Source organism: Cryptomeria japonica, chromosome 1, assembly GCF_030272615.1.
Source record: "Cryptomeria japonica chromosome 1, Sugi_1.0, whole genome shotgun sequence".
Classification (NCBI taxonomy): domain Eukaryota; kingdom Viridiplantae; phylum Streptophyta; class Pinopsida; order Cupressales; family Cupressaceae; genus Cryptomeria; species Cryptomeria japonica.
In genome coordinates, this window is record NC_081405.1 from 233,778,323 (window position 1) to 233,922,501 (window position 144,179).

The 144,179-nt window shown below is 35.7% G+C and overlaps 1 protein-coding gene across 2 annotated transcripts; it reads right to left on the minus strand.

Moving 5' to 3' along the window:
- Positions 1-32,131: 32,131 nt before the first annotated feature.
- LOC131042238 (UDP-glucuronic acid decarboxylase 2) lies at positions 32,132-97,475 on the minus strand. Of its 2 annotated transcripts, none has more exons than XM_057975565.2 (7): positions 96,180-97,475; positions 93,189-93,331; positions 92,551-92,630; positions 40,028-40,111; positions 39,810-39,884; positions 32,765-32,857; positions 32,132-32,667 (listed from the first exon to the last, which is right to left on the minus strand). In XM_057975565.2, exons 1-7 carry the CDS (start codon positions 96,785-96,787, stop codon positions 32,470-32,472), a joined length of 1,281 nt encoding a protein of 426 aa, XP_057831548.1. In that variant the 5' UTR covers positions 96,788-97,475; the 3' UTR covers positions 32,132-32,469. The 2 variants fall into 2 exon arrangements, with proteins under 2 accessions (XP_057831548.1, XP_059072911.1); XM_059216928.1 differs by having other exon boundaries at positions 93,189-93,335; positions 96,184-97,474.
- Positions 97,476-144,179: the final 46,704 nt, after the last annotated feature.

Below are 144,179 nucleotides of genomic sequence, written 5' to 3' on the forward strand. Positions count from 1 at the left end.
GATGAAATGAAGAAAGAGTTTCAGATGTCTCTGAATGGAGAGATAAAGTTCTTCATTGGTTTACAGATTCGGCAAATGAAAGAGGGTATCTTTATTACCCAATCCAAGTATGTCAAAGAGGTATTGAAGACCTTTGGCATGGAGGAGAGAAAACCGATTGGTACACTGATGGTGGCCAATTGTAAATTGACTAAGGAAGATGATTCAACGTTGGTGAATGAGAAGGAGTATCGATCAATTATCGGTAAGCTGCACTAGGTAGTGCACAGCAGACCAGATATTGCTCATGCAATGGGCATAGTAGCTCATTTTCAGAAGAGTCCAAGAGAATCCCACTTGGTAGCGGTCAAGAGGATTCTTAGATACCTGAAAGGGACTATTGACTATGGATTGTGGTATCCATACAATGGTGATTTTAATCTCAAAGTGTTTACCGATGCAGATTGGGAAGGTAATGTGGACGATCGGAAGAGCACAACCAGTAGAGAATTCTTCCTTGGTGGAAGACTAGTCTCCTAGACAAGCAAGAAGCAAAGCTATATTTCTCAGTCTACAGCTGAAGCAGAATATGTGGCAGCATTTATGAACTGTACTCAGGCAATCTGGATGAAGCATGTACTGTCAAAGTACCTATATCTAAACCGGTGAGTATTTTTTTGTGATAATACTAGTGCAATCAATATTTCCAAGAATCTGGTATTGCACGCTAGAAATAAGCACATTGATCTCAAGTATCATTTCTTGAGAGAGAAGGTTCAAAACAGAGAGGTCGTATTATAACATGTTTCCAGTAAGGAGCAACTAGCAGACATATTCACTAAGCCCTTACCGAAGACTACAATTACCTATTTGAGAGGTGAATTAGGGGTTTTTCCCCTTCATGAAGTAAACTAAAGATGTGTTCTCCATATCAGTCAGGTATTCCAGTGACAAATCTTTCAGGATCGATGTGTTGAAGGATGCTACTCCATAGGGGGAGCAGCATAGCGGAGTATGGAAGCTTGTGCCTCCACTTTGGCATTGTTGTCAAAGGGGGAGAAGATATATGATAGGGGAGAAGATATCTGATGAAGATATTTTAGATGCACTGGTCTATGATGTTTTTCGTTGCAATGCTACACTGAGTATTGTCATCAATGCCAAAGGGGGAGATTGTTGGCATATGATGAAGCGGTGACAAATTATGTTGTCATTGATGTCAATATTTGCTCAAGCAGGTATACTGGTATGCATCGGTATGAAGATTGGAAGCAGTACAAGTCAACCGATATGAAGAGATGTAGTGAACCGGTGTCAGGGTTTCACTAAGTGTGACTAACGGTTGGTAGTCTCAGCTCTAGGGTTTTCGGTTTGGCAGTCTAGCTTGTGCGATGCAACCAATGATATTTTGTGATGAGTTAGCTAAGAAATAAGGATGAGATTGAGATGCCACATCATTTTTATGCACATGAAGGATTTCCTTGAGGATCTTGCATGTGAAGATCAACTACATTAATGTATACATCATGAATGAGCATTCTTCTTAGCGGTATGAGAAGAAAGCATGATGGGTTATTGATTTCTATGTGCGGTCAAGAATGGACGATGCAGAATGACTTGTAATCTTTTTGAGATTGTTTCATTCTATGTAAAGTGTTTAGACAGTTAGGATTGGACCGCTTGTAATTGTAAACCTAAAATACTTAGGGTTTAGGGTTTATGTTACCGACCTAATTCTTGTCTACAAGGTCAATGAGTTTTGATATTGTTTTTTGTTGGCAAAATTTGTGTGTGTATCTGAGTGATGAGATACTTGCCAGACCAATGAGTGAAAATTGTGGAGTGTGATTGCAGAGTAGAGGACTTGAAAAGGATCTTCCTTAGCATATAGTGTTGTTATCAGATCAGAGTTTTACCTGTTGTCTTCTAACCATTTTGATAGAAGGAAAATCCCTTTGTCGGGTTACTTTAACAGGCTTACTATAAAACCTCTAACCAGGTGACTCAAATTCATTGAGTTCTTTAAATCCTCTAGCGAGGTAACCTTTAATAGGGTACATAGCCATCCCTTAACCGGGTGATCTTTAACAGGATCGGTTCCTAGCAGAACCTTATTGTAAAGTCTTTAACTGGACTAGGCTCCTAACAGAGCGAGCTTCAAAAGAGTTCAAAACAAGCTTGTGGGTATCCATCCCCACCGTGGTTTTTCCCATTTGGGTTTCCATGTGAAAAATATGTGTCATGAGTTGTGCATTTTTCATGTGATGATTAAGTATTCCTTGTTTAGGTGATTATGCATGCAGAGCTAATGGTTATGATATTACTGATACACCACATGCATATGTTTATGGGTGAGGTAGTTATCAAGTATTGAATGATATTTGAAGTATTCAGTTTTACCAATTTAAGTTGTCTGAAGTCTTATTGTGTTTAACCGATATTGCCATGGTTAAGTTCAGTAATGAAGACAACCGATTAGTAGTGTTTTAACTTGATAAGTTGTGGAGAAGTTTTTGTATGTACTGATTCACCCCCCCCCCCTCTCAATACCAGTTAGGGTATTTGTTGTTCATCATTATTCATCACATTTAATTCCAACTAACCAATATTAGTCCACTCCTGCACCAAAAGGTTTCAAAATATGTGGCACATGTATAAAAGGACACCATCCCAAGGTCATCTTCATCATGATCAATCACCAAGAGATCACCCTCAATGCACTAAAATGCTTAGAATCACTCATGTCATTGTCATAGCTCTATTTTACATGCATCTTGATGATTATAACTTGACTAAGTGATTACATGCTTACCATACAATAATGGTGTTGCTACATGCTTTATCATACTTATGTATGTTTCCCTTTCCTCCAATTCCTTACATCCTTTGTATGTACCCAATTGGAGGGGGCGTATATTGTCACCAACATTTTTTATGGTTTTGATGGTAATTATGCAATTGATTATTTTTGGATATCAAATAAAGTCTCTTTATCATATCCAAATGAAGATTTCTTTATCACACTATCATAAAAAGTCAAATCCAATCTATATCTAGATAGAGACCTTTCATGCCCCATTTTTATCCAAACTAATTCATTTTGTTTATATTTAGATGGAGACCTTTCTTTTTTTCATCAATACAGTTAGATCTTGATTCCACATACATAGATTTTTTAATCTTTTCATAAATAATGAAGAATGATATATTAATTTATATGGATCAATAATCTTTTGCGATCAATAGGGTCACATTGATAGATATTTCCCTTAGAAGGGTACAAAGGGATCCAGCTATAGGTCAGTTCCTTCAGAGCCATAGGATTCATGTAGCAGTTGACAACCACCAAGCAGAATATCAGAGTACTGTGGTGGAGACATCTGTTGTGTTGCATGGTAATATTGTATCTGTCTTATTTGATTCTAGTGCATCTGATTCTCTTATTTCACCTTCTCTTATTAAGCGTTGTGGACTAGCGATAGTAGAGTAGGGTGTTAGGTGGCAAGTAGAGTTATCTTCAAGGGTTAGGTTTGTGGTTGAATCCTTGGTTCGTGGATGTGAATTATAGATTGGTACCCTCCATACCTTAGCGGATCTGAATATCATGCCTTTGTGTTCCTATGATATTGTCTTGGGCATGGATTGGTTGTCAGCCAATCAGGCAATCATAGATTGTCAGAATACAGTTAAGTGTTTGGACCATTATGGTAGTTTGGTGGAAGTGGTTGTCATCCAAAGACCTGTTTCTCTACGCTTGATTTCAGCTATGCAACTAAAATGATGTATGTGTCAGGGATGCCAGTTATTTTCTATGACAATGAATGACTTAGAACTGGATGAGATTCGGGAGGTATCCCTTGATGATCATCCCTTATTAAAGGAGTTTGCATATGTCTTTCCGAGTGAGATTTCGAGAATGCCTCCTAAGAGGGACATTGATTTCAATATTGACTTGGTACCCGGAGATGAACCAATCTCATGTACGCCATATCGGATGACAACACGGGAGCTTGAAGAACTTTGTCTACAATTGGAGGATCTCTTGGCAAAAGGGTTTATATGTCATAGTGTATCTCCTTGGGGCGCACCTGTTATATTTGTGAAGAAGAAGGATGGGTCACTTCTCTTGTGTATTGATTATCGGTAGTTGAACAAAGTTATAGTGAAGAATCGTTACCCATTGCCGAGGATTGATGATTTATTTGACTAGATCAAGGGTGTGAAGGTATTTTCTAACATTAATCTTAAGTCAGGTTACCACCAGTTGAGGATTATAGAAGCGGATATTCATAAGACAACTTTTTCGCACTCACTATGGTCATTATGAGTTCATTGTTGTGTCATTCAAGTTGACTAATGCACCATCTATCTTCATGAGCCTTATGAACGGCGTGTCCAGGACTTACTTGGATATATTTGTCCTCATGTTTCTTGACGACATAGTAATATATTCGAGGACCATGGAGGAGCATGGAGAACATTTGAGGGAGGTTTTGCAATGTCTGGGGGAGAATCAATTGTATGCTAATGTAGAAAAATTTGAATTCTTTCGGATAGAGATCAAGTACCTTGGGCATGTTATTTCTGGAGATGGTATTATCGTGGATCCCTTAAAGATCCAAGCTATTCTCGAGTGTCTTGCACCTACGAACGTTTTTGAGGTTCACAGTTTCATGGGTTTGGCAGGTTACTATCGGAGATTTGTTAAGGGGTTTTCTAGGATTGCTCAGCCCATCACTTCCCTACAGAGGAAAGGGAGGAAGTTTGTATGGTCAGAAAAGTGTCAGGAAGCCTTTCAAGTTCTTAAGGAGAAGTTGACCAGTGCACCTATCTTGGCAGTTCTCGACCCATCCAATGATTTCATGGTTTGTAAAGATGCGTCTTTAGAAGGGTTAGGAGTAGTTCTGATGCAAGATGGGAGACTGAGTTCTTAAGAGTCCCATAAACTCAAGAACCATGAGCTTAATTATCCCACACGTAATCTTGAGCTGGCAGTTGTTGTGCATGCTCTAGTTTGTTGGAAACACTTTTTTTTGGGGCATCAGTTTGAGTTGCATACAGATCATCATAGCTTGCAGTACATATTTATGCAGTTGAACCTGAATGTTAGGCAGAGGAGGTGGATGGAATTCTTGTGTGAATATGATTTTGAGGTTAAGTATATTCAAGGAAAGGAGAATGTGGTTGCAGAAGCCCTTAGTCGTCATTGGTGTGAGATTTTTGCAGTATCACTTGAGGTGGATTTGAGAGTTAGATTGTAGCAACACTCCCTGTAGATACCTAGTATCAAGAAGTTTAGTCTAAGGTGGATTCTAGTAGAGCTTTGGAAGGTAGATACGCAGGCCATTCCCTCGAGTTTGATGGTATTTTACAACATACGACATGAATTTATGTTCCTTCTTTCGAGGATCTTCATACTTTGATTCTATCTACGTCTCATCGAGCACCATATTCTTCTCATCCTAGTGTTAAGAAGATGCATGTGGATCTTTGGCAGTTGTATTCTTGGCTAGGTATGAAGAGGGATATAGCTAATTTTGTAGCTCGGTGCTTAGAGTGCCAAAGAGTGAAGGAAGAGCATCAACATCTGGTAGGTCTTTTGCAGCAGCATCTTGTTCCAGTGTGGAAGTGGGACATTGTTTCTATGAATTTTATTGTGGGATTACCTAAGTCCCTGCATTGTTGTGCCACTATTATGGTCACCGTGGATAGCTTAACCAAAGTTGCACATTTCTCACATGTCCTATCTTCTTATAATGCAACAACAGTGGCTAGAATTTTCATAGAAAATATTGTTAGAATTCATGGCATTCCACGAAATATCATTTCTAATAGAGATCTCGTATTCACTTTATCCCTTTGGAAGTATCTTCAGCAGGCATTAGGGACTCAGCTAAACTTCAGTTCAGCCTATCATCCTAAGACCAACAGGCAGACTGAGAGAGTCAATCAAGTGTTGGAGGATATGCTTCGGATATACATCATGGACCAGCAAACCCATTGGGAGGAATACTATACTTGGTGGAATTTTCTTATAATAATGAGTACCACAATTCCATTGGTATGGCTCCTTTTTAGGCATGATATGTCTGTCCTTGTTAGACTCCCTTGAGTCAGGACCAATTAGAAGATAAAGTGTGTCTGGGTTTGAACATGATTCGACATATGGAGCAGTCGGTGGTGAGGATCAAAGAGCATTTAGTGGCAGCACAAGATTGGCAAAAGAAGTACACTGACGCACATAGGGTGGATCGTCAGTTCTCCATCAGTGATCAAGTGTTTTTGCGTGTGCATCTGCAGAAGAGTCCAATCCGTTATGGAAATGGCTCTAAGTTGGCATCGCGTTTCATTGGTCTATTTGAGGTTTTAGAGTATAATAACCCGCCCTACTTAACCCTACAAATTTTGACCACTTTTTTTTTTTTACTTTAATCATTTGTGTTTGATTCAATCGCATACTCTGGGCATCCATCCATTAGGATTAGGCATTCATCCATCCGGGATGAGCATCTAACCATACGAGTTAGGCATATGTCCATACAGAGCAGGAGGTTTCATCTATCCAATACGGGATAGGCATCTACACATACGGGGTAGGCATCTATCCAATTGGGATAGGAGGTGCTCTGGCTAGAGACTTAGACTCATCGAGACCATTCGGGTCTTGAGCCACTCACTAAGTACTACACTCTTCTAATAGGAGTGCACCGAGGTTGCCATCCTTATGAGAAATTAAAATAACATAATACAAGCTTGAATTCCACCTCCAAATTTGGCTTAAAGCCTCGGGAAGTCAAGCGAATCCATACGGGATTCCTTCCGAGTATGCATTGAATTACTTTTTCCTTTTTATTATACTTATCCTTCAAATTAGGATTCTACTCAATCCTTCTTCTTACCAACCTAGACCCCATCCACGAACACCTGAGTACTAGGGACAACTCCGTCCTTAGACTGCCTACATACCCGTTTCGGCACGGGATCAAGGCGTAAAGTATGTAGTTCTATTTTCTACTCTATGGTTTGATGTAAACTGATTAGTGGGTACGCAACCCTTTCTAGGGTCAATGTCCCAGACAGTTTCTCTGCGGTTTCTGCCCACGGTGGTAGCACTTAAGCAAAGGCTCAAGATGGCCTATTGCTTGTGGCCTAAAACAACTAGGTCCTAATACCTATCATAAGCGTCACCCTTGACCCAATTGTCAATCGTCAACATCTCTTCAAGATTAAATCAATTTCATAAAATCATTTCACTCAATCAACCCTAAAGGAGGTTTACTATGGTTTAACTCAGCGGATGTAAAGTCATTTAAGGATTATCTTATTAGATTATCGATCCAAGGGGGATTACCCACCCCTTGGATTTTACTTCCAAGTGTCCCTTATTACTCCCCGATGATTTATAAGGACGATGCCACAGACCTCGTTGATGCAGCTTTATTAGGCGTTAAGTGCAGTAGTTCAACACGACGGCATTACCCGTAAGCGTGACCCAGAGGCACTATATATACCGAACGCTGCTAGGTTTTGGTTTTCCGACTTCCTTTATTTAGTTTTCTAACTAAGAAGCTATGAAAAACATCATGCTTAAAAACAATTATGAATTGAACGTACATAATTAGACATTGCAAAGTTTAATTAATTGAAATAATTACCTCGATGAACCACGTGGAATAAAACCATAACTAAATTATTTAATATTCAAAACTTGGAATATAACTCGCATAATAGTGACAATTATGAGACTTGCATATTAATAATTAACATGTAACTTGCATGAAGATGATGAAGACGTCAATAAATGCAATTAATGTATAAGTAGTTCGCATGAAGCAAGGGTAGTGTAAGTTACATGCAAGATCAAGCAATGTGTTTATTTCTATCATGAGAATAATCACTTGTAGTCACATAAATTTGTCTACTTAATTAAATGAATATTAATTTATTTGATTATTTAACCATCAATCAATAATTAATTAAATTAATATTTAATTATTTCATCTTAACCCTCTTCTCCTATTAATTAAATAAATTATTCAATTTATTTGATTTAATTCACTTAACCAAATTCAGACCATTAATCAAATAAATAAATCATATTTATTTAATTAAATCTTCTCTCACATTTAAATAAATTAATATTTATTTAAATTCCCCCAAAATCCCACCTCTCACATTTAAATAAATTAACATTTATTTAAATCACCTTTATCCTCCACCCACTTGTATTTTCCTACAAATGCAAGTTGCACAACTATTTTAAATAAATCATTTATTTAAATCACCTTTATCCTCCACCCACTTGCATTTTCCTACAAATGCAAGCTGCACAACTATTTTAAATAAATTATTTATTTAAAATCCTATTTATCCTCACCCAATTGAAACCTTTAATGGTTTCCCTTAAAGTCTTCAAACTTAATGGTTTCCCTTAAAGTCTTCAAGCATTTAATGCTTTATCTTCCTTTTTCTCATTTAAATAAATTAATATTTATTTGAAATGCAAATTACACCATTTAATTGAAATAAATGATTTTATTTTAATTGAAAATCCCAAAATTCCTCCCACTTGCATTCTCCTACAAAATCCACTTGCATGCCTAAATCCTTTCTAGATTCTTCTAACTCCTTCTAAATTAGCCTAATCCATCCCCTAAATATTGTCACATTCCTAAGCAACTTGGAGTCACTTCTCAAAGCCCTCAAAATCTTTGAAAGACATTTAAGGCTTTAAGTCTTCAAATGGTTAACCTCTAAAGTCTTCCAAACCATTAAAGGCTCTTACATAACCATTTATGGTTAACTCACCTTTTACCTTTGGTTAGAGACTTTCCTCTAACTTAACCATCCTTTTGACTCATGGGTCTCTTCAAAGCATTTATTTCTTTGACTATGGTAACCATTTAACTGTTGCACATTCATTTATCCCTTGGATAAAAGGAATATCCATTAACCTAACCCTAACCCAACCCCCTAGGGTAACCATCATGTCCCCTCAAGCATTTAATGCTCCTTATCTCTCCTCTCAAGCCTCCTCAAGGTGACACTTGTCAACATGGGATTGGGTTGAAAGTCTCACATGGATTGAATATCTTTCAATCCTAACCCTTGTTAAGATTGCTCAATCTTAACCCTTCATTTCCCCATTTGTTCTATAAATAGAACCCTTCTCCTCAAGCAAAGAAGGAAGAATTAGAGTATTGTTGTTATACTGGTATTAGCATAGAGCTTTTTTATAGCATCACTATCTACACTTGCATAGCATTTGTTTATCATTTTCAACCATCTTGAATCTCTATATGGCATCCATGGCTAGTGCTAAAAGCCGAGAGCTACACTCATGTGGAACTTGGAGAGGGGAGAAACAAGGGAGAAGCATCAAAAGGCATCATGGAAGCATCTTAGGGAGGCTCTTCTCCTTTCTTTTGTTTTGTTAAACTTCTTTCATGTTTTTTTAAAATCTCTTTTGATATGTTTGGAATGGTTTTTAGTTCTTTGTTTTGGTTTTATGGTTGAAACTAACTTATTAACATTGAACTTTGTTGTTGCTTTGTCCCCATTTCCATGACATCAACACTTATAGAGTCATTAGTTCAAAAATAGCAATTGGTTTAGACATTAGACAAATTTTAGACTAATCATAATGATATGAATTTAATTGTTTTTTTTTTTTAAGTCTAAAATGCCAACTAAGTGACCCAATAAATCTCAAATGGATTGAGAGATTCCAATTATATATATTAATTTAAAATTACAAATTTATTACACAATCATCCTAATTATTTATAAATTTTCCTAAGTTTAATTTACTAATTTAAAATTTAACCTAAAGCAATTATTAACATTTTTTTAATTTGCAATTTATTATTATTATTATTATATATATAAAAATATATATATATATATCTATAAATCTAAATAAATAAAAATAAATAAATAAAAAGGGCGAAACTTGTTTTAAGAGTAAATGGGGAGTGGGGGCCACGAGTCCCGTCACCCCTGCGGACCTGCAGGGGCAAGCCCGCAGAGATGAGGGGACACCATGGGCCCCTCCACTCCCCCTGCGGCCACTGCCGTAACAGTGACTGCAAGGGTAGTGGAGGGTACCACTGCCCTCGGCGGTTACCTTATTCCCGCCTCCCCGTACACGTTGCCCAATAATAAATTCATTTTGAAATGCGAACAACAACGCCAAAGTTTTATTAAAAGATGCGAATGTAATTATTTTCATATGTATAAAAATATAATATATGGTAATTTATAAATTTTAATTAACTTTTTCCATGAGAATAATAATAGTATAGATAATAATGAGTTAATTTAATCAGCGAAAATTTTTGATATAACTTCAATCTCAAGGTTTATAAACTGTTCGTGGATACACAAAGAAAGATCCCCCCTTTTTTTAAGGCTATTGAGATAAAGATGAAATCTTCACAATATAGTTGGAATTGAGGTAAATAGAGTTTTCTCAGGAAGAAATTATTTATAGTAAGCACCTAAATGTACACAGTTTTGTCATAGAGACAAAGTTATACTTTATTTCCACAGAGAATAATGGATACAGTGATGTTTATACTTTATTTCCAGACGTTTTCTGTCCACAGAGAAGTAAGACTGCTCTTAGAGGAGAATGAATTAATTAAGGAATTAAGATTTACACACAAATGATCAAATCTACATTCAGAGAGAGAAATGGGTTTTTACTCACAGGAAAAATTTTAAATAACTTCATATACAGATGATCAAACTTATATTCACACAGAGGTAAGATTATTCATAGGGAAGTAAGATTTAATTAAAGAAATAAGATTTACATTCAGATTTCCATTCCAAGAGCGAGAGAAATGAATTTAAGAGAAGAATAATAAGGAACAAGATTCATACACAAGTGATTATCATTTAATCACACAGAGAAGAGTTTAATCTCAAAAAAAGAAATTTATATAAGGGAAATATGATTTTTGCACAGATCTAGAAAAAAAAATTGGAAAAGCAAAAGCAAGATCTGATATATATTTTTTTCTAAAGAAAATTAAATAAATAATAAAGCTATCTTTTACATGCATTATATGAAAAGTACTTTTATCAATATTTATCCCTAAATAAGAAGAAAAGATTTACAATCAAATAAAAAAAAATTTATATAAAGGAAGATCTAGAAGATATATTTTTTTTTGATAATACAAATTTCTCATATGTAAATGAGAGATGACAAAAGAAGAGAACCTGGCTTATCGAAGCTCGATGTTGAATCATCTCCAATCTTCTAGCTATCCTTTTTAGATCCTTCCTTGCAACTTGAGAGAAATCTTCAAGAACAATTTAACAATCCTACAAGGAAAATGAGACTACCAAACAAGATCCTACTACTAACAACAAGGAAACTTGGGAAATTTTCTTCAAAACATAATCAACCCCCTCTTTTGAAAATTTGCATACAATATATAGGAAAAATCCCTTAATTCCACTATCTAGAGAAATTGATTAAGAATGAGATTCTTTTCCAATATTGGACTCATGCAAAATTGATTAAAATCCTATTGGTGGAGTTACATGCAAGGTATTGAAGATTCCTCTAGAAGCTTCTAATTCCTCCTACAACATGTGCCATAATTGGGAGTGGGAAAATAAAAATAAAAATAAATAATGCCTTTTGAATTATATTCTCCAAGTGTGTGTGTGGGTCCATTATTTATTCTTTTATAATATTTATTCAATCATTTTCAATAGCTCAACCAAAAAAATATAATAGAATTGTATCAAATCAAAAAGTGATAAAGGAGGGTTGTGACATCCTCCCCCCCTTAAATTGTGCATCATCCCGATGCACTTATTGAATATATCCAAAAGAGTCTATAGTTCATGATTAATTTAAAACAAAAAGGGAAACAACTGTTGCATTTCCCTAGTATCTTCCCACGTGGCATTCTTTTCATCATACTGATTCCATTGTACTTTGCATTGATCAACCTCTCTGTTGCGCAATTGGCACTGGCACCTCTCCAAGATTTTGAATGGCTCTATCATTATTCCTCCCATTTCCTAGACTTGTAAAGCATCCCAATTCAAAATATGTTTCTCATCAGGTACATACTTTTTAAGAAGAGATACATGGAAGACATCATAGATTCGGCTCAACTGGGGAGGTAAGGTCAACCGATATGCAATTGGATTAATCCTTTTCAATACTTCAAAAGGTCCAATATAACGAGGTGCAAGCTTGGTCTTTTTCCCAAACCTTATGGAACTCTTGTGTGGCCTAACCCTTAGGAAGACTTTCTCTCCCACCTCAAACTCCCTTGGTGTCATGTTCCTATCTGCATAACTTTTCTGCCTATCTGAGGCTTCCTTCAATCTTTGCCTAATTTCCTTAGTTTTCCTTTCCATTTCCTTCAACATATCTGGTCCAACAATTACTCTATCCTCAAGACTATCCCAACTCAAAGGTGTTCGACATGGCCTACCATACAATGCTTCGAAAGGTGTCATTCCCAAAGATGTTTGATATGTATTATTGTAAGAAAACTCTACCAAAGGTAGGTAATCTTCCCATTTCTTCTATTGGTCCATGTAGTACATGCGAAGTAGGTCTTCCAAAGTCTGATTTTTCCTTTTTGTTTGACCATCAGTTTCAAGATGGTATGCAGTGCTAAAATTTAGTTGAGTTCCCAGAGCTGATTGAAGAGTTGTCCAAAACCTTGAAGTAAATCTAGCATCTCTATCTGATATGATTTTCTCTGGCATTCCATGCAACCTAAATATTTCCTTAACAAAGTGCCTTGCCAAGGTAGGTGCATCATCTGTCAGATGCCCTGGTATAAAGTGTGCCACCTTAGTGAGTTTGTCAATTACCACCATTATTGTATCATGCCTAGAAGGTGACATGGGCAACCCTTGCACAAAATCCATGCTAATAACTTGCCACTTGTGTTGAGGTACATCATATAACTGTAATAATCTAGCTGGATATCTATGTTCTGCCTTTACTCTTTGACACTCCAAACATTTAGCCACATACTTGACTATGTCATTCTTCATCCCTTGCCAGAAGTATAACTTCTTTAGATTTGCATAAAGTTTGTTAACCCTTGGGTGCCCTGAGTAAGGAGCATTATGAGCCTCCGACAAGACTACTTCCCTTAAGTCTCTTGAATTAGGAATATAGATTCTATTGTTGTATCTGACCAACCCATCTTCATCTAATGTATACCCTTCAACCTTAGGATCTGTTGTATCGTATTCTAAAGTCAATTTGACTTGCTCATACCATGGGTCATGTCCTTGCTCATCCATTACTTGCCTTTTGAAAGAAGTTTTAAATGTTGCTATAGTCATCAAGTGTCTCCTCCTACTTAAAGCATTTGCCACCCTATTTTCCTTCCCCTTAATATATTCAATTTCAAAATCATATTCACTTATAAACTCTAACCACCTTCTTTGTCTAGCATTTAAGTGGGGCTGGGTAAAGATGTACTTTAGTCCTTGGTTATCTGACTTTAACTCAAATGGATTCCCTAGTAATAAGTGTCTCCATTTCTGTAGGGCATGCACAATTGCTGCTAACTCTAAGTCGTGGGGTGCATAATTGAATTCATGAGTCTTCAGCTTCCTGGATTCGTAAGCTACTACCCCTTCATCTTGGACAAGTACTCCTAAACCTTCGATAGAAGCGTCAGTTACGACTGTGAAGTGTCCATTCGGATCTGGTACTTTTAGAATGGGTGTTGAAGTTAGTTTCCCCTTCAAAATTTGGAATGCCCTATCACTTTGTTCTATCCACACAAACCTTTTACCCTTCCTCTATAATGAGGTGATGGGGTTTGCTATCTTAGAGAATCCTTCCACAAACCTCCTATAGTACCCTGCTAGCCCCATAAAGCTTCTTACCTCTGAAATGTTTTGAGGGATCGGCCATTCTACTATTGCCTTTATCTTATCTAGATCAACTGCTATTCCTTCCTTTGATATTATATGCCCAAGGTAGTGAATCTTTTCCTCGAAGAAGGCACATTTTGATAGTTTCCCATATAACTTATGCTCCCTCAACCTTTGCAAAACAATTTGTAGGTGTACTAAATGTTCCTCCTCATTCCTAGAGTAAATCAATATGTCATCTAGAAATACCAAAACAAATTTGTCCAAGTAGTCATGAAGTACACTATTCATTAGGTTCATAAATGCAGCTGGGGCATTGGTTACACCAAAAGGAACTACTGTGAATTCATAATGCCCATATCTAGTCCTGAAAGTTGTCTTCGGAATGTCCTCCTCCTTAATTCTGAGTTGATGGTATCCTGATCGGAGGTCTATCTTTGAGAAGACTGCTGCTCCTTTCATTTGGTCAAAAAGATCCTCTATTTGAGGTAAGGGATACCTATTCTTTATTGTGACCTTGTTCAACATACTATAGTCGATGCATAGTCTTAAGGTTCCATTCTTCTTCTTAACGAATAAGACTGGCGCTCCCCATGGTGATACACTTGGCCTTATTAATCCCTTAGCTAAGAGTTCCTCTAATTACATTTTGAGCTCTTGTAATTCAGTTGTGTTCATTCGGCAAGGTGCCCTTGATACTAGTTCAGCTCTTGGTAGTAAGTCGATAGAAAAGTCAAACTTCCTTTTAGGGGGTAAGCCGGGTAATTCTTCTGAAAATACATCCTTGAATTCTCTTAAGAAAGGGGTATTTTCAAAGGTTGGGGTATTTTCCTCTTTTCCTTCATCAACTTCAACCATATAGATTAGGCCTCCTCTTCTTCTTTCCTTCTTTAATTGCATGGCTAATATGGTTTCTATACTAATGGGGTTAAACTTTCCTTGGATTTTGACCCTTTCCCCCCCATCATCCAAGCATTCAACAACTTTGTTATAGCAATCTACATTAGCTTGATGATCTGTTAACCAACTCATTCCAATAATTACATCATATAATCCTAGGGGTGCCACATAGAGATCCACCCTTGTTTCAAACTCAGGAAATTGTACCCTTGCCCTCGGCAAACACTTAGTTACTTCCCTAGTTGCCTTATCCCCATATTGAACCATCCATGATGACTCCATTTGATTAACTTTTAATGCATATTTTCTTACTAATCCAGGTGAGATGAAACATTCAGATGACCCAATGTCAATTAGAATTGAAATTGGTTGCTCAAATAGTGTACATGTAGTTTCCATGGGAACAATATGGAATCTTGCTCTTCGGTTCCGAACTGCTACATGAATCCTTTGTTGGGGCTCTTGTTGTGGTTGATTGGCCCTAATCTGACCTTGCATCCTGGGACATTCTCTAGCAAAATGGTTTCCCCCACACATAAAACATCCACCTGGAGGACCCCTCCTGCCTTGATTCCTAGGGGGATCATTCCTTGTTTCATTGGTACTGGGTGGGTAAGTTATCTTGTTCTGCTGGTCATTCCTATTATAATTTCCTCTGTTATTATTGCCCCTGTTATTATTATTATTTCCATTCCTCTGATATTAATTAGGGGGTGCCCTTCTTTCGAAAGAATTATTCCTTTGACCTTTGTTGAAGTTAGTGTTCCCCTTGAATTCCTGCTTCCTTTTAAAAGAGTGGTTCACATTATAGTTCTACCCTGCTAGTGTTTGAAACTTCCTCTCTTGCCTTAGGGACTTTTCAAGTACTTCGTTCATTTTTTTGGGTCCATGCATGTCAACCTCTACCCCTATGTTGGTATTTAGTCCCAAAATGAACTTCCTCGCTTGGCCTTCTTCATCTTTCTGGTACATAGGTACGTACTTAAGCAATTTGGTGAACTTATCCCAATATTGTTGGACTGATAAGGGTCCTTGACGTAGATTATTGAATACTGTCACCTTCTCATCAAAGAAAAATTGAGGGAGCCACCTTTTTCAGAAGTGGTGAACAAATCGATCCCATGTGATCATATCCCTGATGTACCCATATTGCTCCTTGGTGTTGGTCCACCAACTAGCTACCTCCCCTGTGAGTTGATAAGAACCCCATAAGGCCTTGGTTGTAACGCTAAAATCTCTTAGTTCAAAATACTTTTCCATTTCATTTAACCAATTCTCGGCTCCAACACCAATTTGCCTCCCATCGAACTTAGGAGGGGTGATTTTCTTTAAATCCTTAGATAGTTCCAATATGTTATTTTATTTTCTATTGCGCATCATATTCCCCTGATTGCTACCAAGGTTCCCATTTTCAGTTCCACTTCGATTTTCAATGTCATTCTTCCTTGCCCTAAGGTCCTGCATTGATTGCTCCAGGAAGTTGATTTTATCCCTTTGTTCGGTTAGCAGGTTGACTATAGCCTCGACCCCATCTTCGTTATCCCCTGGGTTATGTTGATCCCCTTCATGGTCTTCCTCGTGGTTTTCTTCATGATTTTCCTCATGGTTAGCTTCCCTTTGTCTCCTAGTGGTAGTACGTCTTCCATTACCCCTTCCTCTTCCTCTTCCTCTTCCTCTTCCTTCAGCCATTCTAGGGTTTTACCTGAAAGTTAAATTATGTAGTTAGTTCTTGAGTTAAGATTTTAAAATTAAATTTCTACCATTGCAAAACATTCCCTTAGTTGTGTAAATTGAAGTGAGCACAAGGCCTAGATTTGAACCTAGCTCTGATACCACATGTAATAACCCGCCTTACTTAACCCTACAAATTTTGACCACTTTTTTTTTTTTACTTTAATCATTTGTGTTTGATTCAATCGCATACTCTGGGCATCCATCCTTTAGGATTAGGCATTCATCCATCCAGGATGAGCATCTAACCATACAGGTTAGGAATCTGTCCATACAGAGCAGGAGGTTTCTATCCAATATGGGATAGGCATCTATCCATACGGGGTAGGCATCTATCCAATTGGGATAGGAGGTGCTCTGGCCAGAGACTTAGACTCATCGAGACCATTCGGGTCCTGAGCCACTCACTAAGTACTACACTCTTCTAATAGGAGTGCACCAAGGTTGCTGTCCTTAGGAAAATTTAAAATAACATAATACAAGCTTGAATTCCGCCTTGAAATTTGGCTTAAAGCCTCGGGAAGTCAAGCGAATCCATACAGGATTCCTTCCGAGTATGCATTGAATTACTTTTTCCTTTTTATTATACTTATCCTTCAAATTAGGATTCTACTCAATCCCTCTTCTTACCAACCTAGACCCCATCCACGAACGCCTGAGTACTAGGGACAACTCCGTCATTAGACTGCCTACATACCCGTTTCGGCACGGGATCAAGGCATAAAGTATGTAGTTCTATTTTCTACTCTATGGTTTGATGTAAACTGATTAGTGGGTACGCAACCCTTTCTAGGGTCAATGTCCTAGACAGTTTCTCTGCGGTTGCTACCCAGGGTGGTAGCACTTAAGCAAAGGCTTAAGATGGCCTATTGCTTGTGGCCTAAAACAACTAGGTCCTAATACCTATCATAAGCGTCACCCTTGACCCAATTGTCAATCGTCAACATCTCTTCAAGATTAAATCAATTTCATAAAAGCATTTCACTCAATCAACCCTAAAGGGGGTTTACTATGCTTTAACTCAGCGGATGTAAAGTCATTTAAGGATTATCTTATTAGATTATCGATCCAAGGGGGATTACCCGCCCCTTGGGTTTTACTTCCAAGTGTCCCTTATTACTCCCCGACGATTTATAGGGACGGTGCCACAGATGTCGTTGATGCAGCTTTATTAGGTGTTAAGTGCAGTAGTTCAACACAACAGCATTACCCGTAAGCATGACCCAGAGGCACTGTATATACCGAACGCTGCTAGGTTTTGGTTTTCCGACTTCCTTTATTTAGTTTTCCAACTAAGAAGCTATGAAAAACATCATGCTTAAAAACAATTATGAATTGAACGTACATAATTAGACATTGCAAAGTTTAATTAATTGAAATCATTACCTCGATGAACCACATGGAATAAAACCATAACTAAATTATTTAATATTCAAAAATTGGAATATAACTCACATAATAATGACAATTATGAGACTTGCATATTAATAATTAACGTGTAACTTGCATGAAGATGATGAAGAAGTCAATAAATGCAATTAATGTATAAGTAATTCGTATGAAGCAAGGGTAGTGTAAGTTACATGCAAGATTAAGCAATATGTTTATTTCTATCATGAGAATAATCACTTATAGAGTCATTAGTTCAAAAATAGCAATCGGTTTAGACATTAGACAAATTTTGGACTAATCATAATGATATGAATTTAATTTATTTTTTTTTGAGTCTAAAATGCCAACTAAGTGACCCAATAAATCTCAAATGGATTGAGAGATTCTAATTATATATATTAATTTAAAATTACAAATTTATTACACAATCATTCTAATTATTTATAAATTTTCCTAAGTTTAATTTACTAACTTAAAATTTAACCTAAAGCAATTATTAACATTTTTTTAATTTGCAATTTATTATATATATAAAAAAACAAATCTAAATAAATAAATAAAAATAAAAAAAAGGGTGAAACTTGTTTTAAGAGTAAATGGGGAGTGGGGGCCACGGGTTCCGTCACCCCTGCGGACCTGCAGGGACAGGCCCGCAGAGATGAGGGGACACCGTGGGCCCTTGCGGTCACTGTTACGGTGTCCCTTGCGGCCACTGTCGTAACAGTGACCGCAGGGGTAGTGGAGGGTACCACTGCCCTCGACGGTTACCTTATTCCCGCCTCCCCTTGCACGTTGCCCAATAATAAATTTGTTTTGAAATGCGAACAACAATGTTGAAGTTTTATTAAAAGATGCGAATGTAATTATTTTTATATGTATAAAAATATAATATATGATAATTTATAAATTTTAATTAACTTTTTCCATGAGAATAATAATAGTATAGATAATAATGAGTTAATTTAATCAGCAAAAATTTTTGATATAACTTCAATCTCAAGGTTTATAAACTGTTCGTGGATACACAGAGAAAGATCCCCCTTTTTTTTTAAGGCTATTGAGATAAAGATGAAATCTTCACAATATAGTTGGAATTGAGGTAAATAGAGTTTTCTCAAGAAGAAATTATTTATAGTAAACACCTAAATGTACACAGTTTTTGTCACAAAGAGAGATTTATACTTTATTTCCATAGAGAATAATTAATACAGTGAAGTTTATACTTTATTTCCAGACGTTTTATGTTCATAGAGAAGTAAGACTGCTCTTAGAGGAGAATGAATTAATTAAGGAATCAAGATTTACACACAAATGATCAACTCTACATTCAGAGAGAGAAATGGGTTTTTACTTACAGGAAAAATTTTAAATAACTTCATATACAAATGATCAAACTTATATTCACACAGAGGTAAGATTATTCACAGGGAAGTAAGATTTAATTAAAGAAATAAGATTTACATTCAGATTTCCATTCCAAGAGCGAGAGAAATGAATTTAAGAGAAGAATAATAAGGAACAAGATTCATACACAAGTGATTATCATTTAATCACACAAAGTTTAGTTTAATCTCAGAAAAAGAAATTATAAATAAGGGGAAATATTATTTTTGCACAGATCTAGAAAAAAAATTTGGAAAAGAAAAAGCAAGATCTGATATATATTTTTTTCTAAAGAAAATTAAATAAATAATAAAGATATCTTTTACATGCATTATATGAAAAGTACTTTTATCAATATTTATCCCTAAATAAGAAGAAAAGATTTACAATCTAATAAAAAAAAATTATATAAAGGAAGATCTAGAAGCTATTTTTTTTTTTGATAATACAAATTTCTCATATGTAAATTAGAGATGACAAAAGAAGAGAACCTGGCTTATCGAAGCTCGATGTTGAATCCTCTCCAATCTTCTAGCTATCCTTTTTAGATCCTTCCTTGCAACTTGAGAGAAATCTTCAAGAACAACTTAACTATCCTACAACGAAAATGAGACTACCAAAGAATATCCTACTACTAACAACAAGGAAGCTTGGGAAATTTTCTTCAAAACATAATCAATGCCCTCTTTTGAAAACTTGCATACAATATATAGGAAAAATCCCTTAATTCCACTATCTAGAGAAATTAATTAAGAATGAGATTCTTTTCCAATATTGGACTCATGCAAAATTGATTAAAATCCCAGTGGTGGAGTTACATGCAAGGTATTGAAGAATCCTCTAGAAGCTTCTAATTCCTCCTACAACATGTGCCATAATTGGGAGTGGGAAAATAAAAATAAAAATAAATAATGCCTTTTGAATTATATTCTCCAAGTGTGTGTGGGTCCATTATTTATTCTTTTATAATATTTATTCAATCATTTTCAATAGCTCGACCAAAAAAATATAATAGAATTGTATCAAATCAAAAAGTGATAAAGGAGGGTTGTGACATAGAGAGGATCGGTCTAGTTGCCTATCGACTTGCTCTACCGCCTAGTCTCTTACGCATTCATGATGTTTTTCATGTTTCAATTCTTCGTCCATATCATCCTGATATTTCTTACATTCTTGATTAGACTGCTCTACAAGTCGAGGACAGGCAGCTAGCTCTCGAGCCCATGGGCGTTCTGGAGCACAAGCATCGAGTTCTCAGAGGTAGAGATATTGAGCAAGTTAGGGTCCAATGGGACCCTAATGATAAGTCTTCTGCTACTTGGGAGGAGCCTTCTCGTATGTATGAGTTGTATCCTTTTCTCTTTACAGGCTTCGAGGAGTAAGCCTAATACTAGGGGGAGGATGTAGTGCCCACTCTCTTTTTTGGCTTGTCAAACTTTGTGGTTGCGAGTTTTTATGTGGCTTCGACCCTTTTTAGTGTTGGTCAATTTTGATTTGGAAATGATGCTTTTCTATTTCTTTTAGATTTATATGTGATATTTAGACTCTATGGATCGTTGGTATAATGATGACTTTCATGTTGTTGACTATGATGTAATTATATGATGTTATTAATGCTCAAATAGACAGATGATTACTAAGATGGATTATATATGTGATGTTAGGATTTAATTATTATATTAATCGCTGTTTATTTTTTCTGACATACGTTGTGTTTTATCTTTGTTATGCTTGGGTGAAAGGGAAAAGCGTCGCACTACTCTTTACGAGAAAGCTACGTCGATTCCATTCCCTTTTCACAGTATGATAATATATGGTTTATATGTATTGACAGTTTGTTTATGCAGTTGTAGGTACCAAACATCGACTCCACCTGAACCTTTAGGTCTGAGCGTGCTCTATGACCCAATGGTAAAGTGGTATTATTGGAGTTATCAGTCAGACCCTTGTCGTACCATTGTTCCTACGTGAACGAGATCCTTGTCAGGTATCCTTGTGCTTTGGTTGTCCGGTCATGTCAGTTGGTAGCCTTGTTGATCTTCGTGTTATGTTAGTCTGTAGTTCATTGTTCTAGAGTATGTGTCAATATTTATTAAATATTATTTTCTAGGAGAAGAATTATTATTAACACCTATTGGTGTCCTTGAGTATTAAAGGTTAACTAATTGATAAATTGAAAATTGATGGAGCATAATACTAATTTAATTTTGTGGAGTTATAAGATTTAAATTATTTAACTCTTTTGAAAGGATTATTTAATTAGGGAATTAAAAATATTTATTTTGTTATTTAAATGTGCTCAAAATAAAATCTATATAGAAGCCATTAATATTTGATTTTTTTTTTTAAATTAGATATCTTTGGTTGGCAATTTAAAATATTCAAAAATTTAAGGAGGAAAATGTTTTAAATAAATTTAGTTAAATAAAATTTGAGTTATTGGAGATAGTGGGAAAATATCTCACATGCAATATTAATGAGGAGTTACATTTGGAAAAGAATATCTTCTGCTTTTTGGAAATTGAAAGGGGAGAAAAAGTTTTGTTTTTCCCGTGAAGAATTTTTGTGTGTGAGAACTTCTGGAAATGGGGTTTTGAAAAGAAATACAAGATGGGGAAATCTGGTGAAATTTTAGGAATAATGGAATTCTTGTTTGGGGTGTGTTTTGTTATATATATATATATATATATATATATATATATATATATATATATATATATATATATATATATATATATATATATATATATATATTCATGTTTTTTTCCTTGTTGTCGTTCTGTAAATTATTATTTTTATGTGTGTTTTCGGGGCTATGTGGGGAGCCCACCCACACTGTGGCAGGCTCGACCCACAACCATGGGGTGAGCCCACGTTGTGGGGGATCAACCCATAGTCATGGGGAGACCCACACTGTGGGGAGCCATTCCCACAACCATGGGGTGGGGACTTACCCATTGTTGTGGGCAATCTCCCATGGTTTTCTATGTTGTGTTTGTCATGTTCTAATAGCATCCTTTGGTCAGTGAATTACCTTTTTCTATTGATCAGACAATTGCTTGATAAAATAAATAAGTGTGTGTGTGTGTGTGTGTGTGATCTTTTGGTCTTATGCATCTGTACAATTATATATATATATATATATATATATATATATATATATATATATATATATATATATATATATATATATATATATATATATATATATATATATATATATATATATATATACATTTTTATTTGGACTTTGGATTATTTCATTCAATTTGTTGTTGATCAAAATAATAAAAGCAAAATTGTAGAAATGAATTACAATATTTTTGGAATAATAAAATGTCAGTTTTTGAAATGAGTTATAATGGTTTAAATTTTGGGTTAATGAAATTTATTGATTTGAACTATTTGATGTATAAGTGATATTATGGTCTCCTTGGTAATTTATGATTGGATTCTCTTATGTTTGGCATTATGAGACCTTGTATTCGTTTTTGGTTCTTGTCTATCATAATGGGATTCTCAGATATGATATTTTTATGTATTTTGTTTCTAGAAGCAAGGACAATGTTTGAGTTCCTAATTGTGTATGGTTACTCTTCGTCTTTTAATGTAATTTGTGATTGGTGTCCTACGTGACTTCTATGCTAGTCAATCATGCATTTTTTGCATTGTACCTCCTTGTTAGTAATCATGTTCTAGCAAGTAAGTCAACCTTGCTATGGTAGAGGGGTCTTGACTCTTGGTGTTTTTTTTGGGTGTCGTAGACCGTGTGTTGAATTTTTTATTCCTAGGTGCAAGTCAAGGTGGAGTGACTTTCATTAGGGGTCGGGACCCAAAGTGGTCACCAAGGTAACTCAATGAGAGTTTTGTAATCAAGTGGAAATTTTAAATAATGAACTTGGGTGGGTAGTTAGATCACATTAAAAAGATCAATTGTTGCCTCTCTTACTCTTGGGTTCTTATTTAGGTCTGAGGTTGTAATGGTACTTTTCCCCTATGATTAATTAAGTATTTGCAGCGGATTAAATAAATCGAATATTAAGTTAAACCTAATGTAATTAACCTTTTAAATTTAAAAGAAAGGTATGTACATCAATAATCAATAATAAAACATTGAGATAATAATTTGCAGCAATGAAATATTAGGGCAATGACAATATGAAATTGATTAATACATATTTGTAAATCACGGAGAGGCTGATTTCCTGCACACAGAGGATTAGTTATAGGTATAGGGTTTCCAGGCAAGGGAGCACTCCAAGAGGACACGGTTCTTACACAGAACCCCACATGCCTTCACGGCATGAAATAAACACGGTTCTTACACAGAACCCCACATGCCTTCACGACATGAAATAAACACAGCCCTGGCTAGGACACTCCCGAATGTACGTTGTACTCCGAGTTGGACACACACTGTATGCCCCTTCTCCAATGCCCATTGCCCACCCACCAGACCTTAACTATCGCCTCTCTTGTGCTTCCTTTAATTTATCCTTCTCTTCTCTTCTTCTCCCATATGCACCTTCTCTATTAATTCATAGGTTTATATAATTTCACAAGGGTGTTTACCAAAAATCACACCCTTTCATTATAATAATATTTTTTAATTGCTTTGATTTATATATTCTTTTATTAAAAATTCTTTCACAAGAAAAAGTCCCATAACATTTCTCCCCCTATAATTTAGCTATTGTCCTCAATAGTAGGAGATGCATCTGCATCACAACTCAAAATAAAGTGTGATTAATAAATAAAATTACTAATATTGAATATTTGTATACTCCATTATAATTACATGTTCTATTTTACTCCATCTATATCTTTTGATTCAACGAAATTCAGATGTTCAATAATCATATTTCTAATAAAAATTATGACAAATTTTCATACATGTCTTATGAAACATATCATGAGTTTTTTTTTGTTTTTGTTGAAGAGTCAATCATAATTTATACATTTTCATCTCCTATATTTTTAACTTTACCACTTTACTCATTTATTTAACTCCTCTTCTTTTTATAAACTTATTATCACGTGGTCACACAACACTCATCATGGATGTCCTATATATGGTCACTCATAATTTATAGAAGTGTAATCTTTATATTCAACACACGTGCCAAGATGATATTCATGCATTCCGGACTACATAAGCATCCTCTTTTACTATAAAATAACGCACATGTACAAGGTTATTTTGTTGATCAAGTCCAATAACAAGGTACAATGAAATAAAACATGGTAATATTGCTAGGCATCTCAACACTAATAGAACAAAGGTAACTATAAGTGTGCATTGAGAACTTCATAAAAATTTGGTCTAGTGTTTCCTTTATAAAAAATGAATAATTATTTAATAAAAATGATCATTTGATCAAGTAGTAATGGTTCACTCACAATTATAATTATGTAGGAAAACTTTCCATGAAATAGAATTGGTAATTATTAGATTATATATAACATGGATTACATGAGATATAAGACAAAATAGTGGAGGATAAGGGTTTTAAATTTACCCAGCCATATGTTCAAAAATGTAATGTAATATGTACTTGGAGGTTTGTGTACCCACTTGAGATCATACGAACCCTCGATTAAACACACTTCTATTATTAAGTGAAATTATTAACACCAACCTAAAACAACATTTATGTTGAATACAATGCACCTAATATATGTAGCTAACCTATCCATTATTATTGCTTAATATTGTTGACATTTTTCTCTAATATAGCCAATTGTGATTTTTATATTTTTATTTCAAGATATGTCAATTTGATTATGCAACCATTATCAACCAACATATAATTGGCTTTGAGATCTCTATAAATAAATTCCAACTCTAACCATATGTCAAGGCCGACGTGACATTTTTTTAATGATTTTTGCAATCGTAGGCTTTTGAAATGGACACAATCAAGTAGAGTTTTAATATATTTGATCAAGCTAACCCATTAGTACAATATAACTATACACAACCATTTCTAAAAATGAAGGAGCAATGAGTAGTTTTAGTGATTGTCTCTCTCCTGTAAAAAAGAAAAAAATTGTACGTCCCCATGTCTAAGGATAAGAGAACCATTTTATTTTTGAAATCTATAGGACGTTGTATTATTTTAACTAACATATTCTAATAGCTTAATATTTCACCAATTTTTAAAATGATCTTGGGACATGGTGGTTATGACCAACCACATTTTCACATATTGGTATTTCATACTCTTACATTAAACAAATACAAATACCATTTTGGATGATCTTTTGACTCTGCTACAAATGTTACTATTTTCAAGTATACAATGTTTAAATTTTTAATTATAGCTTATGATTATTCCTCTAGTTGTAGAGGTTTCAATTGAGGAACACTTAAAATGGATAATAAAAAGATAATCCTGTTTTTGATAGATTAACCATCTTGAGTTCTGTTTCTACTCTTCTTCCATTTGTTATTAGAATTTGAATTTACGTAGTAGGACTATCTACTTGATTTGATTAAGTTTAATGGTTGTCATAAATATCGTTCTTTTTGGCTTCAAATTATTAATATTAAAATGTGATGAAAATGTCGATATCGCTCGTCAACAATCTCAAATCCATTGCATTGGCCTATAATATCTCAATTGAATATGGAGCATAATGATACAAGTTAAAATCCCACATCGCACCTTCAAATTTGATTGTACAATAATTACATCAAGAAATTTCATGATTGATGATATGAATGTACAATCAATATAACTTTATTAGTTCATTCAATCTAAAATTTAAAGGGTCCTCCTTTAAGAAAACTATTCTCCTAATCACAATAGATACAAAGAAAATCCAACTAATTTTTATGTCATAGGTAAGAATATAGGCTATAACACTTTGCTCTGTAATGATTCAATAGGGGCTAGCTTGCACTAAGAGAAATCAGCAGGGAGCAAAAAGAAATTTTGAATGCTTAAAAAAAAGGTGTCTTCTTGTGGGTTCTCAAAAAATTATAAATATTTGCTAAGTTTTTTTGTTTTTTTTAAATTAGTACTTCACTTTTCATATGTATGCCCCAGCAAAAGGATTTATTTCTCTTCTTGCAACCATATATGTTTACATCGAAAAAATTCCTCCCCCCTTTAATTTGCATCCTTTTTTTCTAATTAGTTAAAGTTTTATTAATTATAAAGTACAAATTATGTTGTTATAAAAAAGTTCATTAAAAGGAGGCAGACTCATAGGACATTCTTAGACTTTAAAACCACAAACTAAAGAGTTGTCATTGTTAAACATGCTGCTACTTATGAATTCATTGTTCTTCAAGACTTGTCAACTCATCATTCTAATGATCATTATGCTAAGGTCTATCTGAATTTTTATTAGTATAGTAATTATTGTTTTGTGCTAACTGTTGTCATTCATACTAATCGTTGTCAAACATAAACTCCCTGAAATTACTATTTGTAATGAATTTACCCCCTTAATAGCATCACTTCATGATTTATACAAATCACTCCTTAGCCACGTAGGTGTGTTGTCTCTTTATTTTTTATTTTAATATTTGTTTTTGTATAGATCTTCAATAGTTCACATCAAATAGTAATCGCAGTGATGATATAAGGAAGCCCAATAATATCCTTTTAATTCTAGCACCCAGTCATAGTGACACCACATAATTTGGTGGTTGTTGATAACAACTATGAAATAATTTGTGTGCAACTAATTATAGTAACCTATCATTAAAACTTCATTTCCAATAACATTTGAAATTTGCAAAATTTGAGATTTTAGAAGCATATAGTTTTCAGGTGGTTTAATAAAAATATCGATTGCATGTTGAAATTTTTTACAGGCATGGAGTAAAAGGTTTGAAATTTTCTTTTTACTAAAATACAGTCTAGACTTATAGTCAGCGTGAAAATAAAAAATAAAAAAAATCTTCTATATGTGCAATCGAATGGCCTATTGAATTGCTGATGAATTGCTCGTAACTGTAAAAGTAAGAAATCGACAAGTATTCATTTTATTTGTGAATTTGATCAGTAGTGAGTAACTTTATGAATTTGATTACGTTTCATAGGAACCCTTCATTTTTATCAAAATAGTTAATAATTTAGTAATTGATTATATTTGCCTCACTGCTGGTAATTTAATCTCAATTTTATAGTTTTTAATTTGAATGTGAATTAATCTTCAGTGATTATTTATCCCATGTAAACTTTAATTACAACATGGGTCAGAAATTAATTTATAATTCTGATAAAGTTAGAGATTATTTTGTGATTTATTTTAGAGGTGGTTTATTCTATAATCCCAAGTTTGAGTGTGCAAGAGGTTTATCACAGACTCGTTTATCTTTTTTTTTTCTCTGGCATTTTATAATGAGTTACACATTGTCTGTCAATTAGAGAATTTGGAAAGCTAATGCTATGATATGAACCCTAAAGAACAAATATCTGCATGTGCATTAATAGATTATGGTCACGTATGCATACTATGGATTTTCGAATTTCCACATGGTTTAAAATGATTGCAGCATATCCACATAATTGATATGTTGAAAAGGATTTTTGAATTTCCAAGTAGATTTGTTGTGTAGTAATGAACAACATCCAAGCTCAAGAAATGAAGAAGTTTTACTTTGTAGCTACAATTGCCATGATGTACATGTTTGTAAAAACACTATGATTGTAGGATGTACTACAGATGAATTTTGAAGAGCTCATAAACAAATTCAAAGAGGTAAATCTTATCATTGGAGGTAAATATTTAATTACAATAGTAGATAAATGTTATTAGTGGAAATAAATATTGAATTGCAATAGGAGGTAAATGAGCCGATTTAAATTGTGAGGGTAAGTAAAAAAATTCAAGATATATTAACCCTCATATTTATTTATACAAATACGGTATCCCTTTATTCTGGCTCTAATACCAAAATGTAATGGTACTTTTCCCCTATGATTAATTAAGTATTTGCAGCGGATTAAATAAATCAAATATTAAGTTAAACCTAATGTAATTAACCTTTTAAATTTAAAAGAAAGGTATGTACATCAATAATCAATAATAAAACATTGAGATAATAATTTGCAGCAATGAAATATTAGGGCAATGACAATATGAAATTGATTAATACATATTTGTAAATCACGGAGAGGCTGCTTTCCTGCACGCAGAGGATTAGTTATAGGTATAGGGTTTCTAGGCAAGGGAGCACTCCAGGAGGACACGGTTATTACACAGAACCCCACATGCCTTCACAGCATGAAATAAACACAGCCCTGGCCAGGACACTCCCGGATGTATGTTGTACTCCGAGTTGGACACACAATGTATGCCCCTTCTCCAATGCCCACTGCCCACCCACCAGACCTTAACTATCCCCTCTCTTATGCTTCCTTTAATTTATCCTTCTCTTCTCTTCTTCTCCCATATGCATCTTCTCTATTAATTCATAGGTTTATATAATTTCACAAGGGTGTTTACCAAAAATCACACCCTTTCATTATAATAATATTTTTTAATTGCTTTGATTTATATATTCTTTTATTAAAGAATATTTCACGGGAAAAAGTCCCATAACAGAGGTAAGTAGAGAAGGTCTGGAATGGTGTCCCCCAATCTTGTCCCTTCAAAAGGTTGGTGTGGTCCACTAGTATTTGTATGGGGGTCAGTAGAGGTCACCAAGGTAACCTAGAATGGGGGTCGGGACCTAGTGAAGACTCACCAGGGTAACCCATGACAACCTAGTGATGACACTCTTCCCTATTTGCATACCTAGTGGTCTCCTTTGGTTACTTTTATTTCCTTGGTATGTTTGTGGCCTTTGGAAACTAGTTGGATTACTTGTGAGTCTCTTGTGATAGTAGCTTTGTGAACCTCGTGTGAGTCATTTGAATCCTCTTATTCTTCCTTCAGTCTCTTGGGTCTGGTTGATACCTCCTAGCAGGGGAGGTGAACCTGATGGTACCACATGGTTGGGTGGAGTGCTATTCGCACCCATTGGGTTCTGGATCATCCTACATCATGTTCGTGGTGGCTCGTGGTAAGATTGAAGACTTTATTTTGTACCAGATTTATGTATTCACTCCATTGTTTGTACTCGTGGAGATTATATCTTTATGGGTATCTTGTGATGTAACCAATGTTCATATGTATATTCTCATGGCAATGTATTATGTATCATGATCCTTGTAAAAGACAGTGCTATCATATTTTATGAGGTTTCATATGTTCTTGTATGCTTGGTTAATGTTATTCTTGAGTAACATCATTGTGGGACCTTGAGGACTATTGTTAGATATTATTTGTACAACTTATCTATATCTTGTAGTATCTTGTTACTCCATGCATTTGTATAATTTATTTTATTTCAAAAAAAAAAAATCACATTTTCATTGTTCTATTTGTTTAAGTCCTTTGGGCCTCATAGCGGGGCGGTACAATATGCATCACTTATCCCTAGATTTGCATCATTTTTAAGCCTACTTTTCATAAACCTAGATTATATTTGCATGTGTGGAACTATCCTAACTCAATTACATAATCGCATGTTTGTTTAAGATTCAAATTCACATTCTCCACAATTGACCATGTCACTAGCCATTGTAAGCTAACATTGCACGCTTTAGTGATTTGTGGACTTGGTTATTGTATTTAAAGACAGCAATTCATTCATTTGGAAGTATATATATATATATATATATATATATATATATATATATATATATATATATATATATATATATATATATATATATATATATATTGATTCGCAAAGGGAATTAAAAAAAATAGCACATAGTCATACCATTTATCATAACATGCCATCCTAGGTCTATCGCATGCTTTCTTGGTATCCTCAAACCTTTCACTTAATGTCATAAAGTCAATCCATTAGGGTTTTGACCAAGAAAAACATGATCCTCATAATTCATTCATGTGTCAAAGGTGTTTGTAAGCATTGCTAGTCCTTCCAAGACTTTAGACATTAAAAAAATAAGGCAAGAGATATTCAACATTCCATGAATTGTAAGATCGCTTATGTGATCTATATTCAAACACTTTCACATATTGGATCAAGATTGCACTCTTTGAGATCATCTTCACACTTGCATTTAATTTATGTAGTTTTGTATAACCAATTCCAACTCATTAATCTAGTTAATTGATTGCTACTTGGTTGCATTTATTTACTCCCCCTAGATTATTTTATGTAGTGTTTTTCCCTTTGCAAATGTAAATAACAAGATTGTTATATAAAGAAATGGGATTGATGAATTAATAAGAAAATTCTTCTAATGAAAAAAAAATGTGAATGCATAAATTAAAATATATTAATTTTGAGAAAATAATTTTTCTCAACCTTCAAATTTTAAAATCCTAATTTTTAAAATATAATGATTGAATTGTTAAAAACTTAATTTGTAATCTTTAATTTTTTTAACTCTAAATTTAAATTAAACAAACTATTAACAAACCCTAATTTTATTAATCTTAATTTTGCAAACCTTAATGTTGAATAAATAGTTCCACTTTTTAAGTACTAATTTTAGAAATAAAAAACTTCAAATTTAAACGCAAATTTTAGTCAATAGTATTTATCTAAACCCTAATTCTGTAAACCTTAGAATTTTCAATATGGAATTCAAAACCATTTAAGTGACTTGAGTAAATTAAGTCTATTATAAAGGACATAAGGTTTGAGTAAATTATATGATCAATTGGATTAGAAATAGAGAGTTATTAGTAAGTTGTACTCTAACAATGCAATTATATATTTTTAAGAATGTCAAGATTTGAAATTTCATTGAAAATAAGTGTGGAAGTTGTAAAATGTTGTTTAGTGATGTGGATAAATAATTTGTATAATATAATAATTTTTTATTAAAAATAGAGTTTAGCAAAAAATATCTATCTTATCAAATTTATAAATTCAAGAAAAACAATTATTAAATAATCTTTTTAAACAAATTATAAACAACAATAAAATTTATTTACATTAAAAAGGATAAAAATATTAATTAAAAATTAAAATAATTAATTGCAACCACCACTCATGACATGGATTAATAAGCTGCACTTGCGAGGTAGAACATAACAAACAACATCAACATAAAATAATGTCAACTCTGATCTACAATGTATCACAGCTACTTGGAATACAAATCCATATCTGAAATTATGAAACCTGAAAACACCAGAGTAATCCTAACTGTGAAGGAAACCAAGGCACACAGCTGCATGGAAGTCAATTAGGGAAGTCTGTTCACCAGATCATCTTAACAGGAAAGCATACAAAAGCAAGCTCAACGAATTCCATTTCAATTGGGAACAAGTTCAACATAAAACAACCTTTATAGACAGCATAATGCATTCGATCCAATTTACTTGCATGCAGTCCAGTACATCAATTTGTCAATCATAAATGGCATTTTGGGATACAAGCTTTCATAAGCTTTGCACAACTTTTCAGTTTTCTTCAGGATAAAATTTTATGATTATAAAATTCTGAGAAATCGTTAGTTATTCAAGTTTTGCTTTACCCTTGAGCTTTGAAACGAACGAGTTCAAATGTTTTTGTAACCCAGGTTATCTTCAGGTTGCATCAGGCTTAGGCATATGAATCAAACCATAACTGTTAGATGTAGCATTCACATATACAATAAAAACTCATTGAAAGATTCAGTCTAAAGATCACAAATTGTGATGAAAGCCTTAATGTGAACATGACAAGCATTCTTGTTTCTAGCAAGATAAGCTGACAATGACTTGCCCTGATTGTGCCGGCTATATTCATCATAAATATAACCTTGTAAAATGATGAATAAAATGCCACATAATCAACAAAAGAGGGGAACTGGGCAAAATTCACATATAATGCCATCTCTGGAAAGAAGCTTATTAGCTGAACAGCCTAAACTTCAATAAAAAAATATATAGTGTGAAATTTACATGAATTGTTTTCTGGACTCTGTATTACATGTGTTCGGGCATTTCTGTCACTAGAAATGCCATCTGAGGCCCTATTTTCAGTGGAAAATTGTATCTTTCTAAGAGAAACATCGAAGCAGTATTCTGGAATAATAGAAAAAATTTCCATCATGCCTCATAATTGGCACTTGACTTTGCTCTACATGCAACTTTTTCAATACTCTTTTAACATTGAATATGTAAAGGCATAAAAAAAAATAGATATCTAAAATTTGAAAGGTACCGTTTTCTAATCTATCTTTTTTGGTCATCAAAAATTCGTTTTCTAAAATCTTCCACCATTAAGGGTAGCCCTTCCCTCAAAGAAACTTTCGGTTCCCACTTCAATAGATCCTTTGCTTTGGTAATGTCTGGCTTTCTTTTGTGTGGATCATCAGCTGTGTTTTCTTTAAACTCTATCTGTGCACTAGGATTTATCGTTTCTTTTACAACCTGCCAAAGGTAAAACATCAGTTAGATAAAAGAAAGAATTAAATCTGAGAATTATAATTGTAAAATGTGAAACCAAACCTAAGTTAAATGCACAAACCTCGGCAAGCTCCAACATAGTGAATTCTCCAGGATTGCCAAGATTGAATGGTCCAACATGATTGCTCTCCATTAGTCGTATCAGACCTTCAACCTGCTCATTCAATAATATGTTATGAAGAAAGTTAAGTGTGGAAATGGTATAACTCTAGACTCTAGTTAAAATATCATTTTTATCAACATGCCGTATGTGTAAATGTTTTCAATTTTCTATTCAATGTGCAAGATATATAATGTTATTGTATCTTTCATGTAATTGCCAATTCACTATATAATAAATCTGACTATTATATGGTATGTTGCAGATGGATAAAGAGCATTAATAAATTTCGATGATCTTCCAACATTCACCGATCTATATATATACATGCAAATAAAGGAGATCAAGCAATACCTTGACCGGTCATGTCTATTAGACATGACCGATCAAGATATTACTTGATCGTGCCTCTTCAAACCATAATCGTGTTAACCGATACCAATCGGTGTGTATGCAATTAACAAATAAAACCGATACCACTCGGTATTCTGTGCATTATGATTTGTAACCGATGTTAATCGGTAGTTAGGCATCGGTTAAGAACCCGATGTTAATCGGGATTTATATGCAAGGGTGTATATATATAAATCGAAGAATACGATCACAGCAAGATCGTATATATGTGAAGATCTACATAAGTTTGAGTTATCATGCATATGATTATTTATATAAGAAAAACCGAAAATAACATATCAAAGAGTAATTATAATAATTATCCGACAAAGGAATGATAACTGAAGTCTTATCATAGTCTATCGATGAGATAGATGATTGAATGAGAGACTTCATTTATCTCTCATTCAATCATTTATCTTGTCGAGGCTATCATTTATCAACACTCCCTCTTAGCTAGGGAAGATAAATGAAAGACAACATATCTAGCATCACATTTCTCATGATGGTTAGTATTCCTTACGTAGTCTTATAATCTTACTCTCTAGGGGATCATATCACCTAGACATGTGACATGAAGTATCATCAATCATATGATACAAGAAATCACATCACCTAAGCATGTGACATGAAGTATCACCTAAACGCGTGATACAAAAGTTCATCACATCAACTTGTGATGACAAGATATCACCTAAGCACGTGATATTAGTATTGACTAAACACGCAATACTTTAAGAATAAGCACATGAGAATAGTTAAATTCTCAACTTATCCAAGTTGTAGTATGTGCACTAACATTTTATCCAAATGTTTTACCACAACACAATCATGGCACATCCATGGCATACCAAAGATCCAACATGATAACTGGTTTGAACATCATAAGATCGTCACCTTATAATGTCTACATACAAGTGTTCATTATCTGAGAGATCCTCACCTCTTAGACATGAACACAGGGGGTTAAACCCCATACAAGTCCTAACATGACAAAGAAGTTTACACATAAAACATCTTAATAAGTATAGGAGTACAAAGCAAATTAAATTTCAATCATACCAAGACTTTTTCTGAAGTGCTCAACTTTCACCCTTGAAAGTGGTTTGGTAAGAATATCTGCTGTCTAATCTCCTGTACAAATGTATTTCAACTGGATCACATTCCTGTCTGCCATGTCTCGTACAAAATGATATGGAATCTCAATATGTTTGGATCTATCATGAAACACTGGATTCACTGAAAGTTTTATACAACTTTGGTTGTCGCAATGAATAACTGTAGGCTTCATTGGTTCACCGAATAACCCCACAAGCAGCTTCCTAAGCCATACTGCCTCTCGAGCAGCCATGGAGGCTGCAATGTACTCGGCCTCAGTGGAACTTTGTGCTACCGATGACTATTTTCTGCTGATTCAGGATATCATGGCTGAACCTAAACTGAAACAACATCCTAAGGTGCTTTTCCTGTCAGTTACACTTCCAGCTCAATTTGAATCTCTGAATCCGTGTAAATCTAGTTCAACTCTCTCATATTTGAGACAAAGTTTTAGGGTACCTTGTAGATATCTCATGATATGTTTTACTGCTACCAGGTGTTTCTCCTTTGGTTCATACATAAACTGAGCCCAATCTCAATCTTTGAATCCGTGTAAATCTAGTTCAACTCTCTCATATTTGAAACCAAGTTTTAGGGTACCTTGTAGATATCTCATGATATGTTTTACTGCTACCAGGTGTTTCTCCTTTGGTTCACACATAAACTGACTCAAGGCATTAACTGCACATCAGATATTTGGTCTCGTATTTACAAGATACATCAGGGACCCAATCATTTGCCTGTATAGAGTAGGATCTGAGGGTTGTAATTCTGCTGCTGCTTCCTTAAGTTTATGAAGGTTTGTTTCCATTGGAGAGGTCATGGGTCTGCAGTTTAGCATTCCAAATCTCTTCAAAACGTCCAAGGTATATTTACCCTGGTTTAGTATAATGCCATCAGAATTTTGCCATACTTCCAAACCTAGGAACTAATGAAGGAGTCCCAAGTCCTTCATGCCAAATTCTTTAGCAAGGTCTTTCTTACACTAATCTATGAGGTGATCTTTTCCTGTGATTAACAAATCATCAACATATAAAATTAATATCAACATATCACCTTTGTCTTGCTTATAGTAGAGATTTGGATCTACATCATTCTTTGAGAAGCCTAGCCCTGAGAGATAAGTGTCAATCCTTTCATACCAGGCCCTGGGAGCCTGTTTGAGCCCATAAAGAGCTTTCTTGAGTTTACATACATGAGATTCTACATCATGAATCTCAAACCCTTCAGGTTGCTCTAGGTATACTTCTTGTGCAATCTCTCCATTAAGAAATGTTGACTTTACATCCATCTGATGTACTTTCCATCCTTTTGCTGCTGCAATGGCTAAGACTGTTCTTACTGAGGTATATATGGCTACAGGTGCAAAGGTTTCTTCATAGTCAAATCCTTCCTTTTGTGAGAACCCTCTGGCTACAAATCTAGCCTTGTGTTTCTCAATGCTGCCATCTGCAGCATGTTTGATTTTGAAGAGCCATTTGGAGGTGACAACAGATTTTCCAGCTAGCCTAGGAACAATCTCCCAAACATCATTTTTCATAATGGACTTGTATTCCTCAGACATGGCATTCTTCCATACTTGATGTTTAAGTGCATCTGATACATTAGTAGGTTCAGATTTTGAAAGATCATTGATGAGGGCAACGTAGTTGGTAAGTTTGTTAGGCCTTTTGCTTTCTCTGAAGGGGCAGCATACTTCTGAGCTTCTTCTATAGTTTTGGTGGCCCATAGTGGTCTTTTCTTGAAATTTTCTCTAGGTGGGTTTTGAGTTTCACCTTCATTTTCCTCAAGACTCTCCCTCTAAAGCTCAGGAGTTGGGTCTTCATCTATGCTAGGGGTAGGGATATAGGCTTCAGGTTCTATTGAGCTTTGGGCTCTTTTGAAAGCTAAGTCTTCTTCAAAGATTACATCCCTACTTAGTTCAATATTCCTCTCACCAGGTATATAGATTGTGTAGCCCTTGGAGGTTTCACTATATCCTACAAGTATTCCCCTTTTTCCAGAAGGCTCTAATTTTAATCTTTTCTCCTTACGTACATGAATATAGACAGGGCACCCAAATATCCTAAGGTAGCTGATATCTGGCTTTGTTTAGTAAAGACTTCCTCAGGGGTTTTATCTTCAAGATGGGAGTGAGGACATCTATTTTGTATATATACAACAGTGCTGATTGCTTCTACCCAAAGATTGGTATTTAGATTCTGATCAAGAATCATGGCTTTGGTAGCTTCTACAATTGTCCTATTTTTTCTCTCAGCTACCCCATTTTGTTGAGAATTATAAGGTATAGTAAGCTCCCTCTTAATCCCAGCATTTTTACAAAAAATCTTTAAACAAATCTGAGGTGTATTCCCCCCCATTGTCAGTTCTTAAGGTTTTAATTTTATTTCCTGAGTAGTTTTTTGTTAGTGATTTAAATTCCTTAAACCTATTAAGGATCTCTTCTGATTCTTTACATTTCAGAAAGTAGATCCAAGTTTTCCTAGAGTAGTCATCAACAAATATTACATAATACAAAAATCCCCCTAAAGAAGGTACGGACATAGGTCCACATACATCAGAATGAACTAACTCTAAAACTTTGCTTGTTTTCCTAGTACTATTTTAAAAAACACCCTTAGTATTTTTACCTAGGGCACATCCCTTGCATGCCCCTGAATGATATTGCTTTAACTTAGGTAGACCTGTGACAAGGTTTCCCATTGATGATAAAGCTCTAAAATTCAGGTGACCTAGTCTTCTATGCCAAACTTCATTAGCATCTGTAGCTTCATGGATTAGGGCTAGGTTGGGCTCTGTGCACAGCTCATACAAGTAGCCTTGTCTTTGACCAATGGTTTTAGCTTTCTTGATAGATGAATTCTTTGGCCAAGCCAACACTCTGTTGTCCATGAAGGTCACTCTATACCCATTATCCTCTAGTGCTGATATAGAGACTAGATCTCTCTTGATGCCTGGGACATATAGTACTCCTTTAAGTTGCAATGATACGCCTGACTTTAGTTTGATGGTGCAGGTTTCAACTCCTCTGACTGGATGTGTGGAGTCATCTCCGATAGTCACTTCCTCATCATTCTCCTCTATCATGGAGTCTAGCACTTCTCTAAACCCTGTAATGTGTCTAGATGAGCCACTGTCGATCACCCAGGAGTTAACCTTGTTTGATGTTGGGTTTGTAAGTGCTGAGTAGAGTACATACTTCTCGAAGTCATCTTCCCCTTTAGATTTTCCTGCTTTGGCAAATGTGGCTTGTTGGTTGGCTCTTTCCGGACCTTTGGCAACATAGTGTCTGTATTTGTCACATCTGTAACATTGGATATGAGAGAGATCCTTCTAGGAGATATTCTTGCCTTGACGACCTTTCTTTTTCCTAAATTGTTTCTTCTTGCTTTTCTTATTGGATTTTGTATTTAGGACTTGGAGATCTTCATCTATATTCTTTTGTTTGATCCCTTTCTTATTTAACCTTGATTCTTCTTGGAGACAGTCTGCCCTTAACCTTTCAAACTTTGGAAATTTAGCCCTTGCACTGATGCCTTGGACAAATGTTTCCCATATACTAGGCAACCCATCTAGAGCAATGAGTGTTAATTATTTGCTTTGGATCTCATATCCAAGGGTTGCTAGCTCATCCCTTAGGGCTGATATCCGCATGAAGTAGGCATTGACTGTCTCCCCTTTGAACATAGCTATATGATTTATTTCTCTCTTTAAAGCCAAGGTTCTACTTGCATTGGATATCTCGAATGCATCTTCAAGTGCTTTGAACATGTTGTAGGCCGTTTCATGTTTCCTTATGATAGGCATAATATTATTCCTCATGCCATCAACTATGATTTTGATGGCCTTTTCATTTCCCTCTATCCATGTCGCTTTGTCAGGTTCAGTCTCAGGTTCTGTGGTTTCAGCTTTTACAAATGATTCAACTTTATTTCTCTTAGAATCATCTTGATTCTGAACTTCCATGTTGAGAAATCGTCGCCTCCTCCGAGTCTATCTTCGAATCTGATAGTGCTTGCCATTTGGAGAAATGTGATGTTGGATATATTCTTGGCTTGAATTTAACACAAAAATTGAAAAGTCACAGGTTCGATTTTAACCTGGCTCTGATACCATGTAAATGTTTTCAATTTTCTATTCAATGAGCAAGATATATAATGTTATTGTATCTTTCATGTAATTGTCAATTCACTATATAATAAATCTGATTATTATATGGTATGTTGCAGATGGAGAAAGAGCAGTAATAAATTTCGATGATCTTCCAACATTCACCGATCGATATATATACATGCAAGAGGCGCGATCAAGCAATACCTTGACTGGTCATGTCTATTAGACATGACCGATCAAGATATTACTTGATCGCGCCTCTTCAAACCATAATCGTGTTAACCGATACCAATCGGTGTGTATGCAATTAACAAATAAAACCGATACCACTCGGTATTCTGTGCATTACAATTTGTAACCGATGTTAATCGGTAGTTAGGCATCGGTTAAGAACCCGATGTTAATCGGGATTTATATGCAAGGGTGTATATATATAAATCGAAGAATACGATCACAGCAAGATCGTATATATGTGAATATCTACATAAGTTTGAGTTATCATGCATATGATTATTGATATAAGAAAAACCGAAAATAACATATCGAAGAGTAATTATAATAATCATCAGACAAAAGAATGATAACTGAAGTCTTATCATAGTCTATCGATGAGATAAATGATTGAATGAGGGATTGATCACAGCAAGATCGTATATATGTGAATATCTACATAAGTTTGAGTTATCATGCATATGATTATTGATATAAGAAAAACCGAAAATAAAATATCGAAGAGTAATTATAATAATCATCAGACAAAGGAATGATAACTGAAGTCTTATCATAGTCTATCGATGAGATAGATGATTGAATGAGAGACTTCATTTATCTCTCATTCAATCATTTATCTTACCGAGGCTATCATGTATAACAGCATATGAAACAGCATATGAATAACATTCATTAAAACATCTGTCTATATAGTCCAAAATCAAACTACAAGATAAATAACAGTTTAAAATTTTAAATGTTCCATGTCATTAAATATAATGGAAACAGATAAATTTAAGTAATAAGTTATCATACTGTGGCCATCTAATTGTAATATAACTAGGCCTGCCTGGATATGGAAGAATAAATCAGTCATTGCCAACAAAAATCTTAACGGAAAAAACTATAACCTTTAGGGACAATGGTGATCTGGCATTTATCCCAAACAAAAGACCTCAGTTTCATCGTGTCTATTACCCAGCTAAATGATAAGTTCAAATCTGAGCAGCAGGAACCCCTTTCCTATCAAATGAAAGTTCCCTGGTTCTTTTCTAAATAAAAGGGTGTATATGTTAGGTCCCTTACATAAATCAAAAACATGTTCTAGTGCCAGGATTTGAGCTGTACAAGAGATAAAACATTTAGAACTCTTACTGATTTAAATAGAAAACACAATTGCACTGGAACATACCAAATCAGAAACATACTGAAAGCTCCGTGTTTGTTTACCATCACCATAAACGCTCAAAGGCTCCTTGCGCAGTGCCTGTGCAGCAAAGGAAAAAAGGCATCGTGCATATTTGATCAACAAATATAGAATTGCCAGTCTATCCTTATCATAAGAATGTTGTAAATGCTCATAAAAAATTAATTTAGGATCCGGTTAAACATTTTTCCTGAGAAACCAACCTGAGCAACAAAGTTGCTAACAACACGACCATCATCAATGCACATTCTGGGTCCATATGTGTTAAATATACGTGCAATACGCACCTACAAAACCCATGTTCAACATTTAATCACAGTTTATCATAAGTTAGAAATAAATTATGTTTATAACTACACTCTTATTCTTTCTCTTATTTGATTTTCTACAGAATCTCAGCCATCTTAATTGCCTCAAAACTATTTCAAAACAGGAAAAAACACAAGCTGGATAGAATGACTAAGAAATTATAATATAAAAAAAGTGCCTCAAAATGAGAACAGTCAATACAAACATATATATATCATCCATTTTCTGGCGTCTGACTCAAAATCTAAACACAACATATTGGTTCAAAAAATCTTAAAACAGATTATGAACTCAGGATTGAAAGCAACAATCTTTCCAACAAAGCGATGATGGAAAAGAAAATGAATTAGTATTGAGGGTACAGTATTTCCTTCCCTAAATTAAGATGGTATTCAATCAGCAAATCAAAGCAAGGCAAATTAGGTGCAAATTAATTCAAAGTAAGATATTCTTCAGCTTCTTTCGCCTAGGGTTTATACTCTTGCAAAAGGGGTGTTTTTCATATCACTCTTGTAGGAGGCCTCCAAAGAGAAATAGATTGTCCCATTGCATTAAAAAGAGTTACATTAACTAGAATAGGCTTTTTTTACGCCCCCATCAAGCACCATGAAGTCAATCTTGTGTATATTTACTTGTCAGATTTGAATTTGTATTTTGTAGGCAGCTCAATTTTTGGAGCAGCTGGACCCAAAACAGACCTCACCATTACATCTGAAAAGCATCAAAACTTATGAGTCAACATTAATTTTCTCCAGCTTGGAGCAATTTGCAAAAAGACAAAAATTAGCCCCAGGGACACAAGTTGAGGCTATATGGTTCGTCTAATCACTTGCACAGAGCTTGTGCTGACATGCAGGGTTAAATTTTTGGTGTCATGCATTATTTTTTCTGTGCTTTTTGCTTTGTTATTTTTTGGTTAAATTTTTTTTTTTAAAAAGCAATTTTTTTATTAGGCTACCCCTAAGGGGTCTACAATATAGTAGGGGTAACATGCCCCAACAAGGGTGGCAAGCCTTGCCCAATACTTGAAACTACCTAGTAGATTATGTCATAGTGGCCATAGCTCAAAACATGGCAATAGCAGTCCAAACATCTCAGTAACCATTGTTCAACTATCACCTAGTCATTAGATCAACACCTCCTTCAACTTTGCTACTCATTCACACTAATATGGACACATTGTGGATTAAGCAATGTAATCACATGACATGCATTGTGATTCCACCTCCTCCTAATGACACTACAAAATTAAAAAATGCTTCACCAAGGGCTTTAAATGATTCTTAAGAATAGGACATCTTGTGGGATGAGTAGTGTAGTCACATAACATGCACTGAAATTCCACCTTCATCTATTGCTTCTACTAAGTTCAAAGACGCTTCAAGGAGGGCTCCCAGTGACTCTTCATGGCAAGACATCTTGTGTGATGAACACGGTAGCTACATTACCTACAATGAGATTCCACACCCATACACTACTTCTAGGCACATGTTGTACATCACTTTCCACATGGTCTTAAGTGGTCATCCTCTTCAATTAGGCCTAGGACTCTTGATTCAATCTTGGCACCAATCATCACCAACATGGAGACCTGTTGTGACATTTTCACACATCGCCCCATTGCAAATGGGGCCCCCCTACTTTTTAGGCCCTCTCGGTCTTTTGGTTTTGGTTTGTTGGATTTTTTCATGGTAGTCTCTTCAGTCTCCCTCGTTTGCAAGTTTTGGGGGTTAATTTGATCAAGTTTGCAGCTCGTTTGAGCAAATTTGGCCAAGTCTAGAGCATGTTTTGTCTGTTTTAGGGTTTCATCCTTCAAACTTGGATTTGAGGCCTTTCCTTTTGGGTTTTGGAAAAACTAAGCGTTGCATTGTAATCAAGACCCTTTAAGGAACCCGCCAATGAAATTTGAGCGAATTTTGAGCAACTTTCTATTTTTAGGAAGTTACTATTTTTTAGGGATTTCACTGCCTCCCGGATTGGTCTAATTTTACCAAAAATCAAACTTACTATTTTTAGCAGTTTCCATTTTTAGTAAGTTTCTACTTTTAGTGTCTTTGCGTCCTATTTTGCCCTAATCCTAGCATTTTGAAACACTTTCTATTTTGGGCAGGTTCTTCACAGGCAGACACTGAAGACTGAGAATTCCTGAACATTTCTAAATCTGGAAAATTCGAAAAAGCAAGCTAAGTGGTCAAAAAATGGCTAATTATGGACACCCATTCCAGAAGTGGAAAGCATCAAAAATATTCTGTCTGGCAAAGCACTTCAATTCCAAATATGGCATCTTGAATCCAAAAATAGTCAAAGAATGGCTAAGTCTGGATGAAACACCAAGTAAAAATCCATCACCAGAGCATTGCATCCAAATACATGGGGATGCCAAATTTATGTGCTGGAAGAATTCCTCCACAAAACACCTTCCTGCAGGTGCATGAAACGGCGCCCAAGGAGAAGCTAGAGCACTCAAGGAAGGGGGTACTAGAAAGCACATCAAAATCACACCTTCCTACAGGTGCATGAAATGACGCCTAAGGAGAAGCTAGAGCGCTCAATGAAGGGGGTATTGGAAGGCACATCAAAATCACACCTTCCTACAAGTGCATGAAATGGTGCCCAAGGAGAAGCTGGAGCACTCAAGGAAGGGGGTACTAGAAGGCACATCAAAATCGCGCCTTCCTGCAGGTGCATGAAATGGCGCCCAAGAAGAAGTTGGAGCGCTCAAGGAAGGGGGTACTGGAAGGCACATCAAAATCGCACCTTCCAGTAGGTGCATGAAATAGTGCCCAAGGAGAAGCTGGAACGCTCAAGGAAGGGGGTACTGGAAGGCACATCAAAATCACACCTTCCTACAAGTGCACAGATGGGCCCCATCATGCCAAATTAGCGCCCAAGATGGTTGTGAAGCGCCAAAATGAAGGGGGGAAGGAAAAGGAATTTCCTTCCAAGTGGAAAATTCCTTCACAACATGAATTCCACGCCAGGATGAATTGAAGATGAAAAAAATTTCCAAGGCAAGGTTTGAATCAAGGATGAACTGAACAAGAAAATTCCCCCTGGGAAAAATTTTGAAAAATTCATTTTCAGGCATCAAAATTCATCCAAATTTCAAAATGATGATAGATTTGGATTCATGAGAGAATTTCCTCTCCTGGACCCCGGAACTAAAAATTGGAAAATCCCTAAAAAATAGGAGATGTTGAAAATTGATGAAAAATCTCCTCTAGAACAAGGAGAATTCAAAACTTCAAGAAAATGCTTCCTAGATAAAGTTTTCTCTCTCCAGGGACTTTCGCTCTCCAAGGGTTTCTCACCAAGTCGCAGCCAGGTCAGCGCATGATAAATTAATGGAGCATCTTTTGCATGCAACCATCACATTTAAGGCATTATGGCAGATTCCTTCTGCATGCAGTCGTTGCATGTGGAGATGATGGTGCATTTATAGCATGATGGGGCAATTTTTTGCATGGAGGAATATTCATTGCATGTTGGGCAAATTTAGTGGGAAATGGTGCATTTATTGCATTATGATTACCAATTGTAATAGGCTGGAATTAATTGTATAGGGGCATAATGGGCATTAATTGTTGATTCCCACCTTGTTGCATCATGTGTGGGGAATCTTTTAGGGGAAAACCCTAATTAGGGTTTTGCATGTAGCCAAGGCATGAAGCCTATATAAAGGGGTGAACCCCCTCATTTGTAAAAGAGGGAAACTTGTATGAAATTGTGGCGATAAGTTTTGAGATAATAACAGTGAAACATTGTTTTTTGATGGTGTCCACTTAAGTTATTTTTCAAAGCTGGCATGGTTTCACCTTCCTCACTCAGAGTAGAAGTAGAGTACTGCTTTGATTTCAATGGAGAATGTAATGGTGTTTGATGAATTTCCATGGTTCATACTTTTTGCATCTTGTTGATTATAAGTTGCAGTGTAAAGTTAGCCTGAACCCCCAAATTTATGTTAAAGTTCGATTGCGAATAGTCCTTTGGATTGCGTCGTGTTGGATATTCAAATGCACTTTCTCAATGTGAAAATCCTTCGACATCCTCAAAAGATTGCACCAGTTCTTGTGGAGTTGTAGTTAATCTTGGCGAATTAGAGCTTGGTTTATTTGGAATTTGTACACTAAAGCATTATCTATTGATATCACCGCCCTTAGGAGTAGATTTAGATCCTTCTAACCTTTCCCCTTTATTTTCAGTTCATTTTAGTTTAGTTCGTTCGAAGCAAAAGCATCGCAGAACTGCCATATTCGATGATGAAGTTCCAGCCACAACAAAGAAGTGAAAGAATGATTCAAACGTAAGTCCCCTTGGATTACCAGCATATCACATCAAGCCAACTAAATCACGTCCATTGCGAAAAGGAACCTTGGAGTCGATTGTTTGAACTTAGGGCAATCTTAGCATACAATCGTATTTTGATCAAGAAAAAGTGAAGTGACCGTTAGGCAACTTTATTTTGTGTTAGTCATAAAAAACACGTCAACAAGACCATTGCACAAATTCTAGAGAAGTAAATGATGTGAATCCTTCCCTCATTCTCCTTCTTGGAAAGGCCTTGTATATGCACTTATGGGGTGGTGTTGGTGTAATTGTATAATTGCATTTTATATTATATTTATTTAGGTGATTTGTTTTATTTACTTAGGTAAATAATTTACCTAAGTAAATGAAACGAATTAGGTGATTTGTTTTATTTACTTAGGTAAATAATTTCCTAATTTACCTAAGTAAATGAAACGAATTACCTAAATAACGCAAATATGTAAACATATTCAACTTTTGATGCCATATAACTACAGTTTTTGGCCTTGCAACATACCAAAGTGTTTTGCCTCTTTAGATGAGCTTTACTTCTAGATCCAATATGGATCATATCCAAAACATTGCAAGGACTCCCACCATAGGAGGCCTCGTCAAGCAAAAAATGAAATACTTCTTTAAAGTCTTTGTTTGTATAATATATGTTAATGTTGCGGATACGGTTCACAATAAATGGGATAAGAAGTCCATGAAATTTGTCTTGGTTAGCTATAGTGAGCAGTCAAATGCATACAACTGATGGACATGTCTACTATAAAGATAACTACCAAAAAGGAATGCTGACTTCAATGAAAGTGATAGTACTTTTAGTTATGATCTTTGGCCAAAACCGCAATGAAATAAGATTATCCATGCAGTTTGACTACTAATGACATGGTGTTTCATAGTTCAAAAAATGTGCAGAAAGTTCAAGATACTTTTGAAGCTGATGTAAGATCTGAAATAACTACTGGAAAGGTTTATTTGCCTTTTTGACAGGTTGGTATTGATATTTATATAGATTTGATCAGACTTGATTCAACTGAGCAGGTTGTGCCAGTAAGAAGACCAAGTAGTATCATACTACCTTAAGGCAAGTTGGGCATATCAAATGTTGCTTCAAGACAAAAGAGAAACATCAGTAAGGTATATGAATTTCTTGCATTTGATGCTAGAGATGATTCTTCTTTTGTTGCTAATAGTGTTAGTGAATCTTCTTTTTAAATGGAAGTGTTGGCATTATTGCCATTGATGTCAACAAGCCCTGCAGGGGTGACTTGAGGATGCAGAGAAACAACAAGTGTTGCAGGTTGCAGAGTTATCATGCAGACATATTGGGATAGCAATACTAATTAAGTGTTGCACAGGTGAAGTGATCTTATCGGGATAACTATACTGATAATGAGTCATGTGGAGGAATTTGCTATCGACATAAGTCTGGCCGATATCGGGTCGTGCAAAGTATGTGGTTTGTTGGATCAGGATAGCAATACCGAATGTCAAAGCAATGTCACACATTGGGACAGCTAACAAAGGCGGCATAACAAGTTTGGGTAATATCGATAGTGTTAACTACTCCGACAATCACTATGTCAGAACAGCTATGCCAACCAAGTGACCGAGGATGAGCATCGGGGTAGCTTTTGAAAGTCGATTAACAAATTTCCACTATGCTGATAGTATAAGCTATTCCGACAGAGGAGAACGAAGAGAAGACCCCTTGGTTTGATCATCAGAATAACATATGCCAATGTGTTGTAGGACTGTGGAGATGCGTTCTTGGAATAGCTATGTTGATGCAGGTTCAAGTGGAGTCATCGGAACAAGTTTATATGTATGATATAACATCCAAAAGCTAATCCGATAGTATTAGCTGTTTCGATGGGTATCTGTTTCGAGATAACCAATGCCAATGAAGCTTGTCACTATGGAGTTTGTTCTTCAGAATACCTATGCCGATAAAGGTGAGTTGATTGTGTGTCATTGGAATGACCAGTTCGATCGTTCTAGCATGATTTTCTTATGCCGATAGTTATGCTTATTCCAATATATGGTCGATTAGCTTGGAGGTTCCTTGTTCGGGATAGCCTATGGCAACAAGTGAAATCAGAGGTGAGTTTTTTCATCAGAATAACTCTGTCGATGAGAGGGATCAAAGGCATCAAGTGGTCATCGCGATAGCTAGTGAAGGCGGAGTAGAGGCAAATTGTCATCCCGATAGTTAAAACTATTCCAATAGCAAGTGAGCAATGGGACTTCGGGATTGCTAAGGCGATGAACATGAGGAAAGAGGATTTCAAATGACAGAGTAGATCGCATAGGTGTTTATAGTCAACCCGATGTGTTTGCAAGAGCATGCCACCGTGCAACCCGATGGTCCACATAAGCCTTGACCAAATCTGACCAAACGACTTAGCATGTACGAAGCGAATCAAATGACACTTGTCGAAAAGATGAATGGTTTGTTTGCCGACAGAATTGAAGACTGTAATCGACTCTGCGGCCATGTCTGCAAACCGATTGACTCAGAGGTCCACATGGATGCTGATTAGGATTGACAGAGTGACTTGGACGATGTTAATGAGGACATGTGGCTTCTTGAGGTTGAAGGACAAATCAGATATGCTGAGGCCGGTGACAATGGAGATTGTTGTCGATTTCTTCAAGGTAGGTCGACAGAGGATTGAGGTGCATTAATGGCGGACCTGTTACAGGAGATTTTTTGCAGGGCTTGAGGTGATCAAAAATGGCAGAATCAAATCTGTGAGGCAGATTTAGATTGCTAAAAATATCAATCCAGTACAAAGATTGTCCACGAAACCAAAGAAGAGTCATTTAATGCAAATGGTCAATTCAAGAGAGAAAATCCAATCTGCTACTGACCAAATTCTTAGATAGTTAATGAATCATTTTTTTAAAATGCTAACGTGGAGGGAAAAACATTCTTTGGTGAAGAACTGATAGAGCAGAGCAATAAATGCGATTGAATAGAGGTAGTTGTTACTGAAGAGACAGAGATAGACGTGAAGTACTGTAGAGAGGGTATTGCAAGCTAGTAGTTGCTGCTGATCTGAGAGAGTAGTTGCCGCCAAGAAAAGAATATAGATTGAGAACGGTGAAGTGAGGAAAATAGAGTGAACTGAGAGAGAGTGAGCTGTGAGCAGTTGCAGAATCAGAGACAGAGAGAAGAAAAGATCAGCAAACAGAGTGCAGAAGGTAAAGACAAGTAGAGGCTGCAAGAAGTTGAGCAGGAACAAATAGAGCAGCAGAAGGAGAGCAGAGTTAAACAAGGTGCAGTGAGCAGAGAGAAGAAAGAACAAGTGTAATCAGTAAGGTGCTACAAAACTTCATTTGTAGCAAGGTGTCTAATTTGTAATTGAATCCATATTCACTTTAATCTCTGAGTGGGTGCTCAAAGCAGGGGTAGGTATTCCTTTGAGTTGTAGCTCATAAAACTAGGGGTTGGTGCTCCTTGAATTGGTGCTCAAAATATCAGGGGTTGGTGCCCTAAAACATATTGTAATCAGTGATTTCTTGTGAGGCTGGATTGGAGCAGTAGACTCCAACAGCTATTCTCACCGAGGTTTTTCCCACATTGGGTTCTCCTCGTATATCTGGTGTTATGTGATGTTCTCTTGTGTGTGTGCGTGTCTATGTTTGCATTACATTTCTTAAATCTGCAAACTTAACTTAAAGTTTTCAAATACACTGATTCACCCCCCCTCTCAGTGTCCATTTGTGTTCAATAGGAAGCATAAGGAAAGTCAATGTGAGGCAGCCATGAAAACCAAGTACAATGCTTTGATGTGGAACAAAAACTTGGGTGTTTGCCAATTTGCCACCATGTAAAAAATCAATTGGTTGTAAATGGGTTATGTTGTGACCTTTTTCCACACATCACCCCATTGCAAATGGGGACCCTCTCTTTTCTTGCTTTCTAGGGTTTTGTTAGTGTCCTATGACCTTCAACTTCATTTTTACCAAGCCTTGCCCAGTTTTGAGCAGTTCAGGTCCTGACGATTGAAAGTTAGTTTTTGCAAATCATGTGATTCCAGAATACAAACACCACCAAAGTGCTTTGAAAGGCTGGGGGACGAAGATCGCAATTGATTTGGGTGAATTTGGACAACTTTCTATTTTTAGAAAGTTTGCTTTTTTGCTTTTTCCTATTTTTTAGGAAGTTTTGTTTTGGGCATTTTCAGCCCAATCCCCGGTACGGCTATTTTTAGAAAGTTTTTCCTATTTTTTAGGGATGCCTGCTTTTTGCTTTTTCAGGATGGGAATCTAGGGTTTGCACTAACACCATTGACCAGCTTCAACCGGGACCCAAAGTTTCCAAGTTTCAACCTAAAAAGCCAGTTCCCTACATTTTAGGGGTTGTGTTGCTTCAGAGGGTTTGCCTAAATATAGATTTCAAATTTCAAGTTAATCTAGTTAATTTTGGTTAAAATGTGAAATTTTGAAATTTTCCAAAAAATTTTGTCCAAGTATGGCAAATGGACAAGGTTGAGTGTCATGACAGGTGTGGAAGTCTCAGCAAAAGTCCGCCATGTGGAAGCCTCAGTAAAAGTCCGCCCATGTTGGGGACCCTCCAAAAGTCCGCCACGTCTTGGATAAGCCATGAAGAGGGGTTCTCAAAGTCCGCTATACCTTGGAGAAGCCTTGGGAGTGGTCTTAAAACTCCACCCTATCCTAGTAAGTTGATGGCCAACACTCAAAAGTCCGCCCAAGCATGTCAAGTGGTGGTCACGCTTTGTCAAAAGTCCGCCCATGTTGGAGACCCTCTAAAACCCCGCCCTAGGCCTTCAAATGTTGAAGAGGTGTCTTAGAAGTCCGCCATAAAGAGGTTGACCAAGAGTCTGCCATAGGTTAAGAAGACTAAGAAGAGGGAGCTCAAAACTCCGCCCTCCTTGGTGCCACCTCTAAACTCCGCCCTATGACTTGTGGAGTGAGGAAAGAAGATATGGGAGTCTTGCCTAAACTCCGCCCTATCCATGAGACCCTCCAAAGTCCGCCATGAGGAGATGCCATAGAAGTCCACTCTAGGAGAAGGTAGTTCAAACTGCGCCTTGGTGGAGGTAACACCAAAGTCCACCCTATCCAAGGAGATGATAGAGAGCTTCTAGAAGTCCGCCATGCTGGTTGAAGACTAGCAAAAGTCTGCCATGTTGAGGAAGATAGAACTCTGTCCTAGGCCTTCAAAGGTTGTAGAAGAATGGTCTTAAAAGTCCGCCATGCCTTGGAGAGGTAAGGAAAGTCCGCCCAAGTTAGAGGAAGATGAAGGTAAGCCTCCAAAAGTCCGCCTACACATGAAAGTCAAACAAAATCAATAAGAATGCAAGTGATGTCATGAAAATCCTCCAAGATTTCGAACTTAGAGACCAAAATAGAAAGTTCTTTGGAAGAGGATATTTGAAGATTGATAAGGATTTCGAACTTAAATCCAAAATAGAAAGTTCTTTGAAAGAGAATATTTGAAGATTGATAAGGATTTCGAACTTAAATCCAAAATGGAAAGTTTTTAAAAGAGAATATTGGAAGATTAATAAATATTTCGAACTTATAGCCAAATTGGAAACTTTTGGAAGATATTTTCTTCAAACTTGGAAACATGACAACACTTTCCTAAAGAGTGAAGTTAGAATTGGAAGTATGAGTTGGAAGATTTTAAGTGTTTCTAATTGAGGATTTAACTTTATTTACAAATACTTTGTTGTAAACCTCATTTCTACACCAAGAAGTTTGAAGTTACTAAGGAGAGCTTTGTAAAGTATTTTCAGTTTGAAGATCATCTGGAGAAAGTTTTGGATAGTGCTGGAAGTTGGATAAACTTTTTTTTGACAAAAGTTTCACAGATTTTTGAGAAAGACAACCAGCATAAGGAAGAATTATTGAATCTCTCCTAAGTTTTGAGTATTTTTTGAGAAATTTCCAGCCTTAATTCCATTTATTCGAAGGTGAAATTAAATTCATGATGCAGATTTATGAATTTTCTGAGGATTTTCCAGAAGTTGAGAAATAATTTTTAGTGAATTTATTCGAATTTCTAGGGAAAGAAAACCATTTTTTTGGCTAAGTATAAGAAAGTTTTTGAAGTTATAACACTTGGTGTCGATTCACGATCACAACCACCCTTGAAGATTGAAGGGTTTTAAGGATGAAATTTCAGTTTTTCTTGGCTAAGTATGAGAATAAGATGAAATTTTCCAACACTTGGCCATTTTGCAGCCCCGTTTTTTTTTCAAGTTGCGAATTAATTTCTAACTTAAAATTTCATTGTTTGCCAGCAGATCCTAGGCAGTATGAAATTTCAAGTGGATAAAGATGCTCCTCCAGAGTCAAGGATGACTTCAAAATGGAAGAATGTTAGCGACACCAACCTCGAACACATCAATCTGAGAGAATTTAAGAAGCGAATGTTTGGTCTGGACAACCTTGTGCCTACCACCATTGCGCGAAAGATGATGAAGAGTAGCATCGTGCATGTTGTTGGCTTCCTCCCCACCATGCAATGCAATGAATTAGTAGGAATGTGCTAAACATTACAACCCCACCAGTAAGAACATTGTTGCACCTGATGGAAGGGTACTGGCAAACATCAATGATGAGGCTATCAGAGAGGCCTTTTGGATCCCAGAGTATCACAACACGGTGTATGTAACGAAAGACGAAGCTAACGGCATGTATCAGGACCACTTGGAGGAATATGATGCCATAGTCAACCATTCCTGGCTGGACAAGCCAAGGAAGGGCGCCTCCAAACTCCAAAGGAAGAGCCTGGTGAGGGCGTACTTCAAGGAGGACATTGGAGACATGATCATTCTACTCAACAGAATAATGGGAAATCCTCAAGGAGCTCCATTCGAACCCTAGATGTATTATTTCATTAATGAAATAATGAATGGAGTAAAATGATAGATTGGGCCAAGAGGATTAGCGACAACCTAGACAACCAGTTGAGGAACCTAGAGGCAAATAGGACTTTCTTCATGAGTTCTTACCTGGCCAAGACCTACAAATACAGAGGTCTCACTTGCAGAGGAGAAGTAGGGAACAAGGAGAACTAGTTTCCAGTGTATGATTGCTATCCCCAGCTCCACATGGAAGAGAAATTCCATTTCAAAAGAGTGAATGATACCTTCCTCATGCACATCACTCGGACATTGCAAGGTGGATGGCACCAGAGACTCTCTCAAGAGTCTATGAACTTCATCAGTCAGTTTGGGTATTGTTACATCAAAAATCCAAAGTTCACTTACCTCCGAATTCAGGGATTCTCTGGGCCTCCATACAAGCTTCCATCTTACCCTACCACCCGAGTGGTGTTGCTCGAGGTTGTAAGGCAATTGGAGGAATATATGGTGATTCAAAGGGATAAACAAAAGAAGGCAGGGACTTACGCACTCACAATTGGTAATGGGCTGGAGACATGTCCATCGTCACAAGCTGCTGCAACGGCTGAAAAGGAGCTGGCCTAGTATCCCTTTTATCAGTACAAGGCAAGAAGGAATTTTGATCCATTCCACCGAATAAGGAAGGTCGACGGAAGGACATTTGAGCATGGATCTAGAAGATTATTGGGCTAACGCAGCCGATAGTTTCAAAGTCAGGAAGAGATTTTGGTCGAGAATTCCTTTAAGCATGGTAAGAGCAACAGAGATATTCAGAGTAGCTGACCAAGTAGGTGATAGCCTTGAGCTTCAGTAGTCGGGCTTCGACAAAATGAAGAATGAACCATTGGTTTTGATAGATTGGACGGAGGGAGAAAAGTCAGATCTAGCCGACCTCATGAGGACAGTGGTTGAGTATTCCAGGTGGTGGACATCCGAAAGGACAAAGCAATTAAAGTCCAAAGGTGTGACCTTGACCTACGAACTGATGGGATTGTATGACTCTTTGCCCTCCAATCCTTGTACTTCTGCAGGTAATGCCCGGAATCCAGAAAGTGTTGGGTCTCGGAAGAGGAAGGAGTTAGTTGGGAGCTCCATAAAAATCACAGGAAAGAAGATCGTAGGAGAAAGAAGGGAGTCCAGCGAAGGCCAGTCCATCCTAAGTGTCGCTTCTATTGTGCCCGACCAGAATGCAGTTGAAGAACAGGGGATGAACATATGCATGGTTGATGATGAAGAGAGAATGCCTTCTCCTTCAGCTGAAGAAGTAATGAAGGAAGTCGTCCAAAGTCCGGACAGAGAGCAAACAGAAGCACCTACAATCTTCTTGGATGGCATACCTGTGAACCTAAGAGGGACAGATGGTGGATTTGACCAAAACACCATGGAGCAGTCAACTATTTCGGATTGGCTAAGGGAAAGAATAAAAGCCAAGGTCCCCAAGGAGGCCTGTTCTAAGGAAATTACAGCAGCATTTCTGGAGAAGGTAAATGAGCCAACTGTAGCTAAACCGCCTAGGCCCGCCAGAAAGTTTTCCTTAATCCAAAGAGACAGTGCAGGATACAGGACGGTCCAGATAGCAGTGCCTAAAGAAGGAAAAACTAGGGACAACGTCGTTGCAGATCACTACAAGATCACTACCATAGAGTTGGGCAAGCCCACCCAAGACCAAGAGGTCCAGTATTTCGACGACTCTTGCAACGCTTTGAAGACAAGTTTGGCCCATGAGAAAGAAAAGAGGAAGGTCGAAGAAGAGAACCAGCAGTGGAGAAAGTATGTTCTCCATCTCACCAGGCCACTCAACCATGAGATCCCGGTTACCCCTCCACGGCCTCTTCAACAGGAATCGATGAAGGATTATGAGGATATGAAGGGAACATTCACACAGGCTAAGGAGTGGATTTAAGATGCCTCAGCACGTGCAGATATACTGGTAGAGAATTTAGTGTCAACACATGAGTCGGCTTCTTCACTTGTCAACCGTATCCAGGATCTAGCCACCAATTGGGAGGATGTGGAGGAAATTCGGGATGAAATACTCCCACATCTGAAGGTTATCCGACGCTTGTCGAAGAGAAGCCTAGTAGATGCAGGTATCATACAGACCGGAGACAGGTACGACTTCAGCACACGGTATTATGCCTTGGTCACCCGGATTGAAGTTCTGAAGAAATCCGAGACTAAGTGCTTCGAGACCGAGGAGAGTGTCGAGGAGATTTTGAGCAAGGTGTTTCGTGTAACATCCGAGATTTGGAAGAAAGAGAGTATAAGGGAGAAACACTTGCAGGAAGAGAACCTGAGAGCCAAGATTCAGTCAAGCTTCTTCAAGGATTCACGGATGATTGACATGGGGGATCTTTCAAAGATTGCAAACTTTCTCTTCATTGATGAAAACTTTCTTGCCCAGGTGGTTGAGTGGGAAAGCATCCTCGCCACATGTACCGATGATGTGGACATCATCGACTTCCAAATTAGCAGTTTGCCAAGTGTCACGATGGAGGAAGTCAGGCTTATTGTGTCCAGGTACATCGAATCTACGAAGGAGGAAAGTAGGCGCTCACCCCAATGAGATTAGTAGTTGTGCCATGTGTCACTTTCTTATTCATTCAAACTGATAATGTTTTGGGAAACCCTAATTAGGGTTTATAACTTTCAATCTTGGCCCTTGATCACTATTTGATCTCGATCGTTCATTTATTCTTGAAAACTATATAAGGCTACCTCCTCTCATTTGGAGAGTGTAAGGTTTTTGATGTATTGTTGCTTAAGGTCATTTCCAGATAATATATTGCATGTGTGCTTGCTTTGTAATCCCTATTGTTTGAATGATTTGCATGGTTTCAATTTCCTCAACACCTAGTTAAAATTAATTTAGATTTGCTTTCATTGTTGTTAATTTGAATGAAGGATTTGATGTGTCAATTGATGGTGTATCTCCGCTCATACTTTTGGTGAATGGAGGATTTCCATTTTACCGTGCAAAGTTAGTCTGAGCCCATTCTTTGTGCATCCCAACATCTCAATCATAAGCACAACCCATTGAAGATTGCACCGGCTTTGTGTAGTTGTCCCTAGTGTGGCAAAGCGAAGTTTGGTTTCTCGAGAGCACCCAATTGATACCATCTCTGAAATTCGTAGGATTAGATTAGCCTTCTTGAACCCTATCTCTTTTCTCCTTTCTTTTGAAAGTCTAAATCAAAAAAAAAAAGGAAGAGTCTAAAATTGCTAAATCCATCTAAGTCCAGCAGTTCAAGACAGTTGTTAAACGTAAGTCCCCTTGAGATTTTCAGCATACACTACCCAAGAAGCTATTCCACTAAAGTCGCTTGTTCGCACATATAGACCTTGGAATCAGTAGTGATTTTTCAGGAGAGGATAGAATACCTTCGGGTATCCTATTCTAATGTTTGGTAGATGATAAAACAGACACCAACAGGTTATAAATCAAACTCATGGCAAATGGCTCAATAGACAAACATGAAATGAAGCTTGTGGCTAAAAGGTTTTCTCAAAGACAAGAGGGCTTTTAGAGTACCACTAAGATAACAAAATTCAGGTTAGTGACTACCATTGCTTCTTAGTTTCATTGGAAAACATTTTTAATGATGTTAAAAGCATAGTTCAATACTTGGACTAAAAGAATACTCTGCAAGTTCAAAAAAATTTACTTGGCAACTTAAAAAGTACTAAAATTTCTTTAAAATAAAACATTTAATTACAAAATTCAATTACAAAATGTATCAAATGAGTCTAAAAATCATGAGGAAGTGTTTTCTTTTAAATTTGATTCTCGAATACATATGAATTACAAAATTGCATCATCATGTAAAGCCAAATAGTGGATACAATACCTAACTGCTAACTGATAACTATTATGAATTTATGGTGATTATCTTTGAAAATCATCATCATAAATTTCATATCTAGGCATGTTTTTACAATTTCCTCTTCCCCAACCTAGTGAAAAATTGGGGGCTTGAGGGTATGGTCCTCGTATTTGATTGTGGCTCCTTGCTTGGGATAGAAGATTGTGCTTGTGGATCAACCCTATTGGTAGATGGCAATGACTTCTCCTCCACCAAATCAATGTCATCCAATCCAATCTCCCCTACTTCTACTACAGCCACATCCTCCATAGCTTGCCTCTCAAAATCAGCAATTTCATCCTCTATTAATGAGGGCTCATCATCCTACATGGTCCAATCACTGTAGGGATCAATCTCATCCAAATCAATAAGTTCCTCTGGTTGGTCCTACACCTTTCTTGTGCAAAGTTGAAAGGTTGTATAGCACAAAAACAAGATCATTGAGGCATTGTTGAGTCAACTTATTACGCTTCTTCATGTGAATGGCATCAAACAAACTCCAATTGCGTTCACAACCAAAAGCACTATAAGGTTAAGACAAAATTTGAAGGATTAGCCTTTGCAAATTTGGGGTATTTCCACCCCAATCTTCCCGCCAAGCTCCTACAAATAAGATATTCAAGTTTTTGTAAACTAGCAATTGCACCTTGGTGTGCAATGGGTACGCCAAAAAAATTCAATTAGGTATTTTTTTGGTCTATTTTTTACATACATTTGTGCAATACATGAAGTCAATTGTTTGATTCAATATTTAAAAAATACATAAGGTCAATTGGTAGGCCATATAGCAAAGGTCTCAATGGAAAGTGATAGCTATAATTCAACCATGCATCTACTTGTAGGGATACAAACATGATTGAAATAAAACCTCTAAATTAAGAAGATATTTAGGCTCCATTACCAAAAGGCTCATGTTATGTTTCCAATCGGGTGATAGGGAGAGATAGGGATAGAAAGAGGGAGAGAGAGGGGGGGGAAGAGTGAGAGAGAGGGGTAAGAAGATAGAGATAATGATGGAGATAGAAATATAATGGACATGGAGAGGGACGTGGAGAGAAGGATAGGGAGAGGTAAAGGGAGGAAGGAGAGAGGCATATATAGAGATGGAAGAGATAAATACATGTAGAGAAAAGGAGAGATAGAAATAGGAAGTGATATATAGAGGTAGAGAGAAGGAGAGATACTGAGTAGAGAGACGAAGAAATAATGAGAGAAATATATGTGGAGATGGAAGAAAAAATATGGAGAGGTATTGATAGAGAAGCAAAGAGATCTAGATATAGTGGTCTAGGAATATGGGGATAGAGGAAGATAGAGGCAGCGATGAAGATGGAGTAAGAGAGGAAGTGGGAAAATAGATATCTAGAGATAGAGAGAGATAGAGGGGGTGATAAAGATACAGACAAATAGAGAGATAGAGAGATATAGATGGTGAGATAGAGTGAAAGAGAGATAGATATAAGAAGATATAGCAAGGGTGGAGAGACAAAGATAGACAAATAGACAAATAGAGATGGAGAGAGAGAGACAAAAGAGAGAGGGAGAGAAAGTGGAAGAGATGGATATACATGGGAAGAGAAAGAGATAGATATAGCTATATGGGAAGAGAAAGGGATAGGTATAGCTATATGGGAAGAGAAAGGGAGAGAGAGGTAGAGATAGAAAGATCAGTAGGGGGATACGAAGGTAGGGAGGGATGGGAAAAGATGGGAAGGAGGGAGAGAAAGGGAGAGAGATAGGTATAGGATGAAGAAAGAGAAGAGGGGGAGAGAGGAAGAGAGATAAGAAAAGGGGGAGAGGGAGAGGGAAAGAGGGACAGATATAGATAGAGGGCAAGAGATAGAGAGGGATAGGGAAAGAGATAGGGAGAGAGATAGGGAGAGAGATAGAGAAATAGAGGTAAAAAAAGATGTGAGGACAGATAGAGAGAGGTCTAGATAGAGAGAGAGATAATGAGGGGAGGAGAAAGAGGGAGTTAAAGGGGATAGAGAAGTAGAGAGATAGAGATAAAGAGTAGGAGAGATGAGTGAATAAGATAGAAGTAGAGATAATGAGAAACATGTATAGATTAAAATCAATTCTAATCACTTTTAATTATTATTTGTGATTCCATAAAAAGATATAAATAACTAAACTAAGTTTCAAACTTAAATATAAATGTAAAGTCAAACTTATTAAAAAGATAAAAAATCAATTCCTAATTTTATGATTTATTTAATTCAACTTATATATTTCTAATTACTTTTAATTATTATTGGTAATTTCATAAAAAGATAAATAATTTAAATTAAAATGAAACATATTAAAAAGATAAAAAATCAATTCATAATTTTATGTTTGATTTAATTTAACTTAAATATACATAATAATAATTATTAAAATAAATTATTGGAAAATAATAAATATTATAAAAGCAGCCCAAAATATCATCAATGGGTTTCCTTACATACTTGATTTACTTGATCATGGATAGTGTCTTGTTTGTGGTTTTCGAATTAGAACAAAGAGTGGAATTGTTGCCATTGGATGGAGACACCAAGGCCTCTACGATAAGGGCCATTCATTAGTTTATGTTGTGCACTATTCAAAGCCATATTCTATACATATTGTGGCATGTTGTCAATGATGTCGATGAGGAAAAAAATAAACAGAGTTTGACAGAAAGATATTACGAAACCCAACCAAAGCATAATAAAAATAATCTCTTGTAAAGCAAAAAGTGAAAAAATGAGAAAATCAATGACGAAAACAGAAAAAATGACAAATAATAAAGTGGCAAAATCCCATAATTCCATTAACCGACTCACTTCTAACCATATTAAAATTAAATAAGAATAAATACTTAAAATATATTTCAATAAATATTAAATATATTATTATATACTTTTATTTAAAAATAAGTATTATATAAAACATATAATAATTATAAATATATTATATATTAAAAATACATCTAAATTTTAAACATATACTATACCTCACATTTAAAAAAAAATTGAAAAAAATTAATTTAATAATTTAATTTAATTTAAGTTCATTTTAATAATTATTATATTATAACGTATAATGTCTTATCTAAGATGGACAAGCTAAGTTGTTGAATCTACCGTTGAACGTCCTAAAAAAAGTATGCAAGACGATTGGGAAAATCTTGATCGTCCATCTTTTTTTTTTTAATTGTTTTCGTCTATTTTTCGTCATTCATTGGTGTTGCTTTTTTCTCCATTGCATTGTGACGGTACTACAATGTCATGCACTTCTCTACCCACCGGAGAGACTAGTACCTGAAACTATTTAAAATATGAATAAAATGATCTTTTTATATAATCGTGGAGGACGACTTTTCTCATGCAAGAAGAGTTTTTTGATATTTTTAAAATTAAAATTCATGTATTATAATTATAATCGTGGACGATTATAATTCATGTTTTATAATTTTAATATCAAAAAACTCTTCTTGCATGAGAAAAGTCGTCCTCCACAATTATATAAAAAGATCAATTTATTCATATTTTAAATAGTTTCAAGTACTAGTCTCTCCGGTGGGCAGAGAAGTGCATGACATGGTAGTACCGTCACGATGCAATGGAGAAAAAAGCAATAGCAATGAATGACGGAAAATAGACGGAAACAAATTAAAAAAAAAAGATGGACGATCAAGATTTTCCCAATCGTCTTGCATACTTTTTTTAGCAGGGTCAACGGTAGATTCAACAACTTACCTTGTCCATCTTAGATAAGACATTATACATTATAATATAATAATTATTAAAATGAACTTAAATTAAATTAAATTATATTAAAATTAAATTTAAAAATTAATTCAACACATATATGAATAAAATAATTATTAATAATATCATTATTTTAAAACAATTATATTTATTAAAAACTTATTTGATATTTATATAAATTAAATATTATTATTACTAAAATTTCTATAATATATATTAAAATCAATTATTTATACATCATAAGATTATAATATAATAATTATTAAAATTAATTAAAATTAAAATTGGACATGTAACTTATTATTCATATATTATATTCATTATATATTATAATAATATAATAATTATTAAAATGTATAATAATAAAAGTTGGAATAACCAAAACGAACAAACAGATATCAAGAAATAATTATATATTTTAAAATGAGTATTCAAAAACTTACAAGTGCTACACGTAGCTTTGACAAAAGTTAGGTGAGTTTAAAAAGTTTAAAATTAAAAAAAAAATTAATTTGAAGTCCTTTGTACGTGGCACATTTCCTTAGCATCCATCCATTCACGTGAGAAATGACTTGTCTAAGTCCCTTCAATCATTGGCACGCGAAGCAATAAAAACATTGGCGGACGTTTATAATTTTATAATTAAAAAACCTACAGAATGATTCTAATCATCCCAATCGTCTTGCATGCTCTTTGAGAAACGTAGATTATTGATTTCGGTTGTCAGGTCATCCATCTCAAATAATGAGATGCCTTCGGCGTAACAAACAATTTTATATTAATAATTGTAATTTAACTTGCAAGATATAATGCTTCAATTTTTCTTACTTGGTGTTTGGGTTGTTCTTCCTTGTATAGCTAATTGCGAAGAAAAAAACCTCCACCTAGCTGCCTTACAATTCTACAACTCAAAAATGATGAGGTCTCACAACAACTATAGGTGTCATCTTCTCAATACATATGGATAGGCCCTCCATTATCTCCCCATTAGCATCCATGAAGCTATCAAACAAAAAAAACTTGGGGTTGAGATAGTACCCCATTGCATAAATGAGTTGGTGGAATTGATTGCTCCACCACTGATCAATGGTCTCCCAAGTAGGGGCAAATCTATTTGCATCCCCCTTTTAATAGTTTTGGATGGTCTATTTGGCCCTCTATCCATGTCCTCATAAATACGTCCCATAGCATTTTTCTCACCATCCCCCAAGTGCAAAACCTTCACCAATGGCTCAATTACCTACAATGTACAAAGTAGAAGCAAATTTAAATTACAGCTCACAATAAAACAAAATACTCTTAAAGTTTAAAAATAAAGGATTCAATTTGAAAACTAAATTAAGTTTGAAGTTACCTTGACAATCTATATAGCTCTGATCGCAAAATCACCATCCAAAACTATTTTTGTGATCCTTTCTCCATCATCCTTCTTTGAATAAGTTGAGTCTACCCATGCTTGACTCACAAACATTTGCTTGCTTGACTCACAAAACATCTGCTTCAGGTGAGTCAATAAACTAGAAATACTTTGCAACATTACAAAATTAATTGCAAACCTTGTAGCACTCGATCGCACAAGCTCTTTCCCCTTGGTGTGATCTCTCATCAAGTGAAAAACCCATGGTGATTATTAATATATTTTGTTATATCTCTTCTTCTACAATTGGTATCACCCGATCAATTTTTCCTATCCTCCAAAAGAAGGCCAAGGCAATGAGATGCACAAGGGATCCGAAAAATTGTTTAATACCTCTCTTGAAGCAATCTCCCAACCACTACGTATGTTGTTGCATTGTTAGTAACAACTTGGCAACATTTTCTATGCCCACTTTTAAACAACCTCCTCCAACATCAAGCTCAATTTTTTTGCATTCTTCATCATGTTGAGGCACTAATTGACTTTAGAAAAACCATCTCACCATTTGAAGCCACTAAAAATTTGTGGAGAGTGCAGTTCCTTCCATCTATCCACCCATCTAAAAGAATTGTGCATCCAAACTTTCGTCATTGGTTCTTTTAATCTTCCACCATTTGTTTTGCATCTACAATAGCTTCTTGGAGCAACCTGCCACTTAAATCTTTTGGCAGGGAGGCCTTGTACCCTTTCCCTGCAACTAACAATGTTGGCACCAAACACTCCCAATATGGACTTGCCATGTTGAAAGCAAGGTTTTTATAATACCAAAAAATTGCACAAGCCTTAATTGCTTCTTTGTGCACCTCCCTGTTCCCACCTAGTAGCTTCAAATGAAGGTCGTGATCTTGGTACATTTCTAGGCACAAACGACCCTTGCAACTAAACTTTGCTTGAAGTGGATGAGGAGGATGGGACAAGTATACATAGACCATGACTAAAGCCCAAAATGTCTTATGCATCCACATCAGGTTCTCTTGACAAATTAGGAGAAATGGCTTCTTGTATGGCTGTCTGCTTGTGTTTGTGCCCTCTCCAATTTCTTTTCATCTAGTGCTGCAAGAAGAGTTATCATCTCATGTTTCACCTCTTCAGGGGCTGCTTCAGATGGCTTGGAATCATAGCAAGGAATGCCTACAAGATGGTATTTGAGGCAATTGATGCCTCCACTAAGCCTCTTCATGCACCACTACAAATAACAAACCCTTCTATTGGTCTCATTATACCATATTTCCAAGTGGGGTCACGGCTACCAAGAGATCTCCTTCCAATGGGTTGACTTGCACTTGTTGAGTCCAAACCATATACAGAGTTGGATGCCATTGTAATTATATATTAACCTACAATATCGATAGAAACCTATGTTACCCCAAGTTTCCGGGACAGGGAGACGAGGGGATGGGGAAACAGGTTTCCGGGACGGATTTTTTTTTCCCAAAGTAGGGGACAGCAAGGGACGGCAGTGAGAACAGCCATATAAAAAATAGGGAAAATTTTAAATATTCGTATAAAAACATGGATAAAGCATTCTTGTATACATTATAAAACCTTAACATATAACGTTTGTGTTAAATAATTTAAATTAAGAGTTTGCATGAGAGTGGAAGTCAAACAAATAATCAAAATTCAATCATTAATTTTATGGGACAGCCAGAGTACGGGTTTCCGAAAGTTTCCGAGACGTCCCCGCTGCAGGGATGGGTCAAATTATGCTGGAAAACGAATCCCCGTGTAACAATGATAGCAACAAAAAATAGTGACTTAAAAATTACTAAAAAATTATAAATCATTCATAAATTGAATTAAGTTTATTCAAAATTTCAACAAACAGTCAGCAACCTCTTTAGACTTGCAACAACAACGCAAGTAGGGATTTCATCAAAATGGGTGACTAAAGATGCAACCATAGCATGATTGTAAAGAAAAGATGTATTTATAATGGCATTCATCCATTATTTGGAGTCTGAGTCATCATCCATTTAACCCTCTATCATCTAGGTATTGTGTTTTGTGAAAATTTTGTTGATTTCAGTTTGGTATCAGTTTGTATAGGTCTTGTTCGCATCAAGTGATGATACCTGAAATTTTAACATTTACATCTGCTACTTGATTGTAAAATGATTAGTTGAATTTCTCAGTCTACTGTAGAAGTTTGAATTTGCTCAGGGAGCATATTGTCTACGAATTCAATCTTGTCTCCTGAATTTCATTGAACTCTTACCATGGAAGTTTTGAATAAACCAACAACACAGTATCTATCAGCATTATATCTATTTTGCATGGATCAACTTTGGGCTGGAGCAGTGAATTTAGTGACAACATTGGACAGTATCAACTATCAAGGTTGCAGATTTCTTATATACCAAACCAATGGCTACCTATGTTAAGCACATGGATTAGTCTGGTCTTTTCTTCTTTTCACACACTTAATGCTTTTACATCTTGAATGTTATATTCTACCTCACAGAAGCAGTATGATATTCTTGATGTTTGAAGGTAAATAAAAAAATCTAAGAGGTGACTATGTTTATGCCCATACTTTGAGAAGATTATATACCAGTCACACTATTCTCTTCAAATTCAAACCAACCACCTCCTATCATGAACCTTAAGTAATTTACACAAATTCAGGGACAAAGAGTAAAAAATTTAAATGCTTAGGAAAAAAAAAAAAAATCAGAACATACCTGTAAACATTGTGTTTAACAGAGGGGCTTAATGCAAGGTGTTATAGAGAAAAAATTGTCAAATACACATTTCACCTGCATTTTAACCACATCACTGCTATACCTACATTTTACCCATGTTTTCACTTATCCAAGCCGTGTCATGTTTTTCTTTGACTCGCCTAAAGCCCTACAAGTTTTGGCAAGTAAAATGGGGAGTTTTCACATGAAAACAGGTGAGTTTTCGTCTGCTAGTAACAATGAGTTTGTAATGTCTCCTTTTGGCTTAAGATATAATTAAATAATAAAAAGCATGTGTAATTATTTAATAAGCCATTAGTGTAATTATTTAATATTATTCTTTTTTAAAAGTACATCATAAGGATAATATTATATAATTACTTAAGTGACTTAATAAAGAGGGAAATCAAATTAAGTCAACTTCAATTCAAAAGTGAAATAAAAGAAAAGAAAATGAAAAGGCAAGAGGAAATGGAAGGCCAAGGTACATTCAAAAAGTTATAAAAGAGCATTGAGAGGATTGTTTGAGCAGGTTGTGGGTTTATTCATTTCTTGGTTGTAACCTTGTGAGGTTCTGGAGATTTTGACTTGGTCCATATCAGCCTTCCTGAGGACGAAATCCCTCTTGAAGAAGACTAGCTACAGTGGTGAAAGATCTACTTTGGCTGGTGTTTGCTGAAGATATCAGATATAGATCTGTTGTTGGTATGTGGATTTCCAATCCTTCTGTACATCATGTATCTGTGATTGGGAAGTTTTTCAGTGCATCCAATCTTTCTGTAAGTTTTGTGGCTACAATTGGAAAGATAATTCTGTTGTTTTTTTTTTGTTGGAGGTTGTTAAGATTTATCTATTTTGATAACAATATTCATATATAATCTCAGATCACTATTCTAGTCTGTTATTATATGATTTACAGTATAATCTGTGTGCAAAGATATTGGATGAAAAGAAATTAGTTTTCATGCAAACTGATTGTTTAAATTCCTATGGAACGTTTGGTAAAATCTGAAGCAAATATCCATGGGGGATATTTCAATGGTATCAGAGCTGGTTTTTCTGCCAATCTATGAGGTTTCATGAGTGACAGAGAAGTGGATGCTTGGTTTCATTATTTTCGTATAGAATCTGGGAGCTTCAAGCTTTCAGTTCAGAGTTGCCAGGACGAAAACCCTTGGCGATTTGGTCAATTGAATGGAAACCCAATTCAACCCTTGAGGTGGATTCCCAATGGAGTTCACGGTTGGACTAAATTTGTGAAGTCTCAGAGACAAGTTTACAATAAAAAGGTATTTGCAAATCTGAAGTAATATTGAAAAAAAAAGACGAACAGAGGTATCAATCACCTCAAATATCACCTTGCACAAATCTCTACACAAGATGTGTAACTATATAATTCAATAAAACCAAAGACTACAATATTGTCCTTGCTTTGCATGAGGATAAATTATAATATAGTAGGGCTCTTGTCATGGCTCGAGAATGCATGGCTCATCCACTACAAGATAGTTCTAAGTTGACAAGGTCTATGATTCATGACTTAGATTTGTCTATGTTTTATTGGGCTGAAGTATGCAACTGTGCACTATACATATTAAGTAGGCGTCTCCATAAAGCATTGAAGGACAAGATTCGAGGAGGCTTCACTTGAGAGAAACCTAATGTTTCTCACTTTTGGGTGTTTGGAAGTCTTATTTGCATTTATGTGTCAAACGAGAAAAAAGCCAAGTTTGAACCCTCAAGCTTGAAGGGTGTCTTTGTGGGATACAATGAGTCTTTCAAGGTTTAACTTCATCGCAAAGAAAGATAGGAGTGTGAGCAAAGATGTTAAGTTTGACAAAAATACTTGATCATCTAAGCATTACAAGCTTTTCATTGAGGTTTCGAACAACAAACAACATGCTATTCCACGCATTGATCAACAAAGTACATTATTCCCTATTATTGATCAACCAAGTTTTAAAAAAATTAAAATTAACCACAAACTCATCTAAAACAACTTGGAAGCCTGAATGGTTTATATGATCTTTATAGGAGGCACAAGAGCAAATAGGAGCATTGAAAACTTCTTTTAGAATGAGACATCCACCAAGAAGTTCCTATATTTTGTTGCTTTAATGACCCTCCTCATTGATGCTAAGCCTTCCATTTTTGAGGATGCAAACCTAGAGTAGGTATGGCAAGATGCCATGGCAGAGGAGTATAATTTCATTATTCAAAATGATTTTTGAGAAATTATGCCAAGACTTCATGGAAATTTAGTGATTGATTTAAAGTGGTTGCACACAGCGAAGTATGCAGCAGATGGAAGCATAGAGAAATTCAAGGTAGATTTGTTGCAAATGGGTTTTCTCAAAAAGAGGGAGTTGATTATGACTAGACTTTTGTTGTATTTATAAGGTATACTAATGTACAAATAATTATGTCTTTTGCTTCTCAATTTGGTTAGCTTTATATTAGATAAATGTAAAAACAATATTTTTGAATAACAGAGAGGAAGAGGTTTATATAAATCAGCCTATAGGATTTGAGGTGAATGGGTATGTTACCCATGTATGCGGGTTGGGAAAGGCCTTTTATGGGCTAAAGCAAACAGGTACTCTTTTGATTAATGAGTACTTGTTAAGTTTAGGCTTCACTATAACTATTGGAAATTCTAATCTTTATTATTAGTTTGATAAATTTGATTTGTTGGTTTTAGTCTTGTAAATGGATGATATTTTTCTTCTAGGAAATAGCGAGAAGCTCATTATATGGTGCAAGAAGTGGTTGACATCTAATTTAACATCAAAAATATTGGCCTTATGCATTACTAGAGAAGTCTTCCTAAGTGAGGGGAAGTACATGGTGGAAATCCTAAAAAGATTTCTGATGTTGGATTGTAAACTTCTTGCTATTCCTTTGATTTCAAATTTGAGGTTTATTGCAGATTTAGAAACTCATTTTATAGATCCGTTTGTGTACATGCAACTTATAGGTCTCTAGCATTCTTGATAAATATTAGACTTGCTGTTTGTTTTGCAAGAAATACAATAAGTCAGTTTATGGTTGAGCCAAGGCAAGTTCATTGGACTACTGCAAAACATGTGCTTTGACACTTGAAGAGTGCAATTCGTCATGAGTTAAAGTAGGAGACAAAGAGTTACTGTTGTATGGCTATGAAGATTCAAACTGGGTAGGCTTGGAAGAGCATGGCATGCCCCGCCTAAGGCTAATACAAATCAGAGCACTAAAAGTGAACAGCTAGATGAATAAGAAGCCAACCTAGGCTTTAAGTGCAAATAATAAAAGATGATCACTAGATGACTATAGGCCAACTCCTTTGTTATATGCAAATTAACATTACCTTAATATTTGTCTTTGAGACAATCATGCTTTGGTATATAAATAAAGTTACAAAATCCTATGCTGGCCGACCCCAAAATGTTCCAAAACCATGTATAAATAAAGTTTAAATCATCCAGATTTTGAAAAGGTAAGGGAATTATCCTTAAGAGCAGTGATTCCATAAGAAGGAAGCAATTATAATATACAGCAATCAATATTGAAGAAGCAGTGATTATTTTTACAAGACAGCGATGCATAAACAAGGCAGGGATTATTAAGGTAGTGATAGAGGTTGATAAGACAGCAATGGCCAAGCAGAGAAAGCAACAATCAAGCATTCACAAAAGACAACATTAAGTCGTTAAGAGATATTAACAAAGGGACGTCACGTTTTTTGAGAAGTCCCTCCCTTGAATCAACACCTCCCTTCATATAGAGATATAAGGATATAAAATGGAACAGACTGGAAAGCATTTTATTTGATCAGGATAAGATAATCAAAGAAGAGGATTTCTCATAGATATATAAATCTGAGTAAAAGTAGCTGATCAGGTTGTAATAAGGCAAATATCAGAACCGTGCACTAGCCAGTAATTGATATGCAATATGGGCAATAATATTATGCATCTATAATCTTTAATATATATATTTTATTAAGTTATTAATAAACTTTGTAGATTTAGTATATTTTCTCAAGTTTGTCTATTCTTTATTCCTATAATCAATCATTACGGGAATGGAGAGAAATATATTAGGGGAGAGGTAAAAGACTGGGTTCCCTTGAATTAAGTAGGCCACCCCAAGGGATGGAATCATCAAGGATGGATGTTCCTGCCACTTGTGGGGCAAGGGGTCCTAGTTGGAAGCTGCATGCTCTTGGGCTTAATTGGGCTGAACAGTCTTCCTCCATAAGCCGGGTTTCCTCAAATTAAGCAGGCCACCCCAAGGGATGGAATCATCAAGGATGGATGTTTCTACTGCTTGTGGGCCAAGGGGCGAGTTGTCTTAGTTGGATGTTGCATGCTCTTGGGCTTACTTGGGCTGAATGGTAACCAAGCACCCTTTGTGACTTTCCTCTCCGAACCCTACTATGGTTGATTAAGGGAAATGTTACTATTGATGTTTGATTTCTATAGATCAACAAGCTAATGCATGGTTTATCTAAGTAGGTTAAGATGATTATTGATATATATGCATTTATATTTGTTGTTGGATCCTTAACCCTAATTGAAATAATTGGTCTTATGAATTATATTTCAAATATTGTCCAACAACCAGGATTTATCTTGATAAAGACATTATATTGGTAAGATATGATTCTAACTATATTGCATTCCTTATTTTAATTGAATTTGTGATTTTAGGGCAAGATTTAGTAAATTCCCAAAAGGAGACATTACAGAGCACTTCAGGGTTTTGTTTCAGCTTAAGGTTAGGCATGATATATTGGTTCATTTGGAAATAGGCAGTTGTAGCATTAAGTTTAGTTGAAGTGGATTGCATATAATTTTTTTTGCTAGCTGTGAGGCTATCTGGGTTTGCAAGTTGATAGTAGAACTAAAAAATCGGATATTGGAGCCTACAATAGTTTACCATGACAATCAATGTTGCACAAAGCTATTTGAGAATGATATTCATCATTTCATGATAACTCCAAGCACAGATATTTTTTATCATTTTCTCAAAGACACAGTTTAAAGAGGAGCAATTATTCTTTAGCATGTTCCTTCATATAAGTAGGTTATAGACATCTTGACAAAGCCATTGTCAAAAGGGAGGTTTAAAGTTTGAACTATTGAAAGCACAGTTAGAGTGGGTCAAGAAAACCTTCCTCGCAGAGCAGTGTTACTTTTTTTTGGACATGCTTAGATTTGCTTAGATGGTGTTCTGGTGCAGTAATTAGGATAAAGTAGACAATAATTAAGCAGTTAATGCTTCCTGCCAAATGCTGGAAAATCCGTCTATTATTATTATTTGAAATTGTTGTTTCACTCTTAGATTTTGTCTTATTAGGCACAATTTTTAGAAGTCAAATATGTTGACTTTAGGGGCTAATATTAATTCATTTTAGGCACACTTGGGTTATATTCAGGTGTTGCTTTTATTTCTTACATTTTTAGTGGCTGATTAATTTTTAGAAGTGTTCTGAATTTGTGATGAAAGGCTATAAAATATCAGGGCGCTTCGCTTTTATTTGAAGTGCCAAATTTATGGGTTATTAATAGCTTTGTAGCATCCATATTTTGTATTCACAAATTTTTTCAGGATAACAATAATGTTTTTTTCCAGCAATTTCACAGCTCTGATTTCAGTTTTATTGTTTTATTACTTTTCCCTCTTGGAAGTTTGTGTATGCAGGTTAGTGCACTCAAAATTTTAGGTTTGATTGAAGGTTAAGTTAGTAAATTTGTTTCAAACCCTAGGGTGTCGAATTTGCATATCATGCATTGAATTTTAACAAATTGAACTCATCTTGTAGGGAATAATGTATGACCTAGTGCATTAGTCAACACAAACTTGGACCTCGTAGGTCAATATTTTGACTTATGCCTAGGACTTGACTTTTAAAAAATTCAATATAATTGTATAATATGCACAAAATTGAATTTAAAGAACTCGTAGTTAATTTTTCTAGTAGTTTTAGGCCAAACAAGGAGTACAATTCACATCATAGTGTCATATACGATATGATGATTGATCATATGTTATCAACATATAAAATTACAATTTTTATAGAACATTTAACAAATTTATTCGTTGGCTAAAGCACCTTAGTGGTGGCACCCAGGAAATGGATGGTAAAGATTCATCCTTGGGAAAAATATCATCGTCAAACATATCACGATCATCATCAATGGAATTCCTCCCGATGCTTCTGCTTTTGTTTGTACTTATGCTTTTGCTTCTATTGTTGCTTCATTGCATCCCTCTCAAAATTAGTGATCTACACAATAAAAGATAGTTCCACATCCTCGAAAATCCAATCAGAAATGAATGATTTTGTCCAAGTCAATTGCACCATTAACCTCCTTCACTTCAACCTTTTTGACATGAACCCAAAGGTTGTACTGCAGAAATAAGGACATTGAGGCGCTTATGGGTCAACTTGTTGGTAGAATCATGTGAAAGGTCTTTAACATGCTCCAATTGTGCTTACACTTAGAAGTGCAATAGGATTGGCACAAAGTTTCGATGATAAAGCTTTAAAGATCTGTTGTTTTTGCATCATAATCTTCCTATCACAAATTTGCAAAGATAACATTTATGACTTTGTAAGTAAACTAGAGTCGAAATTTATGAAGTCTACTATCTACTAGACTGTGATTCAACTTTTAAAGGACTAAGTTTTTTTGTTTTTGTTTGTTTTGTTTTTTTAACTTGCCTATTCATTGAAGTGAAGAAAACAACCTCCCTTTCACATCTCATAAATTTGCAACTTGTCAAGATGTGTGTCTCTTAAGGGTTTTGTTAGGTGCCATCCTCTATATGCATTTGTTAAGGCCATCCATAATCTTTTCATTGTCCTTAAAGGAAAAGAAGAAAAAATAGGATTCAAGTAATAGGCAATTTCATGGATATGTTGTTGGAGTTGTTTGTTCCACCTCTAATCAATTACGTACCAAATGGATACATATTTTCTTTTGTTGGAGCCATAGTAATTATGTTGGATGGCTGCTTGGCCTTGTCCATGGCCTCGTACAAATAACGTATTAGATTTTTTTCCCATCCATCAAGAATATAACCTTGACCAAAGGTTTTGCAATTGAAACAAAAAGCTACGAATTTAAAAATTTAAATAAATTTAAATTTAAATGAAAACAAGAAATAAAAATACATTTTTTAATCAGTTCTACAACATTAGAAACTAATGGACTTGATTTCTTTACAAGTTCATAAACATTGAGTTTAAAGATATTTTTGAGCACTAGGTGGGTGAAGTCTCCATGGTTCAAAGAAGGCCTAAGGAAAAACACATAATTCAAAGCAATCTTTATGACACATTTGTCTTTGGCCTTCTTTGAATAAGGGAAAACAGCATCCATTTAGTGCTCACAAACATTTGTTTAAGAGATATTAGCAAGGCTACAATGATGTGTGATGTGATAAAGTTGGTGGTGAATCAGGTGTCTCTTAATCAAACAAGCTTATTTTCCATGGTGTCCTCTCAATAGGTTAAGTACCTGTTGTGAGGTATTCACACATCGCCCCATCGAAAATGGGGACCCCCACTTTTTCGCTTTCTAGGGTTAGTCATTTTTGCTTTCTAGGTTGTCTTACAGTCTTTGCTATTAGTCTTTGCATTGAAGGGCTAAAGTTTCTTAAGTAGCCAGAAGGTTTGTCAATTCAAGTGAAAAGACTAAGTCAAGAGTCTTTCTTAAGAACATGAGACCCATGTACCTTCCAAAGGTCATTGAGCGAATTTCCCATCTAATTCATGTCCTTGCCAAGGTCTTAGGGCGAGAATTTTACTAAGGTGGTATACCTCATCAAGGTCCTAGAGCGAAACATCTAAGTCTTGTCCTTGCTTAGGCCTTGGAGTGAGCTTTTGATTTAGGTCCCGTCCTTCCGGAGGTCACAGAGCAATTTCCTATATAGGTATTTTTGAGAGGCCAAATTCACGATGTTTTCATATGAAGAGGTTGACGATTTGAATTGATGCAAAAGGAAGGGGTGAATTTCATGTCCTTAGGATGATTTGCCAAAATCTTGTCATAAAGGTCTTGTCCTTAGCAAGGTCCTTGAGCGAATTTTATCTTTGGGTCTTGTTCCTAGCAAGGTTATGGAGCGAAATTTTCATAAAGGGCATGGAATGAGCCTCTTCATTTGATCATGAATCTTGCATTAGCTTGGAACGAACACATCTTTCAAGCCTTGTTCCTATAGAAGTCTTGGAGTGATCTGTTTCAAACCTCGTCCTCATCAAGGTCATGGAGCGAATTATGTTTTGAAGCATGCCTTACCTTGGTCTAAAGAGTGAACTGCACTTTAAAACTTGTCCTTGAACTGGTCCTAGAGCAAATTATGTCTTGAAGGTTGTCCTCACAAAGGAGATAGAGCGATTTGAGCTTGTCTTTGGGAAGGTCGGTGAACGAAGCATTTGTTTTAGGTCCTGTCCTCAGGAAGGACAGAGCGAAATGCGTGATATGTCTTGTCCTTACTACGGTCTTGAAGCTAATCCACCACTTGATTCATGTCCTTACATTAGTCCTGGAGTGAACTATGCATTTTAGGACTTGTCTTTAGGCCGGCCATTGAGCAAACCTGGAAAGGGTTTAGAACAAATGCATATCTTGAACTTATCCTTAAGTCGATCACTAAGTGGATTTGATTATAGGGTCTGTCCTTAGGCCGTTCATAGAGCAAGCTTGATCATTTTTGGGCTTATTCTTAGAAAGGACAATAAGCAAATTGCTAATAGGTCTTGTCCCTAGCAAGGACAGAGAGCGAACCTCATTTTGACCATGTCCTCATCAAGGTTTAAGAGCGAAAATTTTATTTAGGGCTTGTCCTTGCTAAGGACATAGAGCGAAGTACTTATCTTGGCCTTGACCACCCAAATAACATGCAGCAAATTGGTGAGAACATGCTTTACAAAGGTCAGCAAATGAATTTTGATCATATAGGTACTGTCCTAAGCAAGGACAAAGGGCGAATTTCATCTTAGAAGTCTTGTCCTCTCAAAGGACAATGAACGAAATTTATTATAGAACCTGTCCCTAGCAGGGACATAGAGCAAAGTCACTACATCAAGTAAAGTTCATGTACCTTAATCACTTCCTAGAGCGATTTTTTTGCCAAATGGCATGTACCTTACAAGGACTTTGGAGCGAACTTTTCAAGTATGTACCTTACAAGGACTTTGGAGCGAACTTTTCTAGTATGTACCTTACCAAGACCTCAAAGCGAAATTTTTGAAGTGATGTACCTCACTAGAGATTGGGAGCGAGTTTCACAAAATTATGTACCTCACACTCCTCCTAGAGCGAACTTACCTAATTGATGTACCTTAGAGAGGGTCTAGAGCGAAATTCCTTGAAGATATATACAATGCCTCCTAATTTGATCGAATTAAACCTATAGTATGTACTTTGATTAGGTAGGAATATGAAAAGGTTATAAATCATGTGTGTTTGATACTTATTTGTTTATTTTGCAGAAAATGAGGAAAGAAATGAAGAGAATCACGTTTGAGGAGGATCAAAATAAGTGTCCTGAAGAGAAAATGTCAATATCAAGATCAAGTTGCAATGAAGATATCCTCAAGGAGACTTCATGAACAAGCACAAGTAGATGACTACACAAGAAACATTTACTAATGCAAGAGCAAGATCTACAACAGCATGCAAAGGGAAGGCTTCATTTACAAGCACAAAATACCTAAAGAGGAATCCCGATTCTCACCACATCCTGGAGGCATGAACAGATCAGATAAGTGTTAAGGAGAAATCATACAATCACTCCAAGGCAAGCAAGCGAGGATGAAAGAATGACTTAGCTACGTCAATACTTCCCATCACCACTACTTTGAGCGAACTGGAGAATGTTGAAGAGATCAAACAAGTCAACTCTACAAGTGCAAGTTGAGGTGGAATCCTAGTCATCGTCCTAGTCACCGCTCACCAATCAGGGAAGGTCTACATCAGCATGTCTAGATACAATGTATTTGATTCCTCCATGATGGCACAAACTCCGATGTACCTACCCCTGACATCTATTGGTCCACATTCGTTGAATGTAATTTTCTCATTGGCTAAGGAGAGTTTGTTGTAACAAACCCTAATTAGGGTTTTCATTGTAAAATCTTGGTCATTGATCTCAAATTGATCTGAGTCATTGAATTGTATTGAGAGCACTATAAAAAGATCAAGCTCTTCATTTGTAATAGTTAATAGTGGGAGAATAGTTAATAGTCAATAGATAGTCTAAAGAGAATAGAATAGAAGTTAGAGTAAAGTAGGAGGAGAAGGCAGAAATTGTTGCCTAAGTTGTAAATGAACTCTATTTTCATTGAAGTTATGGTGAAGTGAGTTGTTTCTTTACAATGTGCATGGTTTCTTGTTGGATCCTCATGTTAGATGATAAATAAATTAGATTGAATGGAAAAAGTTGTTGAATGTATTCATGTGGAATCCGCTTAGTCCATACCACTATCCTCTTACTGATTATGAGCGTGCCTTGTGTGGTCAACTAGAATAACATGAGCTTAACCTCGAATTATCCTACACTCGTTGTTTATGCATTAACTTGAATGGTGATCAATGTTTGGCGGTCACGGTTCGAACATCTTTGAAACGTCCTTAGAAGATTGCACTAAGCTTGTGTCGAATTGTTCAAGTTGATGGTGAGACCTAGCTTAGTAGGATTCCACCTATTCATTTATCTATCTTCTTACATTCTAGGTCTTAGAATAGACTCTCTCAAACCCTACCTCTTTTTGCTATTTTCTATCTTTCAATTGAGTAGATAGAATCTAAGTTCCAGCAAATCAAACATTTAGGCATTCGAATGTAAGTCCCCTTGTGATTCCAGCATAATCACATCAAACCAACAGAGCTTATCCACACGTAGAGACCCTACATTCATGAACCTTGGAGTCTTTCTTGGATGAACCTTAAGCAAATCTTCAGCATCCAAAAGATTTTGTTCAAGAGAGGATAAGATACTTTTTGGTATTTTATTTTGTGTTCGCATGTGCATAAAAAACACATCAACAGTAGCCAAATGGTGCTTTTAGAAGTATCTAACAATATTTTTCCTCTCTTCAATCATGGTTTTAACCCATCCAAATTTTCTTGTACCTCAAATAAAGATCAATACAATAGGTGGCAGAAGGGCTACAAAAAACGGTAGAGTGCCTTTACTCAAGTGTCCTTTTTGTTATGTATGTTGTGTTGTTAGTCACAAATTGGATGATATTCTCCACACACACTTCCGTGACCACCTCCTCGAACATTTACACAAAGTGTAGTATATTTCAATTTGTTGGAGGCATTAATCGACTCAAAGAACACCCATTATCCACTTGAAGCCACTAAGAAGTTGATCAATGTGTATGCCTACCATTTGCCCTCCCATTGAACAATATATTACAGCCCTTTTTCCATGAAATTCTATTTTAACCTTCAACTATATCCTTGTTATATTTCATGCCTTCCTCCAACAAGAGCTTACTCAAATTATATGGACAAGGTGCCATGAATTGTTTTAAGCAATAGTCTATGCACTAACCAATTACTCCTAGAATGATCTCTTGAATGTCGCTTTCCAGAATTTTTAATAACAGATTTGAAATATAATCAGCTATATTAACCAAACTATATCCAAACAACAGCAAATAATCATACTCAAACAACACAAATAACTTAGAATTCCCATAGCTCTTATATTACTGTTATTCTGATTTCCACAACAAATGGGATTGTTTTGATAGTCATTAGTATTACAACAACAAACAACAGTTACAAATCTTCAAACAATGATGCACTCGCCGAAAGACTGAACTGTACTGTGAACATGGACGTTTCAAAGCACTCCTTGAGTCAAAATACCCTCAAGAACCAAAGGGTTTTCGTTCTTTGATTCCAATCTCTTATGAGTTTTCAACCAAGAAATATCTCTAGAACACGAAGTCCAGAAGATAAAATAACATAACTAAAATGATTTCAATTGAAATGTCTTCCTAATTTTATATGCTACCCATCCAAAGATCAAACTAGTCAACCTAGACCCAAATTGGTACCAAGGCCAAAATTTGAACTTTACATGCTACAACTTAGGTCGGCCTTATAGGACTTACAAAATTCCTAGTTGAAGGTTTGGAGTCTCTCCTTCCTTCCAACTTGGCATGAGTTAGGTAGAAGCTCCAACCCTCGATCCCAATGTGTCGTTGAGTTTGCTCCAACCTTGCACTCTTGCATAGGTTAGGCAATATTCTTGAAAACCAATCCTTAACAACCCCCTAGCATATGTCAAGCCATGGTCTCGATCTTCAATTGCCAATGTCTTCTTGGCATGACTCAAGTTGCTATCCTGACCTCCAATCTTCGACGTCTTCCTAGCATGGGTCAAGTGACAATCTTGACCTTCGATCTTCGAAACCTCCTTGAGAAAGGAGTCTTTGATCTAATTTTTGGAAAGGGGACACGACAAGTCCTCCCTCCCCAAGATTTCTTGTCCACAAGCAATGCAAATTAGGATAGTTGAGAATCTCAAACCCTTCCCATGTGGCATCTTCGATTGGTGAGTTTTTCCACCCTACTAGATACTCTGTGATGCTCTTGTTCCTCAATTTTTCAATGCAGGTATCCATCACTTCTAAAATCTAAATCAACTTATCCTCATTGTTTAAAGATGGCAGCTCTTCTAAGGGTGTAATGTGCTGACCTAGAACTTTCTTCAAACAAGACACATGAAAAACATTATGATTCCTGCTGTTTTGTGGAAGCTTCAACTCATAGGCCACTTCACAATTCTGTACTACCAATAGTATCAGGGTTTGAGCTTTTCACTTCCACCCTTCTTAACAGAAGTTTGTTTATATAGCAGCAATCTTAGAAAAACCAGATCTCCCACCTCAAAGGACCTGCTTGTTCTTTTCCAATCTACATAAGTCATTTGTTGGTTTTGTGCTTGCTGCAAATCATCCTTTAGTGCACTCAATGCCTCTTGATTGTGATCCATCAAGTCCTGCTGCTAGGACTTTGCTATCTAAAAGCAATGGATCAGTAAAAGATAGTGCATCGTAACCATATAGAGCCCTCTAAGGTGTCATCCCAATGGACATGTGGTGTGAGGTATTGACAAATTGTAGTAATATTCACCCAAGTGTAACCATTTGATTCATGCGGCTTGCTGGTCTGAAACATAGTTTCTCAAGTACCCCCGATCCACTCATTCATTATCTCCATTTGTTCATCAGTTTGGGGATGGTAGCTAGTACTAGGTGTGAGCTTTGTACCTGTCAAGTGAAATAATTCTTACCAAAAAGAATTGAGAATCTGATGTCCTTGTATCCAACTTTTGCAACCATGCCCTGGTTGAACAACTACCCAATCCATCATATGTGGTTATATCGATCTTTCCCAAGCAATAATGAATGTCCTTACGAGGTTGCTCCTCATACCACACCCTTAAGGTGTAAAGTGGCGAAATTAATGGCTTCCTCTTCAAACATGGGGTTCAAGGAGAGATGTAACCAACTTTTGCAACCATACCCTGGTTGAACAACTGCCTAATCCATCATATGTGGTTATATTGACCTTTCCCAAGCAATGTTGAATGTCCTTACGAGGTTGTTCCCCATACCTTCTCCTCCTATGCCCCGTACCTTCTCCTCCTATGCTTGTTTCTTGTCATCATCTCATAATATTCAACAAAAGACATGTCTTGACAAATGGCAGAATCCAAGGTATTGTATTTTGCATGATACTTAACCATTCCTTCTGGTACATGTATATTTTGCTTTTCTTCCACAACTCATGTTTCTTTTCTTTCTATAAATTTGGCCCTGAATGTATTTAGGGTTGGGTAAATTGAGCTTGTTGAATTATTTCCTTCTACCCCATTTTGAGTAGATTTCCCAATAGCCCCATGTTGATTCATCTCTTTAAAAGTCCTTACCATCTTTGCCATAGTCTCCCTTAGGGTAGATTGAAATTCTCTAGCCAACTATTTGCCTTCTGTCTTGAGGACCTCCCTAAAGTGAGTTTCCTCATTTTTGTCATCCTTTTCTCTTTTCCCTTCACAAGTATCCGATTTTCCTATCACTTGTTTGCATGAACCTGCATCACCACACACTCATAGATTGGCTGGAAAGGCACCCTAATACCATACTGTAATGAGCCTTTCCAGAATTTTTTAATATAATATCAGATTTGAAACATAACCAGCAGTATTCACCAAACTATATCCAAACAATAGCAATTGATCATACACAAATATAAGAAAAAAATAGACAACTTGCACAAATGACTCAAAAATTCCCAAAGCTCTTATATTGATGTAATTGTGATTTCCACAACAAATGGAATTGTTATGACAATCATTACAACAACAAATAACAATTACAAATATGCAACAATGATGTACTCACTAAAAGACTAAACAGTACTACAAATCTTGATGCTCTAGTGCACTCCCTGGGTGAGAATGCCCTCAAGAACCAAACGGTTTTTGTCCTCTAGTTCCAGTCTCTTATGGCTTTTCATCCACAAAAGATCTCTAGACACAAAGTGCCCATATGATAAAATAGCATAACTTGGATGATTACAATTGAAATATCTTCCTAATTCTATAAGCTACCCACCCAAAAAATCAAACTAGTCAGCCTAGACCCAAATTGTTGTTAAGACCCAAATTGGAATTTTACACACTACAACTTAGGTCGGCCTTACAGGTCTTATAGAATTCCCAGTCAAAGGTTTGGAGTATCTCCTTTCGGTTTGGCATGGGTTAGGTAGAAGCTCTTACCCCCAAACTCCATGTGTCATTGAGTTTGCTCCAACCTTGCACTCTAGCATGGATTGGGCGGTATCCCTGAACCTTGATCCTCCACAAACCTCTGGCATGCTTCAAACCATGACCCTAATCTCCAACGTATACCTGGCATGAGTCAGGTAGCAATCCCAATCTCTGCTCCTTAACTTATTCTTCACATGAGTTAGGCAGCAGTCTTACCCTCGATCTAAAATGTATCCCTGAGCAAGGAGTCTTTGATATGATTTTTGGAAAGGGGACATGACATCTCCTTGCAACATAGAATATTGTGTTGTAATACCAAAAATTAGTGTGTCCTTCCTCCTATGATGATGCTTCTTTCAATTCCACACAATACCTTTGAGTGAAGATTGTGCATTAGGAGTATTACAAAGAACAACAAACCCTTGTGAGTACACTTGGTTAGAAGTATGATGGACTTGTTCTACTTTTTTGCAGCTCCATTCTATTAAGGGTCCTATAGTTTACAAAAAGCATCAAAGGCCTTGGACTTATATCACCTCCATTATTAAACCTCAACACCTCAATCTTTCTCCCTATCTAATTCTCCAACAAGAGCTTTGAACTCTTGAAAATTTCCAAGGGTACACAAGGATGCAACTAGGGAGGGTTTAGCCCCTATCCCTGCGCCAAGGATGTCTTGAGGATGGGTAATGCCTTGTGGACGTTTCCAAGGTGTCTCCAAAAAAAAAATTGTGCACGAAACGTGCCTAATTGGCTCGGACATCTTGGAAATGCCATGGGGACGATCAGACATCCCCTTTTTTCTAGTAAGTTTTTAAAACAACAAAGTCACTCAAAAAGTTAATAATTTTATTTTTATTTGCCCTTTGTGGACCCCACACCCTTCTAACTATAAAATGCAAAATTAAAACTCTCTTTTTTAGGCATTTGACTTCATTTTTACATCCAAAAAAAAAATTGCAGCCAAGTAGCAATTTAGAATGACAAAGAGGAGGGTTCAAAGGTGTTGTTGGAAAACAAAAACCAGCATTTACTACCAAAAAAGGAGAGGATTGAGGCAGCAACCAGCAAAAGAAGTGAAAGAGGTATGTTATTATTCTATTTGTTCTTTTTTCCCAATTTTTTCTAAGTTTAAATGATGAAATGTATGATTTTTTGTGATTTTTTTAATTCAGTTTAAAAACGAAACAAAACAAAATGAGCAGCAATAGTGAAATTAGTGGGCATGTTGAGAGGGAAGAACAGAATGAAAGCCAATCAGTTGAAGGGAGAGAAGACTCAAAGAAACCCATTTGAGTTCCCTTCTAAGGTTTTAAAAACATATGCAAAAGGCCCCTTTAATCCTAAAAACCCTCTTCTTCAAATGGCAACAGCCCTAGACAAAGACAAAAGGAAAAATTCAGGGTGTAGTAGATTGTGGTTGTGCCTTAATGGGAGCTATACAAGAGTCTATTCTCATCTATTGGGTTTTACAAACCAAGGGGTCAAGATTTATAAAAAGATAAACGACAATGAGAGGGTAGAGTGTTATAGACTGCACATGGAGGCAAAATCAAAGGCTACAAGGCTGCCAATGCAAACACAATAGGCACAATCAGCTATGCCCTCTACGTTTGGTAGTCCTAGTGGTAGTCCTAATAGTAATATTTATGTTTCCACAAGAAGGAAGAGGAAGACTACTTCTAGTGAACAACTAAATACAGCTGCAAATTTGTTCAATGTAAATGCACAAGATGTGGCAAAGTCCTCCATAGCCAAATTTTTCTATGCCCATGCCATCTTGTTTCATGTAGCACATTCTCGTTACTTCAAACAAATGTTCAAAGATGTAACTTCTGTTGGTTCCTCATTTACTCACCTTGTAGGACATAAACTAAACACTACACTACTTGACAAGGAATATTCCCAAGTGAGTGTGGTGATGGAGGACATGAAACAGTGTTGGATTAGGACAGGCTGCTCTATTGTCATGGATGGGTGGACTGATATTAGACATCGGCCACTTATCATCATCATATCACATGTTCATGAAATAGTGTTGGATTTGGATGGGCTGCTCTATCGTCATGGATGGGTGGACTGATATTAGACATCGGCCACTTATCATCATCATAGTCACATGTTCAACTAGCTCATATTTCCTTAGAGCCATTGATTGTTCTGCGAAGCGCAAGGATGCAGAATTCTAGCTTCATATTTTGTGAGATGACATAAAGGAGGTTGGGCATCCAATGTTGTACAGGTTGTCATTGATTCAGCACGTGTGTGCAAATTAGTTGTTAGATGGTGGAGGGTGCTTACAAGCACATCTTTTGAACCCCTTGTTTTGTTAATGTGTTGAACGATGCATTGAAAGACATAGGGAAGATAGATTGGGTGCAAAAGTGGTTATAGAGGCTAGAGAGGTTCAAATGTATATTTGCAACCATCACACCTCACTTGGTCTCTTTAGGACATTTTCAAAAAATGAATTCCTCTAACCCGTAAAGACACGATATGCCAACTATTTTATTTTGTTAGAGGATGCTTGAGGTGTAGGAGGCTCTATAGTTGATGATGGTTAATTCAGAGTGTAATAGATGGTCTAATGTAAACACTGTAGAAGGGAGAAGCATCAAACAAAAAATTCTTGATGATGATTCGTGGTCCAATGTGAGGTAAAAAAAATGTTATTAATATTATTATTTTTGAGTAACTTGCCGATTTTCATTTTTTAATGAATTTTAAATCTATAATTTGATTGCTGATTTTATACAAAAATCTAATTTTAATTTTCTAGCTTGTCCTTTTTCAAATTTTTATTTGCAAATATATTGTCTCCATCATTTCAGCAATTGTGGATGTCATTAGATATGCTAATACAAACTCTCCAAGTCTTGAGAAGATTTATGAGGCATTTGACAGCATGCTTGGAAAAATGAAGCAAGCAATTTCTAATAGGGATCCTAATTCGGAATTATATGAGAAAGAAATTAAGTCCATTCAATTGAGGAGTTGAGTGTACTCGTGCACAATGGCTTGACTTTACTAATCTTCATGGTCCAACATTCGGCAAACCAGAGGCCAAGATAGATAGAGCTACATTAGCTCAAAAGGATCCCACTAGATGGTGGACATGGCATGGGAAAGATGCACCAAAGTTGAGGACTCTTGTTGTGCGTCTCCTTTCGTAGTTAATACATTAACATAATTATTAATTTGACTAGTATTGAACATTTATTTAATCATAAAAATTGAACGTCCCAATTAGTAATTTATTTTTTGCCTCCTTTCACAAGTTGCTAGTTACTTTGCTACAAAGAGGAATTGGTCCACACACAACTTGATTCACTCTATCAAGAGGAATAGGTTGACCTCTAGTTGTGCAAAGAAATTGGTGGTCATGCATTGCACTTTGCGACTCCAAGATTGTCAGACTTTATAGTATCGACAAACTCTTACGATTGGATGTTGATCCAGAGGATGTCCCCTAGATTGATGAGGAGGATATACAAGAGGGATTGGTTGGAGTTCCATTAGATGAGCCAACCCCTCAATGACAGTGACTCAATCTCTAATTTTGATGCAATGCTGGCAGATGTCGATTAGAGGCAGCCATCATACTTTCCATTGCTATGTTTTTTATATTTGTGACTTTGTCATTTTGACATTTGTAGTGCAAACTTGTTGCCTTCTATGTTACCAGAAACGAGAAACAGAAACCGCAACGGCAACGACAATGTGACAAGAAACAGGATAATCAGAAGTTGCGTATAAGAAACGTGTATATATATATATTCTATGCAAGCTAAGTTTATAAAAAAATTATAATATTATATACAGAAAAGTTGCTTATTTAAATTAATTTTAAAAATAAAAATTATTATTAGATAAAAGCAAAACTATTTTTAAATTATTAAACATATCATTAACAATTTAATCATTAAACAAATTTATTATTTAAATATATAAATAATTTAATATTTTATAGAACACAAAACTATTTTAATTAATGATAAAAAATAACTAAAAACTGGCTGTGATTTGGATATGCATCCAAATCATGCGGTTAATCCATGAATAATATAGAATTTCAAATGCCCCCAAAACCAACTACCTGTCAGTGTCAGTCTGTAATTTATCAGTAAAAAAATTAATTATATAACTGGACTATACTCCCGTTAATCTGCACTTGCAGTAGTTGGAACGTATGTAAACAGAAAGATAACTTATTGTAAATGTTAAAAAATCAACTCCCACGTTCCCTTTTAAATTTTGCATGGCCTCTAACTGGAAACGCCCTTGAAACATGATGGACTGCTGGAAATGGGCATCGGCGATGGGAAACACCATTTCGGTCGTTGAAACGTGAAACGGGGTTTCTCCCATCACATTTCTGGCAACAGAGGTTGCCTTTGGGTATTTTGGTGTATGCAATATTCCTATATTTCATATGCACATTGACATTAATTATGGAAGCAATTAAGTATTACTAGTTATTTGTTTGGTTCTCATGTGAACTCTATTGTTGTGTTTTACTTCTGATTCTATAATATCTATGTCAATATGATTATATTTGCAACTTTATCACTGTTATGATTCATCATATGAATATCTAAAATTTCCCTATATTTTTAAAAAATATATATATAATCGTCCCATTTGTCATCCCCAAAAATGGCCTAAAAGAATCCCATCCCCGAATTGCATCCCCCCATCCCCTATCCCCTATCCCCTATCCCCCCATCTCGGAAACTTGGTGGAACATAGGAAATTTCCCAATAACCTCATCTTTGGTCTTCATGAAATACATTCAGATTTTCCTTGAAAAATCATTAATGAAAGAAACACAATAAATATTTCCAATCAATAAAATTGTTGACATAAGTCCACAAACATTTGAATGAATTAGATCTAGAGTTCAGTTTGATTTGTCTGTTGCTTGGAAAAGAAGTCCTAATGTGCTTACCAAGAACACATCCCTTGAATATACCAATTTTTTCTACCTTTAAGTTAGGTAATCCAAGCACCATATCCTTCAAAAGAAGTTGAATTCCACAATGCACGTGGCCAAATCTTATGTGTCAAAACCCACAATTTTTCATTGAAATTAATTAAGGCTGTCCGCCTGATCAAATCAGCAATCAACCTGTAAAAACCTCCTTCACGAACCCTTGTTAAGAATACTTGACCAAGATCTTGGCTACGATTATTGATGATAACTTGTTGATCATCGTAGACCCACAAACCGAGTTACAAAAACTAAGTAAATTAACAACTTATAAACTATAAAACAAGAGACTAAACTTCAAATAAAATGAAATGCAAAGCAAAATCAATACTTGAACCTCCATTGTGATACCATAGATCTGCTCTTTGATGGAATGTAGGCTGACCGAATCAGCAGCATGCACATGCAAATGATCATTTGAAAAGCCTTGAAATGAAGGATAAATGAGTTGATTCATAGAGCTAGAGAAGGTAACGTGAACAATTGAGATTGAATGAGAGAAAGTGGAGAATCTTGACTAGCTTAGAATAGTCATGGGGGCTACAATTGGGTGGGGATAATTATCTCCAATTATTTATTTATTTTGGATAAATAGATGTGCATGGCATAAAAATAGAGATGACATAATGAGGGGGATAAAGATAAATGTGCATGGCATAAAAATAGAGATGACATACTTGTATATTACTTGTATATTAAAATATTATTCTAAATGTATATCATACATTATTGTATATTTTAAAAGATGAAAACATGTTACTTTCCTACTCTGCTGTCGTGCAGTGCCCTAGGTCCCAAGTTGCGAATATCCTTTTTATCGCATCCACAAATGTCTTGAAAAACTTTAAAAAGGTTAATATTTTTGCAGACTGCCTTTTTATATCAAAACTAGTTTTCAGACATTTTTTTCCAATTCTCAGTGAGTTATTTGTATGAATCACGATGAGTCTACAGGAAAACATGGCACCGAGTATTTCTGCAAGTAACTCCCCGACACTTATGAGTATTTGCGTGTCCAATGAGTTATGGGTGATTTTTTCAACTATCCATTAACATATATACACAAACTTTTGAAGGTACAAAATAATAAAACAATAAAATTGAAAACAAATTTTTAAAGTTGCTGGAAAAAACAATTTTTATTTTCTGGAAAATACTGACGTCACAAGGTTATAAATAACCCATAAACTCGGCACTCCAAATCAGAATGAAGCACCCTAGTTTTAGATTGTCTTTCATGACTTATTAAAAAACATGTGTAAAAATAAGCCAGCCGCCCACAATAAAAGAAATAAAAGCAACGCCTAAAATATAACCCAAAAGTACACCTAAAAGAGACTAATATTAGCACCTAAAGTGAGCAGCTTTGAATTCTAAAAATAGCGCCTAAACATTAAGACAAAATCTGCACATAAAATTGCAGTTTCAAAAACCCATAAACTTGGCACTCCAAATCAGAATGAAGCACCCTAGTTTTAGATTGTCTTTCATGACTTGTTAAAAAACATGTGTAAAAATAAGCCAGCCGCCCACAATAAAAGAAATAAAAGCAACGCCTAAAATATAACCCAAAAGCACACCTAAAAGAGACTAATATTAGCACCTAAAGTGAGCAGCTTTGAATTCTAAAAATAGCGCCTAAACATTAAGACAAAATCTGCACATAAAATTGCAGTTTCAAATACTAATAATAGACAGATTTTCCAGCGCTCAGCAAGCAGCACTAATCACTAAATTAAAGTTTGATTCATCCTAATTGGTGTTCCAAAACACCATCTGAGCAACCCCTAAAAAACTAACACAACATAAATTGGAGTCTTTTTTTTTTAACCTTTTCTCTCACTTATCTACCTCTGATTTTTGCTTCACTTAGATAATCTTGTATTTTTGGCCTTCTCTCACACTAAACCACCACATCACTTGCTGTAATGTTCCCTGACTGTACTGGCAGAGGAGGCAAGGGTGTACGGTGGTGTTGGAGCAGGGTCATACAGTGGTGTTGGAGCTGTAATTGGAGTCTTTTTTTTTTAACCTTTTCTCTCACTTATCTACCTCTGATTTTTGCTTCACTTAGATAATCTTGTATTTTTGGCCTTCTCTCACACTAAACCACCACATCACTTGCTGTAATGTTCCCTGACTGTACTGGCAGAGGAGGCAAGGGTGTACAGTGGTGTTGGAGCAGGGTCGTACGGGTGTTTGAGCAAAGGTCATATGGTGAATGAGACTGGGCGTACGGTTGTCAAGAGAGGGTCGTACAGTAGTGTCGAGAAGGCCGTACAGTGGTGCCAAGATAGGCCGTACGGGGGTGCCAAGACAAGCCGTACGGTGGTGCCAAGACAGGTCGTACAGTAGTGTGAGACTGGTCGTACGGTTGTGTGGAAGCAGGCCGTACGGTGGTGAGGAGGGAGTGTAACCGTACGGTGAGGGGGGGTACGGTGGACTTCAACCTGTGAAGGGGTTAGTCTCCCGCAAGTGTATTGAGTGATAAATTCTGAATATTAGGAATCCTTTATGCATGTAAATCAGATTAACAAATACGTAACTGGAGAAGTAACAATGATGAGATTCAAGATTTGCCAAATCCGAAACAAGAACACAGAATAGAATAGGGTGAGGGGTGAATCCCACCGAAACTGCAAATACCAAATAGGGAGGGTCTTTCAACTCCGAAATGGCGGATACCAAAACTCCAACAAGAATTCGCACAAGAGAGAAAAATATCAAAATTCGCCTCCTAAGACAAAGACTAACTCGGCCATATATATGGGCTCCGGGAACTTCCTGAAGGGTTACAAACGGGCCGACACGACCAACCAAGACTTGTCTAAACTAATTAAATAAAAGGGCCCGAAAGATTGTTATTAAATTTGTGGCCTTACAATAAAGTAATTAAATTTATCATTTAATTACATCGGGGACATCACAGTCCTCCCGGGCCAGAAATTGCTTGCCCTCAAGCAATTGCAAACTTGGATGCTCCAAAATTTGCTCGCCTTCTCAAGTGGCATCCTCGATGGGTCGATTCTTCCAACGCACAAGGAACTCCTTGACTGTGCGTGATCTCAGCCTCTTTTCTCTGACGTCGATGATCTCCGTCGGCTTCAGAATTTGTTTTCCTTCTTCGTCGATGGGTGGCAGATCCTTGGACGCTGTGACGCGCTACCCGACGGCCTTCTTGAGACATGACACGTGAAAAACATTGTGAATCCGACTCCCACCAGGAAGCTCCAACTCGTAAGCAACTTCACCCACCCTTCGAACCACCCTGTAGAGCCCATAGAAACGCAGCTTCAGCTTCTCCTTACCACTTGTCTTCAAGGAGGATTGTCTGTACGATTGAAGTCGAAGGTATACCAGGTCGCCAACCTCAAAGTTTCGTTCAACCCAGTGTCAGTCAGCATACATCTTTTGCTGGTTCTGAGCCCTCTGCAGGTTATCTTTGAGAGATGTCAGGATGTCTAAACTCTCTTGAAGCCAATCTTTGGCCCTCGGTGCACAACTGTCTCCCAATTCCAAGTCAACGAATGAAGAAGGTTCATAACCGTACAAAGCTTTGAAGGGTGGCATGCCTATCAACATGTGATAGGTGGTGTTGTAACAGTGTTCATTCAAATGTAACCAGCGAACCCAAGCCTTCTGTTGAGCTGAAACATAGTTCCTAAGATAACCCTCCAGCCATTTGTTCACAATCTGTCTGTTTGTCTATCTACAGATGGTAGCTCGTGCTGGGCGACAATTCGATTCCTGCCAACCGAAATAACTCCATCAAAAAGGTACTCAGAAAACAGCTATCCCTGTCATTGACAATGTTTCGTGGTAGACCATGTAAGCGGAATACCTCACGAAAGAACAACTCGGCTACTTGAACTGCTTGGTATCCTGTGGGGATGGCAAAAAAATGTGCATACTTGATCAAGCGGTCAACTGCAATCCTTTCCTTGCACTCTGGGGATCCCAGTAATGAAATCCATCGAGATGCTATCCCATTTCTAGTCGGGAATTGGCAGTGGTTGCAGCAATCCGGCCGGTAGTGTGTGCTCATATTTGTTCTGCTGACAGGTGGAACATTCTCGCACATACTGCAGGACGTCGTTCTTAAGCCCCTTTCAGGAAAACCTTTCTTGGATCTGTTTGTAGGTTTTCAAGTATCCCGGGTGTCCAGTCAAGGGAGAGTCATGCATTTCCTTCAAAATCTTTTCCTTCATCTTGGACTCGAGTACCAGATAAATTTTGTCCTTGTAGTAAATGATGTCGTCAACCACCTTGTATCGGTCATCCTACACTTGACCATCCATCAGTTCACAGGAAAAAGTATTCTTGGAGTATTCAACCAACAAGTGTTCCTTCCAATCTGCCGAAATTTGGGATAAAGAACATATGGCAGGCCTTCTTGACAAGGCATCAGCTACCACGTTATTCTTCCCCTTCACATATTCAATGTTGAAATCAAATGCCTAGACTTTGCTCACCCACTTCTGTTGTCGTTCATTCAGATCCCTCTGCTCCAAGAAATATCGCAAGCTGTTGTGGTTTGTCCGCACAACAAACTTTGCCCAGACGAGGTACTGCCGAAACTTCGTCAGTGTGTGCATGATGGCGAGCATCTCCTTGTCGTAGATGGAGTACAACCGCTCAACTCCCGAGAGCTTCTGACTCTCGAACGCAATGGGGTGATGGTCTTGCATCAACACCGCTCCAATGCCTTCTCCCGAGGCATCGCACTCTAGGATGAAAGGGTGAGTGAAGTCTGGTAGTGTCAGAACCAGGCACATACTCATAACTTCTTTTAATTTGTCGAAGGTTTGTTGCGCCCACACATTCCAATGGAAGGATCCTTTCTTTGTCAGATCTGTCAATGGTGCACCAAGTTGTGAAAATCCTTTCACAAACCTCCTATAACAACTGCACAATCCAAAAAATCCACGCAACTCCGAGAGAGTCTTGGGTGGAGGCCAATCCAAAATTGCCTGAATTTTCTCCTGGTGAACTTGTACCCCCTGGGCGCTAATAACGTGACCCAAGTACAGGACCTCGGTCATTCCAAATTCACATTTGGACCTTTTGGCGTATAATGATTGCGATTTCATAATCCCCAATACTTCATCCAAATGTCCCAGATGTTCCTCCCAGGTCTTGCTGTAGATGAGTATGTCATCAAAAAATACCAGTAGGAACTTACGTAGTTGCTTGTTGAAGATGTGATTCATGCAAGACTGAAAAGTGGTCAGAGCATTGGTTAATCCAAACGGCATGACCAAGAACTCATAGTATCCGTAATGGCAGCGAAAAGTTGTCTTTTCCACATCTTGCTCCCTCATACGGATCTGATGGTACCCAGAGCGGAGATCAATTTTGGAGAAATAGACTGCGCCATGTAGTTCATCCAGCAGCTCATCGATCCCAGGAATGGGGTATCTATTCTTGATAGTCTTCTTGTTCAGTGCACGGTAGTCAACACGCATTCTGAGAGTTTCGTCCTTCTTCACCAGTACCACCGAGGACGCAAAGAGGCTAGAGCTGGGTTGGATCCATCCTTTATCAAGGAGTTCCTGGATGGTTTTCTCTATCTCTTCTTTGAACTTTTTTGGGTGGCGGTAGGGTGTGGTGATAACGGGTTTTGCTCCTTCCTCCAACTTGATGGTGTGCTCGAACCCTCGATCTGGAGGTATACCAGGTGGAATGTCAACGAAGACCAAACTATGCTTATCCAGAAGTGACTGAAGTTCCTCATCCTGGTAGTAAGTCGGATGCTCTTTCACAGGTTTTGTCGAGATCAAGCAATGTGCTGCCTAGACTATTTCATCATGCCGAAAGATGGCTTCCATCCGTTTGGCGGAAATCTCCCTCGGGCCGCCATTCGACATTCCTCTAAGAACCACCTTCCTGCCATCTACCTCGAATGAGAACTCCATCCTTTTGAAGCTCTGTGTGTACTGGTCGAGGGTCTCCATCCATTGAATGCCCAATATGACATTCGTGTCATCCAGATCTACTAAAAAGAAATCGTCGATCACCATGTAATTTCCCATGGTGATGCTCACTTGCGGAACCAAGTGAATGCATGATAGGAGATTGCCTCCTGCCACCTTGACATCGGAGTTTATGAAGTTGAGTGATGCCCCACTGTCGAGCATAACCAAGACTCGTTGCCCTTGGAGTGTACCACGTACCCTAAATACACTGCACCTTGGGGTACCTGCCAGTGTGGCAATGACCCCTCCCCTCCGTACCAATGTGGAGATTCTCTCCGCCAGGCTGGTCTCCTCGACAGATCCTTCCCTTGGTGGTTCATTTTCCTCAGGCTCCTCTTCTCCATTGAACATTACTTCAATATAGTGAATCTTTCCTTTGCCCAAACATCGGTGTCCTGGTTCCCATGGCTCCTTGCAGGTGAAACAAAGCTTCTTCCTTCTAAGTTCCTGTTTTGTGACTTCATCAAGAAATGATCTCTTCAGAAAGGGTTTATTATCCTTCTCCTTCGGAACAAAAGGTGGTTTGGTATGTGCAAAATTTCTGGAAGAGGAAGATGTTGCCATGTCACGAGCCTTTTTGATTGCTTCCGTGAGCGTGATGGGGTTGAACCCTTTTACCCGACCTTTCAGAGGTTCCATCAATCCGTCCATGAACAAGACTACCAATCTCCGCTCTGAGATGTCTGTTACCAATACGGACAGTCTCTCGAACTCTGTGATGTAACCATCCACCGGTCCCGACTGTTTTAATTGTGCCAACTCTTTGAAATTGAGTTCTGGATCCTTCCCATCAAACCGATCTATGAGCTTCTCTGTGAAGTCAGCATAGGAAGTTATCTGGTTATGGCCGAGAGTGACCATTCCATGATGCCACCATTCATGCGCGACTCCTTCCAAGTGAAGTGTCGCAAACTTGATAGCTTCATCTTTAGGCATGGAGTTAAGTTGGAAGTAGGTATCTGCTTTTTGAACCCAAGCTCGTGCCAAGGTTACTCTGGTCCCATCAAAGGATGACAAGTTGATCTTGCCAACCTTCCGCTTGATGTCATTGTTATAGTGTCCATAATAGCCCCGACTTCTGCCACCAGAGTATTTCATCCGGAGCTCAGCATAATCCTTGAAGGATATGTCACCCTCAAGATTTGCATCCCTCCAATCTTGGTTCAACTGTGCTTGCAACTCCTGAAAGGTGGGTTCGTGTTCCCTGCGTGGCGCTTCTGATTTCTGAGGAAAAGTCGGCATTAGCGGCCGTGAATGTGAGCGTTGGACGTTTGACCTTCCAGTGACCGAGCCCATTTTGTTCCCCATTCGTCTTTCCCAAGGCCAATTGCCGTAAGGTTTCCTCCATGATTTGTTGTCATTGCTCCCCTCTGGTTATGGTGTCGTTGAGTTGAGCTTGGTTTCTAGTTAGCTCCCTTAATAGTGCCATGACTTCTCTTGCAGTATCATGTGGTTCCCCCATTCGATCGGCCGAACAGTACCTCCTTGTAGTGTACACTTGCATCCACTACACGACAGGTTGGCAAGATCACAAGCTGGCAAGATCACAGGCTCTGATACCACTGTAATGTTCCCTGACCATACTGGCAGAGGAGGCAAGGGTGTACGGTGGTGTTGGAGCAAGGTCGTACGGTGGTGCGCTCATACGGGTGTTTGAGAAAAGGTCGTACGGTGAATGAGACTAGGCGTACGGTTGTCAAGAGAGGGTCATATGGTAGTGTCGAGAAGGTCGTACAGTGGTGCCAGGATAGGTCATATGGGGGTGGCCAAGACAGGTCGTACAGTGGTGCCAAGACAGGTCGTACTATAGTGTGAGACTGGTCGTACGGTTGTGTGGAAGTAGGTCGTACGGTGGTGAGGAGGGAGTGTAACCGTACGGTGAGGGGGGGGTACAGTGGACTTCAACCTGTGAAGGGGTTAGTCTCCAGCAAGTGTATTGAGTGATAAATTTTGAATATTAGGAATCCTTTATGCATGTAAATCAGATTAACAAATACGCAACTGGAGAAGTAACAATGATGAGATTCAAGATTTGCCAGATCCGGAACAAGAACACAGAACAGAATAGGGTGAGGGGTGAATCCCACCGAAACTGTAAATACCAAATAGGGAGGGTCTTTCACCTCCGAAATGGTGGATACCAAAACTCCAACAAGAATTCGCACAAATGAGAAATATATCAAAATTCACCTCCTAAGACAAAGACTAACTCGGCCATATATATGGGCTCCGAGAACTTCCCGAAGGGTTACAAACGGGCCGACACGACCAACCAAGACTTGTCTAAACTAATTAAATAAAAGGGCCCGAAAGATTGTTATTAAATTTGGGGCCTTACAATAAAGTAATTAAATTTATTATTTATTTACATCGGGGACATCACAACATCACTTGTGGTTAAGTGATAAAATCTTATAGTTTTAGGCACTTTTAGCCATCTCTCACTTAATCACCTCATGCCTCCATTTATAAAAAGGTATTGAGACTGCTTAAATCTTTTTTGGATGTAACTACATCAAGATTTTTGACATCAATATTTCAGATCACAATCTATGATCCATCATCAAGAAGAGGAAAAACTTTGGATGGATTGCAAACAATGCTCCTTAAAAGGAAGGAGAGCCTGGAACAAAAACAAGAGAATGGCGATGTCAACGACAAAAAAGAGAAAAATATTCTTTAACATCAACATTTCAGATTACACTCCCTAATCTGTCATCAAGAAGAGGAAAAACTTAAGATGGATTGCAGACAGTGCTCATTAAAAGGAAGGAGAACTTGGAACAAAAAACAAGAGGATGGGGATGTCAAAGTGTTTTTTTTCCTTTTTTGTCTTTGACATCCCCATCCTCTTGTTTTTCATTCTAAGCTCTCCTTCCTTTTGAGGAGCATTTTCTCCATTCCATCCTAAGTCTTTTTTACTTTTCTGTCTTTGACATTCCCATCCTCTTGTTTTCTGTTCTAGGAACTCCTTCCTTTTAAGGAGCATAGTCTGCAATCCATCCTAAGTTTTTCCTCTTCCTAACAATGGATCATGAAGTGTGATCCAAAACCTTGATGTTAAAAATCTTGATACAGTTATATCCAAAAAACATTTTAAGCATTTCTATAAACTGTGGAAATATCATGGCTGTTATAGGCATAAAGGCTTTTTTGGTGAGGTGGAGAGGCAAATTTGTATTCTTAGAAAGAGTTTTACGGCAATTATTATAGCAATGTAACTTTGTACCAAATTACAAGTTCCCTTTCATTAAATAGATACATTTTTAACAACTTTCTGAAGACATTTTACATAATGTATTTAATGATCGATGAATGCAATCCAAAAAACATGTTTTTGATCAAATAGTTCCCAGAAGAGCGGTCTCGAAGGAGACTCAAAATGTTAAAATAAAGCAATTACAAAGTTGTATTCAGACATAATATCGTATTTACATGTGAAAAACTCATATATTTGATTGAGAACTAGTTTTGTTAGATTTAATTCTTGGGTGATAGTGCAAAAGATTTTAAACCCAGGCAAATCCTGTAACAATATTTAACCACATGCTTACAAAAATTGTAACCACAATCATGGCTTGAGTCTTGCAATTTCTTCAACAGAAAAGTGTGATCTAACATGTGTGCATATAAAGTATGCATGTTTCTAAGTGGATATGGAAAATTAAAAAACATACTTGAAAAAAACCACATCCAACCAAGCATCTAAAAAATCAATTGCAGAAGGTAAAATTCTGCTTAAAAAATACATAAGATGATTGTTAAATACCTCCACATTTGCCCCTCGGTGATAATCCATTGTCAATGTCTCAGCTGTACGCTTTCCCTCATCATAACAGCTTCTAACACCTAAGCAAGAAATCTTTTAATTAACAACAATAATCAAAGTATTGGAGAAAAGAATTGAAAGAAACTGTGTAACAAGTTTTGTTTCATTGTTTTGGATCATACTGCATGATCCATCATCAGATGACATCAACATATATATGTTAACAAAGTTTTTTCCAAGTAATTCTCTTTCTTAATTGTTAAGAGCTGTGTAAGACTCAAATCCCAAGCATAAATTTTGGAAGCAGAAATATATACTAGCACAGAATGGCATTAACCAGAAATACAGATGTTATGTGTCATAGGAACCAAAACTTCAAGGACCAATGGCAATAGAAATAGGATTCTCCTATAGTGGCCTTTCCCAAAACAAAAGTTTAGCCAATTACGATAGATGCTGATAATTATTCCCAAAGCATTTGAAATTGCAAAGAAACAATTAACTGGTTTGTCTCTAGGAATTTACGCTTATCTGGTTTGTCTATAGGATATTTCGTTTCCATGTTGATGAGAGGCTAATACATAAAATTAGCATTAAAGACATCATGAATGTGACAAATGGAAGCACATAATGCATACCTATGGGATTGACATTTCCCCAATATGTCTCCATCTGTGGATGCTGAAGAGGATCTCCATAAACTTCACTGGTACTGGTGAGCAAGAAACGGGCCCCAATTCGCTTTGCCAGACCAAGCATGTTCAATGTTCCCATCACATTTGTCTTGTACAAACATTAAGGAGCCCAAAAAATCTAGAAAAAATAAAATCAAGTAGCAAACTCAATAGTCATTCTTTTACAAAACATTATTTGGTTCACTCCCAGAAATGATAATTGCATTCATTTTTCAGATCTATCAAACAGCAAGTTGTTGCATTGTACTCCCATCCCAAAAGGGCTATGATAGTGATCTTATCTCTCTAGGTATCAAAGCAACATCTCTACAGAAGAGAGGATCTATTTGTGGCATTAGAATCTGTCCTGTAGTGCATTAAGTGATCGACCTTTCTTTTAATATAAGGTACTTGCACCAGAGATCTTGAATGCCATATGGTGTATAATGGTAATTCCGTAATTGAGATCGATAAGAGTCAGATTTTAGTTTTGGGAGTAGGTCTGTTCCAGTTAGTAATTCTATATGCCTGCTGCAGGTTCTGAGACAAGTCCACTCAGATTTATCACCTCCATATACTAGTTAGCCTTCATGATTGCAGTTAGTTGTACACTATAAAGAAAAATTGCCTGATTTTTAAGTGTTCTTAGAAGACAGTAAAACGTACTTCATTTGCATGCAGGTCATATATTGTTAAGTTTCTTATATCATGAAGCCTATGTAAACAGTCGATTGTATTGTGATTGAGAGGACCTAAGAATATGAACCTTTTCTTTGTATTAGGAAACAGATTTGTAAGCCTTTCTGTAGCTATTGATCCTGAGATCAGCCTCATCAACTAATCAGAGTTTGCTTGATCTGTTTATATAGTTAAGTAATACAGGATTATGGCATCCACTTCAAATTATCTGTGGACAATCAAATCAATGATGTAAACTATTTCAATTCACGCCATAGTTCACCAGCGAATTCTGTGGAATTTTATACCACCCATTTGGTTTCCATTCTAGTTGAGGTGTCTCACACAAATGACATGTAAATAAAAGTATAAGGCCAAGTGTAAGTCCCAAGAAACTTGGCAAGATAAATACCAGGCAGGCCTATTGAGTCTTCACAGTCTGCAAAAATGAGTAAAGATGTTTAGGTAAAAAACTGTGCAAGTTTAGTTTTACTTTTTATCAACATTTTGTATCACATTCCATGATCCATCATCAGGATGAGGAAAAAGAAAGATGTAATCCAAAATGTTGATAAAAACTAAAGTTACGCAGATTTTTACAGAAGCATCTTTACTTGCTCGGACCTGTGAACTCTCAAGCCAATGCCCAATAGATAAGGAAAACCCTCCTGCCACAGAGTTGATACTCCTAGGACTGACGTGTGTTCTCCAGTAACTAGGCGTAATTCATGTTATACGGAGTTTTGAGGATGGGAACAGAGTCAGGAATGGTAGGACATGTTTCTGAGATGATGAATTTTTGCCCCCGGATGCAAGAAATGGGGACCGAAGAAATTCCATATATATATATATATATGAAACTTTTGTGGCTATTTTATAATCAAAATTCAATGTTGTTATATTCTATAGAGCTAAGAGACTAAGAGTATGAATTTTGAAACATTTGAAACAATGTTACTCGTGCAGTTAATTATGAAACAAAAGTATATTGAACATTCAAATGAAATCAGAAACTGAAAAATCTGCTTTATAGTTGATGTGACTACTAATGTCAAGATACAGGCACAACCATACTAAAAGACTAGACTATTCGGCACTCAATAGTCAATACTACTACAAAATTAATCAATAAGTGATGTCAAAATGACAAAATGACCAACCCAAAATTAGAATCCTAGCCTGACAAGCTGACTCTTTGTTTTAGCAGCTTGCTTCTTTTCTCAACAGCTTGCTCTCTTTTCTCTCCTCTTATTCAAATGCACAATATGCCTCATTTTAGGTTTCGGAAGGACGTAAAGATTGGGGGAAACACCTTTTTGTTTTATTTTTCGTATTTCATTTTTTGTTGGTTGGGGATGTCTAGCCACCCCGAAAATTTATCAAGGCTTCAGAAATGCTTTCAAAATGGAGCACAAGACAGCTATAGTACATTTCCTAGTTGTCCCTGCATAGTACACACTCTTCCCCCCACCTCATCATACACGGGACACATCCCATGGTATGTAGGGTGTAACCATAAGTAATTGGGATTCCCTGGCATATGACAATTGGCCAGTATTGCCTATATATGAGAGTATTGAACTTGGGCATCCTAATAACTATAAGTTAGCAGTTTAGCCCTAAGAGTCATTAGCTGAAAATATATAACCCAAGAAAACCCAAAACGAAATCTACATGGTCTGCCGAAGCCTCTTAATTAAAAAAAAAATAGTGTCATCAAGTGCCATAAAACCAATCACAAAAATTATTGTTAGCATCCATCGAACCGACCCATCCAATATTGATTCAATAGAAATATCGAGATCGATATTAGTCTACTGGTATATCATTAAATAGTGTTAGCTCCCTCCACCCCTCCTCTAGATATGCAATTAGCTAATGCCTTTGCAGCAGTCAAGTATGAAAGGCCAGGCAATTTATGGAATGATAACCAAGGATATCGACACAACTGACAGCAAACCCCAGTCAATATCTCTTCTTACTGGAAAGGAAGATAAAATGAGAGAGCCTGTTATAGATTAGGGTTTCCTATAGCTGGGAGGCCGGCAAGGAACCCTATAGCACTTTAGGACCAATGACAGACACTTGATCCAATGATACAGACGAAATATAGAGCAATGCCTCCTTCATAAACATTAAAGATCAGAATATAGCTAAACACAAGAACTGATCAGTTAACATATACTAACGCCTCATGTACAAACATGAAAGTAAACATGAGTAGACATCAAAGCAACCTCCAAACACAAAGGAGGACAAAATTGGAAACAAAGTGAGGATATGATTGTCTTGACAGGATTGTACTTGTAGTGGACAGGAGATGCAGGGCATGCAAGATGGTAAATCTGATCCACCTCCAACAATATAGGTTCAATAACATCATGGCGAATCATCTCAAAGCGAGGATCGCTGAAGTGATGCATAATATTCTCCTTCCTCCCTGTGAAAAAATTATCAATAACAATGACACTATCTCCCCTCTCCATTAGCCTGTCAACCAGATGGCTGCCCACAAATCCAGCTCCCCCTGTGACAACAATTCTCAGAGGCTGCCTCCTCAAACCCATCAAAACCTTGGGACCTGTAATTGTCTTGGTACCACTATTGACCACTGCATTTTTATTACTATTAGAGACAAATTTCTCAGAGGCTGGCACCACATTTCTACTTAGTCCGTGCCTTGCTAGATTGGGCTGAAGCATGAAGATTGTAGTGGCTATCACCATACCCACCAACACAAACAGCAAGCGTTGCTCCTTAAGAAGATAGACCACGGGTCTGGAAATGGATTTGGGCTTCTGGGGCTTTGGGAAATATGGATCTGCATCTGAAGGGCTCTGAACCTCTTCATCCCTACGATGATTTAGGCTTGATTGCTTGTGCATTTTGCTCGTGTTTGGATAAAATTATAAGCAGGAGACTTTCTTTTCTATAAATTTTGAATTGGTTATTCAGTCAGGACAGGAGATTTAAGCAAATTTGCTTCTGAATTTTCAAGTGCTCGATCAGAACAATATGCAGGAGATTTATTCAAAAATGGCAATCGACTTTGAATGGATATACAGTCAGAAAACTTACCTACTAATGTCATGGAACTTACCTACTAATGTCATGGCATTTGGGGTGCTTTCTTAGTCGGGAGTCCGTCATTGCTACCACTAATCAACTCCTAAAATGCCTAACCCACTTCACACAATATACATGATTCTGCTTTGTGTGAACTAAACTTTGTATTTTAGCTGTGCTCAAACAACCTTGTACCAATCAAGCCAAAACCCACAAAATTTTAGGAGATCTTGAAATGAACCTCACTCCTTGCTTGTCAATTACCTACATGCGTGTTTTGGGAGGCTCTTGATTGAGAATCTCCGACACGCTATAGATATCTGCTTGAGACTTCTTCCTTAATTATAACTGTCCTTTCTTCTGCAGGATGAACGCTAAGCCTTCGCCTTCCTTCTATAGTCTTTCCAGTCGCAATCCAAGCAAAATGAGACAGGTCAACTTACAAGATAGCTTATTTAGTAGGTTTCTACTGAGGCTTACAATTGATGCCAGCTTCTAGGAGTTTGAACCCGTTACACTGTTCTGTCTCTCGACGTCATTCAAATCACTCATTCTAGGGAAAAGTCCACATTAAGATAATCTAGGAGCTTATTTGTAACCTTTCTACCGGTATGACCATGAAATGGAATACCTTAAACTTTTTCTTTTTATCATGGATTATTTATGGTAGATTGTCTTTTAATTAGGGGAAGTTAATAGTCATTATAGTTAATTTTGTATATTTGTAGATTTCAAATGGTACATCAGATTTTGACAATTTTTTGGTTGTTTTCAAATGCGATTTAACAGTTTCTAGATAGTAACGACATACATTGTGAGATTCACTATGTGTGCAAGGGTCAAAAAGTGGTCATTCAAAGTGTCATTGGATACCTACTTAAAGATACCACAATAACAGTGCACTACAACCACCTCAAAAATTGTCAATACTAATGTGCAAATTCCCTAGTAGTCGTGTGTTATAGGTATCAATAAAGTGCACAATTCTTTCAATTAAAGTCTACAAATTCTAACTATTAAGGATACAAGTGGTGGCTATTGGTACATGTGAAATTTATTAATGGTATTTTAGTTATCATTTTTTGGTTTCTTTAAAGTTGGTATTTGGGAGGTTGGGTGAGCAAGGAGTGAACTGTAATTGGAACATGGGTGGTGCTCTTCCCCTAATGATTAGCTTATAAACAATTGATTTTAGTATAAAAGTTGATAAATAATTTTATTAAATCATATTTTTTCAGAATTAATATGGATCTCAATTTTTTATTTTTTTCTAAGCTAAATTTATAGATGTAGGCTTTATTTCTACAATATAAAAATAATCTCAATTTTTTTATATTCAAATTTAAATATAGATCTAAATCAACTCATTTCTTACTTATCACTATTTGCTGACACAAATATGACATATATTAATCTTTGTACTAAAATATTATATAAAAAGATAAACTCTAATTCATTATTACATAATCATCTATCATTAATAATGCAAGATCTAGCACAAGTTTTATTGCACGATGCCACTGTCTTCAAATTATAACATCAACATATGCATGTCCAAAGCATATAGTATTTATTTTAGTATGCCTTTAATCTTGTTCAAACTTTTATTCAAATCTAAGAGCTTAACATAAGAAGATATGTGCTTGCTTAACAAGCCCTACAGAAGTTTGTCAACATTACTAGTTTTCATACATATGTTCTCAACTATGAAGTGAATTTTTATTTCTTGATATAAATGCTCTACAATTAGTAATGTCAAATACCCAACCATGGATCAATTCCTAACAAAGTTTGAATCCATGCTCATGATATTCATTTTTACAACTACAATGATGATCTAGAGTATAACATATGTTTTTCAATTTGACAAAAAGTCATCTAACATATACCTAAGCACTTAGCATAAGGATAAATTTCAAATTCTCATATTCCAAAATATTTTACATCAAACCGAGAGCTAAGTACATATATTTATTTATTTTTGTACACATTTATTATTTATAGTTTAAACTTTATGCTCTTCCCCTAATCATTAAACATATACCATACAATATCATAAGCATTCAAGCATCATAAGCAATGAGTGATGTGGACATTATCAAAAAAAAAAATTAGCAACTATCTCTATCCAATGACCTTCTTTAGGGATCGCTCTTGTATAAAGTTTTATTAGCAGTTTCAATTGACAAATGTTGTCTTGGTGTAATTGTTTAATTACATATTTTATATTAACCTTACTTAGATTATTAGCTTGGATTGATGATTTTTGGAGTTGACTATATTAGATTTTTTTCATCAACATTTTGAATCATGCTCCATTATCCATCATCGAGATGAGAACTAGATAAAAGAAATGTAAAAAAATAACAGATAGGGTTGACTAAAAAGAGGAGAGGAGAAAGAAGGGGCACATTATACGAGGGATCTAAGGGTGTATAGCAAAGATGAGATAAATATGAATTAAAAATACATTAATATAAACAATACAAATACAATAAAAATAGATAAATCTAAACATATACATATACATAAAATAAATACAAAAATTAATATTGGAATTAAAAATACAAAAGAGAGACGAACAAGAATTAAAAATACATATAAATATAATAATATAAACATATATATAGGAATCAAAAATACATTTATTGTGATTGGGTTTCCACGGTCCGTTCCAGTGTGTAATGTGTAAAGAAAAGGAGGAATTGTTGGATCACTTATTGTTATAAATGTGATTTGGCTCAGGGTGTATGGAAATTCTTGCTAGGAAAACTGGGGTGGCAAGCCCCTCTTTCAGATAATATATCTGATCTCTTTAAAAGTTGGTTTTTGGAGAATAGAAAGTCATCCTTGTTGTGTGTATGGATGGTCTCGCCCTCCATTGTTGTCTGGGAACTTTGGAAAGAAATAAATAGGAGAGTTTTTTAGGATAAAACGGAAGTGCTTGATAGAATTTGTGGCATGGTGGAGAGGGCTATTTTTGAAGTGGTCTCCACAGCGACAGCTAATCATAATTTTGTGAAATACTCGTATAGTTTGGGTGAAAGTTGCATGAACAAGCTAGGTGGCCTCTTATTCATCTCAGACCCGTTCATGGGTTTCCTAGGGTTAATCATGTGTCCAGTTTTCCTGATACTGATGAAGTGAGTTGGCCAAAACCTGAGAGGGGTTGGGTGAAGATTAACTTTGATGGGGCCTTAAGGGGGAATCTGGACACTTCAGGTGCGAGGTGTGTGGCATGTGATGATGAGGGGAAGATTCTCTTCACATGGGCTAAAAGATTAAAGAATGGAACTAATAATGAAGTGAAGGTTCAAGCGGCGTTGTTAGCCAATGACTTGGCAGTGAACATGAAGGCTACGAAAGTCCACTTAGAGGGGGATTCCTAAGTGGTGATTAATGCTCTTACGAAAGGTGACACCCCGTGCTGGAAATTGAACAAGTTCATAAATATTATTTGTGCAAAATTAAAATCCTTTCAAGACTTATGTATTTCCCATGTTAAACGAAGTGGGAATACCATTGCTGACGCCTTGTCCAACGTGGTGTGTGAGCTCTCCAAAGGTGGGGTGAGGTGGTGGGATAGTAATGATAGCATTGTGCGATGGAGTTAAGACATCCTGCCAAGTACAATACTTTTGCAAATTTGATATGTGTGACTTGCGGCCTGCTTTTTATCCAAAGCGTTGAGTTTGGTTCATGTTTATGGGCAATTAATGCATAATTTTTTCTGAAATGGCGGCGGTTGTGGAGCGTGTCTTCTTTATTACTAAAATCGGTATCTTCGCTCATTCAATGTGGCTATTGAGTGAGTTTGGTGGGGAAGATTATGGTTTTCTTACAGAGCTTGACGATTTTGAGGGGTCACTAGCATGGAAGCAAATTTTACTCTGAAATCTTCGAAGCTGATCAATGTCAGCTTTCTGGGGTCCTATTCCTACAAAGAGGCTTGAGAATATGTTTTTGGCAAAGGACCCTCTGTTCTTGAAAGCAGTTCAGTTGTTTCTTGGCGAGGAGGTGGCTGTAATTGGTCATAGATATCGTTTGAGGGTTGATATCTATTCTCTCATCATGGCTTGGGGACTGGACTTAGGTCATTCATGTGAGGAGGTTAGGAAGGTGATGAGGAAGATTGTTCCAAGTGCATATATATTGAACTTGGAGTCTCTATTGGAGTGGGTTGTTCCGGGTTGGGGCTTCAATGTCTTTGAAGGCATTCTAGAGAACAATGTTGAGCTTTGGGCTAGACACTCACAAATTTTGTTTCTGCGACGTTGTGAGGAGGTCAAATCTCGATTCTGAGATGACGTGAGGCGAGGGTGGGAGGGTCTGGAAGTCTATGTTCAGATAATGGAGCTGGACAAAATTATCAGACATGTGGGTGAGGAGGCTAGGATGGTGGACGAGGTGTGAAGAAGGAGGTCGATCACCAGACAGCTCTCTGTAGAGTTGGCAAGACAAGTCGAGTAGGGTGGGGCAGTGGGTGGTTTGAACAAGTTGGAGGATTCTTCGTGCTCATATAATGTTGTTGATGATTGAAGAATTGGGGCTAACAATTGTACCCCTTGGTACAAAATCTTTTGTTTTAGATTAGCTATCTTGTGTTTCTTTTTTCTAATGAACAATTTATGCCATTTTGGCATGTTGTAATTGAACTTACTTTTTACAGTGGGGATGGGGGAGGGTTTTTTGTGTTTATGTTTGATGATCAACATGGTTTTGATAGGGTGGTTTCAAGTTCAAATGGTGGTTTTGGGTGGATGATGGTTTAGCATGTACTATCTTTTATCTTAATAAAATTATAAAATTACCGATAAAAAAAAAATATACATTTATATAAATTTTTGAAAAAATAATTAAAAATCTAATAAGTGAAAAGATGACATGAACATATATATGCAAACAAACATGAATAGATACATAAACAAAAATAAACATACAATAAGGTGAACCAAAAATCTATATATGTGCATACATATATATACATATACACATATATATGCGTAAATATACATAAACATCAAAATACAATGACATACACACACACAAATGCAAACACACACTCAAACGCAACACAACACCTATAAAAAAAAGCATAAGAAAATATATATGTTCATATACATATATACAAGGCATTAATTACAAGGAGAAAAAAAAATTATATAAGTACAATATAATAAATTTATGATACAAAAATGGGGAAAAAGGAAAAAATAAGAATAATGTTATTCAAAAAAATAAAATGCATACCTATATATATATATATATATATATATATATATATATATATATATATATATATATATATATATATATATATATATATATATATATATATATATATATAAGAAAATACTATTACATAAATAACAACTTAAATTTTTACCAACAATTATAAAAAATATACATAGAAAAACATGTACATATACAAATGTATATGCATAATCATATACATATACATACACATGGATATACATACAAACAAAAACCAGCACATGTGTAGGCACATCTACATACGCATATACCTACACTTATCAATATACAATAAGACAATGATATGTGTATATATGTGTCTACACATACACACACATCGACAAAAGAAACACTTGAACAAGTACATATATATGCACACATATAAATAGCTATATTATGTTTTCTCTCCTTGTAATTAATGCCTTTGATATAGTATATGTAGGTGTATATATATGAAATTGTATATTTATTTATGTTTTTATATAGGTGTTGTGAATGCATTTGAGTATTTGCTTCACGCGCGCGCGCACACACACATATATAAGCACATATATAATTTTGGTCCATCTTATTTTATGTTTGTTTTTGTTTATTTATCTATTCATGTTTGTTTATATATGTTCATGTCATCTTTTCACTTAAATTTTATTTTAATTCTTTTTCAATTTTATATACGTGTCTTGTGTTTGTGTCTGTGTTTAATTCCTCTATGTGTGTGTATGTGTTTATATAATTGTATTTATATGTATTTTTAATTTTTATTTGTCTCTCTTTTGTATTTTTAATTCTAGGGCTTAGTCTTGTATTGTATTTATTTTTATATGTTTATGTTTATATTTATCTATATATATTTATAATTGTTATTAATGTATTTTTAATTCATATTTATCTCATCTTGGTTGTACACCCTTATATCCCTCATAGAAATTGTCCCTTCTCTCCCCTCTCCTATTTTTAGTCAACCTGGTCTACTATTGTTTTTATATTTGTCTTTTCTAGTTCTCATCTTAATGATGGATCATGGTGCATGATCAAAAACGTTGATGGAAAAATGTCTAACATGGTCAAATCTAGAAATCATCAATCTAAATTATTTTGGACCAGTGGAAACTTCATGCATTTAATTATATTATTAGTTTTATTTGTGTAGGTAGATTTAGCAATAATGAGAACTCCGGATCAAGTTGATCTCCCTTGATCTTCGAGTTGATTTAATTGTTCTTCATGTTGAGTCCACCATTTTTTCACTTATGGATAACTCGACTCCTTTGAAAAAACATGTATTTTTTACTTGTTTTTCTAAAGTCTATATATTGTATGTAATTTTTTGTTTATCACAATATTTTATTTAATCTCTCCACATCTCTATATTCCCAATATTGATCTTTTTGTTGTTTGTATTCCATAACATATATATGATTATGTGTAGCTTTGTAATCTTCTACAATCATCTACATCTAGGCTTATCCTCATTTAATCCTACAAATATTTTATTTCTCTATAGGTAAGGTCATCTTTGTTTATAATTATATGCTTCTTTAGATTTCGTTGTAATTCGATTTGTTTAAAATAGGCAAGAAAACCCTTAAAAGCATAGTGCATTGATCTTGTACAAAAGCGAGTTATTTATTCTACTATATGTTCATTTTGATGGCTTAGAAGCCCTTGCCCTTATTTTAGATGTCTTGTAAGAATATAAATTATAACATTTATTCATGGGAGGTATAATTCATTTGACATTTAGCATTTCTATAGTTCTAAGAAATATAAGAGTTGAATTATGTTGAAACTAGGTAATGAGTTCATGAAAAGCGGCTTAGTGTTTTATAAGGTTTTAGAGGAGAAAGATAAAGAAAATCCTATGGATCATGACCCAAATTTGTAGTTGTTAAGCTTGACAAGAAGATATTTGTGTAATAATTAGTGAGATGCCTGGTTGGATTATATTGAAATCAATTTGGAGGGAGTTATTGAAGAGTCAACTTGTGTATAAGAAGATTATTAAGAAAAATATATGAAGAATTTGTTGCGAAGAGCATAACACAATAAAATTTGAGGAGAGAAATTTGTGTAGAAAAATGGTGATAGGTTTGGTTGTATTATGCCAAAACAAAGTTGAAAGGAGTTCGGGCAAAGCCAAATAGTCTATGAAAAAGGTTTTTTAGGAAAAAGGTAGAAAAGTCTAAAATGATCAAAAGAGTTCTCCATGTGTAGCTTATATTTGAGGAGGGGACTTGTGCAAAAACTATAACTAAATTAGAGGATTAATGACCAAGGAAATGGGAACGACATTATAGAAAACCCATTGAGGTCTTTGCTACAATACTAACTAGAACTATGCAAATTTTTGAAGCTAAAACATGATTTACCAACATTTAAGATTTGTATTTGTCAATTCTCTTTGAACAAGACCTATGGTTGTGTAGTTTTAACGAAAAGAAGTGTTTATGAGTACATTTTTCAAGAAATTATATGTGAAAGTGTTTTATTTGTAGTGTATGTAGTATCGAATTATCATGTTGCATTTTTATCCCTCATTGTAATCTTATGGCAAATTAGCGAGTGTATCATTATATTGCTATTCATTTAGGTCAAATTTTATAAAATTAAATGTCTTGAAATTTTAGCTCAATATTTTTGGTAATCTACTTTACCCATCATCTTCATTAGATTTTTATTGTGAGGTGATTATACATTAACTAAAAGGTAATAAGATTATTTTTAATGTATAAGAAACTTAAAAAATAATTAATGTGTAATCATAGATGGATAGAAAAGGTGAGACAAAATTGAAAGGGTGTTAGGAATGAAGGTAAACACCACAAATAGAAAGCTGAAAAAATCTTATTACGAATCTGAAATTTAACCATTATGATCATGAAAAACCATTCATTTGAAAGAGCTTAATTAATAAAATCATTAATGGAGGTTATGACAAAAATTAGTCATATAATAAAATCAACAAACTTCACAAGATTGAAATAAATAACATTGGAATAATGTTGAGTAAACCCTTACGGTAAAAAATCTACAAGAAAGAGGTAAGATTATATTAATATTCAAATACATGAGACACATACAACTATCTTCATTCTACTCCTAATTCTAGCAACTTATGTGTACTTCTAAAAAACCTCATACAACACACCATCTAGTAACCCCGATATATAAAGATGTAGAGAAGCTTTATGGGGCCAAAAATGGCACCCATATGTGCCTCTTCAATTCCTCACACCTTAGTCATTAGTTTTACCTCTTAAAAATGTGAAATATCATTCTAATTCCCTCCTTTAACTCTATTTCTTAGGCACCAAACTTGGGAAGTTTAGCAATCACCTTTTCCTTTATTACTTTATCTTTTATCACCCCCTTCCTATATGTACACACAAGGGAATAATAAAAAAGGAATAATTAAATGACAATTACCCCTTAACCCCTTCCTTATGAATGCATCTACAACATATAGTTGGGAAATTAATAGAATGGCATACGATTTACAAGGATGATGGCACCTAATCCTAGTATTCTCCCACTTGACATCATACATTGCAAATGAATGCATAGAAATACAAAATATCAAGTACTAGGAACAAGGGCCATGGCCTCCTTGTACCATCAAAACTTGTTTTTTCTAACAGACTTAGTTAATGAATTTACAACATTCTCTTTGGTGTCCACCTTCTTTAGCACTACATGTCCATTTTAAATCATTTCTAGAACAAAATGGTTTTAACATCCACGTGCTTTATATGAGAATGATACATTGGAAAATGAATTGCACTATAATTGTTCTACGTCCAATTTGAATAGTCATGCAATCAAACCCAATACGTTCACACATCCTTTGTGACTAAACTGCCTAGACTTGAAGGCATGTGTAGCATCCATATAATCTACTTCAGTAGTGGACAAAACAACCATGAAATTCCTCTCTTTCTCATCCAACTCATTGCACAACCAAATAAATTAAATTCATAGCCACTAGTGAACCTTTACTGTCAAAATCAATGGCCCAATTTGCATCAAAATAGTCATGTATGTCCAAAATTTTATCAACATTGTTAAAACCAAAATAAACCAAATAATAATAAAAAATAACTTGCAAACATATTAACACCTTTTAACATAATTACAATGTTCTCTTCCTAAGTTATACATAAGCCTACTTAAAACTCCCACTACTTGTGCAATATGGGCCTAGTGCATACCATTGCATGCATCCTAGGCTACCAACCACACTAGCATAAGGTGCATTAGGCATGTCCTCATAATCACCCTCAATTTTGGAAAGCATGTATAAAGTAATCTTAGTTCCTGTAGGTAAAGGAATACCCATTGGCTTACCATCATGCATATTAAATCTACATGGAATAGTCTCAACATGCTTACTATGTGTCAACTAAAGCTTTTTGTTACCTCTGTTCCTCTTGATATTGATTCCAAGTATGTACCTTGATGCCCCCAAACCTTCATCCAAAAAGAACCTAAAAGTTTACTTTTAAGCTTCCTAACCCTTACTAAATTGTGCTAGAAAGAAACAACATATCATGCATGCTTATCTCTCTCAATGGTTCCAATAACTAGACTTTGAGGCCATGACTTAGGGATTGGACATCCATACTAAGTAGTTATATGATCATTGTGAAAGCTCATTTCTTTGTCAACCCAAGGCGTATACTTGAAATGGGTCGACAAGGTATATGCACTAGAGTCCTCATTATAGTCATTCTACTAAAATGAAAATGTTTCTCAAAGTAAATAATTGAAATGCTTGAATAAGAACTACCTTGAGTTCAGAAAAAACATAAACTCGGTCCATAGCAAGCAGGAAGGAATCTACTATATCTACAAGAACAACCACAGGATGACTTCCAGTGGCTAAAGGAATAGTCAATTGTCGGGACAGAAAAATAAATACTGAAGGAAAATAACTGTTGAACACAAAGGGAAAAATTCCTACTAAGTGGGCCCCATTAGCAGGTCTTCACAAAACTCTTTTAAGTACTACAAACTGGAGTATTGTCTTATTAATCTGAAAACACTTGCTACATTATAATATTTGTTGAAAAACTATTCTACAACAAAAGACTGAGAAATTACAATAGCTGATGTTCACTATCCCTAAGAAGGGGTATTTGAACTTATTTATAATAAACAAACTCTAACTACTGGCAGGTCCACTCCCAGAACATTAAGAGGATGTCATTTATTACAACATAAGAAAGAGGACATGGAGTTACACTCCGGATAAGAAACAGTCAAGTTGTTTCAACTATAGAGAAAATATAGCATAACCATCTCTCCTAGATTTATTCTCCAACAAACATGAATATCAAAGTTTCATAATTACACTCTTTGAGTTGTAGATAACCAACTGTTGACTCCTTCAATACTCATCCTGCTGAGACTTTGTCTTCAACCAACTAGCATGAACTCCCACGTTGTGAATATTTGACCTTTTACAGTTCTTCATTAACTCCTTCATCATACCATTAACGTGTACAAAACAAAGGTATATCTATTCCATATCAGAATAACATTTATCTAACTACATGTAAGATTAATATGGATAAATCACATAGAAAGGTCATTCTATCATTAATCATAATTTAAACCCAAAGGAATATATATAAAGATAAGTTCATGCCATTTTGTCAAGTTCATGAAAACATAACAGGATCATTGTTTTAACAGAGTTTTAAGACTTAGACAATGTCTAGACCCTTGTCAAAACTTAGTAAAAGTATAGAAAATATAGACAAAATTGAGCCATTATTTGAGCTCGTCAATCCACATGCAACACAATAATTAAGATATGATCATCAATACACAACATAAATACAATTATACTCTTGACTTCTAAACAATCCCAATTTCATCACAAATGAATCAAATTTTTTATACTGCATGTGGGATGATTGCTTCAAACCAAAAAGAGACCCTTTTAACTTGCTTAAAAAATATTCACTTCCTTTTACTTCAAAACCCTTTGGTTGTTGCATAGATATTTCCTCTTTGAGACCATCATGTAAGTATATAGTTTTGACATCCATTTTCTCTACCTCAAAACTTTATGTTAAACAATGGATAAGATGAATCTAATAAAAAATAATTTACCAATAGGAGAAAAAATATCACCAAAATCAACTCCCTCTCTCTGGGAGTAGCCCTTGGCCACCAAACTGACCTTGTACCTCTCCAATGAACCATATAGTTCAAACTTATTTTTGTAAATCCATTTGTAACCAATGGTTTCCTTCCTTGCCAAATTAACAAGATCCTAGATGTCACATGAATCTAGAGCCGTCATCTCCTATCTTCCTACCAAGAATCATTTTCTTCTTAAAGAATAGCTTACTTATAGGACCTTAATTTATCATTAGTAACAAGCAAAGAAATTACACAATGAAAATTTGGTGAGCTATACCTATCAATTCGATTATGTTTCCTTGAGGATCTTCTCAAGGGTGGAGTATGCGATTCTACTTCTTCTTCAACATTTTCTTCTTTAGGTTCTTCTTGTCTTACCTCTTAAATTTTCTAAGACCTCCCACTCAAATCCACATCTTCCTCTCCATCCTCTTCCTTATGTTTATGTTCTTCAACAAGTGCATCTTCTTGCTTTAGTTCAAAGTGCATTATTTTACTATATTATTTTCCTTTGGTTGTTAAGGTACAAAAATAGCAATTAGTTCCCTAAAAATAACCTCTCAAAAAATAGTTGATGTGGTTAGTGGATTCAAAATCCTATACACTTAAATTATATTCTCACTATATCCTATGAAAATACATTTTTGTTCTTGTAGATCCAACTTAGATCAGCTCTCCTTAGGCACATGAACATAATCCTCACAACCAAAGTCCCTTAAATGTGAAACAAATGACTTTTTACTTGTTCAGATCTCATAAGGATTTTTATCAAGAGTCCTGCAAGGATATTTATCAACTCAACAACAAGTAATACAAATAGATTCTACCCAAAAGTATTTGTCCAATTGTGCACCACTAAGAATAATTTTGGCTTGTTTTATTAGGGTTTGATTCATCCTCTCTGACACCCCAACATGCTTATAGAAATAATCAAATTTTTTAAACAATATTCATGTCCATTATCATATCTCAACACCTTTATTAATTTTAAAATTTGATTGTTTTTTCACCAAGGATTTAAATTCTTTAAAATTAGCAAACACTTCATCTTTATGATGCATAAAATATACCTAGATGTATCTTGAAGCATCATCAATAAAGGTCAGATAGTACTGAGATTTACCGATAGAATCAATATATACCAAACCAAACACATCTGAATGAATGATTTCTAATTTTCTCATTGCTTTACATTTTCTATTAGGAAATTATGACCTATTTTATTTACCAAATACATAGTCCTCACAAAAGTAAAAATACTTATCAAAATAAGATAAACCATCAACCAAATTTTTATTCATCAAGGTTTTTAACCATTTCTCAAAAATATGTCTCATCCTACAATGTCATGCAATATACAAGCATATTTAGATTTCTCAGTTACATAAGAGGAGTTGCAAATTATAGAGGCATTCAACCTAAATAGATTGCATATCCTTGACCTGCAACCATATTTACCAAATTCCTGAATCATTTAACTTTGAGCCTAAAATTAAATTTGTTGCTAATCTACGAATATGTGAGACACCAAGGAGGGATTTTATTCTCCCATCACTAAAGCATGATTTTAACTTTCCTCATCCAATAATATGGGATATGAATTGTTATCACCAAGGTAAATCTCTCTACCATCATATTTTTAACATGAAGAGAACAACTCCTAATGTGAAGTCATATGGTATAATAATCCCGATTCAATCAACCAATTTTTATTAGAAACATTCTTGTGTGAAAGGATTAAATCCTCATCACTTAAATTGGATTTTCTATGGAAGAGTCCCAATTATTTTTCTTATCTTTACACTATTTATTTGCATGCCCTCTCTTTTAAGTTTTTAACAATGAACCAACATTTAAATTTGTTCTTTCTAGGAGTTTTAGAATGGCCCTTGGATTTTTCTTTGTACTCATTATTATCTTCCTTTGGACCTCTTTCTTTATGTCTTCCCTTGACATGTAGAGCACCCTTGCTTGCATCCAAATTGGATTTCTTCCTAATTTATTTTGGAATAAAATTAGCAACAAGGTTGTTCATCTTGGGATGATCTTTCATGTTAACACTAAATGCAAAAATCATATTCTCTTTTGACTCAAGCAAAGAACAAAGCAAAATGATACGTTTATCCTATTCATCAATTTCCACATATATGGAGGCAAGATGACTCAAAATGAAAATAAAAGAATTCAAATTCTCAACTACTAAGTCACCTCCTTTCATCTCAAGAGAAAATAATTCTTTTTAAATAAATCTTAGTTACCCAACTTTTAGCCTAATATATCTCACCTAACCTTTTCCATAAGGTAGATGCAGTCGTCTCTTTTGACAAATTTAGGAGAACGGAATGAACACAACACAACTAGATTTTACCTCAATACTTCTTGTCCATTTTCTCTCATACATCTTGATTTACTAAGTGAGCTTCTCATTTTTAATAGTCATCCATTGATCTCTCTCCTCTAAAAGGCCCTCCAGTTTTAGTTTTTATAACTCATAGTTTGTGTAGACACCTAAAAATGTCTCATTGATCATGTACTAATTACTCCTCTAATTGATTAAATAATCTTTATTATTTAATTAATTTAATTAATCTATTTCTTCTAATTTCATATTTCCTCATCATCTTACTAATTATTCTATTTCTTATTCTTTCATCATTTAATCATTTTCTAAATATTAATTAAATATTTATTATTGAATTAATTCTGATTAATTCCCCAATTTAAATAATCTTTATTATTTAAATAACTTAATTCTCAATTTCTATCTCTAATCATCTAGTCATTCAACCCTTTTCTAAATATTAATTAAATATTAATTATTTAATTAATTGTGATTTAATCCTTTAAATTAAATAATCTTTATTATTTAAGTAAATTCCATTTCTAAATAATTAAATAGTTTCTTTAAATTATTTAATTAACTAATTAATTCTTCCATTTCCAAATCCTCAAATTCTAATTTCATTTAATTTCTCATTTCTTCTAATTTCTTCCAAATTCAGTTACATGTGCATGATTTCAAAAACCAAATTGAATATGAAAGTCAAGTTCTAAATATATTCAAATACTAAATTGAATTAATAAATTCAATTATTTGAATAATATCTCATGCAAAGATTAAATTAATAATCTAAAACTAAATGCAAGCACATGCTAAATTAATTAATTCAATCAATTAATTAATTAAATCATTTATCTCTCCAATCTCTATTTCCATCTTTCAATTAGCTTTTTCTAAATTAAGTTTTCTTTGTCATCCTCTTTATTTCCACCAAACATCGTTTTTCTTCCCTCAATCAGCTTTTTCTCAATCAGTTGACTCAATTAATCTATTCAATCTATTGAGTTTCACTCCTACAATCAACAGTTCAACTATCAATTTTCTTTTGAGCTCACCTAAATTCACACCTCTTGATCAATTTGTTCCACCTTTCAATCAATCTCATCCAATTTTTTATAAATTGGGCATCCAATCTCCATTTTCAACAATCACGAACTTTGAATCTTTGTGTCACTTGCAGGTTACCAGCGCAATATCTGAGAGCCATCATACCATGAAGAGGAGAAGAGCAATGGAAGTTCTACGCAGTCACGGAATAGGGAGTTTTTGATTTGATTTGATGATTTATAATTCCTATTTCTCAATTGTGTTATTTCATTGTATTGTTTGTTAAATTTTGATTAGGATAGGGATTCGTAATTTCCCTTGTTTCTAATTGATTACTTTGTTAATAGAAGATGAATTTTGCATCCCACAGTTTGTACTGTTAATTTTTTAAAATTTCAACTATGAAGTTGATATAGCCATTGTTTTCAGCCATAAATCTAGAAAATAAAATCACTAAAAATCCAACTCTAGTACAAAAAACCCTCACTTTCCACCCACGACCACCAAAACTAGCCAAGATTCAATACCAAATGTTAGGAATAAGGGTAAACATCACAAATATAAATCTAAAAATCTAATTATAAATATGAAATTAAACCCTTATGATCATGAAAAAACATTCATCTAAAAGAGCTTAATTGAAGAGAGCCCCTAATGGATGTTATGACAAAAAATAGGCATATAATAAAATCAGCAAACCTCATAGAATCAACACATAACACTGAAATTACATGGAGAAAACCCTTGGGAAAAAAAACAATAAGAAAGAGGCCATGATTGTATTAATATTCAAATACATGAGACATATATGTAAACTGGTAAATGAGGTCCACTAGCTTAATTATGTAAACTAGGAATCAAAATCCATTTACACTAACTTTAACTTAAAGAATAACCAATAGGCCCAACTTCAGACCTATTGAAAGAGTTGGGCATAAAGATTGAGATATTCTTTTACTTGATGATTTTATTTGATTTGATAAGAGAATTCAAGAACTAGATCTAAAGATTCAAAATTGATAGTAATCAACATAAACAGTAAGATATATAACATATATGTAGACTATGAGTACAGATCTAGAAACATGGGTAAAAAAGGAATGTTTGTTAGTAATTTGAGCCTAAAAGTGCCAGACTATGTGGCTAGTCATCCTAGTCCTAAAGGTATCTAATGTAGATATTGGGAACAAATTCAAGATCAGGATGTCATTTTGAATATTTCCCTTATATTTTGTCAATAAAGTGTTAGACTATGTGGCTGAGCCACAATGTCCAAGGTTCTCTACTTCTTCAATTTTGAATCTCTTTGTCTTAGTAGATACTTTTTGAATCTATAATCCTTTTGTACTAAATTTGAAACTTGCACACACAAGAGAGAAAAATTGTGTTGGGTGTATAGGGGTTTGCCTAGGTCAAAACCTTGTTTTTTAAATTAACCCTATGATGTTGAATTGATAGAAAAAGAAAGATTACCCTTGCACGGAAGAGGATGAAACCTTAAAGAAATGTTGAATTCACAATATTATACCTCAAGTTTGATGTTATTTATGATTCAATTCTCTTTGGATAGGACCCTCAAGTGTTGATGTAATAACACAACATGAGATGACAAAATTAATCATCAAAAAACACTTGCATGAAGAATGTTGCAACTTGTTGTTCCACAATGTTCAAAGCTAAAAAAATTCTCTCATAATGCTTTTGGTTGGAAAGTGGATGTATGAAAATGAATTAGGAAAGATGCTCTTATATTTCCCAAGGTATTTCATAAATTAGGCAGACCTCCAATGGTCATATTCAAATACGAAGATCACAAATAAATTGGTAGGAACAAGTACACCAACATATTCAAAATTGGGGGGACTATGGAACCTAGTGCCCTAGTCCACCTAGAAAGGGGTGGGAAAAAGGTAGATTCAGTGTACACAGGAGAACAATAGAAAATCAAATTACCATATCAACAAATGACATAAATTTTGTAGTATAAATGTAGCATTGTAAAATGTATCCCTACATAATTTTCATCCCCACTTAGGCCTCACTTTGTTGTTCTATCATTTTGTATTTTGACCATGTTTCATTTTGCTCACACCGGCTTCAATTTGCAATATTCACTTGGCATCTAGTCCATGGATCTTTGTTCAACTCTGATAGGTTGGACAAAGACGTCCTAGGTGCTCTTGTCCTTACACAATGGCACCTGAGGAGCTTGTGTCTTGCTTAAAGAGGCCCAATTTGGGTCTAGACAATTATCACCAAATATGACCAGGAATTACCTTCCTATTTTGGCCTATCTCAAAATTTCAAACACCTTTGATGTAGCGGGGTATAAAAGCAATTCTTACCCCCTCATTTGAACAAGTCCATCTATCCTCTCTACAAGATTCAATTTTGAAATCAATTGAATTCAAGTGAGTAAGAAATCAAGCATTTTCAATATATTGAAGGAGAAGTAAAGTACTCAAAGTTTCAATCATTCAAGATGGCATCCATGATCAAAGATTTTATGAAGATATCCTGTAGATGAAGGAAATGGGGATCTAAAGCAAATATTTAGATTTTTCCAACATCCTAACAATGGAGTACATGTTAAACAAACACACATGTGAAGTGTGAAACAAATGAAAACACACACACACACACACATGCATTTAAATGAAAACATCACTCCATTCCCTCCTATCGACCAATATCTTGTGTTTAATAATGAGTGCTCTCAAAAACACAATGCATAAGAAGCTATGGAGAAAGGAGATTAGAAGATGAATGCAAAAGCAATTGAAACTATGAGAAATTAGATATGCAAGAGCAAGAGAGATTGAAAGATGCAAGATATGCAAAAACAAGAGGGAGCAAGGTTTAAATAGATGTCCTCAAGGTGGATCCAAGTATCAGGACAAATGTGGGATAAAAGAGTGGTGTGGAAATGTAAATGTTTATCCCACATTGACTAAGTGGATGTGGTTGATGAAAGTGAAAGAGGATAAATAGAGGATGAAGTGAATATTAAGGGATTCTTTATTAAATGGATTTAATGGAATGATAAAAAATATGGAATATGATATTAGAGTGGAGAAATAAGAATAATATTATGGAATGGAAAATAAGGAATTAATAAATAAATAATGGATCCACATATTGATAAAAGCATAAGATTATTAGAGGAAATTTTTGTGTCTACATTTTGCCCCTTTTTGAGAAAATGCAACCTGTAGCATTGTTTCAAAGAAAAATTGATCAATTGATATATGCCCCAGGGACATCCTAGTAAGGATGATGATTGATATGATATTCCCCTTCGAGAGATTGATTGAACAAATTGAGATAGGCTTAATCTCTCAAAATATTACATGAAAAAGATTGGATAATTGATATTGCAAGAGTGATTAAGCTGAGATGTACATTTGATGAAAATGCACAACTAATAAGCGTAACTGAACAATTGATGGAAATGATCAGTAGAGCTAGGTTGATAAGCCGATTAAGTTGATTGAGATTGATGCTAGCACAAGACAAATTGGTACAATGATTGATTGATTGATTAGGAGCAATGAAATCTCAAGAAGTAAGTTGATTGATTTGATTAAGAGATTGATAAATATTAAGAGACATATATCAGTTGGATAAAATAATTGATTGACCTCTCTAAGATAATAAGAATGAAGAAGATGATGAAAGAAATGAGTGACGAAAAATGATACAAAAGTGATGAAAAGAGGATGAAATCAATGAGAAAATGGATGATGAGAAAGGGATATGAAGGTGATGAATTTTTTTATTCTTTTTAAGTGTGTATATCATCATTGAGCTTATTATGGCAAAATGATGAACTCATATGGATATGGATTAGACCCAAATAAATTGATATACCAATTAGGTGTAAGGAAACACATAAGACAATAAAGGAATTCCTATATTCACATAAGACCCATATGTCCTCGATGATCTTAGACAATCATGTCCTAAGACGAGTCATTATATTACTAAGGAACAATCCGCAGGCAACAAACAAGTGAACATGCCCCATCCTTACCTTTCTAGTCAAAAACATCTTGGAGATAAAATGTTTAGTCAGAGACATCCCATAAAAGCTAAAAGACATGTCACCAAAGATAAAATAAAAAACAATCAAAAGACATAAGCAAATAAACAAACATTAAGCTTTATGTCGGAATAGTCCTTGTCCTAGTTAATGTGTTTGATTTGATAGGTCAATAGGATGTTTTTACGTCTGATTGATTTTAGTCTCGTCACATCATAATCTTGTTGAAGTCCAAAACTGCAAGCTTATCTAAAGTGTAATCCATCCACGAACTGAATGTCATTATTGTGAAGCAAAGGTGAAGCGATATGGATTGATGGTGCAAGTGAACTTCATTACGGTTTGTGAGAGAAAAGATAGACAAAGATAATAGTGCCTCCAACCGTGAGATGCCAAATATCCCAACCCACAACTAAGGTTGAGGAGATGCCCCAATGAAGGATAGGATTAACTTATTATGCAGGAGCAGTGTGCGCATGAGTTATGTAAAACAATCCATAAGCTATGATGGGGGTGGAATGGTGTGATAGGAAGGATATGCACGAGAATGATCAAGTAGAGTACTGAAGGAGAAAGAAGAAAAATCCCTACACATGGCATCAGTTGCCCAATTTTCACCATGGTACTTTCCTAAGGCACCACCGAAGTGGTTTTCACACATGGACGAATTTATTTCTCTTTACTTTTATTTTATTTTTTATTTTTTTCTGATTTTTCACTTTTTTCTTTTCTTTTTTCTAATTTTTATTTTATTTTTTAGGACCTTTTTTTTATTTCTTTTTGTATTTTTTTCAAGACTTTTTCTTTTTTTCTTTTTTTTTTTGTATTTTTTTAGCACATTTTCTGATTTTTTTTTGTATTTTTAGGACCTTTTTCTAATTTTTTTGTATTTTTTCAGGACCTTTAAAGAAATTCTTTGAAATGCTAAAGTGTAAAACCTACGAAGGTAAATGCTAATGATTGGATCTTCAATAAATTCACCCTTTGGAGTAGCCAGCTGATATGTTGTTGATCCATATGCTACAACAATTATGAATGGATCTAGCCAATTTGGTTCAAGCTTGTGTTTTTTCTTTTCTTGATCTTGCTGAGAAGCTCAATATTTGACTGGATGATGTGTATTTTAATTTTTTGCCTTCCTTGTTGAAGAAACTAAGGTATAATTACTAATGTGTGCACCACATAGGCCCATATGTGTATCAACTAAACAGGTTTGGGTAACTCCGATAGCAAAGCCCTTTGAGGAAGTTCTGCAAAAGGTCCATCGATGTGACATATCACCAAAAGGGGTGGATGTATGGAGAAAATGAATGTATATGATCATGAAAAGAAGTTAAAGTAGCATGACATGATGGAGACTTAGGATCAACAAGTATGCCTTTTGACTTATAATTTTAGAACTTTTTTCCCCAGTTATTTTAGCATTGAGGGAGATCAATTCATGTTCTTCTTTCTTCATAGGATTATTATCCTTGACTTTTATTTTTGTAGAGTCCCATAGCTTTTGATTTTGATTTTAATTAGAGGACTTTTTATATTTTTCTTTTTACAGCTTGATTTTGTATCTTCAACGAGTAAGGGCTTTCTTAATTCTTGTTGATCCAAGTATAGGAGAGGAGTGAATATGGAATGAGTGGATGAGATGGTAAGGTTATATGAGTTCTCAAAAAGGTTGGTGATATATTCAATGGATTCTTTGTTGGAACCACTCTCGGAACTATTGATATCAATATTTTCTTACACCTCTAGAGGAGATTTGCATTTAGGATTAGTAGCCACAAAATTAGGCGATTCATACCTAATTTCATGACATTTTGATTTATCTTGTTCTTCCATTTCATCATATAAAACTCCCCATTTCATTTGTGGTTTTCCATAAGTTTGAGGAGACAAAGGTATCTTTTCGATGCAAAGAGCATGACTCATGGTAAATTCTCCTACTCCTTGTTCTTTCATTTGTATTTTAATCTTAGCTTCATTAGATTTAGAGGTGGATGCTTTTAAGGAGTTCAGATCAACATATGATTGACAAGGAGGTTCTTCACAATTGCTAGGAATTATGGATTCAATCTTAGAGCTTAGATTATTGCAATACATAAAAGGATTTGGATCTCCTCGTATCATAATTTCGACACCATTGTGCAAAAATTTGATGCATTGATGGTATTTAGAGGGTATAGATTGCATTGCGTGAATCCATGGTCTTCCAAGGAGATTGTCATAGGTTAAGGGGAGATCAAGGACTTGGAAAACCACATCCTTCACCATGGGTCCCACTTTGATTGGAAATGTAACTAATCCTTTAGATGAGCATTCCTCTTCATAATAGACCTTTATGGTAATCTTTTTTCTTTGGATCAACTGCAATTTCATAGAACCCTAGTTTTGTGATCAATTTCAAGGTACAAATATTGGGACCTACTACTCCCTCTACCAGAACTTGCTTGATCTTAACTTTGTGAATAAGGACTTCAATGTGTAAGAGTGTGTTATGTGTTTGTTGCATGGATGATTCATAATTCTTGGTGAAAGTGAGAGTGTGACGAGAGGCGATATGTGAGACCCTGCCCCAAGCCATCATAACATTTCAGTTATTTTTTCATGTTGGATCTATTATTTATACTTTATTTTCATGAATTATGGATACAGATCTATATGATTCAGTGATTGGATAACATTGATATAACGTATGTAGTCTATTTCTGATTTGCAGTACTTCATTTATGATGTTAGAAAACATGGATGCATGCCTTATGAATGATTGAATTTCATGATGATTACGATGATGTCATTGAGTAAATTATTTCATGTGGATTCTATTGGATAACTGATAATTTGATTGTTATGATGTAAATTATATGCAAAGTGTCTGATTTGTATTCTCTTCATATATTAATATTGCATGTGATTATTTGAGATTACTAATGTGCAAAATGAGATGTGCAAGAAAACTAATCCATGTGACCATGGAAACTATTCGGAGAATCAAGCTAAACCTATGTGCGTTTGTGAAACCAAGGGTTGTCTATTTGGAGAGACAACACGTCGTATGCAATGTGTTTTTATTTGTAAATGTGAATGCTTGAATGTGTGTTTAAATTTTATTTGTTAATTTTGTTAGTTCCAAAAAGGACATGCCATGCATATTATAGTAATGTGTATTTTTATGGTGTCACTTGACACTTGTGTTTCGATGTGCATTGGAAATGACATGTCCTTTGGAGGGAATTTGTGTAACCAATGCATTATTCAAAATATCTTAGTGTGGTCCCAATAAAGTCTTGGTTAGAGAGCCATTAGATTGGTCAACTCAAGTTTGACCCGTAGACAAACTTTAGGTGGGTTTCTGGAGGGTCAAACTAACTCCTAAGGTTAGGTTTAGGGCACTTTTGAAGGCCCATATGTTATACCTATGGGTAAAGGCCAATTTTAGCCATGTGACCACTCACATGTGACTGTCAAATCACCTCAAAAGTGAGTTTTCCAAGATGGACGAAAATTCAACTTTTGAGGATTTCTCCTTGGTTAGACAACCTTCCATTTGAGTGATAGTTGCTCTTCCCCACTTTCTCTTACCTTTTTCAGTTTCCATTTTTAGAAACCACGTAAGAGGTTGGGAAGACCAACCTATGAGATCTCACATCCTTTCCAAGGAAGTTGGAAAGTGTGAGAAGAGCCTACTTAGGGAAGGGATTCAAACTTAGGATTTTGATCACCCACTCTCCAATCTTGGAGACTTAGAGTTGTTTTTGAAAATTTGGGATTAGGATTTGCATTTTTTGGTTTTGGGAAGAAAAGACTAGTGGATTGGACAACTCTTCTTCAACCATTCTTCATACCTTTTTGCAAGATCAAAGATTGGTAGTGTTCTTCCATGCATTTTAATTTCCATGGTTTTATGTGAAGAAAAAATTAATTTTGTATTAGCTTTTGTATATATGTGATTTGTGGTGTTGGATGTTGAGTTCCTTTTTATGTTTGTATTTGTGATCTTTGTGATTTTCTTGTGTTTTGGGTGTTTCAAGGCCATACTCACCCTTGGGAGGGAAGAGTAGCTTTGGGGTGAAGGGTTGCTTGACAGCTTAAGAGTGTAGAGACTATCTTCTTGTAAGAGAGAGATACACAAGGGTTATGAGATCCTTGCTGCATTGTTTTATGCTTATGCAAAAGGTAGTCATAAGGGGAGATATGATCTTGTAAGCCTTGGGGGACATAAGGGTTGTTTTTGGGTCAAGTATGTGACCTTGAGTTAGTTGTGCCTTGTGAAGGCATTTGTTCCTCTTTCTTGCAGATCTCGTCTAGGTGCTTGGTCCACCTTCACACCACAAAGTTAGTCACATAGTGACAATGCAAATCCTTGGGTTGGGAGTTTATGTTTTTGTTTAAGTCTTTCTTGCATGTGTTGTTGAGTTTGTTTGTAACTCGTTTAGCCTTGGTTCTCCTAGCTCGGGGGTGGCTTCTTGCAAGCCTAGGTTGAGATGTGAGCCTCCATGGTCACAACCTATAAGTTTTATTTGTAGGTTCACATTTGGGTTAAAGGATGGAGAAGAGATAGATTTCCTAAAGTGGTGATATGAATGCTGAAAGTGCACCCCTTTGTTATCTACCTATCTAAATCTTCTTGTTGTATTTAGTCATTTCAATAAAAGTGTAATGAAGGAAAGACTCTCATATTTTGTGGAGAGAATTGTATCTTAAAACAAAAAAAATAAAATTTATTTGTATTTTATTAGAATGTAAATTCAAAAGGCTATGAGTAAAAGAATGTGTTGATCTAGTAAGTTTATTATTTTAGTAGCAAGAAAAGAATTATAAATGCATTATGTTTCTACTGTAATCTTCTTTGAAAGAAAGGAATAAAATTGGAAAGTTTTATTTCTTAAATAAAATTAAGTTATTGAGTTTCAAATTTAAGATATTGTTAAATAAATATTCTTGAAAGCTTTAAACTTTATATGCATCTTATTTTTAAATCTGTCTGAACTATTGAGTAGATTCATTCAAAAAAATATTCATTTGCAAAAGTAAGAGTAAAGAGAAATAAATATGTATTTATAGTTTGCATAATTTCTTTATATATATAAAAAAATAGATTACATGGAAAGGAAAATAGATAGTTAATTTTTTTGCTTATATTCTAATTTAGTATTTAAATTTGGTTATTACCTAGTTTAAAAGTTCAGATTTCTTCCCTACATTAGCATTCATTGAAATTATTGAAACTAAAAATGTTAAATCTAAAATATTCATTCAAAGCTTTATAGTTATTCATTCTGCAACTAGTAAATCTGATATATATAAAAAAAATAGCGTGAAAGGGGTGGAGGAGCCGAAGGCTCCACACCACCCCTGCGGGTTGCGGTGCGCAGTGGGCCATGACCCACCAGTGGCCACGTCCACATGGGCTCGACCCCCCCTTCTCTGTAACCCTCTGCGATTTTCATTTCCGCTGAGGTGTGTTCGCCTCCTCCCCATGTTGACCTGCAAGCACCCTGCAAGAAAAAGAAAACCCTAACCCAATTTTCAGGTTAGGGTTAGTAAAAGTAAACAAAAAAGAAGTCTTAGATGTGAGGTAATAAGTAATAAAACCCTAGATAGGGTTAGAAAGAAAATAATATATTAAAGGGGTTTTTTAATTTAAATATAGTTACTGGGGGGAAACACATTTTATTTTAGAGGGATTTGTTTAATGAAATTTTGGTGACTTATTAATGAGATGAAATTTAAAGGGGTTATATTTTTTTTAAGGTACTTTAGGGGTAAATGATTATTTAAATTTATAAGGGGGAATTAGCTATCAATTGTGGAAGATTTATTCTCTAGGCAACTTTATTTATGAATTAACTAAATTAATGACGTATGGTACTTTACTTTTATTTGCTTATTATTTAATATTAAAACAATGAATTTGTATTAAATATGAATTAAATGGATTAGTTGATTTAATGATGATTTGGAAACTTTATATTCATTTGCTTATTTAGATAATTAATATTAATACAATTAATTTGTATTAATGTTAATTTAATAAATTTTGGAATTATTAAATGCTATGAGGAAATAATAATTAACTCATGATATAATCAAAATTGAAGATTGACTTGGGCGAATTAATTAACTATCAAGGTTGTGATGACTTTATAGGGTTAAATTATTTAGTTAGATAATGGTAATTATTGTAATTGTTAATTAAATTAAAAATCTAATTTGAATTATTATATCGCTTAGGAGTTTTGAGATAAGTTCTAAGCCTTTTAGTTTAAACAAATGATTTATCGTTCGCATTAGAGGCTCTTACATTTTGACAACTTGAAATATATTTTTGTGGAGCTAATTTAGTTATCACATCTTTTTGAACTTAGAACATCAAGTATTGTAGTATAGTTAAAAAAAAAAAAATTGTTGTTGCATTTTTGCCCAAAAGTTTGGGCATGACATTTTGTCATCAGAGCAAGGTTTCCAACACCAGGAACCTTTCTCCATTATTGTTTTGGGTGTTTCAAGGCCATACTCACCCTTGGGAGGGAAGAGTAGCCTTGGGGTGAAGGGTTGCTTGACAGCCTAAGAGTGTAGAGACTCTCTTCTTGTAAGAGAAAGATACGCAAGGGTTATGGGATCTTTGTTGTACCCTTGCTGCATTGTTTTATGCTTATGCAAAAGGGGTTCATAAGGGGATATATGGGCTTGTAAGCCATGGGGGACATAAGGGTTGTTTTTGGGTCAAGTATGTGACCTTGAGTTGGTTGTATTTTGGTACCCTTGTGAAGGCATTTGTTCCTCTTTCTTGCATATCTCATCTAGGTGCTTGATCCACCTTCACCCCAAAAAGTTAGTCACATGGTGAAAATGTAAATCCTTGGGTTGGGAGTTTATGTTTTGTTTAAGTCTTTTTTGCATGTGTTGTTGAGTTTGTTTGTAACTCGTTTAGCCTTGGTTCTCTTAGCTCAGGGATGGCTTCTTGTAAGCCTAGGTTGGGAGGTGAGCCTCCATGGCCACAACTTATAAGTTTTATTTGCAGGTTCACATTTGGGTTAAAGCATGGAGAAGAGATAGATTTCCTAAAGTGGTGATATGAATGTTGAACGTGCACCCCTTTGTTATCTATCCATCTAAATCTTCTTGTTGTATTTATTCATTTCAATAAAAGTGTAATGAAGGAAATACTCTCATATTTTGTGGAGAGCATTGTATCTTAAAACAAAACAAAAAAGAAATATTTGTATTTTATTAGAAAGTATTCAAAAGACTATGAGTAAAAGAATGTGTTGATCTAGTAAGTTTATTATTTTAGTAGCAAGAAAAGAATTATAAATGCATTATGTTTCTACTGTAATCTTCTTTGAAAGAAAGAAATAAAGTTGGAAAGTTTTATTTCTTAAATGAAATTAAGTTATTGAGTTTTAGATTTAAGATATTATCAAATAAATATTCTTGAAAGTTTTAAACTTTATATGCATCTTATTTTTAAATCTGTCTGAACTATTGAGTAGATTCATTCAAAAAAATATTCATTTGCAAAAGTCGGAGTAAAGAGAAATAAATATGTGTGTGAACTTGAATTTCATCCTTAGAATGTTACCTGCAATAAGTTAGTTTCACAAAATACAATGGAAAATGCATACAGGAAATCCAAAATCCACCAATGAAACTACATGAAATACATACTAAAATAAAACATTATTTTACCTTCATGACTTATGTCTCATTGTGTCCTAACTCCACTGTTCCTGGTTGCAGATGGTGTGCTCTCAGACAATGCATTGTTGGCTTCCAAGATGACATATGAAGAATGAACTGATAACTTGTAGTTAACTGATAGTACGATATGCAAAGCTACATGATTATGCTAAAATGATAATGCTATATGATTATATTGCTAAAATGATATCTGCTATTTGCTAATTGCTTAAAAAACTTACGGATGCATATGATTGATTGAAAACTATTTTGAAGACTAACTCTCTCAACTGAAGCTCTTGATTTTATAGACTTTGAGAGGATAAGATGATGTGGCTCAAATCAACAGTCATGATTAGATCTACAGATTTGAATGGCTATGAGCAAAGGTGAAGGTTGAGAGAAAAGGGGAAGGAGAAGACAAGTGTCACTCATCTCACCTTGACTGAGTTGCTGACTGAGATAATCTAGGGATGGTTGGAGGAAATTTAGGCATGACAGGACAAGTGGACTCAAGTCCTTCCCAAGATGTAGTGGGTGTTGGAGAGAATATAGGAAATGGTTATGAAATATGTGTACGTACACAATTTTCATTAAGTTTGGAAGTTGTAGATAAATGATGAATTAATATTTAAGAAATATTAATTTTCTTAGCCACGTGTTTGATGAGTTGGCAAAGGGAAGATGAAGTGGAGATGGAGGGTGAGTTGGAAAAGAGATTAAATAATTTAAGAATTATTTAATATTTGAGACTATAGGATAGGAAAATAACTATTAAATATTGGATATTTAATTTTTTGGAGAATATAATTAAATATTAGATATTTAATTAACTTGGCTAGAAGAATAATTAAGTATTAGATATTTAATTAATTAGAGGAATAGGATAGATGAATTAATTAATAAAATATTAATTAATAGAAAGATATGAAAATGAATTAAATAAATTAATCTTTTCAAATTAACTATTTAATAGAAGAATAATTATTAAATAAATATAAAATATTTATTTAATTGCTCATAGCCAATTTTTATGTGTATACATTTTGCCCCTCTTTGAAATAATGTGAAAACAACATTGTTTCAAAGATTAAATCAAATCTTGATAATGCGCCTGATGGAGATTGAAAATCCTGATTGTGTGCCCCCTCAGGAGATTGATCGTGAAATTGTCAAAAATTCTGGTTTGGATGATTAATCTCATGATAATAAAAATTTAGTCAATTAAATTCATTTAGAAAAAACAAATTAAATTGCCCCATTGAAATTAATTACTCTTCAAAATAGTAAATATAAAATTAACCAAGGCTAATTTTAACTTCATTGTTATCCTTGTCAGCTTTTTGTTTGAAAATATTTTTGTTGAGGTGGCGAAATGGTGATTCCGGTGGAGTGTCATCGATTTGAGCGAGTTCAGCGTTACCAGCGACCTGTCGAGTATGAGTATCCGGTATGTATCATATCCCGAGCCTTGTTTTCAAGTTTGAATTCAAAATTTCATGTTTTTAAGCAATTTTTTGGATTTTTTTAATTTTTAAAATTTTTTCAGCATTATTTTAGCACTTTTGCAGTTTGTTTTAGTGCATATGCAACTAAGTTTAGCGCATATGCTCGGTATGTTAGCGCTTATGTTCAAGATGTTAGCGCATATGCACAGGGTAGCGCAAATGCGTTGTTTGTTAGCGCATATGCCCATAAAGGTAGCGCTTTTGCATGGATTAGCATTTATGCTTATAGTTTTAACGCTTTTATTAAAAAGGATAGCGCATATGCATTAAGTTAGTGCATTTGTATTTAGTTTTAGCGCATTTGTTGTAGTTTGACGCAAATGCTCAATAGGATAGCGCTTTTGCTTAAATTGATATTTTTGATAAATGCAAAAGCTAAAAATCACTTTGATAAGTAGATTTAACATGTTTAATACGCATTGATGACGAAATAGGGTCTTGATTTATTGATTGCGTGATTGCATGATTGATAGATAGCTTTGATTGCTGGATTGATTGATAGAATTGATTAGCTTGATTGATAGATAACGTTGATGAGCTTGATTGACAGATAACGTTGATGAGCTTGATTGATAGATAGCTTTGATGAGCTTGATTGATAGATAACTTTTATTAGCTTGATTTGATATATAGCTTTGATGAGCTTGATTTGATCGATTGAGTAGCTCTAAGAAACCGATTTAGTTTCTGATGTAAGAGCTTAGTAGAGTTTTTGAGTAAACTCAGTGTTTGATAAAAACCATGATTGATAGGTTTTAAAATGTTTTGACAGCATAAGTTGCTTCAATTTGATTTGATAGATAGATTTGATGATTCAATTTGATTTGATTGATAGATTTGATGATTCAATTTGATTTGATTGATTTCTCTTGACAAAATAGGAGAAACTTGATGTTCTTCAGTGTCGAGAGAAATTACCCGCAATGCGTCATTTAGTTCCAGAGTTGACCCAGGCTGAGATTAGACACATAGATGCCTGTGGTTTACACCATTTGTTATATATGCCTGAGATTACGCATAACAAAGGTTTGTTGACAACATTGGCTGAGAGATGGCACAATGAGCATAACACTTTCCACCTACCGACAGGTGAGATTAGTGTGACTCTGGAGGCTGTCTACAGGATTCTGCATATCCCAGTGACTGGCGAGCTTGTGCAGTATAATTATCAGGATCGGCTTGGGACAGAGGCTTGCAGAGTTGTGTTTGCTGATGAGAGCATTGGTAGAGGAGAGATCCGATGGGTTGATATGGTGATGTATTATGAGGCTCTTCCTATTATTCTTGCTAGTTTGATTGGAGGATTTATATGTTCTAATAGGAGATCATGAGGTTTTTCCATTGGATGGGATGAGATTCTCCTTAGTATGGTTCATCATCGTACTCAATATGCTTGGGGTGTTTGCATGCTAGCACATTTATCATGATCTTCACTAGGTAGTGTATGATGAGAGTGTGAGTTTATCTACTGGATGCACTTTATTACAGATCTGGTGTTGGGAGCACATTGTTGTTACTCGGCCTATTCATCACAGAGTTTGTGGAGAGAGGCAACCATATGTATATTTCTATGCAGGTATCCTTACTCAACATAAGCTGGGTAAGATGTAGTATTGGCGTTGGGTGCTTGATTCATTAGACAACATCACTTGGAGACCATATCTTGATTATGAGCCATGAATGGATGACGCACATACATTACCATGTATTATGCAGAGTAGATATCTCATTGGTTGGACACCTTTTATTATTGAGTGAAAGTTGATTGGTCAGATTTTGAGACAGTTTGGTATCATCCAGCCTATGCCTACTGGTGTGACGATATATGCTCGATGTTATAGAGATAGATGAGATTGGGGACCTTTGTTGTCATTTGAGATTGCTCATGCAGAGTTTGTTGCTACTCCGAGAGTGGCTTATGATATGAGATTACACATTCTTGATCCTGGTGTTACTGCAAAGTATGCTCAGTATATACTAGCTCATCTATTTCCTCGCATTACTGATCCAGCAGATCCTCCTCCTAGCTTAGGAGATGATGATGATGATTCAGATGATCTAGTTTCTAGGAGATGCAGACGCAGACGAGAGCTTAGAGATGCTCATGAGGTTGGGGGAGGTGGAGATGATGGTGGGGATGGAGGTGGTGGTAGGAGATCTGGATGGAGGGGAGGTCGATTGAGAGTCCATGGAGGACCATTTGGACCAACTGGCAGGGTTGAGAGACCACGTCCTATGGGTGGGAGGGATGTTGGACGGATTGGGAGAGAGCATGGAAGAACTGGTATGAGATCACTGAGAAGGTTGTCATTGACAGTGGCAGGGTGACTGGACTGGATGGGGGTTGTGGGAGAGGCATTGATTTTAGACAGATTCAACCGGGTCCTCGAGTTATTGCAGCGCATGGTGGAGATGATGAGGATCCCGAGGATCATGTTCCCCTGATTAGACGACGGATTTGGAGAGTTACTCATACCGAGATTCCAACAGTTGGACAGGTTGATGGTAAGGGGATTGGGATTCATTCACCACAATAGGATGTACCAGAGCAGGTTGCACCAGTGCATGATGTGCCAGATGCGGTTATACCAGAGCATGATGTGCTAGGGCAGGATACTATTGACAGTTTGAGAGCACAGATTGATCAACTTCAAGCACAGGTACATACTCTTATTACTGAGCGGGATAGAGCTATTAGGAGACATCAGGATACTCAGGGTCTTCTAGATCATATTCAGCAGGTTGGATCAGGTACTCTCTCAGTGGATACTGTTAGAGCACTATTTCAGACCGAGAAGGAGACTTCCTACTGGCGACGACGATATGAGGAGGCAATTGCAGAGAGTCAGAGAGTAGGTAGTTATCATACCACCATGTTGATGGATAGTAGTAGTGGTGGGGTCATGGGACCTCCTTAGAGGAGTGGTGAGCATGGGAGACAGACATCTAGAGGATCTTCTCATCCATAGCCACAGAGATGGACAGAGTCAAGTGGTAGTGGTACATGACAACCTTGATTTGTATTTGATGAGGCATTTGTATTGTTTATCTGATATCATTGTATACTTGGACTTTTATTGTTTTATGATGATCTATATGCATATATGGACTCTATATGATGATGATGCTTTATATGCATGTTACTCTATGTGGCGATGATGATTTATGCTTTGATGATCTATATGCTTTGATTATATGGATGTAGTGATTATATGTTTTTGTTTTGATTTTCGATGATCTTGGATGAAAATGAAAATGATTTCTATCTTAAATGATGCAAATGCAATGATCTATATGGAATGCAAGTGAATGATTGATTTGCTTTTGATTATGCAAATGCAAATGATCTATATGAATTTTTTTTGTGTTTTTATGTAATGTTTATGATGATTATGAATCTAAGTGCAAAGATGCAACTAAATGATCGTTATAAAAATGAAAATGCAAATAATAATGATGATACACTACATGATAAATGAAATGCAAGCTATTAAATGCAAACTTATGCAATGATAAAATGCAACTAAATGAAATGAATGATGATTAAAATGCACCTATAATGATTAAATGCAAATTATTTTTGTTTGTCCAAGAATACTCAATCTTTATTTATGACCATTGATTTGTTAATGAAATGATATGCTTATAATGCAACTTGACAATGAATGCTTATAATGCAGATGAATAATGAGCTAATGAAATGATCTAACTAAAAATTGTACTGCCATTCTTCATATGTGATCTTGTAACAGTGCTTGATTTCATCATTGAGCTTTAAAATATTGTAAGAAAATACAAGCAACTTGACATAATGATTCAAGATGACCTGAGTATTCCTTACATGGATTTTGATATAGCAAGTTAATACAAGCAACTTGATAAAATGGATCAAGTTGATATGAGTATTGCTTGTAGAATAGACAAGGAGTATCTCCTTTCATGCATGACTTGGAACGTCCTCAATCTTTTTCCGATCATATCCCAAGACAAGTTCATACCGTAGTAAGAGATAAACCACATACAACAATCAAAGAAAATAATCATGCCCCATCATAGCTTCTATAGTCATGGACATCCTCGAGTTGCATAGAGTACATGATTAGCAATAAAATCAAGATATAAACACTGAACCTTGTATGTCATTCACATGTTCTAATAGTCATTAACTGATATAATCATCTTAATGAATGATCTTTGATAATCCTTTATAGCTTGTTAGTTCGATTCTTCATTTTCTGAGTATCATGATTCAGTTGTTGATGAAATGCCTTGATTTTCGTTGCTTTGTTGCTTGTTATTTGTTTCAAAACCCTAGATGTTTTTGGATTTTCTAAGTTTTTCGAATGTTTTTGGATTTTAAAGATTCAAAAGATCGCCTTAGCAAAAGGAAATTAGGATTTTGCCCCCAACGGAAATTTTTTTTTATTATGGATGTATGAATTGATCAAGATCCAAACCACGACGGGATACAAATGCAGATTGATTGATGCTAATAAAATCTAAGATAGTGACTATGACAAGTATATCAAAGATTGGTTAACTATTGGTAAGTTGCATATTTCTTGCTAAATGGTTCAGAGCAATGGATGCAAAAGATAGAATGGATAAGCTAGTGATAGATAGCAACGATAGATGCGATAGGATGGAGTGGATAGGTGCGCAAAGCGATCTCGTAGATAGAGGAACTCACATTTTTAGATAGCGCCTATTTACTAGGTTTTCACCATCTAAATTTATTGCATTTTTTGGATTTTATATGCTTTTTTATTGATTTTTTTTAAGGACTTTATATGCTTTTTATGATTTTTTTTTCAGGACTTTATATGCTTTTTATTGATTTTTTCAAGACTTTATATCTCAAGCATAGAATTTCTTGAGATTGATAGAATTGATAGGTTCATCAAACCAATCACCTTCAGGAGTAGATAACTTGTATGCTCCTGATCCATATGTAGCTACTATGACAAAAGGTCCTAGCCAATTTGGTTCAAATTTTCGCTTCTTTTCTCGGTCTTGCTGATTTCTTGGATTCTCCCTTAGAACTATATCTCCAATCTGGAAAATACGCGGCTTGACTCTGTGGTTATAGCTTATTGCCATTCTTTGTTGGTATACTTTCAAATGTTCTATTGCATTTTGGTGACGTTCCTGAATCAGTTCTAGTTCTTGGAGTCGAGAGACTCGTTGTTCTTCTTTTGGTATAAGATTGTGCAAGGATACATGTAGAGAAGGTATCTCTACTTCTATAGGTAATATAGCTTCTGATCCATAGACCAAACAATATGGAGTTGCCCCTATTGGAGTGCAGACGCTAGTTCGGTATGCCCAAAGAGCAGGATTTAGCTGAATGTGCCGGTCTTTTCCAGCTTCATTTACTATTTTCTTCAAGATTTTCAAGATAGTTTTATTTGATGCCTCGACTTGACCATTTCCCTATGGATAATATGGAGTAGAGAACCTATGTTGGATATGAAACTATTCACATAATTCTTTCACATCTTGATTTTTGAATGGTCTTCCATTATTAGTGATAATGGTCATAGGAATGCCATAGCGACAAATTATATAATTCAAGATGAATGATGATATTTGTTTTCCTGTCACTGTTGTTAAAGGCACTGCTTCAATCCACTTAGTAAAATATTCAGTAGATATCAAAATGAACTTATGTCTATTAGAAGATGAGGGATTGATCTTTCCTACCAAATCAAGGCCCCATTATGAAAATGGCCATGATCTTGTCATAGGATATAACTCTTGTGCTGGTGCATGGATTATATTTCCATGGATCTGACACTGTTTACATTTTCTAGTATAGGTGAATGAATCTCTCTCCATAGTAGGCCAAAAGTAACCCATACTGATAAGTTTCTTAGCCAATGTTAAACCACTTGAGTGTGTACCGCAAATACCTACATGAATGCCATTAAGAACTCTCTCAGATTCGTCTTTTTTAAGACATCTCAACAATGTACCATCTAGACCACGCCTATATAGGATATCAACAATAATTGTATAGCGAGAGGACTGATGGATAAAGTTTCTTCATTGATTACGAGATAATTCCAGAGGAAGAATATGATCTTTCAAATATTGTTAGGTTTGACCATATAAGGATTCACTGGTTCCTGATATATGGAAAATTCGATAGGTATGCTGGGATTGGATGGTAGGGGTCAAGATATCTTCCATGAGAAATTCGTAACACTGTTGATTCTCTTTATTTTGCAAGAGAGATGCTATTGTAGCCATCGCATCTACTGCTTTATTCTCATTTCTGGGAATCTGGGTGAATGTGATTTCTTTAAAGTGTCTTTTAAATTCCTCTATCAGCTGTTTGTATGGCATAATATTATCATCCTTTGTTTGATATTCATCATTTATTTAATTTATGACAAGTTGTGAATCACCATAGACATGTAGTTCTTTGACATTCCATTCAATGGCCATTTTGAGCCCTATAGCCAATGCTTCATACTCTGCAGTATTATTGGTGCATAGAAATCGTAGTCTATATGATTTTGGAATTGTGTGTCCTTGAGGTGTGATGAAAAATATTCCTGCACCTGATCCATATTGAGTATAAGAACCATCAAAGTACAATTCCCAAAATTTTGTACTTACTGTCAAGATATCTACATCAGGAAATTCGATGTGCAAAGGCGTGTTATTTTGTAGAGGTGCATCAACCAATTGATCAGCGATGACTTGTCCCTTGATAGGTTTCCAGTCAACATATTCTATGTCAAATTCACTCAGTATCATAACCCATTTGGCTAGTCTTGCTGTCAATGTTGACTTGCTCAATAGATATTTGAGAGGATCTATCTTTGCTATTAGTTTTACAGAATGAATCAACATATAATGTCGTAGCTTCTGGGTTGCAAATACAATTGCTAGACATATCTTTTCAATTGAGGAATAATTTAACTCATAGCCAACAAGCGTTCTGCTGATATAATAAACTACTCTTTCTTTTCCTTCATCATCATGTTGAGCTAGGAGAGCACCTAATGATACATTTGTTGCTGAGACATAGAGTAACAATGGTTTCCCCTTGGTTGGTGATATCAGTACTGGAGGACTCATAAGATATTCTTTTATTTGCAAGAAAGCTTCTTCACATTTTGTATCCCATTTGAATGGAACATTTTTATGTAGAAGATGGGTAAATGGAAGACATCTATCGACCAATTGAGAAACAAATCTCCTAATTGATTGTAACCTTCCTTGTAAAGATCACAATTGACTTATGTTCTTGGGTGACTCCATCTCCATGATAGCTTTAACTTTTCCAGGATCTACTTCGATGCCACGAGCTGATATAATGTATCCAATGAATTTTCTAGAGGTTAATCCAAATGCACATTTCTTTGGATTTAATCTCAATTGATATCTTTCCAGCCTGTCAAAAATCTTGCTTAAAATGTTCAAATGTTCTTTTCTTGTGTGAGATTTTGCAAGTATGTCATCGACATAATCTTCCATGAATGTATGCATCATGTCATGAAAAATTGTCATCATAGCCCTTTGATAAGTCGCTCCTACATTCTTAAGCCCAAATGGCATAATATTCCAGCAGTACAATCCCCATGCATAGGTGAAAGTTGTCTTCTCTTGATTTTCATGTGCAATTCTTATTTGATTATATCATGAGAAGCCATCCATTAATGAAAACATCTCGTGTCCTGCTGATAAGTCCACTATGATATCAATGTTTGGTAGCGGGAAATCATCTTTTGGACATGCTTTATTTAGATCTCTGAAATCTGTGCTGACTCTTATGCTCTTATCTAGTTTTGATACTGGTACAATACTTAAGACCCATTCTAGATAAGCAAGTGGTCTTATGGAACCCACTTCTAATAGTTTCTTGAGCTCAGTTTTGACAAGGAGAGCAATATGCAGATGCATATTTCTTAGCTTCTACTTGATAGGTTTTGCTTTTAAATCCACATTAAGATGATGCATGATAAGATCTGGGTTAATTCCTGGCATATCTGCATAAGACCAAGCAAAATTTATTTGTCTTTGTTGAAAGAATTCCATGTACTCTTTCCTCTCTCTTTCTGATAATGAGGCAGTGAAATGAAGTATTTTAGGATCTTTTGATGTATCAATGTTTACTGCTTTTGTTAGTTCTATTAGGATAGCAGATCTCTCTTGAAAATATGCAGGAAAAATGTCAAAATTTCCATCTTCTGGTGCCTCTAGGAGGTTTTCACCATCAAATACACCCTTTGTTTTCTCTTTTGATTGATCTAATGTTGCCATGAAATGGTTTTCAGCAATAGGTCTCTTTCCTTGTTTTATTTCGCTTTTGTGACTAGAAAGTTTGGCATTCTCCTGATTACGAGAAACATCACTTGATTCTGCAATGGAAGATATCTTAGGATGGATGGGTTCAACAATGTTAAGGTATACGGCTAAGTCATGATCATTGGAAAAGACATTTAGTTTGGGGTTGCCTAAATTATCCCAATCAATTAGTTTAGGATGCAAAAGGGGTAAATCATAATCACTGTCATCATTAGGTGCTTCAATGTTTATGACATAATGATCATAGCTTGGCGTAGAATAAATATTGTCATAGATTAAAGGTTTGGGAGAATTGTCTTCCTCAAGCGTTTCCGAATTAGTCTTAACAAGATTAATATTAGCATTTGGTAGTTCACACTCAAGTGGTCCTTCAACTGACGTTTGTCCCTTAAACGAATGAATTATATCCACGCACACATCTTTGATACTACAAATTCCTTATTGATTGACCTCATTTGTATTTTGGAGTTGACATATTTGTGCACATGATGAAGTAGATTCTTTTAATAGATTTTGTCTCTTTTCAAACTCAACTTCTTTTGGACTAATAGTTAGTCCAACTTGACTATCCCTTATTTCTTCCATGGTTCTTCCATATCTGATTCGTGTTTGTGCTTCCTGTGGCATTGCTTCTCTGTCTTTGTCATTTCCTTTCCTTTTTGCATACACCTCTTTTTTCTGGATTCTGAGTTTTTCTTGCCTTCTTTCTAACTTCATCTTTTGTTCTGCTATAAACAAGTCTTCTTTCGTGATAGCTACTTGATATCCATTATGTTATTTACTTGACATAGTGGATAAGACATCTAGACTCTATTCATACTCATTGGAGTCTATTTCTGAATCCTGATCCAAGATTACTCCACTATACCATACTAGAATGTTGTATGGTGCAAAGAGTTCTCTAATTTCTGCCATCTCTATTTTTACTGCTTCTGGAATATCTTGTAAAGATTTTGCCTTTGTTTGTATTTTCAGAACTTGTTGACAAGACTTTTTTTCACCTTGGATGATGATCTCCTCCTCTTTCTTTTCATGTTCTTCTTGCTTCTTTTGTTTATTGGTTATTGTTTCGGCCACTTGATGTAGCTTTTCTTGCCAATTTTCTTCTTTAGAAACTGATTTCTTTCTCCATTTTTGTTGTTGATGATTATGTTGCTTTTGATTAGACTTCATATATCCTAGCCCATATTTATCTTCTGTGGATTGTGAGTGTGGACAAATGGGTTATGAAATACCTTGATGTTGCTTACCAATTGGTACTTTTCCTTCATATCCCATCTTTTGCATGATTTCATATCCTTTGCCATATTGTTTTATGGGAATATCAACTTATGTTGCTATTGCTATAGTTTTATCTTCATCTTTGTATAACCAACCAAGAATGTCTTTGTCTTCATTTTCCTCTTCAAGAGTTCCAACACTAACAAAGGTTCCTTTAAACATATGTTTTGGTGTTCCTGATGCCTTTGATTGAATATCTGTAGGTTTCCCATATGACTTAGGGGAAAGTGGAAAATTTTGCAAAGAATACTTTCCCATTCCTTCATCTTTTAACTTGAGCTTTTCTTCAAAAGTTTCCCATAACTTTGCTTGAATTTTTTTGGTAGGATATACCAATTCTTTGTTATGTGGAACTCTTGTATCTTGTGTTGGCTTCAAATTATTGCAATATTGACTGGAATCTACAATTATAGTGATTTCTCTTCCTTCATGAGGAAATTTTACACATTGATGATATGTAGAAGGAACTGCTTGCATCTTGTGAATCCATGGTCTTCCCAGAAGAATATTGTAGGAGAGGTTCAAATCTAAAACTTGACACAATGTATCCTTTTCCACAAGTCCTATTTTTATTGGTAGCACAACAGTCCCTTCAGAAGAACGTTCTGCTTCATCATAAGCCTTGATGGTTATTTTCTTTTTCGGGTCTACTGCATTCTCTGAATATCCCAAAGCTTTTATCAAACTTAATGCACAAATGTTTAATCCAGCTCCTCCATCTATGAGCACACATTTGACACTAGTTTTATTTATGGAGACTTCAACATGTAAGGGAGAATTATGAGGATGTTGCAAGGATGCGTCATCATTTTCAGAAAATGATAAGCAATGAGGAGCTATGAGGTGTCCTACCATATTTTGAAACTGATCTATATCCAAATCTTTTGAAACTGTTGTTTCCACTAAAGCTTTCTCCAAAATTTCCTTATGCATAGGTGAAATCTTGAGAAGTTCCAGAATTGATATTTGAGCGGGTATTCGTTCTAATTGCTCTACTAAATTGTATTGTTGTGGAATAGGTGTTGGATCTTTTGTTACACCTAGAAAGGTAACCTTTGCTTTGCTTCTCATGATAACATTCATTGGTTCTGAACATGAATTTTCATTAGCAATAATCACATTCACTACATCATCGTATGTATAAGTGTAATTCACCTTGGTTTTTCCTTTGTCATTTTTTAATTGGGACGATTCGCCTTTGTCATAATTTGGGAGTGGAGTTTTGAAAGCCAAGTGTGATTCGTTCATTTTATGGCTATCCATTGTAATGGTTTCATTATCGATTAGATCTTGGATAAGGTGTTTCAATCTCTGACAATCATTGGTTAGGTGTCCTTTATTCCGATGATAGTTGCAAAAATGATTGTCATTCCACCAATTGGGCTTGACTGGTGGTTCATAATTTCTTGTTTCTGGCAAAACAATCAATTTATTAGCAAGTAAAGTTTTTAGAGCTGATTCTAAAGATTCTCCAATGTTTGTGAATTTTCTTCGAGGATTGAAGAAAAATAACTTAGCTTTGTTGTTTTCTAGATTGTTATTGCTTGGGTTTTTGACTTGATAGATTGAAAACTGGTTGTTGTTGTTTTGTATTACTATTATCATCATTCCCTTCATTGCTGACATTCCTATTCTTTGACAAGAACTTGGGTTTGTCATTGTCATAGTTGTTGTTGTTGTATGAATTATTGTAAAGTTTTAGTTCTCCTTTCTTTACCATTGTGTTCTCTATTTTTAGTCCATTCTCGATTATTTTGGCAAAAGAGGGAGGACATTGCATCCTTAGTCGATAACTCATTTCACTGATAAGATTATCAATGAATATGTCCATTTTTTCTTGATCAGGTACATCTCGGGGATACCTATTAAACATGCATTTCCATCGTTGTAAGAAAATTATAAAGGGTTCACCATTCTTTTGTTTAACATTGCAAAGATCTAGCATCGTTATTTCATTCCTTATATTGTAGGAATTGTTGATATGTGGCGACTGATTAGCAAAGTACTGTACACTCAGCACGTATCCTTGCTGGGGTCCGGGGTTTAGGGGCGACAACCCCCAAAGTGGGCAAAGCCTGCTATGGGGGTTTGGGAGCGGTAGCCCCTGAGAATTTTTTTTTTGCCATTTTTTGTTGATGAAAACTGACATTGTAATAAAACTCTAAAAAGGTCGACTTTGTTTGTTGCCCTAAAAATGCATGTTATAAGCGGCTGGGATGCTTAAGGCATGGTAAGGTTGATGTACTATTTTTGCTGGATAATAAGAAAGATTGGACGACTGTGTATGGTGGACGTAACCCATTTTGGGTGAACCACGTTAAATCTCTGTGTTATTTGTGTCCTATTTTATTCCTTTATCTTTTGTATTTAAATCTGCATATAATTGTTAGTTCATATTTGCTTCAGATCTGCTTGAAACCTTAACAATTGGTATCAGAGCGAGGTTTTCTGTAAATTGGCAGGACTTTTGGATTTGAGTGGGAGCAATTGAGGATTCCAAATTCAAGGTTGAAAAGTTTAACGACCAGAATTATCAGTTATGGAAAATGCAGATGGAGGATTATTTGTATCAAAAGGATTTGTGGCGGCCATTGGAAGGAAAGGCAAAGAAAGCGACCACAATGTCAGATGAAGAATGAGACATTTTAGATAGAAAGGCACTGGGATCCATTCGATTGTGCCTTGCATCATTTGTAGCTTTCAATATAACAAAAGCAAAAACGGCTGTAGATTTGATGGCAACATTGGCTAAGTTGTATGAGAAACCCTCGACTTCGAATAAGGTATTTCTTATGAAGCATTTGTTTAATTTAAAAATGAGTGAGGGAGCATCTATAGCGGAGCACTTAAATGAATTTAATACAATTACCAGTCAATTGTCTTTGGTAAAAATTACCTTTGCAGAAGAGGTTAGGGCTCTCTTGATTTTATGTTCTTTGCTAGAAAGCTGGAATAGCTTGGTTATGGCTGTAAGTAACTCTGTCTCTGGTAAAAATACTTTGGTATTTGATGATATTGTTGGTGTTATCCTAAGCGAGGAAATGCGAAGGAAAAGCACAGGTGAGACTCCAACATCATCAAGTAGTGTTTTGAATGTGGAGAACAGAGGAAGATCAAAGGAAAGAGGAAAAGGCCCTTGGAATGAGAAGTCACGAGGGAAGTCAAAGAAAGGACTCTCTCAATCTAGAGGAAAGAAAGATTGCTGGTACTGCGGAAAGCCTGGTCATCTAAAGAAAGACCGTTGGTCTCGGAAAAACAAAGGAGACAAAAAAGAAAACAACAGTAAGGAAGCTAATATTGCAAGTAATACTTTACAAGATGCTTTAATCTTATGTTTGGATAATGTTAATGATTCCTGGGTAATAGATTATGGAGCTTCATTTCATGCTACACCCCATAGAAAATATGTTCTAGATTATGTTCAAGGTGATTTTGGACAAGTATATTTGGGTGATGATGAGCCCTATCAAATTGTTGGAAAAGGAAAGATAAAGATCAAGTTGCAGAATGGTAATGACTAGTTTCTGTAGGAGGTAAGACATGTTCCTAACTTAAGAAGAAATTTAATTTCTGCAGGGCAACTAGGTAGTGAAGGTTGCATAGTTACCTTTTCAGATAGTATTTGGAAGGTCAGTAAAGGATCATTAGTAGTAGCTAAAGGTGTGAAGGTAGGCACATTATATCTGTGTACTGGTAACACTTACTCTACCTTAGTTGCTATAGATAGAGTTATTGCAGGGACAACAACAATAGATATTGCAAGAATAGATTCGATAATGTGGCACCATAAGCTTGGGCACATGAGTGAGAAAGGGATGAAAATCCTTCACTCCAAAAATCTATTGCCAGGACTAAAGAAGATTGATTTAGAGTTCTGTGAAAACTATGTTTATGGCAAACAGAAAAGAGTCAGATTTCTCAAGGTTGGGAAAGAGAAGAAGATTGAGAAGTTAGAGCTTGTGCATTCAGATGTATGGGGACCAACTCAGGTATCATCTCTTGGTGGCTCTTGTTATTATGTTATTTTTATTGATGACTCAACCAAAAAAGCATGGGTATATTTCCTAAAACAAAAATCAGATGTTTTTGAAACTTTTAAGAAATGGAAAGCTTTGGTTGAGAATGAGACAGGAAAAAGGTTGAAGTGTCTCAGATCTGATAATGGAGGTGAGTATTGCAGCAAGACATTTGAAGATTACTGCTCCTTAAATGGGATTAGAAAGCAGAAGATAGTTCCAGGAACTCCACAGGAAAATGGTGTGTCAGAGAGAATGAATAGGACTATCATGGAACGCGCGAAGTGCATGAGATTGCATGCTGGATTGCCCTTACATTTTTGGGCAGATGTTGTACATACTACTGTCTATTTGATAAATAGAGGACCTTCAACCCCTTTGGATGGTGGTATTCTAGAGGAGGCATGGACTGGTAAAAAGTTAAATTATTCTTTTCTAAAAACCTTTAGTTGTGAAGCTTTTGTCCATGTTGATAAAGAAAACAGAACCAAACTTGATGCTAAATCTCAAAAATGTACCTTCATCGGATATGGGATAGATGAATATGGCTATCAGTTATGGGATTTTGAAAATAAGAAAATAACTAGAAGTAGAGATGTTATATTCAATGAGAAGGTTATGTATAAAGAATAGATGCAGGAAAAGAAGCATGATCAAGACAAACAAGAATATGTGGTGTTGGATGAGATTCCAAAAAATAAAATGCCACAGGTACCTGATGCTCAGCAACAACAGATTGTCCCACAAACTCCTGCAAGTGTTAGATGTTCTACGAGGTCAAGTAGACCCCTTGAAAGATTTTCTCCTTCTTTGTATTCTATATTATTAACTGATTCTGGTGAACCAAAAGAATATGAAGAAGCAATGCAAGTGGATGCCAAACAACAGTGGGAGCTAGGCATGAAAGAGGAGATGGACTCCTTGATGAAAAATAAGACTTGAGACTTAGTCCCTTTACCTGCAGAAAAAAGAGCCTTGCCTAACAAATGGGTTTATAGGCTGAAGGAGGAGGAAGGTGGTCAGAAAAGATATAAGGCCAGACTTGTGGTAAAAGGTTTTGCACAGAAAAATGGTATAGATTATGATGAAATATTTTCTCCAGTTGTAAAAATGACTTCAATTAGAACTGTACTTACTCTTGTGGTTGCAGATGATTTACATCTTGAACAATTAGATGTCAAAATAGCTTTTCTCCATGGAGATTTGGAGGAGGAAATTTACATGTTGCAACTACAGGGATATGAGGTCAAAGGTAAGGAGAACTTGGTGTGCAGGTTGAAGAAAAGTTTGTATGGCCTAAAGCAAGCACCCCGACAATGGTATTTAAAATTTGATAGTTTCATGGCTGAACACGGTTATCATAGATGTCATTCTGATCATTGTGTATATTTTAAGAGATTGGATAATGGCAGTTATATTATCCTGTTGTTTTATGTTGATGACATGCTTGTCGCTAGTTCTAACATGGAACACATAAATGATCTTAAACAGAAATTAGCCAGGTCATTTGCTATGAAGGATTTGGGTGTAGCTAAGCAAATTATTGGTATGAGGATTACACGGGACAGGAAAAATAGAACCTTGAATTTGTCCCAAAGTGAGTATATAAAGAAGGTGTTGAAAAGATTTAACATGCAGGATGCAAAAGCAGTTAGTACACCTTTGGCTAGTCATTTCAAATTGACTAAGGAGATGTGCCCAAAGGCACAGGAAGAGGTTAATAAAATGTTTAACATCCCGTATTCATCAGCTGTTGGCAGTCTGATGTATGCAATGGTATGCACTAGGCTAGATATTGCACATTCAGTGGGAGTTGTGAGCAAGTTTATGAGTAATCTAGGTATGGAACATTGGAATGCTGTGAAATGGATCCTTCGGTATTTGAAAGGAACCTCTACGAAGGCATTATGTTTCAAAGGATCTAATGCTGCTCTGATTGGATTTGTTGACTCTGATCTGGCAGGTGATATTGATTCACGGAGGAGCACTACAGGGTATGTTTTTACTATAGGGGGAACTGCAGTCAGTTGGATTTCTAGGCTGCAAAAGGTTGTTGCACTTTCAACCATGGAAGATGAGTATGTTGCTGCTACAGAAGCCAACAAGGAAATGATTTGGTTATAATGTTTTTTGGAGGAATTGGGTTAGACACAAGGGGATCGCCCATTGTATACTGATAGCTAGAGTGCCATTCATCTTGCGAAGAATTTTGCTTTTCATTCAAGGACAAAGCACATTCAGCTCAGGTACCACTTCATCCGGACTGTTTTGGAGGAGGGTCAGTTATGGCTTGAGAAGATTCACACAAGTGAGAATCTTGCCGATATGTTCACAAAGGCAGTTCCACATGAGAAGCTGATTTCTTCATCAGCTTTTGTTGGTCTTCTTGATTGATAATTGTGGAATTTATACCAGTCGAGTCCTAGTGTTTTATCCAGCGGATGTTGCGTGTACAGTGGTGTCGTGTAGTATCAGTCTCCAAGTGGGAGTTTGTTGATATGTGGCAACTGATCAGCAAAGTACTGTACACTCAGCATGTATCTTTGTCGGGGTCCGGGGCTGGGCTGGGGTTTGGAGGCGGCAACCCCCAAAGCGGGTGAAGCCTGCTATGAGGGTTCGGGGGCGGTAGCCCTCGAGAAATTATTTTTTTGCCGTTTTTTGTTGATGAAACCGACATTGTAATAAAACCCTAAAAAGGCCAACTTTGTTTGTTGCCCTAAAAACGCATGTTATAAGCGGTTGGGATGCTTAAGGCAAGGTAAGGTTGATGTACTATTTTTTGCTGGATAATAAGAAAGATTGGATGATTGTGTATGGTGGACGTAACCCATTCTGGGTGAACCACTTTAAATCTCTGTGTTATCTGTGTCCTATTTTATTCCTTTATCTTTTGTATTTAAATCTGCATATAATTGTTAGTTCATATTTTCTTCGGATCTGCTTGAAACCCTAATAGGAATATTGTGAAATAAACCTATTCAGAAGTTCTTCTAAGGATTTGATTCCGGATGGTAATCTTGAAAACCACTCCATTGATTGTCCATTTAAACTCCTAGGAAAAAGATGCATAAGGTAAGTTTCATCGTGAGCAAATTCCATGCTCATAGTACAAAACTCCCTAATTTGATCTCGAGGATTAGATCTTCCATCGTATTTGTTATATTTAGGAATCTCACAATGTTGCGGAAATGGTATCATATTCAGATTTTTATCAAAAGGATATGGGCATATATCTTCTAATGAATATTTCTTGGAGCTTGTCCCATTTTGCATGTCTTGTATTTGTTGTTGAATAGTTTGTATTTGCTGAGTAAGGTTTGATAAGGGATTATCTACATAGTTTCTTCTTGTTTCTTCGTGAGTCTTTTTGTCACTACACTCTTTTCTTTTTTCATCCCTTTCTTTCCTTGTGTCTCCGTTACTTTCTTTGTTTATGTCCTCGTTATTTGGATCATCTGTGTTATGGGTGTTACTTGTCTCTGCATCTTGTTTCAAGCTTTCCATGTTAAAGTCTTGTGGTAGTTTAGCTCCACATTTTGCCAACATCAAGAGATATTTTTCTTTTTGTTTTGCCAACAATTTTTCCACTAGCTTATCAAATTTGAAATCTTGCTCAAGGTCTCTAATGGTGCTATTGATTGCTTCTTCGTCAACAATGGTAATTCCAAAAGTGTGGAATATAGGAGTATCTTCTTCCTCCATTTGTTGTTGTTTTCTAAGTTGCTCGTGTTGGGCTCTAGTCCAAACTGGCATGTGATTATTTCAATGTTATTGAAATTCCCAAAGGACAAAGTCAATAGGTGATTATTGGTTTAGGAAGATATGCTTTGTTGATCTTACCACTATTGTTTGTTCATTGGGATAAAGCGTCTCTTGTTGAAAGGCACGTCTTTGTAGAGTTTCACCGTCAAATTCTGTACCGCAACCACGTAAGTAGTGATGAAAACAGTGTAAGAATGTCCTATGTTTCAATAAGATCTTGCGATTGATATACAAGAATCTTATCCTTTTTAGAGTAGCTTTATAATTGGGTTTTCTTTTCTTAAGGTGATACTTAAAAGTCATATAAGCATTTGACAATTCACAAGTTTGTTTGATTCCAAAGTTGGTGCAATTTTGGTTTTGATATAACCTAAGTTCAAAATAGGAAAGATGCATCCAAGATTAAGAACCTAGTATAGATTTGATCAAGCTTCGTGATAGAGGATTTGATTATCCTGATGAGAAACTTGACAAAGATGTTGATTTTTGCACTTAAGATAGTTGAATCGATAGCTTGTTAAATGTTGATGTTTATAGAACCTTTTGAGTATAACTTGCTGGATTAGTAGCCTGGTTGTTTGAGATGTTTGAAAAGTATGTGATGGTTTAGAGACAAACCTACTTCAAGAACTATTTTGATATTGATGTTTTGACACTTTCATTTTGGTCTGGTGTTTCAAGTGTTGAAAAGCTTTTGTATTATTCTTTTGATCAAAAATTTTCAGAAATTTGTTGAATTTTTGCTCCCTTGTAGATGATAATTTTCTTCAATTTTTGACCATTTGGAACATGTTACAGACATAGAAGACACAATGTTTAATAAACAAAATGCACAAGCAAGTACAATCCCTATGACAGGCTGAGACAATAGTTGTTGAATCTCACATGGAGTTCCCCCCGAGGCTACGCTATTCAAAGTGGATATTTAGATGCTTGACCCCACTGGCTCCACCCTCGGCACTCACTTCTTCAGGGCAGCCAAGCACCAGTTTCCATGAAATATCCCCATGGCAAACTTTATATCTCTACTAGGAACTGTATGTGTGTGAGCCGCTTCAGAGGTCCGACCTCCTGCGCCAACAATTAGAAGGATTTTGGCAACTAGTGCAAGTGGTTTTTAGTAAAGGCTTCATGTCATGTGGCCATACATGCGACACTTTCAGCTTTATAAATACAGAAGGTTCCCAGCCTATAAAGGTTACACTCCATAGGGTTTATGGGGAAACATAGTGTCGGTATGAACTTATCAGCACATGTTGCTTGAGACTTTTGTCACAAACACAATTTATTTATAGTGGATTGGAAGGACTCAATATTAGCCCGTTTCCACTTTGGGTCATTCCCCTCTCACTGCCCCCCTCAAGGCAGCTCAGGAAGGCAGACCCTCTAAAGGATTTAATTGCTTGAAAGTAAAGAAAGCGTAAAAGAGTGGGTTTGGCTTTTTGGTCACCCAATTAAGGGGAGAGCATATACCTACCACTTAAGACAAAGCAATCAAAGTTGTTTTTAACCTTTTCAAAGCAATTATTGGCTAAATCCTATTTGGAGATGTTGCTCCAGCAAGCATGGTGTTCATTTTAGCCCTTTAAAAAGTCTATGTGCAACTATTTTAGAGAAAATACAAAAAATGCAAGTTGCATGCTGTCAATTCATCCTCTTAGTTAAACTAGGTGAACAAGATATGATATATTACTTCCCAAATGAAGACTTTTAATTAGCTAGATGATAAAATGCATAAAATTTGCCTTAAATGCCATCCTGCACATGCATGTTAGTAATCTGAAAAATCTGATTTCTTGGACATTCAGACTGATA

Coding starts and splice junctions, on each gene's coding strand:
- LOC131042238 (XM_057975565.2), bottom strand. CDS start 96,787: ATGCACAAGCAATCAAGCCTAAATCATCGTAGGGATGAAGAGGTTCAG. Junction 92,631..93,188: donor GGGAAATGTCAATCCCATAG/GTATGCATTATG, acceptor TTTCTTGCTTAG/GTGTTAGAAGCTGTTATGAT. Junction 32,668..32,764: donor CTATGTTGGAGCTTGCCGAG/GTTTGTGCATTT, acceptor TACCTTTGGCAG/GTTGTAAAAGAAACGATAAA.